This window comes from Ischnura elegans, chromosome 9 (assembly GCF_921293095.1).
Source record: "Ischnura elegans chromosome 9, ioIscEleg1.1, whole genome shotgun sequence".
NCBI classification, from domain to species: Eukaryota; Metazoa; Arthropoda; class Insecta; order Odonata; family Coenagrionidae; genus Ischnura; species Ischnura elegans.
The window spans coordinates 39,551,039-39,681,840 of NC_060254.1; the positions used below are offsets into that span (position 1 = coordinate 39,551,039).

The 130,802-nt window shown below is 40.1% G+C and overlaps 1 protein-coding gene and 7 non-coding genes across 10 annotated transcripts; 4 read left to right on the forward strand and 4 right to left on the reverse strand.

The window, feature by feature from the left end:
• The first annotated feature begins 22,721 nt into the window (after positions 1-22,721).
• Positions 22,722-22,795, forward strand: Trnan-guu. The gene has a single exon. It is a non-coding gene; the product is annotated as a tRNA-Asn (tRNA).
• Positions 22,796-54,211: 31,416 nt separating this feature from the next.
• Positions 54,212-54,285, reverse strand: Trnan-guu. The gene has a single exon. It is a non-coding gene; the product is annotated as a tRNA-Asn (tRNA).
• Positions 54,286-63,691: 9,406 nt separating this feature from the next.
• Positions 63,692-63,764, forward strand: Trnar-ccu. Its single transcript has one exon. It is a non-coding gene; the product is annotated as a tRNA-Arg (tRNA).
• A 3,253-nt stretch (positions 63,765-67,017) lies between these two features.
• Trnae-cuc lies at positions 67,018-67,089 on the reverse strand. Its single transcript has one exon. It is a non-coding gene; the product is annotated as a tRNA-Glu (tRNA).
• A 1,763-nt stretch (positions 67,090-68,852) lies between these two features.
• LOC124165965 lies at positions 68,853-113,515 on the reverse strand. 3 transcript variants are annotated; one of them, XM_046543515.1, is made up of 2 exons: positions 113,068-113,515; positions 68,853-70,790 (listed from the first exon to the last, which is right to left on the reverse strand). In XM_046543515.1, exons 1-2 carry the CDS (start codon positions 113,431-113,433, stop codon positions 70,284-70,286), a joined length of 873 nt encoding a protein of 290 aa, XP_046399471.1. In that variant the 5' UTR covers positions 113,434-113,515; the 3' UTR covers positions 68,853-70,283. The 3 variants fall into 3 exon arrangements, with proteins under 3 accessions (XP_046399471.1, XP_046399472.1, XP_046399470.1); XM_046543516.1 differs by lacking the exon at positions 113,068-113,515 and adding an exon at positions 85,693-86,807; XM_046543514.1 differs by lacking the exon at positions 113,068-113,515 and adding an exon at positions 73,715-74,422.
• On the forward strand, positions 99,831-99,904 carry Trnan-guu. The gene has a single exon. It is a non-coding gene; the product is annotated as a tRNA-Asn (tRNA).
• Positions 106,434-106,506, reverse strand: Trnaf-gaa. Its single transcript has one exon. It is a non-coding gene; the product is annotated as a tRNA-Phe (tRNA).
• Trnam-cau lies at positions 111,978-112,050 on the forward strand. The gene has a single exon. It is a non-coding gene; the product is annotated as a tRNA-Met (tRNA).
• Positions 113,516-130,802: the final 17,287 nt, after the last annotated feature.

Here is a 130,802-nt window from a genome sequence, read left to right on the forward strand (position 1 = left end):
GTCCGAAAATGAGACATAGTCCACAGACAATGGAATTGTCTTTACGATAGGTCCTCAGGAATTGATTGATATCGTAAAGCGAGTGTCTACTTTATTTACATGCAGGGTTATGTTGGACAAGGATAGGCGTTCGGTGACGACACCGTTGAAATTCTTGTCCAATAAATGTCGATTTAAATTCAATATCCAGCGCCGATTGCTTGGTTTTCTTGGCATCCCGCTCCGCGTGGAGTTTCAGCCAATTCAAGCTACGTCGACGCCACCTGGCATATTTATGGTTTCTTATTCGAGGCCATGAGAAGTCGTCATGGATGTCTTAGAAATTGATCATGCTAGGTTGATGTAGAAATCAAGGCGAGTACGAAGAGAAGGCCCCGTATTGTTTTGTTCATTATTGTCTATATTTTTTTACTATTTGTTTTTTACCATTATAAGTCCTTTGTATTTGGTATTGTTCTGTTTATGGACTGTATTGAATTAATAATTGTCGGGCATTTTTCTGTACTGGTGCGTCAACGATAAGCTACTCTCTCTCGTCAACCGTAGAATCCACGTTTTTAACATGCGATAATTTATATTGCCAGAGTATTTGTATATCGTATATAATCAGGCAATATCACTGAACCGATGACACTTACCTCTGAAACTATCCATGTGGCATGTATTTTTTTCGAGGGCAAGACCTCCAGCACTTCCATTACTTGTTTCCTATACCCAGGTGTCTGATCTAATTACTTACGATGCGATCGGTTCGATTTTGATTTTTTGTCAACACTGGTGTAATTGCCTTTAGATCGGTGCAAATGCCGTCATGATAAATATAAACAACAAATAGTAAATAAATTCAAATCCAGGCTCGGGGCAACCCAGAACACGATACTTAGAAACATCTGGAATTATGACCCAGCAATTCCAGCGACATACAAACTGCCCCAACAAATTACTCAACTATGAATTTTTTCTGTGTCTTTCCTTCTTGTAAAATTAGTAAGTAAATTTTTAATTAATTATATTGTTTAAATGTTGCAATAATATTTGCTTTATTAAAAATTATAAAATAAAGAAAATTGCTACTGGCAATAAAAAATGTTTTAAAACCATCATCATCATTATAGTCAACAATTCTAAGATTGGTTTGACGCAGCTCTCCATTTCTCTCTCCTATCCGCTAGCATTTTCATAGCGATGTATTTCTTCTCTAATACATCCTTTATAACCTGTCCTATGTAACTCAGTCGGGGCCGTCCCTTGCCCTTTTTCCCTTCCACCTGTCCTTCAACGATTGTCGTCGTCAGGCCATCGTGCCTCAAATTTGGCCAACTAGGATGTCCCGTCTTCTGCTTAAGGTTTTTATGAGGTTGCAATGTTATTTGCTTTATTCAAAATTATAAAAATAAGAAAACTGCTACTTGTAATAAAAATTATTTTAAATAATGAAACAAACAAAAATCCTGTAAATAGTTTTAAAAAAAATTAAAATTCTGATTACTGTCTTCAAGGCAATTATTAGTTTTAATTTTCTGCTCACACAAACACGCGTCTACTCCCACATCACAAACAAATGCGCACAATATAAAAGTATTTTAAATTGGCTGGTTAGGGTGCACTTGGTTTACCGGGACAGCAATAACGCGGTGATATATAACTCCACTACCGACCTGGGATCGACTCTCTACGTCGTTTTCCACAAATTCACGTTTACTTTTCTACACTGTCGGGTTACCATTAAGGTAATCTCTCACGTCGACCGTATCGTCCGTGTTTTTAATGCAATATTAGTGGATCTATGACACTTACCTCTGGAACTACTCATGTGACATCGATTTTGTTTTCTGGGTTACGCCCTTCTCATCGCTCCATGAAAATTGCATGAAAATTGTATTGCATGGTCGGTAGTGGAATTATATATTAAAATATTGAAATTATCATTTATTCTTTATACTTTATCATGGATTTATCGCATTTCCACCGCGTCTATCCTGAAACATGCGAATACTGTCACTTACCCTTAAGCCTGTATGACATTTCCCAATTTATTGGCCAATACATTGGATATTGGAATGTGGTCCAACTGGCACACACCAATTTCTAGTCCAATATCTTTTTCGCAATATTGGGCACAATATCTCGCCCAATTTGGAATGTTGAACAGGTTCTATTTTCTCGCGGCCAATTTCCAATCAGAAGTCAGTTTTCTTGACTCCTTGTGGTCAAAACAATAAGCTTTTTGAAAAACATCCACTATTGCTGTAAAACATTGGTTCTGTTCCGAGAATTCGCTTGAAATTTCTAAAATGTGGAAGAAAGAATTTGTTTCAATATTGATTGAAGCGTACAAATCACACGAATGCTTATAGAACGTAAAATCATCGAAATAAATGGCGTTCTCTAGCGGGACATTAGAATACTATTATGGCCAATATTGGTGTAAATATTGATATGTGTCATAAGGCACTTGACGCCAAATATTTTAAACAATATTGCGCGTCAATTTATTGGCCAATAAATTGGAAAGTTTCGTACGGGCTTTAAGATTCGCCATGGAAAACACGTGGCCCTTGGAGGGATTGACTCCACTTCCATACTGTCTGACCTTCCTGAACGACTGAGCGGATTGGCGACGTTAATTAACGTTTTAGGAATGATGATGACGATTCATTCCTTCAATGCATTTCACTAAAGGAAATATTTTTTTATTGAGAAGAAAAATGGACAGTTTTGCGACTTTATTATCGCATTTGATTGAAGGCAGTGACGCTGACAGAAAAAAGAACTGAATGCATAATATGAATATTTAGCGATCACTTTTATTTCTTCCTTTAAAAAATATCGTATGAGGAAATTTTCTATAATTTGAAGAAAAATAGGCAGTTTTGCGAGTTTATTATTGAATTTGATCGAAAGAAGTGATGATAGCTTGAAAAAAGAACTGAGCGAATAGTATAAATTTATAGCAGGCACTGGAGATTGTGTATTCTTATGGTTCGCAATAGCATTCGTATGTGAGTGGTAGAAATTTATATTGCATATATCAATATCACTTATTTTGCATGCTGTCTGCCTTCCTCGCGATGCTGGCGCCAGCGGTGGTGTGCCGTCAGCTTTAGTGACTAAAATTTACGATCCTGCGAGCGTTGGTTTTCACTCGCGTTTCTCGCTCGCTGTTTGGCGGTGGTGCGAACGGAGTTGCTAGACCCCTCCACGGCGTCCGTCCTGAACCAACCAACCCCCACCCCTTTTCATCCCCCTCCACCCACGACGCATCCCCCGCCCCTCTCACCACCAGCCCATCTTCAAGAAGTCCCTCTTCCCCTTGAAATCCGTCTCTGATCTCGAGGTCGACCAAGTGGAAACCTCCGACAAACCGTATGTAAGGAGACGTTTCGATACCAAAGAAAGGCACGTAATATCAGAGGGGAGACCAGTGCACATATACATTGAGTAAGTTTTTTTAATCTGTGTTTTTTCTTCAAATGATAAAAAAACAACGAGTAGACCGCAATAAAGAGCATTTTCTTTGCAACTTTTTGGTACAATGCTTTTGTATTTATTATAAGTATCTCCAAAAAATATTAGTTTGTCTAAGTCAAGGACTAAAACTGCACCCTGTGAACGGGCCAAGAAATCACAGCACCTGGGGAACGTTTGCTCATGTTAATAATGTGGTTTACAGCTATGAGATAGGTACAATTCCTGCAAGTATGCAATAATATCAGTTGCAAGCGATGGATATTTATTATGTATGTAAGACGTAGCTATTAGGTAATCCAACACTTCATGAGGGCTTACAAATGATGTTCATGTGTTTTTTTGACGTGTTTACGTGTAATATATTCGTAAAAACACAACATCGCACGATTTATTTATGCGGAATAAAAAAAAAAGAATTATATCAATAATTATAATAATTTTAGGTGTCCAGCAGGACATTAGAAATTGCGGTATTTTTCAGTTGAACTCAACAAACTACCTTCAAAATATGGGAAATTGACTCTATTTGGAGAAAGACTTTTTAATTGGAAACGTCATGGCCTACATTTTTAACAAAGAAAAGATGCGAGATATAGCAATAAAGTTTTCTTGGGTTTCACACCGAGTAAGGTACGCTGTATATCCAACGCTATCCTTCCAACGTTTCGATGAACTGTACCCTAAGATGTTCCATTCATTTAAGCATAGGATTCCTGAATCTCTGATGACGACGGGCGAGTTGTTCATCGAAACGTCGGAAAGAGATATGGAGGACCTGACCCGGTGCGAAACCCGAGAAAACTTTACTGCAATTGTTCGCCGGGGGAAAAAAAAACAAAAAAATATGTCATGTGAGATATATTTGGTTAAACTGTTCACCTATCTATCGTGCGGGAAAACGTCATAAGGGTAGAAATTATATATGTGTTATAAGGTGGATTTTTTTCCAATGGCCGATAGCCTTTGGAGTTTCATTTCGATCGAGTAGGAATGTTTGTGATCCTCGTACCACGGGGTGCGGCGGGTTTTATTGGCCGGGTGCACGCGAGTTCCCCCTGGCGAGTGGTTCGGTATCATTGGCGAGAGCCGCAATGGAAATAATCGTTGCGACCGTGCGCAGGGGAGATTTCCGCGAAGCTGGAACGATCCGGCAGGGCTATATTTCTCCCGCCGCTGTTACCATGCTGCTTCCACCTCCACCAGGGGAAAGTGAATACCGTTGAGACTCCCGGGAGTTATTTTCGATCTCCTTGGATGGAGATTCCCGGTATAGCCTTTTAAAAATCTTGTCTCCTTCAATAATAAAAAACTATTGCTCTATTACTCCCCAAAAATTATCATTATCGGCAAAAAAGTAAAAAAATAAATTAGATATAAAGAAAGATTTAGTGTTTTCCCGACGAATAGACTTCGTGAAATTTTCTCGGGATCGCCACCGGGTCAGGAACTGCCTACGTTTCGACGTCCGACTCGGCCATCGTCCTCAGGGCTTTGAGTGTCGAGTGAGATTTTTCTTTGATTATATGGTGTCTTTCTCGTGGTCAGCACATCGAAACGTCGGAAGTCCGTACTTATTTTTGTAGTTTTATTGAATTTTTCGTATTAAATTAATATTATTCAGGAATTATTAAAATTAGTATAGCCGCTCTTGATTTATAAATCGTGTTCATTGATTATTAGGCGGTACGAAGTTCGCCGGGTCAGTATTAAATATTTTGCCGGCTTCGGTGGCGGCGTGGTAAAGTCCTTACCTGCCAAACAAGAAGTAAAGTTTCGAGTCCCGCATGCTTACGGTTGCCTCTAACAAGGGCATAGATGTTCGCGTGCGTTTAATTGTTAAGTTATGGACCCCGTGGTAATAGGACAATGGTGCCGTTTTCTGTGGTACAGAAATAAATAAATAAACGGTCATATAAAAATTACAAAGATTTAAAAAAATGTGGGAAACTTTAGGTAGTTTATAAGAAAAAACATATGTGAGTTTGTTTACCTTCGCAGAATGCATATCTGCTTATTTTTATAATAACATTAGAATAATTTACATCTAGATACAAGGGGAATGCGCAACCGTCGGGTGGCCAATCTACCTCAATCAATATGCCGAAGCGAGATGACGCACCTCTCGTAAAATTTTGAGAAAAAAATACAGTTAGAGATCGTAAAAAATGAAGTTAAGATATATGATGGGGTGAGAAACCAAGGGGTACAAGTGATAATTTTCTCAACAGAGTTAGGTAAAGTTAACTGTCAGATGAAATACCCAAAACCTTGTTGTCAAGAGATACAAGTGAGTTTTTGTTGTGTGAAGGCATCGAGTGCAAGTTCACATGCACTACTAAGTATCTAATTGATCTCGTTCGTTTTCTTTACCTTATTTCTTTACCTAACTCAGTACAAAAAAAGGAATCACTTTTACCCCTTGGCTTCTCACCCACTCATATAACTTGGATTGAATTGAACCACGTTTTAGTATGTTGCTATGAAGGTTTTCGTGAAGTATTACGTCCCTTTTAAATTTCCATGTCTGAAAACTGCAAGCGGATTAAGAACTGAAAATTATGTATTTAGCTCACTTAGTTTTCCATGTAGAACTTTGCTCACGCAAATGTGTTTTCCTATCGCGTGGCTCGCTGACGATGGACGTTTTCCGTGTGTACAGCTGCCTATTCTTGAATTTCGAAATTACATTCATTAGTTCCTGAGTAATTTATTGGTACAGTCATGAAGGGCTTGATACTATTTTTTTTGCCGATATCACGGGTCGTATCATAGTTTTTTGGAATATTAATCGCTTCGCTTTTAAGGGTTAGGCGTCATTAAAAACTTCTGTCAATGCCTCCGTGTATGCAAAGGTGATTGCTCTACAAACTAGACCTTCAAAAACAAGAATTCTCCCTGAGTTCTCCACCAGATCAGGTTTTCTATAACTAACGTTTCGATGCACGAATCGTGCATCCTCATCAGCGGATATGAGTCATTGTTAGCTTTTCTACGAGCAGGGCAGTGACTGTACGCAGTAACATGCACAGTAGCAAAGTTATATACGACAAGGATGAAAATCGCCATGAAGAAAATTATTTAACTTCTCCGTGTATCAAACCCGGATCTCCAGTTTGCCGGTTAGGTATCCTACCAGTTACACCAACAAGCCATTTTCTTCCAAGGTAAATCTCCGACTGGATTAACTGAAGAAGGCATTACCAAGTCAACACAGTGGCACAGGAGATGGAGGCGTTGCTTATTAAGATACTGTCAGAGAATAAATCCCTCTGTATGGTCATGGATGTTTTCTAAAGCTTGCATAGAACAAGCAACTTGGTGAGTTTACCTTCGCAAACTAGACCTTCAAAAACAAGAATTCTCCCCGAGTTCTCCACCGGATCAGGTTTTCTATAACTAACGTTTCGATACACGAATCGTGCATCCTCATCAGGGGATAGGAGTCATTGTTAGCGTTTCTACGAGCAGGGCTCTATGTGACGTATGTAGGAGTATAGGGAATTCCGTCTTTTTCCTTTGTAGGTTTTACCTTTGTAATTTAATTTTATCTCTATTATTTCTATATTTATCTCTATTTATTCGTAATGTGACCGTCGAGGTCAGAAGTAAGGGCGATACTCAATGAGGGATATCCCAATTACCATGCATTATTTATTTATCAATTTGCTGAAAACGGCTGTGTGCCTTAGTCAATGTAAATTGATACTCTAATTGCAAGCAACATATTTTTCACAAATAGAAAGATTACAGGGGTAATGACATGATTATTTTTTTCATTTTTCTTGAAAAAAAATCACTTACCAAATTTTAGTGTGAAATTCATGGCTAGAAATAAGAAAAACTTGCGAATCTCACTTGATAAACTTTAATTCATTTAAATTTAAATACTTAGTTTATGATTTGGGGAAAAATTTAGTATTATAACCCGGTACGTGTTTAAAATTAATTTTATGAAGCGAAATACGCAAGTTTTGCTGGATACCGTCAAAATGTTGTTGATTCGGCCTCTGAGTTTCTAACCCGTGCCGTCGTCACAGGAAACCGTCACCAAGGAAGACATCGAAGTCACCGGCCCTTCTCCCCTCTCACATTCAATCCTGCATTCTTAATCTCTCCTACTTCATCTCAGCAATGCATCCGACAAATGGAGCCCCACTATTTGAACGCACTGAAATCTCATTTCTCCTCGTCTGCTGAGTGTAAATGGAAGGAAGGTTTTATGTTTTTATGGCATCGTGGCGTCTCCCGTGATTAAGTTGGGGGAAAATCTCGAGTAATGGAAAAGGCTTTGGCTTTTCTCTGAGTATGTGTTTCTTTCAGGGTTAAATATATGGACCATGGATAAACCTGTGTGCCGACGGAAAACATTCTACAGTATTTCTTCTGGCGAGCGGCCACGCCAGTGGACTATACGGTGTGAATGGGTCACTCATCTTCACCATAAGTCAACATTCGTAGATGTAGATTCCCAGAGTCGGTGATGTCTTCTCGGGTTCTCCACCAGGTTAGTTGATTGTAAGCCGACGTTTCGAGAGCTGCCTCTCCCAACGTCTTCAGGGCATGGCGATTCGAGAACGGTGCCTTCCCATACCGCGGTCGGTTTCGCGCCAAAATCGTCAGGGTAATTCTAATTGGCTAACTAGTACGAGTATTTGCGCTTAAAGCGTAGCCTGTGCCACGGTTGAAGCATTTCCTCTTCATTCGGATTTCGGATCGCCTCATTCGCTAGTCGGTCCCAATAGCCGTTGTATCGGCCAATTAATTTTGTATCGTGGAAAAGTGTTCGGTGGTTGTTATTAATGCTATGCTCTGCCACGTCGGAGTAAGTTAAGTCCTAAGGAACGCTCCTAAAGTCTTGATCTTCATCAACATCTACATGTCGCCGTGCAACCTACCGACACATGTTTTTGGCACGGGGTGAACCGTCACCAACATGCAGCCATCACCAACATCCACCATGCTCAGCACCCAATTTATGGGTTTAGCATAATGAAACCTCTCTCCTATTTTCACATTTATTTGTTTCGACCGACCCAGTTTCCTGCACGTAATTCGATTCTCAAGGCATTTGATAGGAGCCTGGAAAATGGTATTATGTTCCGAAACCTGGTTCGGTTGCAATGAAGAAGTGAGTAAATAGAAAAGTGCCTTCAATATGCTGAATACTAAATATTTTCACCGAAATACCCCGGACACTATATCTTTTAACTATTTCTGGAGATTTAAGTTTACTTCCTCAACATGCACGCTACATTTAACGTACATTGATGTAGATGTATTATTTAGATGATGATGTACAATTATTTTAGACACTTCTACCCCTCCTATATACATTCATACGTTCTGGAAGGTACGCGAAAATTCGTTGCGACAGTCTTGTTAGTGACCTCATAGATAAACTGTCAAACCGTAGACTGAAAAATTTCAAAATTATTACGTAAATTCAAGAGCAGTTTATTTTCCGACGAAGTTGCGTGTATCTTACGTACGCCAACATACTACGGTAGATCAGATCATAAAAATAAAATAAGAGAGATATACTGAAAAACAGATTTATCTGAGAAACAGTATTTTCCACCGTAGATAACAGACTCTTGCGGCAGCGTTTGGACTTATTAATAGGTGACTTGACTTGTAGCCTACTAACTTATGTGTTTCTCAAGGCATTTTTCTGAATTTTCCTCTCTCTTCTAACGGCATGTTTTGAATGTTATAACTTCATAAGCAGGTTTCCTACATGAGAAGATGGCAAGTTTTGCCCTGCCATGATTTGAAAGTGTGTTTTGTTGGTGTGCGCAACATTTTTATGACCATTTGGTGAGTATGTTGGATTCCTCTTGCATGCTGGTGAATGATCATCCTCTGTCAAACATCCTAAAGGTGCCTCACATGGTATTATGTACATGTAGAAGTATATCTTGGCTGGAAATGACCTTGGTTTCCACGTTAATATTACAAGACATCAATGAATTTCCAAAGCTTGATCAGACTGTACTCCACTGTAAATAATTGTTTTTCCAACTCTAATCGAGTAGCCAACTTCCAAGATGTCCGCCGCTTGTAACCTAACGTTTTTGTAATGAAATATCTCTCGTGAAAATTATTCCACTTGCGATATCTAACTCCGGCAATACTAGTTTTTGATCACGAGACATTTGTCGATATTTTGTAAATTTCACATTACCGCTGTTACCCTTGCTCCTGTGAGTTGAGTTGGAAGTTTTTCTTTCCATTTATCTTGTTTCACATACTGGTTACGTACAAGGGTAATTTGTGGTTAATTCCCTCGCATCAGATAACCGTTAAAAAGACTGTAAATCGAGCTTCACAGTACTGAAATTTAAACCCATCCTTGGAATTAACCGAAACAGCCGCCGTTATTACGGGTTGGTCTTCTTAGGCGTTTTTCCCGAAACTTTATTTATTTTTATTCTATTTATTAATTCGATAGATTTTTCGTAAAAATTTTCAAACTTCAGGGCTGCGACTGTAGTGCTTTTTACCATTCCATTTTGAGCAAATTTCAGATGCGAGACACTGATATGAGCCACATCTTTCAGTAGTTGAGAAAAGGTCAGAGGCTTGTTATCGCCTAAGGAGATGTATCGTAGGCAATAGACACTTCAGGGGATGGGAAATGAAGATCCTAAAGATTCCTAGGCTAAGTGCATGGCTCGAGTTAAATTAATTTGGTTCTCAAAAGAAGTTTTCCTTATCCGGCAATTGTCCGTTGCGTCGAAAATTGTCGTCCTGTGTGTGTACGTGGTGTTGATAATTGCTGTCCTGTGAGTTTGTTCTGTGCTGATAATTGTTGTCCTTTGCGTGTGCGTTGTGACGGTAAATTTTGTCCTATATGTGTTCCTTTGGTCGATAATTGCTGTCCTGTGATAATTATTGTCCTGTGTGGGTGCGTGTTGTCCATAATTTCAGCCCTTAATGTGTGCCCGTAATGAGGTTAGAGTGACTTCTGGCGTTCCTCAGGGTAGTGTCATTGGCCCACTCCTATTCCTTCTTTATATAAACGACATTGGCGAAGTAGTGCAGAGTAAGTTACGATTATTTGCAGACGACGCTGTAATTTACAGAGAAATCCGTTCCAGCAAAGATATAGATGAACTAACGAATGACCTTGCTGCTATCCAAGTTTGGTGCGATGCTTGGCAGTTAGAATTAAATTTGGAAAAATGCGTCGTAATGAATTTCTGGAAGAAGAATAACTCCCTACAGCGTAACTATATCATTCGGGGCACTCAGTTAAAGGCAGTTGAATCCGTGAAATATCTAGGGGTTATACTCAATAATGATCTATCGTGGAATAAACATATTCGGGAAATAACCGGTCAAGCTAATCGTAAAATGGGTTTTGTTAAAAGAATATTAGGAAAGTGAGACGACAAAGTGAGAGAAATTAGCTACTTTTCCCTCGTTAGGCCACATCTGGAATACGCTGCCAGTGTTTGGGACCCTCATGAAAAAGGCTAAATAACAGAGTTAGAACGCGTGCGAAGAAGAGGTGCCAGGTATGTGAAAGGTCGTTACGATAGTCTTGTTAGTGTAACTGACCTCTTAGATAAACTGGAATGGGAATCTCTGTCGGACCGTAGATTGAAAAATAGACTAAACCTTTTAGTTAAATTCAAGAGCAGTGTCTTTTCTGACGAAGTTAACCATATCTTGCGGACGCCAACGTACTACGGAAGATCAGATCATATAAATAAAATAAGAGAGATAGATTGCAGAACAGACAGATTCCGAATGTCATTTTTTCCACGATCAATAAGAGATTATAACGGCAGCAATAGAACTCGTAAATAGATTGCATGACTTGTAGTGTAGCCTACTAACCTATGTAAAACTTAATGCATGTTTCTGAATTTCTATTCTATATTCTATTTCTAACAGCATATAGTAGTATAGTTTGTTATTATACGGGACGTTTTTTGGACGGTGTGGTGTGCATGTGGGAGTTCAAATGCATGCTGCATGCTGGTGATTGATCAACCCCTGCCAAACACCCTAGAGGTGGCTCGCGGGGTATTATGTAGATGTAGATGTGCGTGGTGTTGACAATTCTAGTCCTGTATTTGATATCGATAAGTTCGCCTTCCGATACTGATTTCTTTGGCTTCTCTACTCTCTCTTGTATACCTCGGGAAGTGGTCCTTAGCAACACTGCCTGGGCGCACCACGAACCTGCCAACCCCTCAGTTCAACCCTCAACCTCCCATCTTAACTTCCCTCATTCCTACCGTTACACCCTCAGGGGAATGTCTTCCTTTTTTGACGAAGGGGAGAGTGATCGGGAGGGTGCTTTTTCTAGGGGTGCTGAAAGACTAGGCGGATCACGTGAGGGTCGCGTAAGGATGCAAGTGGGGAGCTGAATAATAGCGGTGCAGGGGTGCAAGGAGGTCCACATCCCCCTTCTCCATTGAATGCTGCTTCCATCTCCCTTCCTTCTTCTCTTGCAATATTTTATCTCCACTCTTGCTTGCATCCATGTGTCATCATCTTCCCTCTTCCAGACTGGCGCTTCAATGCGTTTCATTCCGGATTATCATTTTTTGCGGAGTGCTCCCAGAAGAACTTGAGTCCGTTCGATGTGTAGAATCCCTGTCTCTGGTCTTTGATGGGTCTTCCTTTCGTTAGTTCGCTTTTCGCCCATCCCATTTTCTTGAAAAGAGACCCTGCTCTGCAAAGCTGATGGAGGGAAGGTTGTAAGATCTTGTCAGAACTTTCTCCAACGGAGTAATTGATCGATATACAATGGTGTGCAAGAGAATTAATACAGAATATGCCTATAAGACAATCAGGAAACCAATAAGGGATAGAAGGATCAACAAATTTGCTATTTCCACATAAAATTTATTGAGACCGACCATGGTTTCGTTACAGGGTAACATTATCAAGGTGGTCACGGTCTCAATAAATTACTATGTGGAAATAGCAAATTTGTTGATCCTTCTATTCCTAGGATTATGGATTTCCACCAAGTTACGCCCGCTACTATTAATTACAATAAGGGATATTGTCATAGGAATTGTTAATAATTGGCGTACAGGTAATAACGTTATCATTTAATGATATGAAAAAAGAACTGAATTGATGTATCTAACACAACAATGAACACGAATCATACCAATAATCAGATAATTGAATTACATGTCCAGCATTCATTGGTCACTGGAAAGTAAGTGTGTGACAATATTTCGCGTAAATATATCCAGAGATGCGCTGTCTTCTTCCTGTATCGCGAAACTAAATTAAGTCAGAATCAGTTCGATGATTTACCTAATTTAGAGGAATTCGTGCTAGAAATTTATAGTTATAGACTCAAGAATGAATATTTATATCTTCTGTATATTCGGCTTCAACTCTGTGAAAATTCATGATGAGTGAATGTAAACACAATTTGTAAATTTTCATGGAATTTATTTGCTGGTACGACGCGTTTAGACGCTAAGGCGTCAGTATCTTTTTATCGAAATTTAAAAGTGAAATCTGCATATTTCGTGAGAACGGGAGGTAGGTTATAAGGGAGTTGGGTTTGTCGGTGTTTGCCGTGTAGCGTTGGCTCCGAAATGAATAAAAAGGGGCGTGTCAGCTGCGTCTCGGTGGAGGCGTGTCGTGCGTTCGTGGTCGTAATGACAATAACGAGTGGGCGAGACTAGCAAGAGGCACGCGTGCTCACCCGAGACACGAGTCTGCATTACCGTCCTAGCGGTCGCCGGAAGAGCCCCGTTTGCTCGCTTCTTTCCACTAAGCCATGACCGAGGATTAGCTCTGTTAGCTTACAGGGTGTGTTGGGCACGTCGCCAGAACCAGACTCTGTTGCACGTATAGTTTGTATCCAAAGCGTCTCCACCATAAAAGTAAGTGTTCACGACAAAAAGTGCAGCGTTTCCAGTATTTTACACGAGTTTGGACGGGAATCTTTACAGGAAAGTAGATCGAACTATAAGCTTAATTTACTTAGTAAATTCGAAGAAGATGTTCTCTCAGACGACATGAATCATAGCCTTCGTTTACCCTCGTACTAAGGTAGACGTGATAAAGAGAAGAAAATAAAAGAAATAAACTGTAAAACAGAGATTAGATAAGGTTATTGGCGTCACTCGCCAAGATGACTCATTGCATGTTTTTCCATAGTTCTAACCTTGCATTTATTTGCTATAAGAATTACTACCATTGGTGAGTTTTTTCTTGTGAATGTGCATTTATATTTTGCTAGTATTTCTATGAAAGTGCGGTGTGAATGTGACGTTCCTCTAGCATGATGCATGTTGGTGATTGGTCACCCCCTGCCAAGCACCCAAGAGGTTGCTCGCGGGGTATTATGTTGATGTAGATGTAAGAATGTAGATGTAGCTTCATCTACGAGGTACCTTGCAAGCCTTCACCAGGGCGCGTGGCACGGGATGATTCCACAGCAGGCATCCAGCACTAATCCTAGCCTTAATCCCTCCTCACTGTTTACGATCTCTGCGTATAAGGTGCAGAAAAGTTTCTCGGGTTTTCCACCGGTTAATGTTCTCCATGTCTCCCGACGTTTCGTGCAGCGATTTCCTGTTCATCCTCAGGGGATCTTCTTCATTATGTATTGTGCATGAAATTGCAATGAAATGTTTGTTTTTGTATGAGGCCATCTTGTTTCAGGGAAATTAGGCAGTGTTTTGTTGCATCGTGGTCAGGTCACACACACATCCGCGGACTGCAGTGATTTCCGGGCGTCCAACGCGTGCCATAGCAGTATCTTTAATTATCGTGTGCTGGCAAATAACTCCGTGGTGCCTCATAACAAAATATTTCTATAATTATTCCGCACATAAAAATTGATCCCCTTCAACACCGGTAGAAAACCCTAGAAACTTTTTTGAAGCTCCCCCTCATTGTTCTTCCCCCAGATCTTCATGCTCCAGGTGCATTGTGGACCTTTTTCGACCGAGGACGGTTTATCGCGTATCATCATAATTTTATTGATCAACGGTAAACATGTAATAAAGCTCTCTAAACGAGAATCTAAAAAGCAGGTACATGAAAAAATTATTGCATTATGTTCAAAATAACGGCTCGTTAATGCATCAGTACAGGAAAACAGAAGTTTCATCAAGAAAATCGAACTATTCGCCGCCAGAAAAATTAATTTAGGGGTTAGGAAAATTCAGTGAGGACTTACGTATGAAGAGTACTGCTCTGTGGTAGTGAGACAGAGACAATTGGTTACCGAGGAAAATGCTGAAAATACCCTGGTTGGCAAGAGTCGCGAACGAGATTGTGCCTGAAAGGGTAAGGAAGAGACGGTGCCTAATTTCAATGCTAAATAAAAGAAGGAATCCCTGGATTGACCATATTATCCAATATGAATGCCTGGTGAAAAACATAATATAAATTAAGATCAGGTCAATGCTCACAGTTCCTTTCCACCCTTCTTTCATGGCGCAAATGACCTCAACTGTCGGTCGCCTCTCCTAAATACCATACCATCAGAGAGTGTTAGATAGATCGATGAAAAAATAGTCAGAATTACTAAATTTTGTCGATTTTCTAACGACAAAAAGTCATGTTAAAGGTAAAAATTGATAAATTTTGTGATTTTACCACTGAATGTGTTTATTTTTCGATGATATTATTTCAAAAACATAGTTATTCACACTCCTACGTTTGGTACAAAGAAGCTCATTCGTATACATATTTTTAAATGCATTCATAGTGTGCATGTTGGGAAGCTGTTATTCGCTGAAGATATTGGTCACCTCCGGCCAAACACTCTGGAGGTTGCTCGGCGGGTATTGTGCTGATATAGCTCTTGGATTCTACGTATTTAATCTTGGTCGCAGCCACAGAAGCCGAAAATCATACTTTTATAGATTTCCTCTTCGTGTCTCATCCGGGTCTGCAATGTTTTTCTTTCGCACACACGACTGTCGATATCTCGACGAGGTCTCCGGAGGGGACGGTGGCCGGTGCGGTGAATGTCCTCTTCGTGTCGTCCACGGCACGCGCGTGACTCGCCCAGCATATTCATTCTCCCCCTGATATCCTCCCTCAAACCACTTATGCCGACCAACCGGTTCAAATTGCCGTGCGCCAAGCCATGTTTGCGTGGGACTCCTCCTGACCATTCAAACACACAACCACTTGCTTTCGGAACCATTCCTTCTGCCGTTTGCGCGGAGGTACCACCTGAACTAGATTATGTACACATTTCCCTGCCTCCAAACGCGTTCATGAACGTAATACCCTGCGAGCAATATCCAGGGTGTGTGACAGCGTGACAGGGTGTGGGCAGGTGATCAATCTCCAGCGTTCAAGAGGATTCCCGATATACCACACGGTCTTAAAAATGTTACCAATTGTAACAAAATATACGTCCACATTCGTACAACGGCAAAACTTGCCATTGGTTAGTCATTTCTAGAGCAAATTCATGCTAGATTGAAATAATGGAAAAATAAAAACATGCAATCTACATCTACATATTACCCTGCCAGCCACCTCTGGGGTGTTTGGTAGGGGGTGACCAATCACCAACATGCATCATGCTAGAGGAACGTCACATTCACACCGCACGGTCATAGAAATATTATGCATATTAGTAAAATATATGTGCATATTCATGCGAAGGCAAAACTTACCAATGTTAGTAATTCCTACAACAAATGCATGCAAGGTTAGAACTACATAAGAAAAGCAAAACATGCAATGAGTCGTCCTAGCGAGTGACGCCATTAATTCCATTATAGCTATCCTTAATAGTACGGGGGAAGAGTGATACTTTTGTTCTCACATGTACATGATACACTGCGAGCCATCTCCAAGGAGTTTATCAGGTCGTGATCAATAACTAACTTGCGAGATAGTAGACGATCCCCCACATGCAGCCATCACAGAAATATTACGCATAATAGGAAAAATATACGTGCATATTTATTTATACAAAGACAAAACTTGACAACGGTTATGAATTCCTATGAAAAATTCATGAAAGATTAGAAAAATGTATTTTAAAAACTTACAATGAGTTGATGGCATTCATTTTACTAATTGAGACACCGTTGTTATCCCTAATAGTACAAGAAAAAATTGCATTTAGAAAGTCTCTGTTGTGCAGTTTATTTCTTTTATTTCCACTCGCGATTACGTCTACCATAATACGAAGAGGATCCACTCATGTAAACATCACGGTCATAAAAATATTACGCATAAGAACAGCAAATGCGTTCACGTTCATGCAAAGGAAAAAATTGCCAACGGTTAGTAATTCCAATGGCAAATCCATGCAAGATCAGGACCAAGGAAAAAACAAAAACTTCCGATGAATGGTACCAGCGAATGATACCATTAATTTTATTAATCTCAATATTACGAGGAAAGCATGACATGATCTCTCCGTTTTGCAGTCTATTTCCTATATTTTCTTCATGTGATCACATCTACCACAGTACGAAGAGCATTCCCAAAAGTACGCCTAATTGTTACAAAAATATTTCACATAATGACAAAAACACTGGATTCCTGAATACTTGAGAGCTATGGGCGAGGTGAACATCAAATCGTTAAAAGTAGATTTGGAGGACCTTACCCGCTGGGAGACCTGAGAAATCTCCACTACCATTTAGAACTGTTCCTTCTACTGAAGAAGATGAGAATGAACGGTTCATCAAAATGAACAGTTTTACCCGCCTCTAATAGGAGGGGTCTCTATGTCTACGTGACTTTTAATTCAGGGGACCACAATGGGGACACTCGGGGTCAGTGCAGTCGCTCAGGGGCGATTCCCGTTCACGGGTCGAGTGGGGACAGTGGTAAGGAGACATCACTTCTGGAACAGGTTTTCTTTCTTCCCAAGCGACCAGGCAAGGAGCGATTTGAGGAAAGTGCTCGGACCATCAGAATGAAGTGGACACTGCATGCAACGGCATTGGTTGATTTTATAACATCCGCCGACGCAAAGGGGACGATGTCCACGAAATTGTTCCTGACCTGTGGCAGAGTGATGCAGAAATCAAGCCTTTCCAGGCGTATGACCTATGGGAATAGTACGCGATAGATTACATGAATGATTTCCTAAACGATCGCTATTTTGGATAGAGTTAGCTAGGATACTATTTAAGGCTGCTATTATGGATGGAATAGCATCATGCTATTCTTCATTATTGCAACCGATGTTGCTATAATATAGCGTATTGCAACGCCTATGCTATTTGGTATTACGAACGGTTGCAATTCGTGTTTTTACTACACCGGAAGACGTAATTCTCAGAATAGCAAAGGCCCGTAGCAATTCACTATTCTGAACGGCGAATTGCAACCGGTAGGCTTGCTATAATATTACGCGGTCTTTGAGGCCGAGCTATTCGGTATTGCAACCCAGAAAACGTGCGCATTGCGATGTCGAATTGTTTTTCTGAGGCTAAAGTAACATAATCAAGTATTGAAAAATGGAATAATAGCCAAAAATAAAATGATACCTGCTTTATTTTAATTAAATAATATAAGCATAAGTGATGAATATTTAACTAGTTAGGTGAATTGGTTAGAAATTAACATTCGAGCTTAATATATGAAGCACAAGCTTGCTTCATCGACAGTACGAAAACAATAACAATTAATGCAAAGAATTGCTACGATAAGCCCAAATTTTCCGTGTTTTATTCATATTTACAACTCATAATTTTATTTCACCACTTGACTTGCTACTAAAAATATCCTCAATGTAGGCTATGAGGTCGATTCTTGAAAAATTTCATGCTTGTGTTAACACACTAACTCGCCAAATATAATAATAGTTATAGCTATCAATGAAAACCATATATTACCATAATAATACTATATATGTACTTTGATCAGCCGTTCATTTCCTCAATTGGACAGTATATACAAATACATGCAACGAGTCGAAATTATTTCCCCCACTATTCGCTACCTTCTGCAATTAAAACTTAAAATTTACTAAATTATAACAGGGGCAGTCGACTTGCATTACTTGCTTGAAAACAAAGGATTTCTCCGAACACCAATAAAGTTTCCGAACAAACATGATTCACCACAAACGTTTAATGGAATATTTACGTACATCATAAACGCAATATATATCATGTGGAATTCAATACAAATTGTTTCCTCTATAGCCAGGCAAGTTATTCACACAATTAATTTTTAGTATATCGGCACAGTTCAGGGTCTATCAAAAATTTCAGTGAGCACGTAATAAAATCAGCTGATACGAAAACAATGATAACTGACACAACAGCACTTTCCACACGATTCACTATTGCTAGATTCACTTTTTCACAGCTGTTCCATCATCCTCAAATTCACCATCACCTCCCTCTGCTTTTTCCAAATCTGCAGCTGAAATATCGATACTATTCCATCGTAATACATGAAAGCACAGCTGTGACGTTGCCACCTACTTCAGTTCCTAAACAGAGATTGAATACTGAAATTAGGGAGTCATATAATATAAAATTAGTATTAAAAACGAAAGCTTCTAGTCCATACAGTAAAGCTATATCGTCACGATCAACGCAATAAAAGTTGGTACATATTTATTTTGACATGCAACGAACAGATAGACTTCGAAGCCTAAGACAATTACGAAGAAAATCAAACATATTTAGCTTTCAATGATTATTTCGCATAACATATATCCAGTGGCGGCTCGTGAGTCAAATGCTAGGGGGGGCGCACTCCACCGGGGGGTCATAATTTTTTAATATTTCGTGTATTTTATTAAGTTTTTACGGCAATCTAGGAATTAAATTCTGTGATGCCATACGTTCCGTATTTTTTCAACAAAAATACCTAGTTTTCCTAATAAAGCTTGATTAATAAATACTAAATGCAGTAGACTCTCGGTCATACGGATCGGCTTAGTCCGGACTCTCGATGATACTGATCAATGATCTTGAAGGATAAAAATATATTTGCTGCGATATTTTGCAAATACAAACGAAAATACGTAACTTTAGGTTTTAGCGTCTACATTCTTCGTGCGGATATGCCCGCAATACACTTCTGTTGTTCGTTTTGCAATCATAATGCGTTATTTGTCAAATCTATACAACATTTGCAATGACTTAGGTAGCAATGACACTTGTAACACCTGAGGAGGGAGGAGTGTGTCACTGACTTCCACTAGGCAACAAACACTACTAGAATGCGCGCGCTTTGCTATTGCAGATGTAAACTTTGATGGCGGTGTTCGCGTTGCTTCTTGAATACAGTATGATTTAAAATCAACAGTTAAACATTTCTCACACATTTTTAACAAAATATGAAATATTCACATGCCTTTAGTTATATTGCAAAAGTCCATCCTTTCCTTTTGTCCAGCAAAGTGATCAATGACACGTTCGTTGAAATCAGCGCTGGACAACAATTTCTTTCTGATTGAACACATGGCAAGGGCACTAGTCTATAAATAAACAAGGGACGACACAAAATAGGCCGACGAAAAATTCGACCAAAAAGAACAAGGAGCCTGGACACAGAATTGGGACAATTTTTCCCTATATTTCCCTTAAAAAAACGAGCACTGTTGATTAATTCAAAATTGTCTTCTTGAATGTACACACAGCACTAAGAAACTTCTTAATCGGCAATTACGCACAATTAACTCCTCGAAAATTATGTCTGAACTCATTTCACTCCGTTCTTTCCGAGAGTCTTGCCGTTACTATAAGTACGACTCAAGGGAGATAGAAGTCGTGGTCCACTAATGCTGATTCAGCTGAGGGACGAATTTAAGGTCAGCAAAGGCATTCAAGCAAACAAAGGACGTCACGGACCATCTCCTTGAGTCTAAGATTCATATGTGGTAAACACAGGAGACGCCAACGGGTCGCATTTGGAATAACCGTGTCTTCGAAATCATTGCCATGATATAATAGAAAATAAGTTCTAGATCGTAAAAGAAGACGACTCGACTGAGCCACAGATGGGAGCTGTAAGGATTTCCGCACTGATATAAACTCTTCGAGGCCACTTAAATCAGACCCAAGTGGGCATTTTCCGTCAGACAGCTACCGCTCTGCAGCTGAGGAATTAGGTGAACATGAACTAATACAACAAGGACGGCTAGAAAAATGATGAACCTACACGCAAAAGGTGCATTGTACGCGGCACTTCATGACATTAATTGAATGACTCTATTTAAAGTCGCGCTTAACGATTTAAATCATATTTAATCCTTCACCCTATCACGCACGCAACTATTTCTTAAATTATAAATCAGTGGGGAATTTTGATCAGTGGGAACTGATTTTTCCTAATACTGCAGGTCTTTTGATAAATTTATCTGAAAAATAGGTACCGCATTTCTAATCATCGGGAAGATATGAATACATTGTTAAGGCCTAAATATTATAATATTAGTTTCCCCAAGGTTCTTGAAATTCGTAATCATAACAGAACTGTGTCAAATACTCGAGAATAGTTTTCCTTCGTCAATACGGCCTTTAACTGGTTGGATTTTATGTGTTCCGGAATTCAAACACCAAAAAACGCAAGCATAATGGGATAATTTATTTACTGTAGCAATACCTACCAGTAATTAAAAATTAAAATCGTATAACTACACCCAGTACAGTGACCATTCTGATTCCGTAGGTCCCTTTTCTGTGGCAGCTACAAGTAGACGCCAGATTATACGCCCGCCGGCCTGCGCAGCGATGTCAACTCACTCGTCGCTCTGCGCATTTTCGGACGACGTCCCAAGACTTCCATAAGACACAACGTTAGACGCGTCATAGCACCAGCGGCCCCCACCACTACCACTCTCCATATAACTGCATGGGGATGGATTGGGACGTTCTGGCCAGCGCCCCACGGCTACAAATACGAACTTCTCGCGCTATTTCTTTTCGTGTTTTTCCAACACTTTCGACGTATGGGACTGAAAAAACGCTTTGATTAATCAGATGTATAATTATAAATTAATGGATATTTATTTTTTTACTTTTTCAAATAGTTGAGAGGGGCGGCGTCCGAGAGTCCTTATGGGCAAACCGCCACTGCATATATCTCACGATAAAGGACCGATCGGATATGGGTAAATGATTCAATATTTATGCCCGATAAATCATCATTATAATAGTAAAATTATGACCTAACCCACCTGTCTGAAGCCATTGTGATATTATCAAAACAACAACAAACAGCTGATTTCCTAAACGAGATTTTCAAAGCGTATTATATAAATCCACGGTTTTATATAATATTTAAATGCAAAGGAAGCAATTATTTGTAATTGCAAGTCAATATTCCATAAAATATTGAAAAATATATAAAATATCTTCTCCCTCATTGGTTGCGCAAACTGTTCAGAAAGTTTTTCATACGGGAAGGGGCGGAGCTTCCAAATAGCTCGCGCAAGAAATAGCATGATGCTATTCCGAACAAAATTATTACTACACGTCATTCTGAATACGGGGTCGTTGCAATAATGACCCGCAGAATAGCGTATGCTATTTTTTGCAACGCTTATCCAGAATAGCAGCCTAAGTTGTGTCACGTGTACCCCAAGGAGGTGTTGTAGGTCCTCTTTTGTTCCTTTTTTACATTAATGACATTACCGTCGCGGCCGCGAGCAAAATCCACCTATTTCTAGATGGTATAGTTGGGTACAGAGACATTTATGGCCATTGCGATTGATTAGCATTACAAAAGGACCTTACTACCATAAATTAATGGTGTAGTACTTGGGAGTTAGAATTGAATCAAGAAAAGTGTAAGGTATAAAATTTTGGGAAAAATATGCTTCTCCTAGAAGGTGTGATACCGCTAAAGGGGTTCAGCTGTAAAATGTCGAGTTTGTAAAATACTCAGGGGTCACCATTACTGGGGATCTTAGTAGGGTGGACACATACACAATATATGCGGGAAAACCAAGAGTGCTCTAGGATTTATAAAACAATTAGTACCATTTTCTATCCCTGAAGACTATAGCCGACTTTTCTGTTAAAACGTTGGGACCATACACCCCAAAAAATACCCGGTAAGAAACCGTGAACTATTCCTGCAGATGCGGCATAGTCATTTTTTCCATTAAAGCTGTTGTCAAGAATAATTAAGTGAACCTTATTATCATGATGATGTCGGTATATGCCTCAAACAACTTCAATCCGATTAATTCTTCTCGTGCCACCAACGTGGTCAGTATCACCATTTCTTTCTCCTCTTCGGTGGAATACATGCAACATCCTTCTCAGGGCTGACTAATGGTTAGTACACTAGTGACGCCTACACTAGCCTCCGTGGCGCAATCGGCTAGCGCGTTCGGCTGTTAACCGAAAGGTTGGTGGTTCGAGCCCACCCGGGGGCGACTTTTTTGCTGTTCTGTGACCTATTATATTATACTGCTGTGTTTCTATGTGCTGTATTTCTGTGTGCTGATATATTACTGTGTTTCATATGAGTTTCATAATTGTATAAATGACCCACATTAATAAATTGATCTATGAACACATTTTCGAGTTCGTTTTCTCGTTGCTCAATGAGTACTTGGAAAAAAGGAGGTTTTGCATGAATTTCAAATGATTCGGTGACAAATTGATTTTTCTAGCCTTCAGTGAGGCCTCACTTGCAGTATGCTGCTATCGTTTGGGACCCTTGTGGAGTAGGACTGATAGCTGAAATCAAAAGAGCACATTGCAGGGCGGTCCGAATGGTGCTGAGTTGTTACGATAAAAAGTGCAACGTTTACAATATCTAAGGCGAGTCAGGGTGGAATCTGGAGCATAGGTCAAAGTATAGGCTAAATTCATTTGTTAAATTCGGAGAAGATATTGTCTCAGACGACGTGAAAAATATCCCTCATTTACGTGATACTATGTTAGACGTGATCACGAGAAGAAAGTAAAGGAAATAAACTGAAATACAAAGTTATTTACAATATCAATCTTTCCTCGTGCCATTAATGGGGTATTAACATTTATGGCATGCTTTTGATTGATCACCCCCTGCCAAACACCCCAGAGGTGGGTCGCAGGCCATTAGATATACTGTCATGTGAGTGTGTGTGTCACAGGCCATTAAGTCGTGTGAGTGGAGTACATATGTGTACCATCACCTGAGTTGTGCGCGTAGAATACTGAAACTAAAGATACCTGAATTTATCACCGGTGAAATTTATTTGTGAAGATAATTTGGGCCAATTCCAATTTTTATTTTGGGGTATCCATAATTTCACCATTGGTCGCTTTATGACAAATGCATTAATGTTAACCTTCAAAGCCTAATTAATTATACACATTGATTGTTTGAGGCGTAACTTGTTGAAAGCGATTCATAATTAAATTAAAAAGAAGAACTTTGTGCTTTCACATTAATATTTATTCACGACCATGGTTTCAACGTTAGACGTCATCATCAGGACGACCACCTGATGATGACGTCTAACGTTGAAACCATGGTCGTGAATAAATATTAATGTGAAATCTCAAAGTTCTTCTTTTTAATTTAATTAATTATACAAAATAAAAAGTCAGGGTACTTTTTCACACAGTTTATTTAGCACGACCGGTTTCGTCGCAGAGGCGACATCTTCAGGTACAGAAAAAATATCCCTCATTTACGTGATACTATGTAGACGTGATCACGAAAAGAAAGGGAAAACCAAGACGGTATATGTACTCTACTCACACGACAGTATATCTACTTAATGGCCTGTGACGCACGCACTTACATGACAGTATATCTAATGGCCTGCGACCCACCTCTAGGGTGTTTGGCAGGGGGTGATCAATCAACACACCAATATATAGTTTTCTGTACCTGAAGATGTCGCCTCTGCGACGAAACCGGACGTGCTAAATAAATTGTATGAAAAAGTACCATAACTTTTTATTGTGTACAATGGATTTTCACAAAGTAAAGCCGAAAAAATCGAGTTTACCTAATTAATTAGCCTAAGTAAAATAATAATTGAAGCCTAAACAGAAAGCGTACACAGAACTATTTCCATAACTTTTTTCTCATTCGGAATGCAAGTACCGTATTTGCATTGTATGGCAATGCAAATACAGTATTTTCATTAAGATATAACTGTGATGGTATCTCTGAGTAACGTACATCAATAAAGTTAAGTTAGGAGGATTGGATCCGGAAATGAGCCGTGCCTCAGGGGTTTCTTGATCAGGTAATTGGGACGCTTGGCGCATATCTGATTTTATGTGTATGAGGGTCACACTTCCAAATACCTCTTAACCTTTCCTACCTCCTGCCTACTTCCCTTGAAAGGGCCTTCACTCAATTTGTATGCCGGAAATCACTCGGAGGATATAACTGTTCGCATCAAAATTTCCATACTGTATTCGGGCGTTTTACGGCCATAGCTGATGGAAAGGTTTTTCGTCGGCCTATTTTGTGTCGTCCCTTGTTTATTTATAGACTAGTGCCCTTGCCATGTGTTCAATCAGAAAGAAATTGTTGTCCAGCGCTGATTTCAACGAACGTGTAATTGATCACTTTGCTGGACAAAAGGAAAGAAGGATGGACTTCTGCAATACAACTAAAGGCCTGTGAGTATTTCAGATTTTGTTAAAAATGTGTGAGAAATGTTTAATTATTGATTTTAAATCATACTGTATTCAAGAATCATCGCGAACACCGCCATCAAAATTTACATCTGCAATAGGAAAGCGCGCGCATTCTAGTAGTGTTTGTTGCCTAGTGGAAGTCAGTGACACTCCCCTCCCTCCTCAAGTGTCATTGCTACCTAAATCATTGCAAATGTTGTATAGATTTGACAAATAACGTATTATGATTGCAAAACGAACAACAGAAGTGTATTGCGGGCATATCCGCACGAAGAATGTATGCGATAAAACCTAAAGTTACGTATTTTCGTTTGTATTTGCAAAATATCGCAGCAAATATATTTTTATTCTTCAAGATCATTGATCAGTATAATTGAGAGTCCGGAATGAGCCGATCCGTATGACCGAGAGTCTATGGCATTAGGTATTTATTAATCAAGCTTTATTAGGAAAACTAGGTATTTTTGTTGAAAAAAACGGAACATATGGCATCACAAAATTTAATTCCTAGATTGCCGTAAAACTTAATAAAATACACGAAATATTAAAAACTTATGACCCCCCGGTGGAGTGCGCCCCCCCTAGCATTTGACTCACGAGCCGCCACTGGAGGAACCAAAGACTACTCACTTATTTTTCTACCTTTTGCTTGCCTATTTTTTAAGTTTAATACCGTTGCGGGTCAGCAATAAGTAATCTATGCATATAATAATAATAAAAGTGGTTATGTGCAAAAATTATGTTGTCGTTTTGGAAGAGCGATTTCAGAGCTTGACGAAAAGTTGATATCGCAGTTTTCCGCAGCATTGTTTGGATGATTTCATTAATTTTGATATAAATATAGTATAAATATAATTTAATAAATTTAGGCGCTGTAAAAACCAGAAAAGGAGTCGCGAATTCATGAAGGTACGAGGATGTTAAGAAAATATATAAAGACATAGGTATTGACCGCCATTGGTCGTCATCGACTTCGGTCGAGATGGATATCGGTCGTGATGGATGTCGACGATCGATATCACTGAAACGATCGACTCGGCACATCAACATCGTTGGTCCTTCAGCATCATGGCGCACGGAAGAAAAACGTTGGAGGAGGATCTTCCGCGGTGCGTTCAACCTGCTATTCATCCGAGCGTGGTGAAGACGAAGAGCGGTGGAATGGGGACGCGAAGAAAGTTCGGCCGCTCAGAAGGTCCCGAAAGAGAGTCCCGTTCACTTTGCACGGTTTATTTCCGCGGGTAATCATCCCAAATTCACTGTCGGCGGTTCCCATGCGAAACGCCATTCGCCGTGCAGTGAACCAGCCGACTACCGTAACAGGGTTTTATCGCTCGCGCAGCACATTTAGCTCCACCGACTTGCCACTGTTCGAGTTCCTTCGGAAATTTTCCCACCGTACTCGTATGGTATTTAGTTAATGGTTGTATGGTATTTGGAGCAGGCGACCGACAGCTGAGGCCATTTGCGCCATGAGGGATGGGTATGGAAGGAAGGGTGGAGAGAAACCCGGCGTCGGCATTAGCCTGCTCTTGGCGAAAGGCACCAAGAGGACCACGGCTTAACGTCCCATCCGACGGACGGAGTGTTGCGCTAGAAATGTTCTCCACACGACATACAAGCAGGGATCGGGCAGTCTCTGAAATTTCTCTGCCACTGCCGAGATTTGAATCCGAGCCCGCCGGGTGGGAAGCCAACACTCTAGCCGCCACACCAACCCGATCCCCCTATTTAGTTAATGTTTATGAATCAGGTTTTATCTCCTCTTGACCTATGTCTGATTTTAAAACGGTGTGTTAGAGGTTTTATCTCCATTGAATTCTCATTTCTCCATCATCTCCATTGAATTCTCATTCTCTCCTCATCTATTAATTAGGTTTTGTCTCCTCTTGACCTATGTTTGATTTTAAAACGGTGTGTTAGAGTGTAGTAGGTCCTGAAAAAATTGGAATGCAATTTTTGCCGGCGTTTTGGGTGCATTCTTAACCTTCTTCAGGGCCTGAAATGAAAATTTGAATATAATATTGATTCATAAACATATTAAAGGTTTAAAACTATGTTTTTACAATAATATTATGAAAAAAGAAAAGTATTCATTTGTAAATTAACAAAAGTGTTATTTTTTGTTTAAAATTAATTTTGATGCCGATAAAATGGAAACAATTCAGTAGTACCATGACAAATCGATCATCGGCCTACCTAGCATTCTCCGAGGGATACTTGGTGGAGACAACCAAACGCTAAGGTCATTTCCGCCGGAGAGAAACTCGGCCTCGGCATTAGCCTGCTCTTAGCGAATGGCGCCAAAGAGACTACTTTTCAATGTCCCATTAGACGGACGGACTGCTAAGAACCCAGCTCCACTGGTTTGGAAGCTCTAGTTCTGTGATTTTTACGAATTTAGTACAAAAACGCACTCAACCCATGACCATGATTGTCTATTTTCATAATAGGGTAGATTCCTTCATCAGAGAAAACGAAATGCATTGATTGCGATTCCTAACCCTCCATTAGTGTATTCATAAGATACAAATTATTTGGTTTTAGAAATCCCAGTTTAGACGAATGGCCACGGTCAATTTTAACCTCATTTGAAAAAAGGCCAGATTGGCGCACATGCGATTCCACTCCATGTGACGTCACAGGGACCTAGTTTCTATACGAGTAGATAGGAGTTTTACATGGTCTGAGACTACCAATGCATGCATGAGGCACAGAGCTCAGGGAAACATCTCATAATAATCACTCATTAAAAATACCTAAGTTCGGAAAGTTTCCTTCGTTTGATAGGGGAATAATAATCCTTATTTAAGCCAAGCGCTACCTGCTAGCAGGGTACTCAGCTACCTTCTAGCATCCTGCGTCGTATCAGCGCTCAAGCCTCGCCCCAAGGTCACCTCACACGCTGACAGCTGGAACCAGAAATACGTCACACGGACTTTTCCCATCATTCCTACTTAGCCGTCGCGTTTTCGCGCGCTTGAAATTTTTCACTTTTCGTTTGATCGCGAAAAATAGATATCGTCATTCGAAAATCTAAGAGTGTGAAATGCGCACTCCAGGAGTGATAATCTTTCGATTTAGGCAATAAAAAAATATATAGGAAATCACCCTATTCAGCGATGAAAATTTCGCGTGATGTTCGCATAAATAGGTATTTATATCGTTGATAAGAAACACTTCGTATTTGAAATGGCTCTAAATTTTGTCCTAATTGATATGAATTTACACGTCAAATTATGATTTCAAGTCCATGAATTGAGTTAAAAAAATGATATTCATACCTGCAGCTTAGTCGTCTTTACTGTTTTTAATCTATCTTCGCGGACCCGATGACGTTTTGAGCAGTTGTTCAGACGATGTCTGCATACCGCCAAAAATAGTTCCTTTTGAGAATTTTTATCGGGATCTAGGTAATTAAGTCAGTAAATAGCGTGCAACTTTATGCCATGAGTGGTGTAAAACATGATCCGGCGAGATTCGAACCTGTGACCCTCATGTTGGTCCGACTTTAAATTATACTCATAGCAATCTTCTGTTATTTTTTCCGTGGCTTATACCAGCCGTTATTTTGAATTTAACGCAAGCTCTTTTTCTAGTGCCTGCCTTCTTGAATCTCATTTAGAGACCTTTGTTACACTTTTACCGCTATGCAATAAAATTATGACGGTACACGATAAACCTCTCTCGGTTGAAAAGGCCCACAATGCACCTGGAGGAAGAGAGGTGAGCAAGGACTGCGCGGGGCGGTGTTCTTTTGTCACAGATAAAAAAACAGGAACTTTTATGAAGTGCGCTGGTTGTAGCCAATGTTGGCCGGGAGAGTGAAAGGTGAAAGCCGGGCTGAGGAGGAAGTAGCGGTCGGACCCCCAATTGTTAAAGCGCCAATTATTAAATGCTCCGATACACATCGAGGGCGCTATTTATTTTTTTATCCTTCGGAGCGAATTTCTTTTTCGTCCACTTCCGCTGTAAAGAGGGAAGATTTTTATGCCCCATCGATAGATGTAGTCCCTTAAGACATTTCTCCAAAAGATCTGAACGGGACACGACATATTGATTTTACCTATTAATTTTCCCAGGTGTATGTAGTTTTTATTTAAGTTACAGGCAAAGTAAACAAAGGCCTACCTTGTATGATCTTAGGTTTTCCCGGCGTATCAGGTGCAGAAAAGTTTCTCGGGTTTTCCACCGGTTGATGTCGTGAATGCCTCCCGCCCGCAGGGAGACATGAACGACATCAACCGGTGGAAAATCCGAGAAATTTTTCTGCACAAAAATGCCTACCCTTTTTTTATGTATTATCGGGACTAACCACGACGATAACTTCAACGAAGTAACCCGCAATGCAAAATTATGCGACAATTTCGCATAGAAAAAATCAGAATTCAGCAAAATTTTCCACAGAGACATCGAGAATGACGCCTCGGTAGCTTGACTGGTTCCGGAAATCAGGGGATCCGAGTTCGAATATCGGTCAGGGCGAATGATTTTTCTCTGTGAAATTTTCCTTCAAAAGGCCTACCTCAAGGTGTCCCGCGACCGGGAATTATGCGTGCATTTTTTAAGTCCCTGGAATTATGCATGAATTATTCGTGAATTTTTGCCCCAACCGGGAATTTCGAAATATTTTGTTTCAAATTCATTTCAGATAAAATTTTTAATTTTATTCAATTTGATAAAATTGATTGTTTGAGGCGTAACTTGTTTGCAGCACGTACGTTCCAATGACAACATTGTAAACGAATTTTTTTATGACTACCACTCCCCTCTTTTAAGCCTCCCACTCCTAAATTCCTGGGCTAATGACATGACGAACTCTTCGGCCTCTCTTTCACCTGAACCACCCCCCTCCACCTGCCATGCCCTCCCTAAGGGAGCCTCCTCCCCCTAACTTCTTTCATACCATATGACCAAGTTTTTTCCCCCTCCCTCTTCTCTGTTGACCAATCCGTTCAACCTAATATCCTTCCTCCCTATCCCTCCTAGCCTGGTATAAAAGGATGTGATGGACCTCTGTAGAGTTCACCTGATGATGACGTCTAACGTTGAAACCATGGTCGTGAATAAATATTAATGTGAAAGCACAAAGTTCTTCTTTTTTAATTTAATTTATTCAATTTTTTTGAAAATATTTTTTTCAGTTCAACGCCCATTTTATTGCCTAGAATGTATTTGTCGTAATTTTAAATGCAGTAGCTTGATAGAATTACTAAAGCCGCATCGAAACGTGGAGTGTCAGAACAGACAACATAATCAAAATTCCTAGCCCTCTTGACTCAAGTGAGATTCATAAACACGAAATTAGAATGCCAAGTGGCGTCAGTATCAATTTATGAGGTCGAAGCAGTGTCTTGGCTTGCATTGAATTAATTTAAATTCTAAATACAATGTGTGCTAACAAACCTGTTCCTTATCATTGCAAATACTCTAAATATACATATATAATGTAAACGTATTGAAATAATTTTTTCAAATTCTTATGTACCGCAGTCATCACGTGAGATTAACCTGGAATTTTGAACATTTTCCCGGGAAAACCGTGAATTATGCATGAATTTCGCTGCTCTGATTGGCTGAGCACCCTGTGCCTAATATATCCTGAATATTTCATTTTATTAAGATTTTTTAACGGTTGGAACGATAAACATACTAGTGTAACTGAATTAATTAGGAATTCAGAATGGGAAAGTCTAGCCGGTCAAAGGGAAAATTTTAGTTTAAATCTTATGCTAAATTTCCTAGTAGAATACTTTTTGAAGGATGTTCAAGAAGATATTTTGAAGTTAAATTATTTTTGTAGAAATGGTCTTAAGGATAAAGTAAGGGAAATAGACTGGAGAACCGACGTATTTAAATGTATTATTATATTATATTTCACATTCCTTTTTGCTGTAGGTTCGTAATGTCAACAGAATAATCGTGTATTTGTAATTTATATGACTTACTACCGGCTCTTGGCGTTAGCGAAAATGATTTTGAAACAATTTTTTCACGATACATTTGATCGGTAATGTTCCTTGTTTTTTTTCTTGGAATAGATCGTTATTATATTTTACGTGTCATATATTCCTTACAAGACGATCTGTACGTCCATAATTTATTGTATTATTAATTTATTCCATGCTCCATTAGACCTAATCTTAAAGCTACTTTGATAAATGCCTATTATACAAATGCGGAGAGGTGTGTGTTTTCCTTTTCACCTTGGGATATCACAAAGTAAAGACGTGTGTGAATTTTTGCAAAATATTTATAAATTGTCCGGAAACACTACAAGTACATTGGAGAAGAATACAATGTAATTGAAAGTTATGCAATTGAAAAGTTATTCAAATTTATTTTTCATCATTTAAATTTGTATTTCACTAGAGTGCGCAGAAGTATGAGTAGAAGAAAAAAAATTAAGTATACGGCGCAGAAATTGTTTTTTTCGACTTATGGAAAGTCAATTTCGGCGAAAACTGGGAAAGTATTTTAATAGAAGAAAGCCGTTTAGTAAGTTCAAAGTAACTGCGTCGCATTTAAAAAGGAAAAGAGGGCTAGATAATAATACATGCTAATTTCATTCCGTTGTATGTGATGGTTGGACCCCATGTTCATGATAAAAGTAACTACATTCAATTTATTGATTAATCCGAAGAATTGGCTGCTTTAGGAGTATCAGCTGCGAATCAGGTTTATATTACCGGCTTATGATGCCAGTAGCTACATTATGTGGGAAAAAGGCCAATTCCTTGTTACATTCTTCTTGTCACGGATAAGGTGAATTGCGCATTTAATTGGGTAGCCTATGATCTATAAGCTGTCATTTATTTTTTTGGCTTTAATGCGGTTTGCTACCTGTATTTATGCAATAAGAAATTAATTCCGTAGTTAGGTGAAAACGTTCACTCGGTGAGTAAAATATGACTGCGGGAATCCACAGAGAGGGGTTTTCCGTCTATGACCTTCAAGTTAACTCGAAGGAATGGTGCCTTCGGCTATAGAAAGGAGTTTATCTCAATAATGATATAAATTATTATGATTCGGGGCGTATGTTGCTCCGGAGTTGAATTTATGTATTCGGCAATTATTTTCATATTTGCTTTGACTTGTAATTATCCGTGATTTATTGAAGTTTTCCACTGGTAAAAAAAATCATTACATATCGTTCCAGGTATCGCGAGAAAAAATTTCTGCTTCAACACCTTTATAATTGAATCACTGCCGATTGACATTTGACATCAAGTTTCTTTACTGCATCATGAATGGGTCCTTCAGATGCATTGATCTCCTGTCATTCTTTTCACTCTATATTCCAGCCCACAAAACCCGCAATGCTGAAACTCTACACCACCCCAGCCAGATTCCGACTGTCAATTTCCAATTGATCCTTTTTCTATCATTTACCTTCTCGTTTCAACTCCCTCTCAAATACTTCTTCTCGTGATCTCTATGTCTTCCGCACCAGTTTCAATAGAATTTTGAACATTTAATTAAACACCACACAGATTCAACGCTGGTCTCAATTACGGTTATCGCTTTGCTGACGATTGAATTCTTACACCTATAAATTCTCCGCCCCCCACTCGATTAATTCTATCTTTCCGATAAACAGTGAACGATTTTGGGAAGATCTCATTGTCTGAATCATCATCTCTTAGCCAACATTCAGTTTCAAAAATAACGTTACATTTCGTACTATGAATTAAATGGTGGAATACGGGAATCTTATTTCTTAAACTATGGCAATTAACCACAGCCACGATTAAAACTTCGGATCTAATGTTATTGCGATTCGGGACTAATTCTGATTTGCTCTTGTCGATTAGACTATTTTAGGCTCTATATCGCCGATAAATGGAAATGCATATGTTTTTGTCTCACCATTAAAATTATTCTTTTCCCTTGGGCTACAACCTTGTCGCGGTGGAAAGGCTTGCGCGTTCCTATGACCCCTAGAGCTGCACTGGCGGGATTAATTCTAAATTATTCCCGGTAGGGCAACCCATGCCAGATAGGTCGAAGGGTAGGAGCCAGACGAAAGGTAGTCCACGTGATGGTGTCACGTAAAAAACACTGTTGGAATGGAAGTGGGAAACCCTACCAACTATCTCTTCCCTGAACACATGGAGTACAACCAAATGAGCCTCGGAATCTCATCGCCCGGGACCCGTCCGCAAAGGGCGGGTGTCGGGCACGGCAGCGAGGTCGGCAAGGTCCTCGGGGTCGCCAACATGCGAAATCCTTGCAGAGACTTATCATCATCACCATCAGCAGCAGCAGCAGCAATGAAGAAAGAAGAAAAGAAGACCAAGAAGATGGAGAAGAAGAAGTCGGCTGTAAATGTAGGGACGTGGAATGTGAGGACTATGATGAGGGCGGGGAAATTAGAAAATATCAAAAGGGAAATGGATAAAGGGAGGATAGACATCTTAGGATTATGCGAGGTGAGGTGGAGGGATGGGGGGGACTATTGGAGTGATGGGTATAGGGTTATATATAGTGGAGGGGAAGAAAGCCAGCGGGGGGTAGCTTTAGTACTAAACGGGAAGATGGGTAAGCGTGTGGTAGGTATAGACCAGGTAAGCGATAGGATTCTGGTGGTAGAAATTGAGGCGCGGCCCACCAACCTTGTGGTGGTCCAAGTTTACATGCCCACTAGCAATCATAGGGAGGAAGAAGTAGATGAGGTGTATGAACAGCTCGAGGAAATAATTAGAGACACACCGGGTACGAAAAATCTGGTAGTAATGGGGGACTGGAACGCCTCAGTCGGGGAAGGCAGGGATGGAAACGAAATAGGAGATTTTGGTCTAGGAAAACGGAACGACAGGGGAGAGAAAGCAGCAGAATTTTGTAGGAGAAACAAATTATTCATCACAAACACGTGGTTCAATCATCATAAAGGGCGAAGGTACTCGTGGAAAAGTCCAGGGGATACGGGGAGATATTAAATAGACTACATTATGGTAAGACAGAGGTTTAGGAATAGTATGAAAAACTCGCGCAGCTTCCCTGCAGCGGATGCGGATTCGGACCACAATCTAGTGCTCATGAAATGCAACGTAAGATTCAAAAGACTTATAAGAGTTAGGAAGACGAAGAAATGGAACGTAGAAGCCCTGAAAGGGAGCATGAGGAGAGAATATCAGGAACTAGTGGACATAAGTATGCGGGACATTGACAACACCAAGACTGTTGAGGAAAGATGGGATAATATTAAAACGGGAATAGTCAAAGCGGCGGAGAAGTCAATTGGCTACGTGGACAGTAGAAGGATAAAGAAGCCGTGGATAACGGAGGCAATGGTAAAAGAAATGGAGGAGAGAAGGAAGTGGAAGAACGTGGACACAGAACAGGGCAAAAGAATGTATAGGGAATTGAATAATCGATTACGACGTGAAACTAAGAGGGCAAGGGAGGCTTGGTGGAAAGGACAGTGCGAGGAAATGGAAAAGTTCCAGAAGGATGGAGAAGTAGGCGCGTTGTACGCCAAAGTTAAGTCGCTATCGGGCGGCAAAAGAGGACAAACCATGTCTAAAATTAAGGCTAAGGATGGGAGGATGCTAACCGAGCGAGCAGAGGTACAGGGTAGGTGGAAGGAATACGTGGAGGACCTGTATGACGGAATGAACAGACCAGAGAGATTGACTCTAGAGGAGGAAAGTGCAGTGGAGGAGGACAATCTTGGGCCGGGGATATTAGATTCGGAAATAGAGAGAGCACTTCGTGATATGAAGGCTAGGAAAGCAGTAGGCGTGGACAATATCCCGTGTGAGCTTCTGAAGAATCTAGGGAAGGAAGGTAAGAAAAGGTTTTTCGAACTAGTGCGCAGGATCTACGAAGAGGGATGTTGGCCGGAAGATTTCGTGAAGACGGTTTTAATTCCGCTTCCGAAGAAGAAGAAAGCTGTGGAATGCGGAGATTATAGGACTATCAGCCTAATATCGCATGCGGCGAAAGTGGTACTGAGGATATTGAACAGACGAATGGAGGCGAGGGCAAACGAATATTTGGGCGAATATCAGTTTGGTTTCAGAAAAGGGAAGTCAACTCGTGATGCAATAGCAATAATGAGGTCCCTCGTGGAGAGGAGGCTAGAATATGACCAGGACGTATATGCGTGTTTCGTGGATTTTGAGAAAGCGTTTGATAGGGTGAACTGGGTGAAGCTAATGGATATTCTCAAGAGAATGGGTGTAGATTGGAGGGATAGACGACTGATTCGTAATCTGTATATGGCCCAGACTGCGCAAGTGAGGATAGCGGACGGAGAATCTGGGTGGGCAAGCATTGGCCGAGGTGTGAGGCAAGGCTGTCCTCTATCGCCGCTGCTCTTTAACGTGTACGCTGAAGAGATGGTAAGGGAAGCGTGGGATGAGTTAGAAGCTGGGATAAAAGTGGGAGGAATGATGTTCAAATCAGTGAGATTCGCTGATGACCAAGCGTTGATCAGCCAGTCAGCGAGGGGGCTTCAGGCTCTAGTGGATGCGTTATACGAACGTTGCGAGGAGTATGGGATGAGGATTAATCACAAGAAAACTAAGGTTATGCGGTTTTGTAAAGCATCACGAGCGAGGAATGTGAGACTCAAGATAAAGGTGGGTGGTGAAAAACTTGAGCAGGTTGAGCAATTCAACTATTTAGGCAGTACGTTAGAGGAAAACGGATACAGTAGTAAGGACATCAGGAAGAGAATAGCATTAGCGAAGGAGGCGTTCATGAAAAGGAAGGAGCTTCTGAGAGGATCGTTGTGTAAGAGTTTAAAGAAAAGGCTGGTGAAGAGTTTGATTTGGAGTGTAGCTCTCTACGGTGCGGAAACGTGGACAATGAGGAAAGAAGACGAGAGAAGATTGGAGGCATTCGAGATGTGGGTATGGAGAAGAATGGAGAGGGTGAAATGGACGGAGAGGAAAAGGAACGACGAAGTGCTGGATATGGTTGGCGAGGAGAGGCAGCTTTTAGATGAGATACGCAGGAGACAGAAGGTATGGATGGAGTTAGTGCTTAGTGGTGAGGGGATGCTGAAAATGGTGTTGGAGGGTAGAATGTTAGGTAAACGAGGGAGGGGAAGGAAAAGAATAGGTTTTTAGATAGATTGAAAGAGAGTAGGCCTTACAGTGAATTAAAGAAGGCAGTGCTTGAAGGAAAGGGAGGCTCCCAGATCGCTTCTCGAATACTCCATGGAAACCTACCTTAATCGGTAGAATACTATAATAATAATAATTAAAATTATTTGAGCCTTGACTGCCTTTGAAATTAATGCTCAAATGACGTTTCTTATGCTTAAATATATTACCTGTATTATTGTAAATCGGTAACGCTGATTCTGTAACGCTGATTTTTCTTTCTAATACTCTATTCTAATTTTGGTGTTAGCTAAATAAATAATACCTTGGAAGTCACCTCAAGGATATTTGGCAGGGTTTTCACCAATATGCAGCGTATGCAAGTGCAATTGCAATTCTATTTTTTGAGCTATCTTATTGTTCGAGGGAAAACAAATTTATACTCCGATGCGTTCGGTAAAATATCGATCTTATTTTATCGTTTCTGTCGGACGTAGATATATCGTGGGGTTCGAATGTGATGTTCGCTGTGTCGCTCTGAAAGCTATTTATTCTTAACTGCTGAAGCAGTAAAAGCCTAGCTCTTGGCATCCGAGTCTCTAGTGACTCCCATCCAAAATCGTGTAGCAATTGTGTTACGCAGTTATTGCTGTTAACTATTATTGTTGTGCTATTAGTATTTATTAATTTGATTACCAAACAAGTAACTACATTGCCTGTGAAGGACCAGGTTAAGTGGTAGGTACTGTAAATTCATTTTTATTTCATCGCAGCGATGTTCACGAGCCAGTTTCGAAATTCCGTGTTATTTTTTAAGGTATAAGAGTTTTCAAAAGTTAAGTGACTCACTTTGTTTCTACCTTATTTGACCAGCCATGAGTAATCTCTTTATCCTAACTAATTAAGACTCACTAAAGACTCACAGTGGTGTTGAGCTAGACAAGGTGTCGCAAGTTCTTTCTATGCGTTTAAAGTGTTTCTGTTTTTGCTCTTCACACGAGTTCTCTTTACGAGAACTTGCAGGTCGTACTGTCGAGATAAGTACAAAGCTAATGGTTGCTTTCCCATTCCACATCGGTTCCCATGACTCTGTGCCTATTTAATGATAGTCATAACAGTTCTAGGCAGGTGCTCAACTTTTTCTGCGGCAATTATTATTCCATTTGCTTCTATTCACCGCCGTAATCGGCAATTACAGCAGCTCTAATTGTGATTTTAATTGCTTTCACTTTGGAAGGGAACCGTAGAAGTATTTCCGTTTTCATCCCCCGAAAGTGATTCCGAAGTTCTTTTTCATGCGATTCTTACCTCAGCGTTGCGCGTGTTAGGTAGTTGTATGTTAGCATTCATGGGCTTTAAAATATTTCATTTTGTGAAAGACTTTTCGGATTTTACTAACACCCTATGATGTGGAAAAAAACCTAATGCTTTCCCCGCGAATATAGTAAAAAAATACTACTCGGTCTCCTAGCCGCATGGAGAGGAATAACCCGTAAAAGTGCTCATATAGGTTTCTTACGTTTCACCTATATGCCTGCTTCATAGGCGGAATCTTGTAATTGATTTTTAGTCTACTTCCCATTATCGGATAGGCTTGAAATTTTACGCACTTACTTGCTTTTTATGATAGCACAATGTTCCATAATAATGCATACATTTTAAATTTTGTTCCCTTGATCCTTTAATAATAAACTGAATTTCCGTATTGGAAATAGTTTAAAAATTTCTCAATAGATGGCGTAAGTTATAAAGTATTGGGAAGAAATTTCTTTAACACCTCTGGTTTAAACGATTTCATGACCTACCGCATAAAATCATAAAAAAATTAAATAAGAGAAGATTAAAAAACACGCTTTTTCTTAAAACAGTATAAAATGCACACAAAATTACAAAAATAAGCTTTTCATTTCTCGGAGAAGAATGCCTGGGTGCTCATTAGGTTTAAATATTAATCTACATCTATCTACATCTACAAATTACCCTGCGAGCCACCTCTAGGGTGTTTGGCAGGGGGTGATCAATCACCAGCATGCAGCATGCATTTGGACTCCCACATGCACACCACACCGTCCAAGAAACGTCCCGTATAATAACAAACTATACTACTATATGCTGTTAGAAATAGAATATAGAATAGAAATTCAGAAACATGCAGTAAGTTTTACATAGGTTAGTAGGCTACACTACAAGTCATGCAATCTATTTACGCGTTCTATTGCTGCCGTTATAATCTCTTATTGATCGTGGAAAAAATGACATTCGGAATCTGTCTGTTCTGCAATCTATCTCTCTTATTTTATTTATATGATCTGATCTTCCGTAGTACGTTGGCGTCCGCAAGATATGGTTAACTTCGTCAGAAAAGACACTGCTCTTGAATTTATCTAAAAGGTTTAGTCTATTTTTCAATCTGCGGTCCGACAGAGATTCCCATCCGAGTTTATGTAAGAGGTCAGTTACACTAACAAGACTATCGTAACGACCTTTCACATACCTGGCAGCTCTTCTTTGCACGCGTTCTAACTCTGTTATTAAGCCATTTTCATGAGGGTCCCAAACACTGGCAGCGTATTCCAAATGTGGTCTAACGAGGGAAAAGTAGCTAATTTCTCTCACATTATCGTCGCACTTTCCTAATATTCTTTTAACAAAACCCATTTTACGATTAGCTTGACCGGTTATTTCTCGAATATGTTTATTCCACGATATATCATTATTGAGTCTAACCCCTAGATATTTCACAGATTCAACTGCCTTTAACTGCGCGCCCCGAATGACATAGTTACGCTGTAGGGAGTTATTTTTCTTCCAGAAATTCATTACGACGCATTTTTCCAAATTTAATTCTAACTGCCAAGCATCGCACCAAGCTTGGATAGCAGCAAGGTCATTCGTTAGTTCATCTATATCTTTGCTGGAACGAATTTCTCTGTAAACTACAGCGTCGTCTGCAAATAATCGTAACTTACTCTGCACTACTTCGCCAATGTCGTTTATATAAAGAAGGAATAGGAGTGGGCCAATGACACTACCCTGAGGAACGCCAGAAGTGACTCTAACCTCATTGGAGACTGCACCGTCTAATACTACTCTTTGGACGCGGTCGCTCAAAAATTCTCTAATCCAGGAAATGACATCTTCGTCTAGACCATAAGATTTCAGTTTTAATATTAACTTTCCGTGGGGTACTTTATCAAATGCCTTTTTGAAATCAAGAAAAATCGCGTCTACTGGAATGTTGTCTTCCCCGGAGACTAAAATATCGTGGGCGAAAAGCGCTAACTGAGTTTCGCACGATCTGCTTTTCCTGAATCCATGTTGATTTCCCATTAATAAGTTTTGCGCGTCTAGGTGTTTCATTACCGAGCTGACTACGATGTGTTCAAGGACTTTGCAAGAGATGGACGTTAAAGATATCGGCCTGTAATTAGATGGCTGTTCCTTGTCTCCACTTTTAAATATAGGCGTTACATTAGCGATTTTCCAGTCATTAGGTACTTCGTGTTGCTTGATGGATTTACTGAATATTAACTGCAAGTAGGGGGCAAGTTCTGAGGCTAGTTCTTTATATACGCGAGAAGGGATTTCGTCTGGACCAGGTGATTTATTTGGACTAAGCGATTTCAATATATTTTCGATTCCGAGCGTACTAATGTCAATAGCTGGCATCTTATGAATACAGGGATTGTCATCGGTCTCGGGTGAGTTTTCGGAAGGCTCCGTGAACACGCTCTTAAAGTAGGAATTTAATAAATTGGCTTTATCGTAACTGCTTGTCAACACATCTCCATTGTCGTTTCTCAGCGAACATACGGTAGATCGTTTACCTTGAACTTCCCTAACATATGACCAAAATGCTTTTGGGTTATCCTGTAACTGCTCTACTAGTGTTTTTCTTTTAAAATTCGTGAACGCATTCCTGAACGCTTCCTTCGTGGTGGCTTTAGTCATCCTATATTTTTGAATTATTAGCTCGCGTTCATTAGCGGATAAATCCGTGCTGACTTTTTTCATTTTAGCATGACACGCTCTCTGTCGCCTCAATGATTTTCTCACTTCCGCGTCGTACCATCTCGGTTCGCTGCCTTCTTTTACTATTTTACTAGGGATGTAGCTATTTATTCCCGAAGTTACGAGCGAAAGAAAAGCTTTCCAAGTATTCTCTACATTTAACGTTAATACTGATTCTTGAAACTCGGGGAAAGCATTTTTCATATGACTCTTAAACCCATCAAAATTAGCTCTTTTAAAAATGAAAACTTTACGCTCTTTTTTAAAGTTTACAGCGGTATTTAGAGAAAACTTTGCAGTTACTACCCTATGGTCACTTATTCCTTCGACAGTGCCAACGTTTATTACCTGATGTGGTATATTTGTCGCTAATAAATCAAGAATATTTTCTCCTCTGTTCGGTGCGGATGCTATTTGAAACAATGAATTAGATGTGAAAGTGTGTAATAAAGCCTCGCAGATCACTTTATCCCTCCCACCAGGAATGAAGCTATAAGTTGCGTGTCAATCCTTACTCACCAGCAGGCTCGTCTAAACGCATTTCTAGTAATGTCTTCGTCATTCTGCATGCTGGTGATTGATAACCCCATGCCAAAAACCCTAGAGGTGGCTCGCTGGGTAGTATGTAATGTAGGTGTAAACCTTATCAGCCCACACCGTTCATTCTTCGAGCCATGAAAAGCTTATATTTTACTTTTTGGTACTTTTTTATGGAGGAAGCACGTTTTTTAAATCTTTTTTCATTTCATTTTTTCAAGGTAAGATTGCCCCGTCATCACCGTTTCAACTAGTCGGTTACCCGTCTGCATTTCAACCCATCCTCCCTGTTTTCTCTCTCCATGGCAACCAGCCCACGAGGAGGTCTCCTTCAGGTCATCGCTTTCATTTTTCAAGCGACCCTTTCCGAGTGAGATGGAGAGGGGGCAGAAAGGGTTGGAATGTGGGTGGAAGATAAGGGTGGAAGGGTAAAAGGTTTGAGGCCCGGATTGGACCACTAATAAGAATTTTCGAGAGGTGACGTTTGCGATGGATTGCGGAGGGAAGGATTTGAGTGAAAGGAGGCCTGGAAGAGTTGCACGGGTAATTTTCCTTAAGGGCGTTTTACACGAGGCACGGAATTGTGCATGTTAGAACTGCATTAATTTGTAAAACGACGTGGAATTGCGCGAATGTATGAACGAAATTAGAACAGGGGCTATTTATTTTTATCTCACGTCCACGCATTCTCGCATGTGTTCTTGCAATTCACCGCTTTACACGACGCAATTTTGACTGCGCCTTCGTACACACGTGAGATTGCGAAACTTCGTGGCCCGTGTAAAACGGCCTTTAGAAGTAATGTTAGACGCAACTTTTGCTCTTAAATAAAATTTTCTTGGAAGACAAAGATTATTTTTGGGGTTCTGAAATTTTATTTTTTGAAATAACCATTAAATCTGACACGTTTTATTCCTTTATAACAGCTAATACCTTTCACTCACTCAATGAATCAACCCAAAGATTAGTTCTGAGAAGTTAAAACTGATCTTATATCAATTCGCAATGTATTGAATTCAAAATAGTCCTAATTGACACCAACCACTTAGAGATTAAGAAGTGGGTTATAAATCAATGACAAGATCCATCGATGAAACAGACAAAAAGACGAAGCAAGTTAAGCAAAAAAGTACAAAAATCAAAAGGGTACTTAGCTTCTTATGAATTACAACTCTTCAGTTACGTAAATTAATGTTATTTAATATCTATTCGCTGGAAATTCCAATGAGATATCGCAAGGTGGGTTGTGAGCATTTATTTTATATCACTATGAGTTAGAGGGGAACTATACTTTGATCATTTTATCTTTGCGGGTGAGCTGGTGTGGCTAAAGCAAGGGGCGGGCGAGAGGTGGGAAAGTATCTCCACACGTGACTTTCTCTTTGCCAATCAGCAAAAAGCAGGCGTGGCCTCAGTCATTCGCTCTCAGGCTTCCTTCGAGTTCACATCGTGAATTTGTTCGTAGAGCAGTGTTGCCAAACCTCACTCGTTCTCCTTGTATGTCTTTAAGTATGCCTTTCACCAGCGGTACCTCACATAGCGTGGTAGCTGATAATGTCATGGGCTCCTGCAAAAGGATTATCCTCAATATCTACATCTACATAGTACCCTGCGAGCCACCTCTAGGGTGTTTGGCAGGGGGTGATCAATCACCAGCATGCAATTGGTGATCAATCACCACACGCACACTACACGGTCCAAAAAACGTTACGCATACTTAGATATTAAACTACCACATGCTGTTAGAAATAATAATAAAATTCGGAAAAATGCATTAAAGTATAAATAAGTTAGTAGGCTACACTACAAGTATTTCTAATCTATTTGTGAATTCTAAGGCTGCCGTTATAATCTCTCATTGACCTTGGAAAAATAGACATTCTGAATCTGTCTGTTATACAGTCTATCTCTCTCTTATTTTATTTACATGATCTGAATTACCGTAGTACGTTGGCGTTCGTAAGATATTAATCACTTCGTCAGAGAAGACACTGCTCTTGAATTTATCCAAAAGGTTTAGCCTATTTTTCATTCTACGGTCTGACAGATATTCCCATCGGAGTTTATTTAACGGTCCACTTACACTAATATCTTCCAAATGAGTAGGTATATTGTCTCAGCGCCGGGCCTAAAATACTTGGGGCCACCCATAACGTTTTCAGTGACAAACTAGTGTAACTATGTACATTTGGCAAAGCTAAGTTCGCTCCTCCTCTTTCTCTCTAGGTACTACCACCAACGCATTAGCGAAGCCTTCCGAGTGTGTCCGGGCTCTCACGAAAGCTCGCCCGCCAACTTTAAGTGAATAGATTATTATAGCTGTGATCCTGGATTTCGTTTTCTTTCTCCTGGTCTCTTTAGGTGTGTTTTTTTACCTTTTTTCGCCGCAGCACACCACGGCGTGTGTAACGCAGCTTGGCGGAGTGAAAGGTTCATCACTCATTCAAAAGGGCTTTGCTCGTTCCCCAACTCCTGGAGTGGGCTCCTTTGTGTCGACCAAGGCGCCTCCCTGCCTTTTGATACAAGACACATTCTCTTCTCCGCCACCGCCGACCTCCGAGGGCTGATGTCTTTAACTCACGTAACCGCATCACAAAATAACGTTCGAGGGAATGATTGCGTATCTCTAGATTCTCATGGTGCGTTGTTATGATGGGGAAAATTATTTGCTCCGATACTACGGAACAAAACTGGTCTTTCGCTAGAGTATTTGAAAAGTATCCTTCGTTCGCCCTCTTACTATCGTTTAATATAATATTTGCCTTGCCATTATCATCAGCATGTATATTTTGTATGCATAACTTTTGGCATTTATATTTTCTCATATGCGTAATTTCGTTCGGGCGGGGGGGGGGGGGGCAAAATCAGGGGGGAAATTTTTGAAAAACAGTGTCCAAATAGAGGGTTTTTAAGTAATTTTAACACTTTTCATAATCGAAAGAATTTCATCCGTCAAAGAAATCTTTCGTAAATTCGTGATTTTTCAATATTTTGTTTTCTTTTATGAAGGTAAATAATTGTGTTTTTTTACTTCGGGAGGAGGGGCAGTCCGTACCCCTACTGCTTAGGGTATTACGTTGATGTAACATCGTACTATATCGTATCACATCCTATATCTTACAAGCAGGTAGAAGGTTCTTATTATGTTAAGAAAACTCTTTCATTTGAAACTGACGTAATTATTTTGGTCGACGTGGCCGACCTCGGTGGCGGCCCCTTGCCTGCCTCACAAGAGTTCACTAGTTCGAGTCCTACCAAGGTATTCAAGTAGGCTTCCGCGGAGATTATGATGATATTTAGTGATTTTTCCGGGTATTCTTCCGCGTTTATCCATTTTGTACGACAATATTTCGCCAAAGTTCCCGTTGGCTTCCTCAGGTCCACTGAAGTGCACTGAAGTATATGGTAGTATGGTTTGTTATTGCACAGCATATGGTAGTATGGTTTGTTATTATACGGGACGTTTCTTGGACGGTGTGGTGTGCATGTGGGAGTCCAAATGCATGCTGCATGCTGGTGATTGATCACCCCCTGCCAAACACCCTAGAGGTGGCTCACAGGGTAATTTGTAGATGTAGATAGATGTAGATGAAGTGAAACTTTCTGCATCGACACTTCAGTGGACCTGAGGAAGCCAACTGGAACGTTGGCGAAATATTGTCCTACAAAATGGATAAACGCGGAAGAATACCCGGAAAAATTACTAAGTATCCTAGCGAGGTAGATTGCCACTCCATCGGGCATGGATGTTCATGAATGTGTAATTGTTTTGTTAAAAACCCCAGGAGAAAGAAGGTCAATGGTGCTGATCCTTGTGGTACAGGAATAAGTAAATAAAACTAAAAAACAATAAGAGGTCCCCATCCTGGGATGCTGAAGAAGTGTATGTGTCAGGTTACTTCAAGGCCAGATAACAGAGATTGCTCCGTATTTACTATGCTGCCCTGTTGCTATGTGAGAGAAGGATGGAAAGAGCATTGGCCGAAGTCCTTTTGTGTGAAGAAACCCTGTCCGCCCCCCTCCACCGGGGGGGCGGGGCTCCTCGTCCACCCGGCCTCCCTTAGGTGACCCGCCCAGTGTATACAATTTTCCAGAGGACTGCCAGACGGCGTCCTAGCCGGTGGGGCCCAAAACAGTCTGGGGAGACAGAGGGGGAGGGAGGGACGTCTGGGCTGGGAAGAATCAGCAGACATAACAACAGCGGAGGGCCTTGCTGGAGCCTTGAGGGACAGGCCCTGGGGGTTTTCTACCTCTGGGTCCGTGTTTTGTGCGAGGGAGTGCAGACTGCAGAATAGAATTGTGGGGAGGGGTCTGCGACAAGTAGTAGCATCGGTAAGCACCCACAAGAAAGGCTACTCCGTGGCCTCTTCTTTGGCTGGGCCTATGCAATTTGGTCCGGTGAGAGGTATTCCGTATATCAACCTTTATAGGAGCGTAGAGCAAAGTACAGGCTAAATTTCCTTAGAAAAATTGCAGATGATTTATTCTCAGCCGAAGATATCTTTCGTTTACCGTCGGACTATGGTACAGTCACTTTAAAAAAATTTTAGGAGTAAGTTCGTGGCGCCACTTCTGCTTCTCGGGGAAATTTAGTTTCCTTTAGGCCCCTTGAACGCGCACCGATTTTGGAAGGCCGGTAAAATGCCGGCCGATATTTTACCGGCGAAGCGATGCTTGCACACACGCCGGAATTTTACCGGTCAAAGGATAAGTTAGTATGTTTTGAGCCGGCGCCGATGATACACAGTGACAGTGGCCGGCAGCTAACCGGCATTTTGCCGGTTCGTGGTTGGTACGTGTGAAAGCTCCCGTGCCCTGCCATGCCCTCCCATGGCATTCCATTATTCACTATCGGAATGTGGACGGCCGATACTTTACCGTCCGTCCAAAATGGGTGTGTGTGCAATGGGCCCAATGCTACGCAAGTATTTCGTTTGTGCGTGAAGATATGTATATGCGTTCAGAGGGAGAAATTACTCGCAAATTTATAATTTTCTTTCGATTTATGTCAGATTTATGGATTATCTAGTGTGCATTTACAGCGCACTTGCCCCGGTTTTCACTGTTAGTTTGTGTTTATATTATAATTGCCGTGGCCTAGTGGAATAAACGTGGTGCTGTAACAGTGGTGGTTGTTTTATCGAAGCCCCGTGGCGGGAACATTTGTGTATAATTTTTTTGTTCTGTTCGTTCACTCCTATTTTATTTCTTGAAGGTTTCGAATCATGTTAAATTAGCTGCAACAGCTTTAGGTACTTTCTTAACGGCTTTGAGCTCTATAAAAGTTAGGAATAAGGCAAGGGTTGCCTTATCCTTTTTAAGAATGACTATTACATTTTGCAGGTTATTGATTTGCAAAACAGGGTTGACTACCGTAACCCGGCGATGAAGGACATATAAAAACCCAGCGTCTGTCTCCGATCTTGTTCGTCTAAACACCCAAGAGGTGGCTAGCAGGGTATTATGTACATGTAGATACTTAGCAACACTGAGCAAACTTCTTCTTCACCGGTTGAAAATGGATTGGTGCTGCTGTATTCTGTAGAAGTATGCTTGAGCGTAATTATCGTCTCCTTACAGTGCTATCAGCAGTTGAACTGGCTCTCAGCAAAGCCGATCTTTTGGCGTGTAGAACTTACATTAAAGGTCTAGATGGCCGCTCAAGATGTCCGAAAAACCCCCAGACAGGATAATGGGCAACCCTCCCGTCGCCCTCAGGGCAGACCAGTCCTTTTTGTATTTGTTGCCTTACCCCATTCCCCTCCTAGCCTTCGCCTATCCTTCTGAATCCCCTCTGCCTTCCACAACAATAGCACCATGGAAGGCCCGAGTGAAGGAGCCAGGACTTGCTCGTGTGAATATCGATGGTTTAGTTCTAACAACACGTATCTCAAAAATAGCAACCTTTTCAGGAGAGCAAAAAAAACTATTACTTTTTTAATTGCATATGATTTTAATTTCAATTAAAAACCAAAAACACATAACACTGAAGAAGAAGCATACATATGCAAACAATGAATTGTTTATTGCTTGAATTTTATTTTTTTTTATTAGCAGTATTAGGATTATTAACTGAGACCGGCCAAATTTTGAGATACTTGCTGTTGGACTTTAGCCATCGATATATACCGAGGAGTGAGTCTGTTTTATGGTATATTTTGGTAGCATTGGTACTTGGAGTTCGCGCATATTACTGAAATACAGGTTTTCCAGTGCCCTTGTTAGGTCCTCGAAAAATAGCGAAATACTCCTACGCAGAGCCATGTGAGCAACTTCTTGGATTGATGAAAAATATCTCGGGTTTCCCACCGGGTTTCGCACACAACAAAAAGGGAACCAAGGATATGAATAAATAAATACGTACCGTAAAAAGTACCATAAAGAATAAACCCCTGAAGATGATGGCAGACTTAGCCGTTGAAACGTTGGGAGAATTGACCCAATACCTCACCCGGTGGGAAACCCGAGAAATTTTTCATCAATTTATACGCAGGGAAAGCCTAAAATTTTAACCTCTTGGGTGTTTGGCAGAGTGTGACCAATCACCAGAAGGCAGCAGAATCCCCACATGTACACAGCAAGGTCACAAAAAAACACAAACAATAACAGAAACTATCAATTCCCATTCATTCAAGTGATGTGGGCTACCACGCAGCGTACATCGCTTCCTGCAACACGAGACTACAACTCACATTCGTTCGTTTACGTCAGCTGTCAACAATCGCTCGACCGTTTAAAAAGAAATCATCGAAATTGACTGAATAATTTCTTGTTTTTTTGCATTGTTGGTGTCAATATGGACGGAGCAGTGCATGATGTACTGCCTAAGGTAACGCATTTCAGTGGAGTAGCCAGAAATTTTTTGCGGGGTGGTGTCCAAAACCAGGGGGGGAATTTAATCGAATATTTTCTCTATCTATTACTGGTGTGACAGCCGAAACCGGCCATAAAATAGAATTTTTTTGTGGAAGTAACAAAGTGTCTGTTATTGATAATAGGGGGGTACATTTTTGAAATACAGGGAACTAAGTAGGGGGTTTTATACTAATTTTAACACTCATCATGATAGATAAAACTTCATTTTCTAAAGAAATCTTATGTAAATTAACGATTTTTCAATATTTTGTTTTCTTTCTTATGGAGGATGATAATTGTGTTTTTATATTTGGGGGGTCCGGCCTGGCCCTCCCCCCTAGCTGCGCCACTGCTGATTGCTTGACAAGAGAGCCTGTCGCGTATTAGCACTTGCATGTATAGCAATACCTAAATGCAGCAGAGTACTCGTTGCGGGAAAAATACATTAAACTACACACCAAAGAGGTGCAGTGCACCGTGTAGTTGTAGATGTGGGAGTGTTTAGATTCTGTGGATTCACGAAACATTTTCTTCGCCTGAATGAATGGACGTGGGATGGGTATACCGCGGTGGATTGAGGTGCACTTTTATTTTCGGTTGCTGGCGTAAAAGGGGGTGTGTGTAAGAAGAAGTGGTTATTGATTTGCGAGACGAAGTGTACACGGTTGACAAGGGTTGGGATGGGTGGGCGGGTAGGAAGGGGTGGAGAGGGGTGGGATTATTCCTTTTGAAGTAGGCGGGGAGGCGGTGAAAGGATGGAGGGAGGTTGCCAAACCCCGCATTCCCCCCCGTTCATTTTTTAAAAATTATTTTCAGGGGCGGAAAAACTCGCGAAAACGGAAGGACAACGACCCCTGGTAGGAGGTGGGGCTAAAGTTAAAGGAGAGGGATTCGGAGGAATGGCGAAGAAGTGCTAATGGTATGAAGGCGATTAAAGCTAAGATTCGGTTGGTGCGGCGGGGTCATCACCAGGTGCGTTCACATTAATACAGCTCGCACGAAAGCAAACGTCCGATAGATGCCCTAAATAAGTCGAATACAAGGGTCGTTTGCCCCTGCCAAACTCCTCTGCTGGTAGCGTACTGGGTAATCTACATCTACATAATACCCTGCGAGCCACCTCTAGGGTGTTTGGCAGGGGGTGGTCAATCACCAACATGCAGCATGCAATTGGACTCCCACATGCACGCCACACGGTCCAAAAAACGTCACGTATTCTAACAAATTTTACTACCATATGCTGTTTTGAATGAAAATAAAATTAAGAGACATGCATTAAGTTTTACATTGGTCAGTAGGCTACACTACGAGTTATGCAATCAATTTATGAGTTCTATCGCTGCCGTTATAAACTCGGATTGATCGTGGAAAAAAAGACATTCTGAATCTGTTTGTTCTACAATCTATCTCTCTTATTTTATTTATATGATCTGATCTTCCGAAGTATGTTGGCGTCCGTAAGATATGGCTAACTTTGTTAGATAAGATACTGCTCTTGAATTTATCAAAAATGTTTAGTCTATTTTTCAATCTACGGTCTGACAGAGATTCCCATCCGAGCTTATCTAAGAGGTCAGTTACACTAACAATGTAGATGTATTCTAGAACATTACTGGACCATTGATGCTGACTCACATTCTACATCTACAAACATTGTTTCGTTCTAGTTCAGTGGCGCCGACTCCATGGAGTATGAGGGGGCCAAAGTCATCTAAAAAATTCGTCATGAGTGGGGAGTAAAAAATGCGTTAGGCTTGTCGATTTTCCTCGAAGTGTCGGGCTCCCGGGGGTCGTGTTTTCAAGTTTCTTATGTTGATCATATGACTCTTCTAACATGCTATAAAAAAAAAATTTAAACTCACTATTTATAAAATTTTCCGGGGCAAGAGTCCCAGTAAGGGCCCCCCAATATTTGTTATAAGTCGGCAACCCTGTTGTAGTTTACAGAAAAATCCGTTCCAGCCAAGATATAGATGAACTAACGAACGACCTTGTTTCTGTACAAGCATGGTGCGATGTGTGGTAGTTAGAATTAAACTTGATAAAAATGCGTCGAAATGAATTCTTGGAAAAAAATAACCCCCCACAACGTAGCTATGTAATTCAGGGTACCCAATTAGAGACTGTTGAGTCCGTGAAATATCTAGGAGTTAGACTCAATAATGATCTATCGTGGAATAAACATATTCGAGAAATAACCGGTCAACCTAATCGTAAAATGGGTTTTGTTAAAATAATATTAGGAAAGTGCGACGACAAAGTGAGAGAAATTAGCTACTTTTCCCTCGTTAGGCCACATCTGGAATACGCTGCCAGTGTTTGGGACCCTCACGAAAAAGGCTTAATAACAGAGTTAGAACGCGTGCAAAGAAGAGCTGCCAGGTATGCAAAAGGTCGTTACGATAGTCTTATTAGTGTAACTGACCTCTTAGAAAAACTCGGACTGTAGATTGAAAAACAGACCAAACCTTTTAGATAAATTCAAGAGCAGTTTCTTTTCTAAGGAAGTTAGCCATATCTTATGAACGCCTACATTCCTGCTATTTAGGATCAATTCATATATATAAAATAAGAGAGATAGACTATAGGACAGACAGATTCAGAATGTCTTTGTTCCACGATCAATAAGATATTATAACGGCAGCGCTAGAACTCATGAATAGACTACATGACTTGTAGTGTAGCCTACTAACTTGTGTATACCTTAATCCAAGTTACTACTAGAAAATTGAGAAACATGCATTTAGGTGTACATATGTTAATTAGTTACATACCACCACAAAAGACTGACTTTTTGCGATACCTTTCTATATGTTTGCTAATTTCCTTTGTGCTCTCTTTCATAATTGGTGGAAAAGAAACCCCTTCTCTTTCCACATGTTGTTTTTTGCTTATGCGATCTCGATAGCTTCTTGTATCAACATTGGAAAATAACCTTTCCATCTATCTATTTATATTATACCCTGCGAGCCACCTTATTTGCTGGTGATTTATCACCCACTGCCAACCACCCTAGAGGTGGCTCGCTGGGTATTATGTGGATGTAGATGCTGTTTAGCGTGATCAATCATCAGCGCGTGGAGTGCAATAGGGCCGGCAGCTACCGCATACATTCGCAGTAGGCAGTAATTGACAAGTTTGCCTTTGCATAAATATAAAATTGTGGAATCTGTAACATTTTTGGAGCATAAAATGTTATTAATCGTGTTAATTTTTGTGACCGCGTGATGTGTGCATATGGAAATTATCTTCCATGCTGCTTGTTTGTGAGAGGTCACCCACTACCAAACACTCTAGAGGTGAATGATTTTAGGTTTCCCCGGTGTATCAAGTGCCGAATAGTTTCTCGGGTTTTCCACCGGTTATTTTTATCCATGTATCCTGATGTTTCTAGGAGCGACTTGTTGTTCATCCTTAGAGGATCTTCCGAAAGAAATCTTCGGAAGATCCCCTGGGGATGAACGGCAAGTCGCTCTTCGAAACTTCGGGAGACGTTGAAAACATCAACCGGTGGAAAACCTGAGAAACTTTCTGCACTCTAGAGGTGACTCGCTGGGTATTATCTGGCATTATGTAATTGAAGATGTAGATGAAGCCTGCCCTGTTTCCGATTATGCTGATAGGAGGATTGGTATTGCGGTGGGAGTGATTTTCCTTTTTCCTGTCCAGTTTTTCCCTCACCCTTTTCCGTGCATGTGGCGTGCGGGCGGAAACAGCACGCCCTGCCTCAATCGAATTCGCGATGGCCTCGCGTCGCGTCGGTGAGAAGGAGCTTGCCCTCCGTCCGCCTGAATTGCCCAGTCAATATCCCACAAGTTTTCTCTCCCCTCTTTTTCCTTTTATCATCACACACACTCTCCCGGTGGTCCAGTCAGTGTGGGTAGATCGTCGGAGCGTTCCTTGGTGCTCAAATGCCGCGTCAGAGTGTGCGCGAGTCTACAAACACACTCGCACACATTAGGGCTGGCGGCGTTGTTGCCAGTTGGGCGGTTTCCGTAACGCCCGCACTCAGGTGTTTCATTGTAGGCGTCTTGCAAGATTTTTTTCTTTTTACACCCCTTTCACGATTCGCGGTACCGAAAACGATTTCATTCCTTTTTGGCGTTGAGTTTTGTAAGCGTATCGTGGAGGCTGTGTGGTTAACATCTACATCTACATCTACATAATACCCTGCGAGCCACCTCTAGGGTGTTTGGCAGGGGGTGATCAATCACCAGCATGCAGCATGCATTTGGACTCCCACATGCACACCACACCGTCCAAAAAACGTCCCGTATAATAACAAACTATACTACTATATGCTGTTAGAAATAGAATATAGAATAGAAATTCAGAAACATGCTTTCAGTTTTACATAGGTTAGTAGGCTACACTACAAGTCATGCAATCTATTTACGCGTTCTATTGCTGCCGTTATAATCTCTTATTGATCGAGGAAAAAATGACATGTAGATGTAGATTGAGATGTAGATGAACAGTTCTGAATGGTAGTGGAGATTTCTCAAGTCTCCCACCGAGTAAGGTCCTCCAAATTTACTTTTAACTACTTGATGTTCACCTCAAGTTTTGCCGTTGTACGAATGTGGACGTATATTTTGTTACAATTGGTAACATTTTTAAGACCGTGTGGTATATCGGGAATCCTCTTGCACGCTGGAGATTGATCACCTGATTAACTTCACGGAACATAATCCGCGGATAACTTATCATTCGCGAATTAGTTTCAAATGTTATTACAAATATTATAAATTAGTATGCAATGTTTTACAAACATGCCTTAAAATAGTTTCCTGTTTTCTTGTTCCTTTCCAGCTCCAATTGTTTCACGCTCTGTGAATTTATCATAATTTTTCACAAATAAGGATTCAATAGTCATGCTTCAATGTCTACAAGCGTTTAGAAACTCATCTTCAAACGTCGACTACCGGCAGTGTAGTTGTTGTGAATAGTCTCGAACATTTTTATGTTAATGAAGCTATCGGATAGCACTGTTCGGCTGTTAACCGAAAGGTTTGTGGTTCGAACCAAGTGTAGTTCGGGGACGGAAATTTTTCTGATGGATATCGTATGGGAATGATCATATGGCCTCAGATCACAGTATCTAAATCTACTTGGTTAATTCGGAGACGATTTTTTCTCAGACCACGTGAAACATAGCCTTCGTTTAACGCCGTACTACGCTACCCTCCTGCCAACCACCCTTCGAATGGCTCGCAGGGCATTATGTTTATGTATGGTAGACGTAACCACGAGAATAAAATAAAGGAAATAGATTTCAAAACATAAAGATTTGAAACGTAATTCTTTCCTAGTACTATAGCAACGGTGCCCCATTTAATAAAATTAATGGCGACACTCGCTAGGTCCATCAATTGCATGTTTTTATTTTTTCCACAGCTCCATGGATTTTCCATAGGAATTACTAACCGACGCGTCGGCAAGTTTTGCCTTTTCATGAATGTGCACTTGTATGTATTTTTTTGTCACTAGGCGTAATATTTTTATGACCATTTTCTGTGTATGTGGCGGTCCTGATGCACACTAGATGTTGGTTATTTATCACACCTTGCCAAAAATCCTAGAGGAGGCTTGCAAGGTGTAGTGAGGCTTGATGTAGAATACCCTTCGAGCCGCTTTCGGGGTGTTTGGCAAGGGCCAATCAATCACAAGCATGCAGCACGATCACCACATTACATTCACAAAATATCCTGCGAGCCACCTCTAGGGTGTTTGGCAGGGGGTGATCAATCACCAGCATGCAGCATGCATTTGGACTCCCACATGCACACCACACCGTCCAGAAAACGTCCCGTATACTAACAAACTATACTACTATAAGCTGTTAGAAATAATAATTGAATTAAGAAACATATTATATTTTCACTGACTCCCACATGGAATTTCAAGGAAGGACTGTATAGTTCTTAATTCGGTTGAAAAATAACAACGAAATCATCATCACTATTAAACAGGTAAAAAGGCTTTTTATCACTCGAAGGAAGAATCGTGGGTGCTGATTTGGTTTAGATGCTGATAATCTCCTTACCTATCAGGCTCTTCATACTCATTCCTATTAAACATAAGTAATAACTCATTTCGAATCTTGCGCTGCACTCTAATGAATTCAGCCATCAGTCCTACTAAACCGAGGTCCCATAGTCTAGCAGCATATTCAAAGGGAGGTCTTACTGAAGGCAGGAAAAATCAATTGCTGTGACCGAATTACTTACTATTTATGTAGAAGCTTCTATCCATGAAAAAACAACACAAAAGGTAATTTCCACACACTTAAATTCAAAACTCAACAACCGACCATAATTTCAACATATTGTGTCATTTTCAAGGTGAGTGAGTATTTAACCTTGAAAAAAATAAGTTAAATTATCCCTCACCTAGAAAATTGACCTTGATAAAACATTAGTCTAATGAGTTCACTGAACTCAATGTGTTGAAATACTCAATAATGTGTTGAAGCTATCGCCGTTTGTTGGCTTTTGAATTGAAAGCGTTGAAATTACCATTCGTGTTATTTTTTCACGGATATACCGCACCTGAAACAGAATCGATTCTATAAAAGTCTCCATTTCATCAGTAACACACCGAACACCTTAGAGGTGGATCGTATTATGTAGATGTATCCATGAAGCGATGGGAAAAAGAACTTGGAAATATATTCGTAGATTTTACCATGCGAAACGGAATGGTATATAGGATCGTTCGCATCTTGTATATAAGAAAAAAATTCGCCCCCGGGTGGGCTTGAACCACCAACCTTTCGGTTAACAGCCGAACGCGCTAGCCGATTGCGCCACGGAGGCTTTTTGTAACTGGTAGATCATAAGCCACTCAATCTTGAGGTAGTATTAGCTACTTAAGAGACAGGTTGTAGCTTGAGGGGGGCTTCAGTCCCCTATAAATTTTTATCCCTCACGGCCACTACCCGCGATCTACTAAGGAGACCACTAGCCTCGTGTACCCACCCTCGGACACGCCATATGTCGAATTTGCTACATTTCATAAATTCTGAAAATACTTCGAGGAATAACTTTTTGCATTACGCAAAAGAGATGCGTAGATATGTGTGCATTTGTGGTCCTCTTACTGCATGTTGGTCACCCCCTGCCAAACACCCTAGAGGTGGGTCGCAGGTAAATATATAGGTGTAGATACGTGTTTCCTTCTCCTTAATTTTCCCACGATGCTCCAGTCATTGTACGTAGTTCCTTACTTATTCTCAGGCAGTTATAGCAGTCTTAAACGGTTCACGCATGAGGTCTCGGGTGAATGGCCTCTCTCTATGTACCCTAGGGTTCGGAGAATTCGCTTCCTCGCGAGAGGTTTCCGGAAATAGTGACAGTGGATATCTGAGTGTCCTGACGCATCACGATAATGGGTTTGGAAATACGGTTATCCTCATAACGATGTTGCGATACCCTAAAGGCAGCTGGTTAGTGTGGGAACGCCTGGAGTAACGATAACGGAGACTAGATTAGTCACAACGCTGAAGTTAAGCAGGCAGTCCTCTTGAGATAGGAAAATCTCGAATGCACAAAAGGCAACGGAAGTCAAAAAGCCTTTCCATTGGAATAGCTGCGAGACAAAAACATGGGAAGGGTTCGACAAGAGCTAATGGGATGGTAGCCATGAATGTGTCACTGAGTGTTATCAAGGCTTGTTTTTCAAGATACTGGGAATACCCAACAATGAGGTGCTTGGGAACGGCTACACGGTATGACCATGATTACCGTTTTCATTTTTTCCTGTTAAATTCGTGGCCGCATTTGAACCTCCTGCACTACCGTTTGCAACATATGCTTTCTCAGACGACGTGAATCACCACTGATAAAATGAAGGCATGAGTAGAATAACCATGTACTTTATATACGTCATTATAAGTTTCATGGCTCATTACAGCTGGTGTATTCATTTTCTCATATGCAATTCTCCTTAGCACTCACCTAGTTGCATGCTCTCCTTAGCACTCAACCAGCATGTAACTGGAATCCCACATGCACACCACACGATCCAAAAAAACGTCACGCATACTAATAAATTATACTACCACACGCTTATAGAAATAATGATAAAATTCAGAAACAAGCATTAAGTTTTACATAAGTAGTAGGCTACACTACAAGTCATCTAATCTATTTATGATTTCTTGTAGATGAAAACGTAATTCTATATTTTTTCCCGCCTGTTCTCGTTTTCGGACTGATTTATTTCGTCGAATGTCTTTTTCATCCAGCAACGTCTTAGATCATTTAAACAAGACAAATCGTACATAGATTGCATGACTTGTAGTGTAGCCTACTAACCTATGTAAAAATTAATGCATGTTTCTTAATTCAATTATTATTTCGAACAGCATATAGCAGTATAGTTTGTTAGTATACGGGACGTTTTTGGACGGTGAGGTGTGCATGTGGGAGTCCTAATGCATGCTGCATGCTGGTGATTTATCACCCCCTGCCAAACACCCTAGAGGTGGCTCGCAGGGTATCTACATCTACATCTACATCTACAAATTACCCTGCGAGCCACCTCTAGGGTGTTTGGCAGGGGGTGATCAATCACCAGCATGCAGCATGCATTTGGACTCCCGCATGCACACCACACCGTCCAAGAAACGTCCCGTACAATAACAAACTATACTACTATATGCTGTTAGAAATAGAATATAGAATAGAAATTCAGAAACATGCAGTAAGTTTTACATAGGTTAGTAGGCTACACTACAAGTCATGCAATCTATTTACGCGTTCTATTGCTGCCGTTATGATCTCTTATTGATCGTGGAAAAAATGACATTCGGAATCTGTCTGTTCTGCAATCTATCTCTCTTATTTTATTTATATGATCTGATCTTCCGTAGTACGTTGGCGTCCGCAAGATATGGTTAACTTCGTCAGAAAAGACACTGCTCTTGAATTTATCTAAAAGGTTTAGTCTATTTTTCAATCTACGGTCCGACAGAGATTCCCATCCGAGTTTATGTAAGAGGTCAGTTACACTAACAAGACTATCGTAACGACCTTTCACATACCTGGCAGCTCTTCTTTGCACGCGTTCTAACTCTGTTATTAAGCCTTTTTCATGAGGGTCCCAAACACTGGCAGCGTATTCCAAATGTGGTCTAACGAGGGAAAAGTAGCTAATTTCTCTCACTTTGTCGTCGCACTTTCCTAATATTCTTTTAACAAAACCCATTTTACGATTAGCTTGACCGGTTATTTCTCGAATATGTTTATTCCACGATAGATCATTATTGAGTCTAACCCCTAGATATTTCACAGATTCAACTGCCTTTAACTGCGTGTCCCGAATGACATAGTTACGCTGTAGGGAGTTATTCTTCTTCCAGAAATTCATTACGACGCATTTTTCCAAATTTAATTCTAACTGCCAAGCATCGCACCAAGCTTGGATAGCAGCAAGGTCATTCGTTAGTTCATCTATATCTTTGCTGGAACGAATTTCTCTGTAAACTACAGCGTCGTCTGCAAATAATCGTAACTTACTCTGCACTACTTCGTCAATGTCGTTTATATAAAGTAGGAATAGGAGTGGGCCAATGACACTACCCTGAGGAACGCCAGAAGTGACTCTAACCTCATTGGAGACTGCACCGTCTAATACTACTCTTTGGACGCGGTCGCTCAAAAATTCTCTAATCCAGGAAATGACATCTTCGTCTAGACCATAAGATTTCAGTTTTATTATTAACTTTCCGTGGGGTACTTTATCAAATGCCTTTTTGAAATCAAGAAAAATCGCGTCTACTGGAATGTTGTCTTCCCCGGAGACTAAAATATCGTGGGCGAAAAGCGCTAACTGAGTTTCGCACGATCTGCTTTTCCTGAATCCATGTTGATTTCCCATTAATAAGTTTTGCGCGTCTAGGTGTTTCATTACCGAGCTGACTACGATGTGTTCAAGGACTTTGCAAGAGATGGACGTTAAAGATATCGGCCTGTAATTAGATGGCTGTTCCTTGTCTCCACTTTTAAATATAGGCGTTACATTAGCGATTTTCCAGTCATTAGGTACTTCGTGTTGCTTGATGGATTTACTGAATATTAACTGCAAGTAGGGGGCAAGTTCTGAGGCTAGTTCTTTATACACGCGAGAAGGGATTTCGTCTGGACCAGGTGATTTATTTGGACTAAGCGATTTCAATATATTTTCTATTATTAGATGTAGATGAAGAAGACTTTAATGTTTGGTCTAAGAGCAGCATGCATATTCACTGGCTGGGATAGCCATTCCACACAAGTCGTGATATTTTTTTCGGATGCGTTCTTCACATTTGCGGTGGGAGACAGTTTATTTATTTCCTAAAATCGATTATCGACCCGTACCCATTTACTCTGCATTGAAATGTAGGAGTCCTCACTTCATCGTGACCTTAATTCTACATCTACTTCCTCCTACATCCATATAACTTATATACGTCATTATAAGTTTCATGGTTCATTACATCTACATCTACATAATACCCTAATCGATAGAAACGCCAAAAACATCAAACTCATGCCCCCATCCCGAGCACTCCGCTGCGTTTCCCCTTCCGCATTCTGTCAGAAAGGGTTTCTGGGATGGTATAATAATAAGCGACGGCCTTCGTTTTTGCAACGGGCCTGTGCAAACTTTTCTGCGGAGTACCGGCTTAAGCCCGTGAGCAGGTGGCGAACCGGTGATTGGATGCGTCTTATTCATCCTTTCGCCTGCAACGGTGGTTTCTTTGATGATCGAGCGTTGGTGACCGTGTTCCGTAAATTTGCTCGTTCGCGCAAAATACGAGGGAAATTGCAATTTACCGCGGAGAACTGCTGTAATAACACATACAACATAGTATAATTTGTTATTACGCGTGACGTTTTTTTGGACTGTGTGGTGTGCATGTGGGAGTCCAATTGCATGCTGTATGCTGGTGATTGATCACCCCCTGCCAAATACCCTAGAGGGGGTTCGCCGGGTATAATGTAGATGTAGATGAATACCCTGCGAGCCACCTCTAGTGTGTTTGGCAGGGAGTAATCAATCACCAGCATACAATTGGACTCCCAATTAAAGTTGGTCATTCATTTTCTCTTATATAATTCTCCTTATCAATCTCCTAGTTTCTGGTCTGACCGCGTGTCGTTGTCCTCTATGCTAGGCCTGACTCCGGCAAGCGAGCGCGTGTCTGATTTAGGCTAGGATGAGTGATGCACGCTTGGTGTGGATCACCCAGTGCCACACACCCTGTTGTTTGCTTGCACTGTGGATCGTAGATATGGAGAAAACAACCACAGACGAAGTTGATGAGGAGGTGTAAAAAAATAATGGTCCTTACTTTCGGATAGTAGAACGAAAGCTTTCGACTAAATCTGGGGTACTAATTTGGAATTTATTGTTAAATTTAACAACGGCTGGATGTTTTGATGTACTCACCACCTGCAAAATACCCTTCATCGACATATTTATAGTACCCTGCGAGACACCTCTACTGGGTGTTTGGCGGGGGGTGATCAATCACCAACGCGCAGCATGCAAGGGACCGTAGCGAGCACAATAAGCGGTCATAAAATATTACGAATAATTACAAAAAATAGATGCACAATAATGGAAAGGCAAGCTTTACCACGGTTAGTAATCACTATAGCAAATCCATACCACGAGCATACTATAGCGAATACATACTATAAATAAATAATAAAACATGCAATGAGGCGTCCTACTGAGTGACGCCATTAACTTTATTAATCGAGACATCGTTTCTATCCTTGATAGCACGAGGAAAGGGTGACCTGTAAAATTCCTCTGGTTTGCTGTCTTTCACCTTTATTTTATTCTCGTGATCAAGTCTACCAGAGTGCGACGGTAAACAAAGGATATCCTTTAAGTCTTCTGTGAAAAATTCTTCTCCGAATTCACCAAGTTAATTTATTCTGTAGTTTGCTTAAGGCTCCTATAAAGATTCCCATCCTAACCCGCCTAACATAATAAAAATACTATACATTTTTCATTATAACTTTAATATTACCTTGTGAATATCAGCAGTGTTGGGTTCTGAATCATAGTCATTGCTGTACAGTTTTTACATGCTTGCTTGAATGTATGAATGTATGTGTGCGTGAAAGAAGACTCAATGGATGAAAGGCAGCTTTGAGTAAATTGTGGAGTGCCAGAGTTATCTAAATTTGACGCTTTGAAATGAATCTGTTAAATGAAAATATATGCCAAAAAATGGAATTTTTAATGGGGCATGAATTCTTCAATTCATGAAAATCTCATTTCCCCTGCCAAACATTCTAGGGGTGGCCCGCAGGGTGTTATGTAGATGTAGAATCTGGCCGCCCTGCAGTGTACTGAATGACAACCATTGTCTCTGAAGGATTGACCTGGAGCGGAACGTCAGGCCAACCTGATCACGCAAAAACATCAGAAGAAGTATCTACATGTACATAATACCCTGCGAGCCACCTCTAGGGTGTTTGGCAGGGGGTGATCAATCACCAGCATGCAGCATGAATTTGGACTCCCACATGCACACCACACCGTCCAAAAAACGTCCCGTATACTAACAAACTATACTACTATATGCTGTTAGAAATAATAATTGAATTAAGAAACATGCATTAATTTTTACATATGTTAGTAGGCTACACTACAAGTCATGCAATCTATTTACGAGTTCTATTGCTGCCGTTGTAATCTCTTATTTATCGTGGAAAAAATGACATTCGGAATCTGTCTGTTGTACAATCTGTCTCTCTTATTTTATTTATATATTCTGATCTTCCGTAGTACGTTGGCGTCCGCAAGATATGGTTAACTTCGTCAGAAAAGACACTGCTCTTGAATTTATCTAAAAGGTTTAGTCTATTTTTCAATCTACGGTCCGACAGAGATTCCCATCCGAGTTTATCTAAGAGGTCAGTAACACTAACAAGACTATCGTAACGACCTTTCACATACCTGGCAGCTCTTCTTTGCACGCGTTCTAACTCTCTTATTAAGCCTTTTTCATGAGGGTTCCAAACACTGGCAGCGTATTCCAAATGTGGTCTAACGAGGGAAAAGTAGCTAATTTCCCTCACTTTGTCGTTGCACTTTCCTAATATTCTTTTAACAAAACCCATTTATACGAAACCCAAGTATCTTTCATTTTAACTGTTATAAGCGAAAATATCAGCGAAGAATTGAACTTATGTATTTCAAATTCCTAATAATTTTAATTTGTAATGGAATTTAATGCTCGGTTATTTTCGTGGAGCGCTAGTCTTCGCTTGTGAAAATGAGAGGATAAAAGCCTAATGTGATGAACACTCATTATCATTGTTGACTTGAAAATGTATCTCATTCTATTTTTCTATCTCAGAACTATAGTTACATGGTGTGTTTAGGGATGGAAAAATCGATTTCGACTAGAATCGAGAATATAAAATCGAATTTAAATGGCCTATGATCATGGTAATCGAGATCAGACCTTCATCTTCGATTTTTGATCCAAACTCGATTTTTCAACCCCGATCTTGACTATTTCTTTTGATCTTAGCATAGTCATTACCGGCCTATGATAACGTCTTCCGTCTCGTGTGATAGACTCTTCTAATGTCAATAAAATTGGAAAGGAGCTCCCTCGATCATCAAGACAGTATCTCATTCTCTTCAGTGGCGGATCTACATCTACGTAATACCCTGCGAGCCACCTTTAGGGTGTTTGTCATGGGGTGATCAATCACCAACATGGAGCATGCAATTGGACTCCAACATGCACACCACACCGTCCAAAAAACGTCCCGTATAATAACAAATTATACTACTATATGGTGTTAGAAATAATAATAAAATTAAGAAGCATGCATAAAGTTTTTCATAGGTTAGTAGGCTACAATACAAGTCATGCAATCTATTTACGAGTTCTATCGCTGCCGTTATAATCTCTTATTGATCGTGGAAAAAATGGCATTCTGTACCTGTCTGTTCTACAATCTATCTCTCTTATTTTATTTATATGATCTGATCTTCCGTAGTATGTTGGCGTCCGCAAGATATGGTTAACTTCGTTAGAAAAGACACTGCTCTTGAATTTATCTGAAAGGTTTAGTCTATTTTTCAATCTACGGTCCGACAGAGATTCCCATCCGAGTTTATCTAAGAGGTCAGTAACACTAACAAGACTATCGTAACGACCTTTCACATACCTGGCAGCTCTTCTTTGCACGCGTTCTAACTCTATTATTAAGCCTTTTTCATGAGGGTCCCAAACAATGGCAGCGTATTCTAAATGTGAAATTTTGAAACAATGAATTAGATTTAAAAGTGTGTAATAAAGCCTCGCAGATCACTTAATCCCTCCCACCAGGAATGTAGCTTTGAGTCTCCCAATCTATAGAAGGTACGTTGAAATCTCCACCTACAATCAAGTTTCTTTCAGGATACTTGGATGCTACGCTGTTTATTTGATTTTGAAAATCCAACATTGACGTTATATCTGAGTTAGGTGGTCTGTAATACGAACATAATAAAATAGTTTTGAATTTTGGACATTTAATTAAACACCACACTGATTCAACGCTGGTCTCAGTTACGGTTATCGCCTGGCTGACGATTGAATTCTTTACAGCTATAAAAACTCCGCCCCCCCTCTCGATTAATTCTATCTTTCCGATAAACAGTGAACGGTTTTGGGAATATCTCATTGTCCGAATCAACATCTGATAGCCAACTTTCTGTTCCAAAAATGACGTTACACTTGGTACTATGAATTAAATGGTGGAATTCGGGAATCTTATTTCTTAAACTACGGCAATTAACCACAGCCACGATTAAAACTTCGGAACTAGTATTATTTCGATTCGGGACTAATTATGATTTGCTCTTGTCGATTAAACTACTTTTAGTCTCTATACCGCTGATCATCTACGGGGGCCATAGCCGACGAAACACACACTAGGTAAAATCGAAGTATTTGGAGGTTACCATTTTGTACAAAATTGGTTAATTATATTTTTATACTAATTTTGCCTTCTTTAACGAATTGAAAAAGAAATTACCTCTGAACTTGCGGCCTATTCTACCCGCTTTTGGTTTTACAACCCAGTGGCAGATCCAGAGAGGGGTTAGGAGGGCCTAAAGCCCCCCCTTGGGAATTCAATTTACACTAGATATACTTAATCGTAATCTTAGCCTCCCCCTTGTCCCTATCCTGGATCCGCCACTGATTCCCTTGAGCTTTCTTAAAAATGTTAGTGAAGCCGAATGGTTCCAAGGTTCAATGGTTCCAAGCGGTGACCTCAAAACTTTAAATTGCAAGCATTTGAAATTTTTACTACTTGTAATTCAACCATGTATTCTAAATAGATATTTTTACGAAACAGATGTGTATTTTTCGAATGCATAATAAACGTGTTTTTGACAAATCTTTTTTTAAATGGCTGTCGGTTTTTTCGATCTCCGGTTCAAATTTCGATTTTTGTTGAAAAGTCCAACCATCCATTTAATTATAAGTCATTATCGATTGAGATTTTTCCATAAAAAGGAGTATTGTGTATACGATCGTTTTAAATTATTAATTAGAGACGATAACCTTGCTTGGCTCATTGATCTTACCCGTGTGCGAATCAAAATAGCGCGGGAATAAAATACATTTTGAGTATATAGTCAGTGAGAAAGTTTGTTTGACTAGGTTTCTGTTATTGCGCCCTGATGTAAGCCATCGTAGCGACAGGCAGTCAAAGTACATCTTTAAGCACTTATCAAGCGGTTTGAGCCTTGACCACAGAGTAGGGATATATGTATCTACTCTGTGCCTTGACCTTGAACCCCACTATTTTCGAGCGCGCTTAGCTGCTACTTATCATAGCTTATTATGACAAATAAAAATATCCTCTCTAATTTATTCTTTAAATTATGCAACGAGATATTTGCTTAGCTTGGCACACCAAAGTATAACCCTTGCAATATTTTAAAATAAATAAAACTTCGACACTTATCCAGTGGTACGTGATATAAATGAATCCTCGAAAAAGAGAAAGTCCGCGTGAGGGAGTTTGTATTTGAGAAAGAATTTGTTTTGAACACACCTTGGATGCGGATATAATGTTTTAAAGGTGAAAGGAATTAATGTTAACTACGACAATGACTTGTTTTGGAACGACGAATTCCTGTTGGATGTTAGTGTTGTTAACTTTCGCGGATATAGTGATATCTTCAGTCTTCTCATTTGAATACCCAGCCCCAGTGGCCTAATGGATAAGGCATCGGTCTCCTAAACCGGGGATTGGGGGTTCGAGTCCCCCCTGGGGTAAATATTTTTGACCCCATTGTGGCTATGATTTCACTGTTCTGAGTTTTAATTCTCGATCCTACTGGCATGGCCAGCTTGCCTTTTTTCTTATCTACGTGGGCGAAAAATTAGAAATATTTCCAATTCTCAATAAGCTTACTAATAGCGTAATGTAACTGGCGGTCACGAAAGATTGACGCGGCCTAAAAAACGTTTTCTGAATGAAATTTGACCACGCTTAGCAAAATTTACTAGCGAAACTTCCCGAGCTCTATCCATACAATTTTAAATGTTTTTATACAATCTGAAGAAAATGACAAAATATTTTTTTTACTGTCCTAATTTTAATGTATTTCTATTACCATCTAAAAAAACTGGCCACTTTTAATCATTTACATATTAATATTTATTCCTTTGAAAAGTATATTGGTTAACTTTGTGTCTCGATAATAGGCTTTGGCTACTCATATTAGGTCATGCTTCGAGAATTCGATCCCAGGAACTTATTCAGCATGTCTTTTTTTTTTAATCTCACGAACGTACTGGCTTGTTCAGGATTATTTTTTTGTTATCTTCGTGGACAAAACATTTGAAATATTACAGATTGCAACAAATTGGGGTAGCTATTAATTAATTCGTAAAACCATAGTTTATGTGTCATGTTGCGTACTTATTGCATGGGCGTGGAAGTAAATTATAATCCTCTTTTGTTTCGTGTGTGGTGATGGATCATGCGATGCCAAACATCTCTGTAGATGGCTTCCAGGTTAATATGTAGATGAAGATTTCTTGAAAATAGCTAGAAGCAAGGAAGGTAAGCATGTGTATTGTGAAGTCGTATAAAAGTTCTCTAAAATAGAACTTAGGATTGATATGCGATATAAAGGCCTGTTTACACGATGCATTAACACGTGCGAGTTAATGTCTGTTTGCATGAACTATTTTTATGGACCGGAACGGAACATGTACGAACGCATGAACCAAATTAGAACAGGTTCTATGTGCATGCATTCGCATAAGTTGGGTGGTTATACAGTGCGTTTTGGCGTTAATTCTCGCATGTATACATTTAGACATCAACCCGTACGTGTTAATGCATCGTGTAAACAGGCCTTAAGCTGTGATTGGTGAAACATATCAGTTGGAATCATAGTTAGTCAAATCCCGCGAACTTAAGTTTTTGGGACTAATAGAAAAAGTAGATTGGGCTGGCGTAAAATTGCGAAAGATAGATCCGCGAACGGATTGGTTGAAAAACTCATCCTTCCCGAAAACGGAAAAAAGACCACAGCAGATTACATCGCAATGTGAAAAAAACGGTATTTTGTGCATCACTCATCATACCTCCTCGCAAGCCGCCTCAATAGACGAGTGGCAGGGATGTTAAGAAACTAGCTGTAAACAAATGCAAGAGGGAAGAGAAAAAAAATTAGATACCCCTACTGATTACCGCATGGCATTAATTAAAGGAATTCCTTTGCTTTTTTTGGGAAAAACGCATTCTTATGCCGACCCGATCGAAAAATATCTTTCCGTTTTAAACGGAGAACGTACTTGCACGATCTGACGTGTGTACCAAGGCGCAGTCAAAATTGCGTCGTGTAAAGCGGTGAATTGCTAGAACTCATGCGAGTATGCATCGACGTAAGATAAAAAAATAGCCCCTGCTATAATTTCGTTCATGCATTCGCGCAATTCCACGCCATTTTAGACATGAATGCAGTACTAACCTGCGCAATTTCGTGCCCCGTGTAAAACGGCCTTTACGCAGGGTGTCCAGAGACCGGGAAAATATTGAATTGTGCGTGAAATTTTAGTCCCGGCAATCATGCATGAATTATTCACGAATTTTTACTTCGACCTAGAATTTAAAAATCTTTTATTTCAAATTCATTTCGCATGAAAATTTGCCAGTTCTACGCATATTCCATGGCCTAAAATGTGTTTGTCATAATTTTAAGTGCAGTTGCTTGTTAGTAGAATTGTTATAGCCTCATCGATACGTGGAATGTCGGACAAAACAACAGAATCGAAATGTCGAAATCGAGTCGAAATCGAAATCGAGTCTAGCACTCTAGACACAAGTAAGATCTAAAAACACGAAGAAAAGGAACCAGGTGACGTCAACAACTACTTATGAGGTCGAAACATCGTCTTTGCTTGAATTGAATAAGTTTGAATGTTAAATAAAAAGTGTGATATCTAACCTGGCCCTTGTTTTTGTAAAAACATAAATATAATATTATTTAAAAGTATTGAAGTAATTTTGGGTGTTTTAAAATTCTTATCCATTGCAGTAATCACGTAAGATTAACCAGAAATTTGGTAAAATTTCCCTGAAAAACTGGGAATCATGCATGATTTTTTCTGCTTTTATTGAATGGACACCCTTTCATAATATATCGCTTCCGTCGGACCTAGAAAGTTATTTTAGATTCTGAGATGATTTTTCTCTGAACAAAATATCGAATCATAGAATGAAATAAAATTATTTTGTTTTATTCTAGCTCTTTTTACTTATTTACTTTATTTTACTCTACCTGATGATAGCATTAGATGCTGAAACCCGGGTCGAGCTATTTAAAATAAAGTGTGGAATAAAACAAAGTAATTTAATTTTATTCTATGATGAAGAAATTCCACAAGGTAACGCCTGAGACCGTGTCTTATAATGAAATATCTAACGCTAGCACGAATCCTGCGAATAATTCGCGGTTCACAGCCTAATTAATGCAAAAGCTATGTAAGGCTTTCTGTTCGATCGTAGCCGTTTTTGGTGAATCGCACTGTTATCCATGGTGTTTATTGAATGAACGGATGAAGTTTTTATGGGCCTCATATGCTCATTGCGAGTATGATTTATCAGTGAGAAATAACATTTCTCTTTCCCTTTTTCATCCGAAAATCTTCCCACAACACTCTCTATGTATCCTAGCTTCTTTAGGGCTCTACAACAAAAACCAAAAATATCGTGGGGATCAAACTTGAATGTGATCCCAACAAGGCTTATCGTAATTATGAGCTATTTGACTTCAAATGTCACCTTTATGTTTACATCGTCCATAAGCTTTGAATTCGGAATGTTGATCGACCGACCCAAGAAGTGAACTCCCATGCATTTGTTTAGATCCTCTTGGCTCCACGCGTACACGTTTTTTTAAATCTAAAACAAAAAAAACTAATGTTAAAATATAAAATTCCATCCACTGCGGTAAAGGACATCGGCGTCAATAAATAAAAGTAATATATTGCCGATTCCAGGATAAAAAAAGATTTCCCGTACCGGGAATCGAACCCGGGCCTCCCGGCTGAGAGCCGGGTATCCTAACCACTAGACAATACGGGAGTTGAAAATATTTGGTGGGAAACACGCTATATTTAGCGTATGAAACGTATGGGAAAATCAGTGTGTTATTTGGGTGAAAACTGAACACTGAACAGTATTAACAAAACCGTCGACCGAAGAAATCACGGAGAATTCGAGAGGTTTTATCCAGGCTTTCTCTGTTGGAATTCTAAGGTAATTTAAATGGATAATGATTATCAATTTCCCGTAGCATTTCTATTCCACCCGTCTCGGCACACCCCACACCATCGTCAATTGATTCTTTCTCGAAACAAATTATGCAGTAAAGAACAAAAGTTAACAATAGTTATTCCTTTTCACTGAATATGTTGGTATCTTCTCTAGCATATCCTAAGTTTGTGGCGAATGTCCATTTGGAAAATCATGAATGGAAAATGCATGGAGTATACATTATTATGTATTAATCATGGGAAAATTCTTGGTGATTGCGCATGAAATCATGGTTGCCCCTACATGTGCAGGCTGTGGGAAAAAAATACTCACTCCTCATCCATACACCGCAGCGGTGAGTTGCAGGATATCATGTAGGTAGAGCTCTTGACATCATTTGTGGAATCTGTCTGAAAGTAACACTTGGGCCTCGAGGAGGCAGAAAATCATATACTTACATTCCGTATAAATATTTATTTTAGTCTAGGACCAAGGTTTAGCTACGGTACTGAGTAATCATGATATTTTATAATATGGAATATCAGTGTCAGTTTCAGCTCAGGTATATCTACACGACGGATGCATTACTCTGTATGTTCATATCTTCGGAAACTTATCTTTTACATCATCTTCTGTTTAATTCTTAAACTCTCTTAGCTACCGAGTGAAAATTAGGCTAAAACTCCCAATATTTAAATGCAAAGAAAACGTGGGAATATACTATATTTTTATTGGCAATAAAATGGCAGTGCCTTTCATTACCTTCTACCAACACCGAAAGATGAAATGTAAAAGAAGAACCATTATGAAAAAGACGATTTATATTGTGTGACTTAGCATTTAAATGTTACTCGACAACTAATGATTGGACTATGCATAGGTACCTATTTAAAATTACTTATTCGAGAATAAATAGACCAATCGTTTTTTGCGGAAAAGATTTCTTTAAAAAAAGCCAACGTATATCTGAATTTCAATTCAGTTTGGCAGTGGGTTTTTGATACCGGACCAACTGAAATCTTACATTCTGTCAGGAGCTACAACAAACATGGGAATTAATGTGGAATGAAGGAATACTATTTAAAAATTTGGACTGATCAAATTCTTTATGATTGCACTGCGGGTGTTTAGAATTATCATCTGCCATCATCGTTCCGCGAAATAAATAATTTACCGTTCCTAATGTATGTACCGAGTGTGTGCTTCACATTATATAAGGTGACTGGAATATATTAATTGCTTGCTAAATTTAACTTTAGGAACCTGGTAGATTATAAGATATATGCCAACTTTAACTTTGGAATCATGGTTGATTATTTGATAAATAAACATAATTCCTCAGAAGAAAATTTATGAAAGAATATTTTTCGTTCTTTTAAAGGTAAATCTAGAGATATCTTTAAAAAAAATTAACATTGCGTGATTTTTCTGCCCAGATGTAAAAGATAGGTTGGTTAACAAGAACCATGAATGGACCAGTTAGAAAATTATGAAATGGTTCCAATATTGTGCTGTATTCTTCACGTGTTGACCTCTTCATTGCATGTATTGGATGCATATTATTTAGGAATTGATGGAGAGAAAAACTCGCATTGAATATCACAAGCGTTCGCCGCTTTTTATTTTAACAAAATAAACAAAGCAACAATGATGTCTAATTAAATTCCAATCACGGTCAAAGCAGATCTGATTAGACATTTTGTTTCTTGGGGCAAACACCAGAATGTTATGTACTCGCTTCATTAAATGCTACATTCTCTCAATCACGCGGCTCCAGTGGGATATATGAAGGTTTTGTACTATATTTTCATTATAGGTAGCGAATACAGTGGCGTAGTATACTTTAGGAACTCAAATAGAAATTATTTATTAAGTCGAGCCTGCACTGGTTAACTGGAACAGGATGCAACTTCATAAAAAAGATGAATAGTCCTTATCATGTTCATGTATCCTATGTATAGTGCATTAATTAAATTTCCAGCGTCACCGATCACAGTCCCATGCTCTCTGTGGACATAACTGTATCATTACTTTAAACCTTATTGTATGCTTCTCATGGATTGACAAGGTATTAAAAGACTTCCGTCATCCTTGGATGAATACTGCAGCAATACCGTTCCCGTAATATAGCCATCATCCTTACTCAGGAAGTCAACGTTGTTATTTTTTGAAAAAGCGGCAGCGAGCAGAAGTAGCCAGCGTAGATGAACTGAAAATTTTAAATCACATGCTGTATTCGTTGCTTCTTTCCAGAAGTAGCAATGATTTTCTTAAATGTTGAAATCATCCTACATAATCAATTCTTCTCCGTGTACGGATTTGACCTGGTCAGGAATTCATTTGACTAGGATTTTAAGTCTAATGCTGTTAGTAATCACTTGTGGTGGGCCAGTGAGGGGTATCTGGGGTTTCATCTTGGTTGGTTAAAACTGGCCAAAATCGGCACCAATCGTCAACTCTATTCCTCCTATTATTCCTTCATATTTCCTGAAGTTTTGACGATATATTGCAGACCTAGAAATTTCGCATCTTTCGTTTAATTTGTTGAGGCTCCAGAAAAACTCACTCGGCGCGCATAAAAATGTGTCACAGTTCTGGACCTGATTTTTCGCTGTGGCACACACACTTTGACGCATATTAAGGAGTGATGCTGATGCGAAATAAACCCGTGTTGCAATGATTGGAAAATAAAAAATACAGGGGTATGGGAATGTTCATTGTCCTGGGTCTCTTCCTGATAACATCAAAATTTGACAACATAATCAGCATTGAAACAAAATGGAATGTTTCATGTTTTCAATATTGTCTACCAATGACCCATTCCAACAATACCAACGCTGTCCAATTCCAGCGAAGCTTTCGGTAACACAGTCAGTAATTGGCCAATTGCAACAATGGACATGATGATAACGCCGAAACTGACTGGGCTTCTTTCGCAGAAGCCAGAACCACTAAATTGGAATGCTCTATCATTTCTATGCAGGCTTTGCGTATGTTGAGAATGAGTCGGCGCAGTTGACATCTCAGTCCCTGGAGCCGCTCATAACCTTCAGCCTCTCTTCCGTGATGAGCGTCTGGATCTTCAGCTGCAACCTCAGCGCCACGTGGAACGGTATGTTCTTGAGCTGAGCCGCCACGCTTCGGCCGAACGCCTCGAACTCCGTTTCCATTTGGTCCTGCGTCAAGTTAACGTTCCGGACCGCGGGGAGAGGAGGCTGTACCGTGGTGCGAGGCGCCGGCGTCTCCGGTTCCTCAAAGGTCCTCATCCTCTTGGGCTTCCGGTCTTCCTCGTCGTCGCTGTCCACGTTGACGTAGACGTAGTTGGGTACGGTGGTGTTGAGAGCGAGGGGGTCCCGGGGTTCCGACCTCTCCTCCGGCGCTGTATCCGCGAGGTCGTTACTCGGGGATTCATCCTGCCATCCAGAGGAGTCGATGGTATCCTGGGCCGCGGAGTCTTCGGTATCGGTCCCTTCCTCGCGGGATGCTGAGGAACCCTTACGGACGGCGGAGTTCGTATGGTTGAAACCGCCCTGCGAACACAACAGAAAGGTAGTGTTTGATTACTATGAAAGTTTAGACGCTTTATATTAATATACCTGATGATTTCTGGCATAACTCTGTGAAACCTTTACATTATGGAAAATGAAAAAATAAACAATGTGAGGTTCACCTATATATTACAAAAAAATCATTACCCGGGTTTCACAAAGTAGTTATATGGTCTGGTGCTCTCTTGTAAGGTTTTTTTCAAATACGCTAATGAACCTAACAAAGTTATTTTTTTCATTTTCCACACTTCATTTTGATATAATTCGATATATCGCGCGTGACTTCTTAATTATTTATTGTCCTTAAAAATGCGGAGTATTAAATAAAATGTTGAAAAGACTGCATAACCAACGAAAACAGTTTCATGTTTACTTAAAGGGCATCCAAAAATATTGGCGTTGCCATAGGTCTGCAACAAAGGAGTTGTGACCTTATGTTTATGTCCAAAAATGCCTTAAATTGTCTCCCCTACCACCTACTAACACTTCCTCCTGAAACGCCCTGTATCCATGCGCTGAAAGCCATCTTCAGGGTTTACGGCAGAGGGTATTTATGCCCAACATTCACTAATAGTAAGTACATATTAACTGGTAACATCTAATATTTTCTAATACTGGGCATATTATTCGGAAATAATTGGAAAAGATAGCGAGTCAACCAAAACGTTATGGGAAAGATCATGTCAATGTCGTGGCCTTTTATCATTCTCGGGAGCATTGAACATTTGAACCTCTCCGTTCACGGATCTATTAACCTGATCCCAAATGTCCATGAGGTGAGACGATCCTTCGTTTATTGATTGGAAATATAATATTGAACATGATACTGGATTGCCGCCTAATTTACCGAAGAAAGCATTGTTGGATCAATTGCGTGGAGAAGATGGCTCTCTTTCGTGATATTTTTGGTCTGTTATTTTGAAGAAACGTAAAGTAAACAAAGGTCAACTGACTTGTCGAAGGTCACCCACAGTGTGATTCAATTTTAATAAAGACGTCTACACAACAATGAAAACCGGGAAATGTGGCAACAAAGCTAATCGATTATTCTGTGATAAATTATTAAAGTTTTCTTTATTTAGGCTACATAATTTTATCAAAAGGTGGTATAAATCATAATATTAGCCATAAGGTGAGTACATAATCCTATTTTCGGTTTGTTTTCTTACAACTATACTTTTAAAAATTATTGCCAATGATACTATCAACGTACTCTATTGCTCCATTAGTTCTTCCACGATATTATCCGTAATTAGTTAATTATTTTACCCGTATAAAGTTATGACTACAACTTGGTAGAAGCATCATCTTAAGCTGGATGATACCCTGCATGCTACCTCAAGTGCCGGGGGTGGGTAATTGTCCCAAACACGCGCTAAAATTTTTGTAGATGCACCGAAAGTAACATGGGTTGGTTCTCACCATTTACTCTGCAAACTTAAACATTATATGAGTCCAGATCTGCATGCACCACAAACTAATCCAAGAGCATCCAAGAAAAGCTAAGCAATGACCAATTAGTGCTATTGGGCGTATTATTTGGTAATATTAATTTTAAAATTTACTTAACGAAACTTTCTAACGAATGATATCTCTTTTTTATCATAATGAATACTTTTGTTCTTCGTCGTTCTCGGGAAGAGTGCAATTTTGATCGCCTATGTTTCCGCACAGGAAGGTGCTTATGGGAGGACCGTTATGTACAAGAGTTTAAATAAAATGCGAGTGAGGAGTATGACCTGGAGTGTAGCGCTTTACGGTGCGGAAACATGGACAATTAAGAAAGACGACGAGATAAGACTGGAGGCGTTAGAAATGTGGGTGTGGAGAAGAATGAAGAGGATCAAGTGGACGGGAATAAAGAGGAGCGAAGAAGTGCTGGACATGGTGGGTGAGGAAGGGCAGCTTCTGGATGAGATACGGAGTAGACAAAAGGTTTGGAAAGAGCGAGTTCTTAGCGGGGAGGATAAGTTGAAAAGAGTAATAGAGGGTAGAATGTTGGGTAAGCGAGGGAGAGGATGGAAGAGAATAGGATTTTTAGATAGAATGAAAGGCTTGTTATTAACTGTAGACGGAAATCCATGAAGTGAAAGGATACTGCCGAAATACTTCTTAAATACTATATGCAAACCTACCTTAATCGAAAAAATGCTCACATTAAAAGAAAGTTCTCGCATGCATTTCTTTGACTTGGTGTTTTAAAAAAATTAACACAAACTCGCAGACAATCACGTTTGTTTTTATATGAAAACCGCGGTAATATAACGCTGGATACATGCATGTATCCCGAATGAGGGTTGTAAGAGTCCGGCGCGCGAGGCGTTGTAAGTTAGGATATGCGACCAGAACTTCAACAAGCAATGTGGCTTAAAATCAGCCACACATGGGATCCTGCTCTGAAGTTATATAAAAGTCAAAAGACAACTCCGTCACTCCCTCCCCTTTCAGCCTCCTCCCATCCATGAACCCTAATGAATACCCCTCACCAAAATATATCCTTATTCTTTCAGAAAAGGTGATGAGCAAATGCCACGAAACGTCGGGCAATAAATTCAACTTTTTTCGGAGAGATATCGTGGAACAGCATGTCGAATGATAAACGAATATATCGTACTGCCCACTAATTTTATTAAACAGTCCACAACACGTGTTTCCATTGCCTTCCAATCATCTCCGGTGCTGTGATGTTAGGTTCATTACCTGATGATGATTGCAAGGTAATAGAAACATGTGTTTTAAACTGTTAAATAAAATTAGTGGGCTGTACCATGTATTCGTTTATCAGTCAGGCAACAAACCATATAAGTACGCGGGTCACACCCCAAAATCATCATCAACAGCTACTGGTGGATTATTATGTTGACGTTTGTCAGTGAGTAGAAATGGCTGGACGAGTAATGGCTCACCGCCTTCGCGAGGGTTAGCACGTGAGGCCTCAGGAAACGGTCAAGGGGTGCGAACCAAGCCAGCTTGGGCACGTAAGTCGGCTCTCCCGTTTTGCTGATAAGGCTGGATCTCCTGATCTTCTTCAGCTCTTGGAGGTAGTGAGACCTCACGTTCTTGATCTTGTTCCTGCAGTCCGCGTTGCGGAATTCCGGCATCGCCATGCCCCGGACAACGCTGGTCACGGCTCGTTCCCTCTCCTCCCTGTTCTTGTAATCATGGATGTCCGTCTTCCACAGGCAGGGGTGGCGCTCGTACAGACTGACGAACTTAAGGTTTGTCTCCGTGTCCCACCTATCGCTACTATTCATGCTTGCTTGGATGTATGTATCCCTTCGCGTAACCATCCTCTTTTCTGCTCTCTTTCAAAATAACCTCAAAAATGAATTCATGGTTAACTGAGCCCTTTCTGCATCTGACTAAAATCCCTTGGTTAACAGTAAGGAAGTTACAAACAGAGGAATTGCAAAGCAGAAATGAATTATTCCGTTAAAACCCTAATGGTGATGCGAGATACACAGTCTTAATTTGAGCAGACTCGGTGTACGCGGCACAAAAAGACTACCCAGGCCTCAAGGTCGAACGATATCTCGATCGTTCGATGTTTATGTAACTGTGGAACAAAAAAGTCGATACACATCGACCCTGCCCACGCCCGAATATTCACTCGACTCGCACGTAATGGCGGAACTCTGGTCGCTCGTCCGCTAGACGGCGCCCTTTCAACTGTCCTCCCTTTCCTTCTCGTCTCTCCGTTCGGCTAGACTCGTGTGGCTTCGAGCGGACTCGGCCGAGAGAGGGCTGTCGCCAAGTGACGAGTCCCCCCACTCCCCTTCCTCGCTCCCTAACCTTCCGTACGATTGTCAATTTCGAAGAGGCTAATATAATGACCGAAGAGGGTCTTCACGAGTAACACGTGAGGCCTAGGAGCAGTGGCAGGAATTTCTTTCGTGGAGTGGGGGGGGTTCAGAATAAGGGGGGAATTAAAAAAAAACAGGGTGCCAAGAAGAGGGTTTTAAATTAATTTTTAAATTTTTCTCTGGTGAAAAAACTTCATTTTTCGAAGACATCTTTTGTAAATTCATTATTTTTTCAAATATTTTGTTTCCTTTCATGAAGCAGAGTAAATGTGTTTTTATATTTCGGGGGTTGTCCGGACCCCTGGACCCCCCTCACTACGCTACTGCCTAGGAGATAGATAAGAACGAGAATATCACAAAAGAGGATACTGAAGCCTGCCCCAAAATGTGTTGTCATTACCACGTCGAAGATATTTTTGAAAACCGATAACAATGCGACCGAAGTGGCAATAGAAATCAGCCTCGTATGGGATGACATCGGGCCTCATTGAATGGAATGGAAGCCCAGTGGAATCCCGGCGTAATCGTCACCCGAAGTATTAAACCAACACTATGTTTAGCCCGGAAGACTAGGGATGGGCACCTAGAAAATAACAAAATATTTGAAAAAATGTTTTTTTTATTTAGCTTGAAAATTTTTTATTTCTTAAAAATAATTTACAGATTGTATATCCATTGTATATCGTATTAACCCTGAATCTAATAATCATACTTTTTAAAACCTCTTTCATTTAATTAGCCCCTCCCTTCAGTTTCATCGTTATTTTTTTATAAGAATCCCAAAAATATACTTGTTCGAATCCAGTGACAATGATTTTTGCCATTTACGTATGCATCCATGCGGTGGCAGAGAATTTTCAGGAACTGCCCGATCTCTGCTTGAATGTTGTGTGGAGGATATTTCAAGCGTAATACTCCGTCGGGTGGGGCGTTAAGCCGTGGTCCCCTTGGCATCTTTCGTTAAGAGCAGGCTAATGCAGACGCCGGGTTTCTCTCCACCTTTCCTTCCATACCCTTCCCTAATGGCCCAAATGACCTCAGCTGTCGTTCGCCTCTTCCAAATGCCATACAATACCGTAATTATACAGACGCCATATATCTCATTGAAAATACCTTGTGTAATAATGTCACGCCTTATATTTCAATATCTCCGAGTAATATCAATCCTTGGGAATGTTAATATATCAGCCAACTAAAGCTTCGATAAAATGCCTTTCCAGGAAAAACTGCTACACAACATAAGAAAAAGATCGCTAAAAATCGTTTTCTATGTAAAAAAAAACGTTTTTCATTCGACGTTTTAAAACGTCCAAGATGATAAAACACGTTTTCCCCTATTACTAATCCTCACTAACTCATTGAACGATTCATTTTAATATCCAGCAGCTCTCCGAATGTGGTCATTTTTATTCGATAATAAAGAATGACCCTCCCCTTTTACCTGCTTCCTCCATTGCGACCGGCTGCTCGTAACACGAGCCTCGTATGCGAGAGCGGAGGGGACGAAGGTGGTCGATGTCGAACGCCCAGACCCCTCCCTCACTCCTGCCCTCTCTCTGCTCTCTCTCTCCCATCCACAACCTCACGATCTGCAATCTCCGTCAGATTCCCTCGCAAGGTCCGCACTTAAAATGGTACTCTTCAGAAGACGCAACGAACCCGATAGATACAATGGTTTTTTTCACTGTCTTTTTTTTGGCCGGCCCCAGCGGGGTAAAGTCCTCGTCTGCCAAACAAGAGGTTGCAGGTTCGAGTCCCGCCTGTATAGATTTCCCCTATCCAGGTCATGGTCGTTATTGTGCATGCAGTTGTTAAATTTGTTGAATACCCCGATATGAAATGGTCGATATGAGCTGTATTCGGTGGTTTAGGAATGAAATAATAAAATGTAAAAAAATAAATATTTGAGGCCGATATATTATATTTATTCTTTTTAAACTTCCCCGTAAAAAGCTCACAAAGGCGTTTATAACGGAGGATTGACATCAGAAACATCCATGCCCTGGATAGGGACCACCTACCCAAGCGGGATTCGAACCCGCGACCTACGGTTTGGCCGGCGAGGACTTTACCCCCCTCCCCCCCCCCCACCCCCCCCGCCACCGAGACGGACAAATTTATTGAAAATACTTGTGTTCACTCGCTGTTTTGTGTATTTTAATTTATATTTAGAGTGCACGTTGGCTATTTTATGTAGCTTGTTAGTGATTGGTCAACCCCCGCCAAACACCCATTTGTAGCACGCAGGGTTTATATAGAGGTAGACCCCTCTGAGATGCGGCATCACAAAACTCTTTTTAGTGGAATAATTAATCCGCTCATAATGTAGCAATGATTAGTCAACCCCTACCAAACACCCTTGATGTGGCTCGCAGGGTACTATGTAGACTTAGATCCCTCTGAGATGCGGCCTCACAAAACTCTTTATAGTGGAATAATTAATCCGCTCATCATGTAGCAGGGACACATAGCAACGCCTGAGACGGTGTTGTCTTTTACGGCTCCTCGTCCTCTTGCCGAGATTTCTAAACTCGCGAGCGCGCAAATACACGTATCCTTCCCAGCGACCGTTTTATTTCGGTCACATCCGTCTTCTTAAACCCCTCGCCCTTTGTCAAATACACGCCGCTGACGTGCGAGCAAAGGAGATGTTGCTAGCGTCACACTGCGCACAGGAGGGTTTATTCCTATACGGTGGTTTCCCAAGGATGAGTCCTAAAAGTGCATCTCGAACTTGGCGCGCGAAAAATAGGATATCGCCGGGATCATCAGTTGTTGGGCGTTTCAAAAAGGCTCACCATGGTCACATTTCGAGTGGAAATGGCTATAAACAGGAAAGTACGAATGTCAATATTTATTTATTATTTGTTGAACCCTTCCGTGACTGTGCGGAGTGACTCAGTTACCCCAAATTATGTTAATGTTGTATAATTTTTTATTTTGTCCTTTTGATACTTTTTGTATTTGAGCTCAACCGCTTTGTCGTTATTTCGGCGACGAATTATTATTATTTTTACATTTAAATTGTTTTTAAAACCCTCAATTTTTATTGGTGGGGTAACTGGGTATTCCCGCACAACTGTTGGCGGGAAGTGAAAAAACTTGTTTGTTATATGAGTGCAGGGATAAAAGTTGAATGCAATAAATGTTATGGTATTATAACTTCAATAACGCCAATATTCTACATGTTGGCACCTTTTTTGCTTGTTTTTGTTTCATAGCATGTTAGCCAATGTACAGTTGCAATAGCAAAATAGGAAATATTCCTACCATTTCGCAAAAAATCAATGCAAAAACCTAAATGTAGCCTACAATGTATTTCTAAATTAAGCCAAACAAGATATAATAACATTAAAAAAGAGTCAGAGTGATGAATTACAGGAAAGACTAAAATGCAACGTATAATTTATGAATTATAAATGGGGCACCTGGGATACCCCAGTCAAGGAAGGGTTGAGGAATGTTCACGTGGAGTATTTTGTCTATCAACCCGCCCTATTTCACCTCCCAACTTGGAGTTACCGCATAAAATCGTTTCAGGCTTGACTTGGAGCAAGGTCGATAGTTCCGTGGTAAAAACTACTCATGGTAATTTCCAATGTTTAATATCAAACAACTAACGACCATGGTTTCGAAATTCTGTCATTTTCAAGGTGAAATTGAATGTTGAAGTTGAAGTTGTTTCGGGTTTCCCACAGGGTGAGGCTCTCCATCTCTGCCGACGTTTCGATGGCCGTGTCGTCCATCGTCATCAGGGCTTGATGTCGTCATCGTCATCAAGCCCTGATGATGATGGACGACACGTCCATCGAAACGTCGGCAGAGATGGATAGCCTCACCCGGTGGGAAACCCGATACAACTTCAACATCATCATACGCCGGGAAAACCTCAGATCTTTCTGTGAAATTGAATGCCGAAAAGTTGAAAATGACATAGAGTAAACGCTTTTAATTTCTCCTGCTGAATTATATTGATGAATTCTTTTCGGGTTTTCAACCAGGTTAACTCACAATCAGTCGTATGGGACGACGTTTCGGAAGACGACTTGTCCCCCATTTTCAAGGCGTGTTACTCAATTAAAGTCCAATTCCACACTGAAAAGTGTGAAAAATGAAACGGCATAAGCAATAGATATTCATCCTAGAAACTTTCAAATGTGAAGTACTGATTCGCATACTTATTAATTCTGTCGACTAGTTTCACCGACTATGGCGTCATTATCGATGTAAACTGAGTTGCTTGTGTGGAGAAGTACGTTGTGTTTGCTTTTGTTCTACCATGAATATTGCTTCTATCCACCAAGTAACCTCGAAATCAGTTGATTTGACCATTAAAAATGTTTCGACGCTAACATTTACTGTACCAACTAAAATTCGCGTTTTCACCTATGTGATTTTTGTATGTCCTTAGGTGAACTGATAAAATCGGTCAGAACCTACATGTGGTTTAGTTATACATCTACATCTACATAATACCCTGCGAGCCACCTCTAGGGTGTTTGGCAGGGGGTGATCAATCACCAGCATGCAGCATGCATTTGGACTCCCACATGCCCACCACACCGTCCAAAAAACGTCCCGTATAATAACAAACTATACTACTATATGCTGTTAGAAATAATAATTGAATTAAGAAACATGCATTAAGTATTACTTAGGTTAGTAGGCTACACTACAAGTCATGCAATATATTTACGCGTTCTATTGCTGACATTATAATCTCTTATTAATCGTGGAAAAAATGACATTCGGAATCTGTCTGTTCTACAATCTATCTCTCTTATTTTATTTATATGATCTGATCTTCCGTAGTATGTTGGCGTCCGTAAGATATGGTTAACTTCGTCAGAAAAGACACTGCTCTTGAATTATCTAAAAGGCTTAGTCTATTTTTCAATCTACGGTCCGACAGAGATTCCCATCCGAGTTTATCTAAGAGGTCAGTTACACTAACAAGACTATCGTAACGACCTTTCACATACCTGGCAGCTCTTCTTTATTGAATTATATTGAAGCCCTGGGCTTTATCAAATTTTATTTTCGGGAAAAGTGCACATAAATATTTCTGTGTACAGGAAAATTATCGCGAGTGCCCAACCTTGTCATTTTTTCTCTGCAATTTTTTTATGTTTTTTTGCATTAAAGTATTGTAAACTTAAAACCAGAGGGAGAGGAAAAAGAAGAAACATACGGGTGTGGTCATTGACCCCTTCTAGTTGTAAGGATGATATGAAGGAGTCCCACAAGGGTTCGTGATCGGGCCCATGCTATCCCTTATACATAGCAGCTATATTATATCCAGAATAAGAAGCGATAGTAGATTGCCCCCCGGTGAAGAGGTCATCTACCCCGAAATAACTAAAAGAGGATTATCGAGGCTTTCTCTCCAGCGTTATCACTCCTCTTAAACCACAAGGTTATTTTCCCAAGTTCCTTTTTCATATCTTTTTACTATTTATATTGTAGTTATTTTTTATATTTTAGAATATCAAGCGTGGTATGGTCCCAGTCAAGATGGCCATCACGACAAACAGGTCGCTACTTACCGTCCAGCGGTATCACTGTGCTCAATCCTCAAGGTTATTCTTTTCCAAGTTCCTTTTGTTATCGTTATTCTATTTATATTATAGTTATTATTGATATTTTAGAAGAGTAATTGTGGTGTGGTACAATCCATATGACCATCGTGACAAACAGGCTGCTACTCTGCTCCAAGGTCAGAACACTAGATTGGACACGAGGAAGAAGTACGTGGAAAAATTCGAGTAGACAGAGGCACACTTCAGGTCAGGAACGTGGACTATTCGAAAAGCTTCATTCCAAAAGAAAACCTCGGAGACCTTTTGGTGGCGGCGGATGCTGATAACCTAATGGACGGATAAAGTGATGAACAAGGGTTGTACCGAAGAATAAGTGAGAAGAAGGGCACTGTGGAGCTTCAGACGCCCGAAGAAAGACCCAGTGGAAAGCCCACGTCATAATATCGTAACGATGTGATTGCGTGAGAAGTAGAACGGTGGAAAATATTACAGACAATGAGATAAGTACTTGCGGCCGGTAAAGACGGACTCGTGGAAGATGAACATCGAGGATATAAGACGACCAGTTGGCAGATATATTTCTTGAAGTGTAGGTGTGGAAATGATAATACTAATTAATTATTTAGAAGTCAAGAAGACTTAACCATTTGAGGAAAGCTTTGGAAAGGGATGTGGAGGGCTTCGGTATTCCAATTTTCTCATTGCAGTACATTGAATGAGGACGGAAAAATTAAAAAATGTTTCTAATAAAAAGAAGAAACCGAGGGTAGTGGTTCTAAGGACCCTCCCGCTCTACACAGAACTCACTCATTACTCACTAGGTCAATCTTTACTCATATTTTAGCTTCACAATTTGAATGCCGAGGAATTTAACTTGTGAGTAAAATCCATTTTTGGGCGAGCAGCCGAGGAAAAACCAGAAATAAAATCGTAGCCACCAGCTATTAAGTACAGTAAGACTACGAACATTCATCATAGCAAGAATCATTCCTCGTGAACATAAACCATAAGTGTTCGCAAAATGTGGAGATAATTATTCAGCGTTCACCGCAATGGGTTCGTCGACTAATTTTATTTTACAATCTAATATCATAGAGAACGTTCCTAGAATAAAGTATCCATAGAAAGCCACATGGGTATCCAGTCGTATAGAAATATTATTATTTTCTATTTTTCATAGAGTATTTCAGAAGCGCTACGGCAGCCTCCCGTTCTTTTATGCACTTATCTCTTCAATTCACAATTAGGCTGCCTCTCCTCATCCAACATGTACGCTCCGCCGTTCCTCCTCTTCTCCGTTCACTTCGCCTTCTCTATTCTTCTCCACACCCACATCTCTTACGCCTCCAATCTTCTCTCGTCCTCCTTCCTAATTGTCCTTGTTTCTGCACCGTAAGGAGATATATGTGGTTTCAAAACATTTTTTAAATTTATTTATTTCCCACATCCCCGTAAACATCTCAGAACGGCCTTTACATCAGGGTTGATAACATCTAACAATCAAGCGTTCATAAACATCCATGTCCTGGATAGGGACCACCTACCCAGGCGGGATTCGAACCCGCGACCTACGGATTGGCAGGCGAGGACTCTCCGCCACCGAGGCCGGCACCAAAAATGTTTGCTGGCGCTTTCCTTCCAATCTTTTAAAAAAAGTCTCTCATCTCCTAATAACAAAAAGGCAAAATAAGAACAAGCTGTACCTCTCCTGAACCTCCTCTTCACACGGTACTTGATCCTTTCCTATTCTGAGACGTGTTTTGCGCATGAGTGGAGCATAGAATAGTAGTCTGCTGCCTACTGCCTACCTAATGGTCTTGTTAGTGTAACTGACCACTTAGATAAACTCGGAAAACTCTAAACTCTTTATCTCTGTCAGACCGTAGATTGAAAAATAGACTAAACATTTTAGATAAATAGATCAACAGCAGTGTCTTTTCTAACGAAGTTAGCCATTTCTTACGGACGCCAACATACTACGGAAGATCAGATCATAAAAATAAAATAAGAGAAATAGATTGCAGAACAGACAGAGTCAGAATGTCATTTTTTCCACGATCGATAAGAGATTATAACGGCAGCGATAGAACTCATAAATAGATTGCATGACTTGTGGTGTAGCCAACTAACCTATGTAAAACATAATGCATGTTTCTTAATTTTATTATTATTTCTAACAGAATGTGGTAGTATAATTTGTTAGTTTGCGTGACGTTGTTTGGACTGTGGTGTGCATTTGGGAGTCCAATTGCATGCTGGTGATTGATCACCCCCTGCCAAACACCCTTGAGGTGGCTCGCAGGGTATTATGTAGATGTAGATGTAATAGGAGCTGCCACTCCTCACCCACCATGTCCCGCACTTCGTCGTTCTTCCTCCTCTCCGTCCAATTCAACCTCTCCATTCTTCTCCAGACCCACTGTTTCAATGCCGGATGGAAATGGGAGAGCAATTTACACGCTCATTTTTCACCTTGGACTTGTCTTTTGTTTTCCGCCAGCCGCCTCCACTGTCTTCCCCACCTCCAATACCCTCTCCCCTTAAAACGAAAATCTCTTCTTCCCTTCACTTCCACTGCTACTTCGTCCTCCTCCGTCTCATCCCAAGGCCGACTGTCAGAATCTCTCGCTCGCTTCTTGTTCTCTTCGCGAAACGCCCGTGTCGATGCGCCGACAACGGCCGGCTTAACTATTCTGAAAACCATCGTTAAATAACTTTTGCTAGGTATTACAATTACCATCACCACCTGTCAACAATCTTAAGATTGGTTTGACGCAGGTTTCCACCCAATTCTTCTACAAACAAAACTTTTCACACCTACGTATTTCTTCTCTTCCACATCCATCTTTACCTGTTCCACATATTTCAAGATCCTCATTTTCCGTTCTTGCCATCTACTTTTCTCTCTACTACTGTCTTCATCAGGCCATCTTGTCTCAAAATGTGGCCTACAAGGTTGTTCCGTCTTCTTGTCAAGGTTTACATGAAGCATCTTTTCTCTCATTCTTTGTTATTTAATCGTAAAACATACGGATATAATTGCCTGCACTCTTGTGTAGCTCTCCACTCAATTCTCCTATCAGCTCATCTTTTCACACCTGCGTGTATTTCTCTTTCACATCCTTCTTTATCGATTCCTTGTATTTCATTCGATGCCTTCCTCTTCCGTTCGTACAATCTGCTTGTCCCTCGACGAATGTCTTCATCAGCCTATAATACATATCTCAAAATATGGTCTATAAGGTTGTTCCGTCTTGTTATCAAGATTTTCATGATGCTTCTCTTCCCTCCTACTATTCATAGGACTTCCTCATTACCAACTGGAATTTATTGTGAATATCATCCTTTGACAAGTTCTGTTGGGTCTTAACGCCTGTTTACTCGTTACATTAACGCGGACGAGTTAATGCCTGAACGCATGAGCGATTTTTTGCGGACCGGAACGGAACATGTACGAATGCAAGAATCAAATTTGAACACGTTTTATTTCCTGCTCATGCATTCGCACAAGTTGGGTTGTTGCATGGTGCCGTTTATTCTCGCGTTCACACATTTAGGCATTAACTCGTGCGCGATGGTGTATCGTGAAAATTAGCTTTTACTATGGAAAATGTTCGAAGAAAGTAAATCCAGATGTCAAATATAGTCCGTCGGAAAATATCTCCGAAACCGTCCGGAATTGCTACTCGGGTTTCGACGAGTAAACTGACTTATATCGCAAATCTGAAAGCAATCGAGTACAGCGCAGGGCGGCCAGATTTGTGATGAGTTGTTACGACAAAAAGTGCAGCGTTTTCAGTATGTTACACGAGTTAGGGTGGGAATCTTTACAGGAGCGTAGATCGAAGTATCGGCTTAACTTACTTAGGAAATTCGAAGAAGATATTTTCTCAGTTGACGTGAATCATATCCTTCGTTTACCATCTTACTATGGTAGACGTGATCATGAAAATAAAATAAAAGAAATAGACAGCAAAACAGAGAGATTTAAAAGGTCATTCTTCCCTCGTACTATTAAGGATAGCAACGTTGTCCCAATTGATAGGATAAATGGCGTCCCTCGCTAGGATCACTCATTGCATGTTTTTTCATAGTTCTAACCTTACATGTATTTTCTCTAGAATTACTAACCATTAGCAAGCTTTTTTTTATGAATAAGCATTCATATTTTGCTAGTGTGCGTAATATTTCTATGACCGTGCGGTATGCACGTGGCGGTCCTCTTGCATGCTGCATGTTGGTGATTTGTCACCCCCTGCCAAACACCCTAGAGGTGGCTCGCAGGGTATTATGTAGATGTAGATATCTAGAGGTTGACCCACCATCCGCAACCCAGTGGACGCACTCAGTGGCGATACGGACATGCAACTATGCAAATAAAACTGTTCGTTGGTTGTGGATAAACGAAAAGTTAGCGAAGTAAGTGATTCATGCATGAGTACTTACACACCAAGAAATGCATGCAGATAGCTAATTTTGACAAATACATTAACTTATTAGCTATGTATACAGAGCCTATATAACCAAGTCCGAGTCATGCCATCTTAGAGCTAAGCTATCGCAGTCATTCTGTTCTCTTACTGTGCGTGGAAGGAACGACTTTTAAATCTATCGGTTCTGCGGTTTATTTCCCTAATCTTATCCTCGTGATCGTTTCGACCACAATAATAGAGTAGTTTCCTTCATCAAAAAAAATGATAGGCATTAATTGCGATTCCTTACCCATAGTTAGTGTGTTCATACAATACAAAAATTAATTTTGTTTTAGAAATCCCAGTTTATACGAATGCTAATGGTCAATTTGAACCTCACTTGAAAGAGGCCGATTGGCGTCCATGCGATGCCACTCCACGTGACGTCACAGGGACCTAGTTTCTTTACGAGTAGATAGGAGTTTTACCTCGTCTGAGATTACCAATGCATGCATGAGGCTCAGAGCTCAGGGAAACATCTCTTAATAATTACCTATTAAAATTGCCTATGGTCGGAAAGTTTCCTTCATATTATAAGGTATTAATAACCCTTATTTAAGCCAAGCGCTACCTGCTACCGGGGTACTCTGCTACCTGCTAGCAGCCTGCATTGTAGCGGCGCTCATAGCTGCGCACCAAGGTGGCCTCGCTCAGCGGCAGCCGGAACCGGAATAATGTCACACGGGCTTTTCCCAGCATTCATACTTAGCCGTCGCGTTTTCGCGCGCTTGAAAATTTTCACTTTTCATTTATTCGCGAAAAATAGAGATACAAATTTTAAAAATCTAAAAGAATGAGATACCACCTCCAGGAGTAATAATATTCCGTTTAAGGTATTGAAAAAATAATGGGAAACCGCCCTATTGTGCTATCTCATAATATCTCTAACATCAGACAGAAAGTAGTCTACCTGAAATTTCCGCAAGAGATTTAATCTAAATTTTTTCCCTCCGATCGGTCAGACTTTCCCATTATAAATTCCAAATTAATTCAGTTACACCAATATGTATAGCGTAGCAATTTTTTATTAAAACGTTACGAGCAGTTTATTTTAATTTTTAGTACTTACTGCTGTAGATGTGGTCGCCAGCTGAAGCAACAACATGCTTTGCCATTGTTGGGTTCTACTGGGGTCTTCAGGTTCCAAGTCTATCTCTCGATGTCGATTCCTTAAATGTGACCTTAAGTTGGTCACCGAGGTTTTATATGCCACTTTTAGCTTACATATGTGACACGTGGCTCTTGACTCGTCTATGGGTGTAAAATAATTCCAAATTACACTCCTTTTCCTCCTCATCTTCCACACCTTTGGTGAACGTTCTAACGAGCTATCTGGGCACACATCCTGGGTTTTCGAGTCTTGGGTATTACTTCGAAGCATAAGTCAACCGCCTGCACCGTTTGAACGAAATGTAGATGGATTTCTTTATCGAAGTGGATATGAAAGCACCCGTCTGATGTGTGTTGTTGATCCCAACGATGCTGTTTTTTTTTCAATAATCGGGTTCACTGCTGCTGTAACTTTCTTCTCTCTTGCACAATTAGACTGCTTATTCATCAGAAGTCTTATAGATCAAATGCCACTGATCTGCACTGTTTAAGTGAACTGGAGAGGGATTTCAGAAGCATCTGACATGCGAACCGTGTTAATATGTGACGTTAATTCTGTCGATTGTGGGCTTTCGATTAGCCGGCAACACTTCCTCGAGCTGTTAAAATTAACGGCTAACTCACTATCAGCAGGAACTCAAATGGATCACAAAACACTGATATGGTGTGATGAAATGAACTGAAGAGGTGTATCCCGTGTAGGAGCAGTAGACATTCAAACCGCCTTAATATGCGCAGTTAATTCTCCCAATGTTGGGTTTCAGTTAACTGGTAACACTTCGTTCAAGATGCTAAAATTAACGGCTAACTCACAATCAGCAGGAACTCTAAAAGATCACAAAACACTGAACTGCACTCTTTAAGTGAACTTAAGTGCCATTTCCTGTGTAGAGGCAACAGATATTCAAACCGCCTTATTATGTGCAGTTAGTTATCCCAATTTAAGTTTCAGTTAACTGGTAACACTTCCCTCGACTTGCTAAAATCGAACTGCTGAGGCATTACACGTGCTCTCGTTTCCGAACTCCGGCTAGAACTGCTACGATTAACTGCTGCCGAAGGGCATGCTGTGTCATGTCGTATCCTGCATCGACCTGGAACCTCCGCGTCTGCTAACGACGAAACCGCTTTACTGCGCATGCGCTCAGGTTTCTCCAGCTCCTGCTTCGACCGCGTTCCCTCACGCTGCGATTGCCGAGAGGAACTGCTTCGTGCCACCAAGGCATCCAACCCCCCCGCACCAAACTCGCTTCCGTTAGCCATTACCAGCCGAGAGTCAAAAAGCTGCGCCTCGCAAGAGAAAAGCTGGAAGACGCCACAAAATACGGCAGCTTAACACGTATTTCCTGCCTCACACGTCTTTGAATGATTGCTACGTCAATCGATAAACCGATTTCGGAGTAATTTTTTTCTAGTTTTAATGAAGATAAAGCAAGTAGACTGAGGAACAGTGGGTGTTACCAGTAGGGTAGCCATGAATTTCGTTCGGGGTGGGGGGGGGGGCAAAACCAGGATGGAAATTTTTTTAAAACAGGGTACTAATTAGAGGGTTTTAAAACAATTTCAACTCTTTTAGTAATCGAAAAACCTCACTTGTCAAAGAATTTTTTTTAAATTCGTGATTTATCAATATTTTATTTTCTTTCATGAAGGAGAGTAGTTGTATTTTCTTATTTCGGAGATGTCCAGTCCGCCCGGACCTCCCCCCTGGCTACGCCACTGGGTCAATATACTATCAAAGTATCACTCACCCGATCACCAGTCAAATATTGCTGTGTGAACGGTCATTTTAGTATGCATTTCGCACGAAAATAAGCCGACCGCGACGTAACGCCGACGCCGGTAGAGTTTAAAGACAATGATGCCTGGTAGGAATGTGGTTATGTTTTCCCGTCTCCTTCTTACAGTTATCAGAATATTTAGATTTTATTTCACTTTTCTAATTCTTCATTATCCATTGATAATTAACATTTTTCGGCAGTACAACATTTAGAATTCATGGTAGAGCAAAAGAAAACGGGAGGTAAAATTCATTAACGCATGTTTAACTCTGTGGTATTTCTGTTTCTTATTATTTTAACCTTAGTAACGTATGAAGAGATAAATTCCTCGGATAAACGGATAGATTTTATTGACTATTATTTCCTCGAAATATAATGGGATTATGTAGATCTTTATAATAGCCTGCGATCTACTTCTAGGGTAGAACAGGTAATGTGTGCTCAACGGCCTCGATCGTGAAAGAAAAAATAGTCTCCGATGTAGTCAATGCAACGTAGGTCACCTACGTTACGGCCATTGGAGACCATTTTCTATTTTACTTCTAGTGTGTTTTACAGAGGGTGACCAATCAACAGCAAGTAATAGTTTCCCCTACTGCATGCTGGTGATATATTCGAGCCACAGGGTGATATAAGTGTACAATGATAAACTGAAAAGTGGAAAGAAGATTGATGTTTGATTAAATGACAAGCATTGCGTTACGCACGAGTGTTTGGGTTATCCTTATTAGAATTAGAATATTTTATTTGTCCACATGATACAATACACTAGTCACATACTAGGCAGGTTTATAGGACACGTGAAGACGATATCAAATATTAATTTAAAGTATAATGTACACATAAAATTTAAAATGTTACAATGTGAGGTCTTACAAGTTACGGACTCAAATCTCATTAATACAATAGAAGTACTTTTCGACAAGGTAAGTAAAGGCCATTTTTTTAAACAAAGGTATTCTATATGCACATTTTATACAGGAAGGCAATCGATTGTATAGTTTTGTGCATATTGCAAACATACACTGGTACACATTTTTGCAGGTGATGTGAGCTTCCGAAAAGGATACCTTGTCCATGAAACCCGAAATAATTGCGCAAACATGCATAGCTGAAACAAACAAATAGCAAACATGCATGAAAGCTAGATTTTGTCTAAGGTTAGTAATTGATAACCCATCCAAGGTTTGCAAAATGCTAAGAATTTAACGCGGAAAAATATAGATCACAAAATGCCCAGTGACAATAATATGAAGAAAAAATACAGCGAAGATTCAATAAGAGCAAAAAATGCAATGGGCTACGGAACAAATCAAATCATTCATCCTAATGTGTGCTGCCATTTATTTTATCAGTCGAGAAACCGTTACTATCCCTGATAATACGAGGAAATAATGACATCTTATATCTCTCTAGCTGCGGCTTATTTCCATTATCTTCCTCTCGCCATCCCTTCAACCACAGTACGACGGTAAACGAATGATATTTTTTAAACATTGTCTGATGAAAACTTTCCTCCGAATTTTTGTAGTAAATTTATCCCATTTTTTATTCAAGCTTCTGTAAATAATAGCTTATGTTGCACCATTGATTGAAATTATTCGCCGGACTCTACAAGGAAGGATTGCGTGACGTTTTCCATTTGTATTTTTTTTTTATTCTCTCTGCATATGCATTGCATTTTTCCACCTTTTCATTTTTGAATTGTTTTCTTTGACCATCATTTGCTCGTGGTAAACTTCTTATAATACCAATCATGAATATATACGCATACTTTAACTACTAATCATTTATAAAATCTCCTCAGTAAAAGTGTGGTGAAATGTGTTTGGATATCAGCCGTTAACCTGCAGGAAAATACTTTTTTTTAATTATTCACGCGTTCTAAGATATTTCGCTGCTGGAGTTCGACCTAGAATTTATCTAGGTCCTTCATTCTTCCGGGGAAAAATAGCTATTTATGTATCAGCTTGGCAAAATATCTTTCTTATATAGTAGTCTCTTTCGGACAAGGGGTACAGTGAAAAAGGAGATTATGTTCTCCGTGTCGCTCGGTAAGGTCTGTTCATAACAACCAGAAGATTAGCCTCCGAGTCTATAACCCCTCCCTATTTTGTCCGAGAACTATCTTTCTTATGAAAACTAGCTTGGGCATTCAGCCATGCTGGAAACAGATCTGACAATAATAGGACAGAACTGATAGTGAGGCTCTCCTCATCCAAGCACGTAGCCTGATATTGGCTTGGGAGCGGAACTGGGGTGGTTGCTTATAGTGATAGTATTTTGTTGCTAATTTTCACGCGTCTAAAAACCATACATTTCTCAAAATGGGGGAGATAGCGCAATCGTATTTTTAATACTCGCCCAAAACTCTCGTTTATTTATGTTCAAAAATTAATTGTTTCATACAATTTATACCGCACATTTTCGTCCGACCTAAATTATTTAACGCCCTTAAAATCCACAGAATCAAGTAAAATGTCAAACAGGCTGGATTTCCAAGAAAAACCGTTTCCATGGTAACTGCTAAATGCATTTTAAAACATTTTGCGTTACATAGGAGCTCAGTAACTAAGGAGTTGGGACCCTATGTTTATGGACAATATAAAAGTAAAATTGTCTCCCCCACCACCTCCTGAAGTATTGCAGATTCCTCCTGAAACACCCTGTGGATGAAGTTTTTCATGAATTTGAATGTACTTCGAATTCCGTAACAGATTACATAAAAAAAGCTTCGTGCCCATTGCAATAGGGCTGCTACAAGAGGTTCTTGTTTTTTATAAAAATTCCTGTTCTCGTAGATATTTTCCTTGTGTCATCTACATCTACCTAATACCCTACGAGCTACCTCTTGGGTGTTTGGCAGGTTAAGTGCCGTGAGAATGGATTTCCCAGTTTATTCGCTCAAGGTGAATATTGTTATTTTTAAGTTGGTATTGAGATTTTATATACATTATTACATGGGATTCATAGGCATTTGAGATATACCAGTAGCGTTCCATACGGGGTTCTCGTTATAATCGTCGGTTATTTGCTGACATTAAATTTCTCCATATTGAAGAGTATTAGAGGTTTGGTTCCCCTGGGCTAGTGGTCTCCGCAGCAGATGTATCCTGCTGAATCGCTACGTACTTCCCTCCCCCACCAGCAGCATGTCTGTCTTCCAGCCAAAACCTTCTCTGCTGCGTGTATGTGTTTACAGTCGCTATATTCACTTCACCCACCTCATCCGCTTGTATGAACGACCCTGCTAGTCCACTGCCCTCTCCGGCACCGTCTCCAGACGTCTATAAATACCTGCGCTCTCTCGCGGGAGGTTCTCGAACCTGGGGGAACGTCGGTGACACGATTTGCGAGGTTACGACACGGGTTTACCATCGAATAGAATCACAGATTTGGTTTCTCTGGGTCGTCGGGATGACCCCTACGACTGCGCTCCGATTCGCGAAGAGACTGAAGACTGGAGGTGAAGAAGACTACCTTCTACGAACTGTGACTCTATTCTACCACACGTTGCATGTGAGAATCCAATTGCATGCTCCATGCTGGTGATTGATCACCCCCTGCCAAACACACTAGAGGTGGCTCGCAGGGTATTACATAGATGTAAGGTTTCATGCCCTCAAAGGCTTTATCGCCACTCCATTTAGGCAGTCTGGTTTCTCGATATCTTGGGATAATGGCTAAAACAATGTGTGGTAAAGCTCTTATCTTGCAATACAACCAGTGGTGCAGCGAAGGGGGAGGTTTGTGGGATAAACCCCCTCCCCAAAACTCAGAGGAATTTCAAACTTTAATCCATTTTAATTAATTGGATAAATATTACTTATAGAATAGTGTAAGGATTAATAAAATATCCCTCAGAAAGCCGTAAAACTCACCGTTTTGACCCAATTATCTTAAAAAATGTCTGGGGGAGGGAACCCGCACCTCCCGTATTCCATACTCCTAGTATTAGTTGCTCCTAATACCCCCCCCCCCCCCTAAGCCTTTATTCCTCGCTGCGCACCTGAGTGCAATGACAAAATGGAAAACTGCTTTTAAAAACACGAAAATCATGTATTTTTTCTGAAATGGAGCAGTAAGTAAATAAGGTTTCTCGACCGTCGAGATCTTGGGATAGTGGCTAAAACTATTCGACGTAATGCTCATGTAACGACACGTGGGAAATTGTATTACAAAATACAAAATTCGTCAATTTTTTCCTGAAATGGAGCGATAAGTTACTAATGGTCGTTGGTAGTACTCCCTTTAAGCTTTGAATACCCTTAAATACAGCATATGTGGAGCTATCGATGAATGACGAAGATAGAGTGGATCGACCGAGTAAGTAATGAGGAAGTGCTAAGAAGAGTGGGAGTAAAGAGAAGTCTTCTGAAAACCCTAAGGAGAAGACGAGACTACTTAGTTGGCCACATTATGAGTCATGGTGGCCTGATTGAAACAATCCTAAGACAGTTGGAAGGGAAGCAGGTCAAGGGAAGGCCCCGCGAATGTGTTGCATAGGACAGATTATAATGGATGTAAACGAGAAGAAATACCTCACAATGAAAAGGCTAGCGAATATGAGAGTAGAATGGAGAGCTGCGTTAAACCAATCTCAGTATTGATGGCTACTGGTGATGACCAATATAAAATGAATCGTTGACGAGTTTACTCAGCGGTTTTTTTCTGTGCTTCAAAATGAAAAATTCATTATTCCATGCTATCACGTGTAGGTGTGGAATATTACAGATATTTTAATTTCGATATATTTTTGTTTTTTTCCGGCGAACAATTGCAGTAAAGTTTTCTTGAGTTTCACACCAGGTCAGGTCCTCCATATCTCCTTCCGACGTTTCGATGAACAACTCGCCCATCGTTATGAGGGATCCAGGAATCCAATTCATTGGATTCTTGGATCCCTGATGAATTGGATTCCTGGATCCAATGAATTGAATTCCTGGATCCCTGATAACGATGGGCGAGTTGTTCATAGAAACGTCGGAAGGAGATATGGAGGACCTGACTCGGGAAAACTCGCGAAACCCGAGAAAACTTTGCTGCACATTTTAATTTCGAACTAGATTGTAGTCCTTATACTGTAGGGTGGCGCAAAGGCCCGCCCTTTCCTCGCCCCGTCGCTCGAAACTCACGGACCCACCTAGGTGGCTGGCGGGCCCGTGCGCCACCGTACGGTATACAGACTTATACAGGGAATGGAGAAGAACAAACCGACTTAAATAGCATTTGTCGATTTAGAGAAGGTATTTGATAACGTGGATTGAAATTCAATGCTCAGAATTCTGCAAGAAAATACAGTGCTCTAAAATGATCGTAGAATTGTGCTCATGTATATAAACCAAGTAACTGTGACAAAATGCTATATGAATATTGTTTCGCGGCTGAGCTTTATGAGTAAGAATAGGAAAAGGAGTGAGAAAAGGGAGTGCACCATCCCCCGTAATTTTTCATGTTAACTTCGAGAAAGCTATCAATGAAATGAAATCAACGAGAAGGCTTGTGGGTCACTATACACGGAGAAATAGTTATTTCCTGCGATTTTCTGACGTTTTAGCAGTCACAGCCGAGACAGAATAATTAGAAGAAGACTTTGACAAAGATGGAAAGGACAAAAACCAGATATCAGCTGAAAATCAACAAAAAGAAGAAAAAATATATTTGTATGCAGCAAAAGAGAGAAGGCCAGTAGAAGCATTCAACTAGTTTCTGTTTATCAAAACAACTCATCACGAATCGAGCTGCCCTGCGCTGCTGTCTGCCCGGGTAGACGTAGATGTTTTCTTCCCTGAACACAGATGTTTTGTGCATGCACCCCTTATCATTGAGTGCTCTCCGTGGCTTTAAACTCGTTTCTTGGAACTACGTAATCGGTCGGAGATGCTCCTGTTTCGTATTCTCTCCGTCATCCATTCTTCTCTTGATCTCCCGTGGCTTGCGTCTAAGGAGAAGAGTCCGTTCATTGCACTCTCTTCGTTTCCCCCCGCTTCTCCTCCCCTGCGTCTGTACCTCACCTGCATCTCTCCCACCTTCTCGTTCGCCTTCCCGCAAGGGAGCCGTCGAAACGCAGTCAAAACGCCTCGGAAAAACATTTCGGTCGGAAGAAAACGAGGCTGCGGAGACATTTGTGGAAGTTTCAGGTACAATTCTTTGTGGCAGTGCTTCTCGGAAATGAGGAAACGAGAGAAAAATTGTGGAAACCTCGTGGCGATCATTAATGACGAAGCAACAGATGTTGCAGGATTTCATTGTGCACAATAAGCATGGTATAGTACTAGCCAAGATGGCCTAAATGACAAGCAGGCCGCTACTCGGCTCCAAGGGCTGAAGACCGTTCTGTTTTGTCCCTGAATTTTCCTGTTATTGCTAACAGCATGTTTATCATGTTCTAGCTTCGTAGACAAATTTCCTGCATAAAAGGATCTAAATTAATGCAATAGCTAGCGAAATATAGTAATGCAAAGTCAGGTTCTCCTAAATTCACGCGGATTTTAGTTTTAATTTTCGAGACAAATTTTTAAGTATCTACATCTTCAACTCACGGTAACACAACAGAATTTTCTTAGCAATAGCGATATTATATCCGGAAAAAGTGGCGAGATTAGATTGACCCCGGTGAAGAAGTCACCTACCGCGAAATTACTATTAGAGGGTTATCGAAGGTTTATATCCAGCGTTCTAACTGTGGTTAAACCACGAGGTTATTTTTCTCAGTTCCTTTTTTTAATCTTTTTTCTATTCATATGGAAGATATGTTTGATATTTTAGAACAATAAGTGCGGTATAGTACAAGCCTAGATGTCCTAAATGACAAGCAGGCCGCTACTCGGCTCCAAGGGAAGAAGACGGTTCAGTTTTGTTCTAAATTTTCCTATCATTTCTAGCAGCATGTTTTGCATGTACTAGCTTCGTAGACGAATTTCCTTCGTAAGTAAGATATAGATTAATCTAATAGCTAACGAGATATAGTGTATTATGTAGCGTACTTGGTGCATGATCTTGTAATTAAATTTTAGTCCTCTGGTGTATGTTCGTGATGATTCACCCCCTGCCAAATACCTCTGTATGTGGCTTGGAGAGTAATATGCGGATGAAGATGAATAGTATATGTAACATATGTAGCGTAAATATTGCATAGTAACATGTTTTTGTAAGTAAATTTTAATCCTCTGCTGCATGTTGGTGATAGTTCACGCCCTGCCAACAACTTCTGTAGGTGGCTTGCAGGGTAATATGTAGGGATGGACGGATCCAGGATTTTTCTCGGATCCGGATTCTGATCGGACCCTTGATTTTTGGAGCCGGATCTTTCGGATCGGATATTTTCAGATCCAAATGCATTTTCAAATTCCTGACGCTGAGATTCCCCCGATTATTGTTCAATCCCTTGGGAAGAGTCACACTATATGCCTGTCGTATTTTGCCTTTTTTATTTTCCACGGCTGAAATTCTCCTACGTAACCTCTGCGAGAGCTTTCAAATAAAACAGATGATGAGTAGGATAAGAATCGTATGCGACGGCGCATTCGTAGACAGAATCGGAACTCTTTCCACCCTTATGTTGCATTCACTGAAAGTATTATTTAAAATTTCGGATCTAGATCCGATGTCTTCCCGGACTTTGGACCCGATGTATCCGATGGAAGGCAATATCCGCGGATATTTGAATCCGATGTATACGATCCGACCATCCCTAGTAATATGCAGATGTAACGAACGACCCACCTTTAATATCCTTTGACAGAAGAATTTTCATAATATTTAATAATTTTCTTATCAACAAGACGTATGATAATAAGCCGTTTAGGTTTTCACGATGCATTTATCCGTGCAAGTACGTTTGCGGAAGTTTCAAGAACAATTCTTTGTGGCTGATGTTCAAGAGATATGGAGATATATACTTATTGCTTGCAGGCCACCCGGCGCTGCTCGGGAAGGATAATACCCAGTGAAGTGGGAAACCTGGAACTTGGGTTTCAAGATCATATTGAATGTTTATATTTTCTCTTTGAGCATGGCGACAGTTGTGCCTAACCGGCAGGATACCCAAACGCAGAAGTTGCCTGCAGGGATGGTAAGTGAAACGAAACGAAAATGCTTCGTTTCGACTCGGAGAGAAACGAAAAAACGAGGCCTAGATTTAGTTTCGTTTCCGCACGAAATTAAAATCACCAAGGAGTTTAGTTTCGAAACGGGACGAAACTTTACTCCCAGGAACAAAACAAAATTAATCGCTGCTCATAGTTAAGTTTCGATCCCAGAAGTTGAGTGGAGGGGGATAAGAGGAAATAGTTTCGACACATTACGTTCGACATACGCGTAAAGAGGTTAAAACATCGAGCTTAAAAATCTAGTGGCCTGTTTTCGTTGGTCGTTCTCCAGTTAGTGGGAAAAATATGAGTGCCCCATGCATGGCGGTGGGCCGAACCTCTTCTTCATTCAAACATACTTCCCACATGCAACAACACACGGTCCACAATACGTGACGCATTCTAATAAATTATACAACGACATTCATTCAAAGGAAAAACTTGCCAACTACCCGTTAAGGATTTCTGCCAATAAATCTATAACACGCAAAAAATGGTGTTAGAAATAATAAGAAAATTTAGAAACATGCATGAAGGTATACAAAAGTTAACTGGCGACAATACAAGTCATATAATCTATTTGTGAGTTCTAATGCTGCCGTTATAGTCTCTTATTGATCGTGGAAAAGAAGGCGTCCTTAACCCGTCTGTTCTAAAGTCTATATCTCTTATTTTAGTCAATAAACCACTCACCAACACGCTGCAGGATCCCCTCATGCACAACACGCGGTCACAAAAATGTTATGCGTCAGCAAAATGACATATATTAACAAAATGGCAAATTATGCGTCCAAATTCATGCAAAAGCAAAACTAGCCCTTGATTAATAATGCCTATAGTAAATCCATGCAAGGTTAGAACAATGGAGAAAGATATACATGCAATGAGTCGTCTTAGCGATTGACGTCATTAATTCTATTAATCTAGACACTGTTGCTATAGCTACCTGGTGTAACGAGAAAAGAACGAAATTTTGTACATTTATTTTTTTTGCAGTGTATTTCCCTTATTTTCTTCTCGTGTTCGCGATACTATCTACGATAGTCGGTCGGTAAACGAAGGATATGTTTCACGTCGTCTGAGAAAAAATCTTCTTAGAATTACCTGCATTAAATTATACGTACACTCTATGTTATCAATCTAATCTACGTGTAATGTAATCAATCTAATGTACGTACACGAGACTTAATTTATTAGAATTATGCACAATCAAATCCTGCATCATCTGTTGCTTCGCCATTAATGATCCCCACGAGGTTTCCACAGTTTTTCTCTCGTTTCCTCATTTCCGAGAGGCACTGACTAATGCTCGAAATTTCTCGGGTTTAGGGAAAAAATAATGTGAGAGGGATTGCATGCAGACAAACGCCTCGGGAGAACGAATGTCAGGCCGACGGAAACAGCTGGGTCGAGTGTGTTTCATTATCTTTGTTCCCGTACCCCTTACTTTTTTCACGCCGCAACGAAGAAATTACTGGTGGCTTCGAACAACAATTGAAGCACTCCAGAGAAAATGCAAAGTCAGGTTCTCCAAATTTCACGCGGATGTAAGTTTTAATTTGCGAGACAAATTTTAGTATCTTCATCTTCAACTCACGTTAACACGACAGAATTTTCTTAGCGATAGCGATATTATATCTGGAATAAGCAGCGAGATTGGATTGACCCCGGTGAAGAAGTCACCTACCACGGAATTACTATAAGAGGATTATCGAGGTTTTATCTCCAGCGTAATAACTGTGGTAATACCACGAGATTATTTTTCCCAGTTCCTTTTTTCTATTTATATGGAAGATATCTTTGACATTTTAGAGCAATAAGCGTGGTATAGTACAAGCCTAGATGTCCTAAATGACAAATAAGGCCGCTACTCGGCCCCAAGGGAAGAAGACGGTTCTGTTTTGTTCCTAAATTTTCCTATCATTTCTAGCAGCATGTTTTGCATGTTCTAGCTTCGTAGACAAATTTCATTCGTGAGTAGGTTATAGATTAATCCAATAGCTAGCGAGATATAGTGTATTATGTAGCGTACGTGGTGCATGATCTTGTAAGTAAATTGTAGTCCTCTGGTGTATGTTCGTGATGAGTCACCCCTGCCAAATACCCCTGTAGGTGGCTTGCAGGGTAATATGTGGATGAAGATGAATAGTATATAGAACTTCAGCTTATTAAAACAACTTGTCTGTTTCCACACTATTTTATTTTCACCGACCATGTTTTCGGCAACTTGTGCCATTGTCAAGTTGCCGAAACCATGGTCGGTGAAAATAAAATAGTGTGGAAACAGACAAGTTGTTCTAATAAGCTGAATATCAAAGATTTCCACCACATCACGCCGGACACTGTATCTTTTCTCCTTTAGTATATAGAACATATGTAGCGTAAATATTGCATAGTAACATGTTTTTGTAAGTAAATTTTAATCCTCTGCTGCATGTTGGTGATAGTTCACGCCCTGCCAAACACTTCTGTAGGTGGGTTGCAGGGTAATATGTAGAGGTAACAATCGACCCACCTTTAAGATTCTTTGACAGAAGAATTTTCCGAATATTTTATCATTTCTTCATCTACAAGACGTATGATAATAAGCCATTCGTGTTTTCACGATATATTTATCCGTGTAGGTACGTGGATCGACAAATACACGAAATAATAACAGGCGCTATTTCCTCGACAAGCATTCGTGCATCAGCGAATTTATGAGTGTTTATACGATGGAGTTTTGATGGTGAATGTGTTCATGGATCTACCCGAGCGGGTAAATGCATGGCGTAAACATCCCTTGAGGTGTGAGAAACTCACATTTCCGGAAAATATGTTCTCTGAACCTAAAATCGAACCATGGACTTATTGCTAGGAACGTTTGGACATTCTAATGCCCCTAGTTCGATTCCTGGTTTCGGGGATTTGTTTCCCATAAAGGTAATGTAATTTTCACCGCAGTTCACGCGGTATGTTCAAAATTTATCTCAAGGCCTTGGAATGGGAATGAAATTGTAGGGGATTGCGTTAATAGGTTTACCTAGTTAAGAACTTTCGCCATTATTTGACATTTTCAGAGTATATTCACCCTCGTTAATGTTTTTTTTCGTTTCTTGAATATGGAACCAATACCACGGCATTTTCAAGATGGTGAAATATTTATATTTGAAATACAGGCGGTAAGGGTCGATTCCACACGATCATAATGAAACCTTTACCGTTATGAAACATTAAGTTTCGTCATAAATATGTCACAGTAAAAGATTAACTAGCCGGTCGAGCGGGTATGAATAGTTCTTTTATCCCTGAAGCGGATGGCGGTCCACGATCTGCAAATATCAGCTTAAGTTACAACTTTTAGACCCGATGGGAAACCCGAGAACTGTTTTTCAGAGCGTTCGTCGGATAAAACTTAGGTCTCACGAAAACAGTGCATTGGTTTTAGTAACTTCAATCATTGTAAATTTTATCCTCACTCTTAGCCGATATTTATTTATATGATAGTTTATGTTACTTATTTGTTATCAAAGAGTTTTTCCTCAATTTCCCCACATTAAACAACTTTATGGTTTTATTATTTCAACCAGGGGCGGATCCATGATTTCTTTCTGGGGGGGCACAAGCGAGGCCGCATCCAAGATTTTGTCCTTGGAGGGGGGGGGGGGGGGGGGGGGGAGGGGCCACAAGGATACCTCGTAACACAAAACGAACGCAAGGATAATGGGACCGTATTAAAAATCTTACATATTTTTTAAGGGTCTGGGGGGCACGTGCTCCCTTGCCCCCCTAGATCCGCCTATGATTTCAACTACTTATTGTTATTAATGAACTCGTTCTTATAGATACCAAGTTATACAGTTACCTTATCATTATTTTTGTTATTATCGTTACAATTGTTGTCATTTATCACGGCTATAATAATATGTAAACATTTAGTGCAATCATCAATGCTCTTTATCACCCTGAGAATAGGTGTCAACCGTTGTTAAATAAATAAATAGTGTCAAAGAGGTGATGTCATGTGATACCCCATAGGATCGATTACAATTTCCAGAATATTGAGCAAACCCTCTTCGACCCCGATAAAATTTATTTTCACTTCCATTTCCTAATCGCGCGAGTTCGCAAGGACATAACGATACATACGGGGCTGGGTAAGCCCAAGCGTTTAGAAACTCATCCACAAGCCTCGCTACGGGCAGCTCAATGGTTGTGACTAGTATCGAGCGGCTCACCGGCATGAAGCCTCCGTGGCGCAATCGGCTAGCGCGTTCGGCTGTTAACCGAAAGGTTGGTGGTTCGAGCCCACCCGGGGGCGATATTTTTTCTCGACTTTATGTTGTTATCCGGATAATTGTTAGTAATAATCATCACACCTCATGCCTTTCTACCTCAGATTATGATGTAATTTGGGATTTTTTTCCTTTTTTCTCACACACACCAAATGCTTGCAATATTAATTAAGTAGTGTGAAATCGTGGACATCGTTTCGCTGTGGTTCCTTTGTTTCTAAAATTTAGAAGCCTGTATTAGAAAAATGAAATAAATTCAGAATAATAAATAAACATATCTCATTAATCCTTAGCCCAAAAATCGGAATGTTCCAGACTTCACAAAAACAGCCTTTTCTCTGCCACTTGTCTTCTACCCTTTTCAAAATCATTTCTGCATGAAATTAAAATGTTAAAACTTTAGCCCTCGTAGTTGGTGTGAAGGTTCCTCGGTGCGCTGGTAATGTAGGCTGCATTTCCCGGGTTTCACCGTGCCGTGGTTTTGTTGGAGACAACAGTTTCTCCTTCATTCCAGCAGGCGTCTTCAGGTCGAAGTGCTTATGGAAAAGGCGAATGAAACCAACCAAGAAAATTATAACAGCTCTTTATTATCTTATGAGATTGTTTCCTTGAAAAAAGTTTTACTTTATTTACATATCTTTATTTATTTATTTTATTTGTTTATCACGTCCCGCGTAAACAGCACATAACGGCCTTTTACAACGAGGGTTTCCAATATTAACAAAGAGCGACACAAACATCCATGCCCTGGATAGGGATCACCTACCCTGGCGAGATTCGAACCCACGACCTACGGTTTGGCAGGCGAGGACTTTACCCCACCGCCACCGAGGCGGGCAATCTTATACTAATACATATAATTTTTCGTGGGTTTAAAGAAAATTTGTTGAATACTTTCGTTTCAATTCAGTACTGATTTAAGACTTTTGTGTTTCTGCCTTTAAGGGGGGGGGGAGTTGCCCCCCCCCCTGCTTCTCGCTGGGTACGCCCATGTCCGCATGCACGCTGTCGTTGTATCAAAGCGTATTCTAGACTAGGCACGGGTGGAGCCAGGTCGCTAATTATTTCCTCACTGTGACGTAGCACATTCGGTTCAGAACAAGCCGGTGCTTGCGGGAATCGCTCATTTGTCTTCCGTATTCGCCTTCCTACGCTCTGGCGCGGTGCATGACTCCGAACGAGAGCCGTGAACCACGTGGCCGTCCTACTGCGAACAAGCGCCTCTAAATAAATCGGCTTCCCTCACTGAGTTTCAACCTAGAAGCGGGATAAACTTAGTTTTCTCGAAAAATTAACGCCCTCCTGTACAGGGTGTTTCATGAGGAATCTCCAATACTTCAGCAGGTGGCAACGGTGGCAATTTTACGCATTCTTTGTCCCATAAACATGGGGTCGCAACTCGATAGTTACTGAGCTATGGCAACGAAAACAGTTTTTTGGATGCACTTTGCAGTTACCATGAGAACTGTTTTTCTTTGGTATCCAGCCTTTTTGACATGCTATTCAATACTTTGATTATTTACGGCATTTAATAATTTAGGTTGAACGAAAATGTGCGATTTTAATTGCCAGAATTGTTTAATCTCAAAATGTGTGAGTTGGTGCAATCTTATTGTTGGTACTCGCTCAATGCCCTCATTTAATTTAGCTCAAATATTACGACATTTATTTACTTACGTAATACACGCCATGTTTTCACAAATTTTTAATTTGTAGGATGTACGACTCTGGTCAATTGAATTAACTACCAGTCTGTCGACCACTTCCGGTTTGGCGAGACACTACACTAAGATTGGTCGTGCTCAAGACGCGCTCTGATTGGGTAGACGTTAACAGTAATCCATTAAGCTCATCTTGACCATCTTTCCTTACAGGTTGTGTCCATTATGGAACAGCATTTCGTTTCCCTTACTGTTTACATCTTACGGCTCATATCCCATTGTACACTGGGGAGATATGCTCGGCAGTGTTCGGAATTTTTTTGATCGACTCACATTCTGAACTGTTGATTGCGATTGGTTACAATATAGATCGGAATTTGTTGTGCTTGATAATTTCACTCCGACGGCTCATATTATCAAAGGAATTAGCATTTTCAAGCGCAACAAAAACGAATTCCAATCGTGTTGCAAACTAATCGGAATCAACAGTTCAGAATGAAAACCGTTCGGAATAGTTCCGAACAGTTTGGTTGAAAAACAGTTCGGAATGGAACCGATCGGAATGATTTCGATTAATGCCAAGAACATCTCCCCTACACAAGACTGAATTCGGTGATGATATTGTGTCATTGAGAGGTTTACAGCAGGGGACTTCAACCTTTTTTAATTCAAGGGCCAAAAATAGCTTTCACGTCGTCCGGAGGGCCACAATGCTACATGTCACTTTACCACCACATCGATTAAATGTAAAACATGTAATTTCAAAGTGCAAATAACGTGGAAGCGAGGCTAGGACGTTGACAGCTGCGGAGAAGTCAAGAGTGGAAGCTTTCGAAATTGGTGTAAGTTACGGGGAAGTCTTCCTAAGAGTGGGAGAAACGAGAAGCCTCCTAAAAACGTTAAGCAAAAGACAGGACAACTTAGTTGGCCATATTTTGAGGCATGATGGCCTGATGATGACAATAATTCGGGGTATCCAACTAGAGACTGTTGAATCCGTGAAATATCTCAGAGTTAGACTCAATAATGATCTATCGTGGAATAAACATATTCGAAAAAGAACCGGTCAAGCTAATCGTAAAATGGGTTTTGTTAAAAGAATATTAGGAAAGTGCGACGACAAAGTGAGAGAAAATAGCTACTTTTACCTCTTAGACAACATTTGGAATACGCTGCCAGTGTTTGGGACCCTCATGAAAAAGGCTTAATAACAGAGTTAGAACGCGTGCAAAGAAGAGCTGCCAGGTATGTGAAAGGTCGTTACGATAGTCTTGTTAGTGTAACTGACCTCTTAGATAAACTCGGATGGGAATCTCTGTCGGACTTGAGATTGAAAAATAGACTAAACATTTTAGATAAATTCAAGAGCAGTGTCTTTTCTGACGAAGTTAACTATATCTTACGGACGCCAACATACTACGGAAGATCAGATCATATAAATAAAATAAGAGAGATAGATTGTAGAACAGACAGATTCAGAATGTCATTTTTTCCTCGATCGATAAGAGATTATAACGGCAGCGATAGACTTCATAAATAGATTGCATGACTCGTGGTGTAGCCAACTAACCTATGTAAAACTTAATGCATGTTTCTTAATTTTATTATTATTTCTAACAGCATATAGTAGTATAATTTGTTAGTGTGCGTGAAGTTTTTTGTACTGTGTGGTGTGCATGTTGGAGTCCAATTGCATGCTGGTGATTGATCACCCCCTCCCAAACACCCTAGAGGTGGCTCGCAGGGTATTATGTAGATGTAGATATGTAGAAATCGATGAAGTACAGGTGGATTGGAAGAAGGGCGAGGGACGGCCTCGAATAAGTTACATAGGTCAGGTTATAATGTATGTGAAAGACAAGAAATACATCACAATGAATAGGCTAGTGGATAGGAGAGAGAAATGGAGAGCGTCAAACCAACCTTAGGATTGTTGAATAATGATGATGATGAATAATCTTTTTAGGTTAAAAAGTTCAATCAATTAATGCGATTTTTGACATTGGTTAGTTTTGACGAGTGTGTCGATGTATGTTTTATATTGCTGGGCGCGATGGAATATATTCTTTAGCCTCTAGGAGCCGCAAGAAATAGGGTAGTTCCCTTCATCAAAGAAAACGAAAGGCATTGATTTCGATTCGTTACCCACCATTAGTGTATTCATAATATACAGATTATTTGGTTTTAGAAATACCGGTTTAGACGAATGGCAATGGTCAATTGTTATCCTCATTAGAAAAAAGCCAGATTGGCGCCCATGCGATTCCACTCCACGTGACGTCACAGGGACGTAGTTTCTATACGAGTAGATAGGAGTTATACATCGTCTGAGATTACCAATGCATGCATGAGGCACAGATCTCAGGGAAACATGTCTTAATAATCACATATTTAAACTGCCTATGGTCGGAAAGTTTCCTTCGTTTGATAAGGTATTAATAATCCTTATTTAAGCCAAGCGCTATCTGCTAACAGGGTACTCTGCTACCTGCTTGAATCGTAGCGGTGCTAATTGCCTCGCGGCGAGGTCACCTCACGCGGAGGCAGCGGGAACCAGAATGACGTCACACGGGCTTTTCCCAGCATTTCATACTTAGCCGTCGCGTTTTCGCGCGCTTGAAACTTTCCACTTTTCATTTAATCGCGAAAAATAGATATCGTCATGATAATATCTAAAAGCGTGAAATGCTTATTCCAGGAGTAATAATCTTTCGTTTTAGGCAATTACATAAATCATAGGAAACCACCCAAGCCACCCTATTAGCCGGCGGACCGCATGCGGGTTGAAGACCCTTGGTCTACAGTTTGGATGAGTCGCCCTCGTCGTAATCGGAGCAAAGCAAAGACGCCCTTCGGCCAAATTCTCTCACGGGTTCACCGAACTGACCGCTAAACCTCCCATCTTCCTTCTCTCGCGGTTTCCCGTTACGCGTCGAAAAAGGAAGAAGAGCCCGATGGACCTTCCCCTCGTAATTTTAGGTTCAGCATCCTTTCCCTCCATCCGGCCTCCCCGCCAATAACTGTATCGGAACATGGTGTGAACATCTTATCTACATGATAGTGTGACGGACGAAATACGGGAGTGGGGTGAATGATATGGTTTTTTGCCCATCCCTCTAAATCTGTCAGGGTCGTACGTATTCTCACTGGTAACGGAGTTTTCGTGAATTTAATACCGTACTTAAAACATAGAGGCCCTTGATTTGACAATGTAAAACGCTACAGAACCGTCATCCGTAACCCCAACAATTGAATTGACCGTTACATTCTGAAGAAGCCTTTAGCGCGAGGGGGAAAACGCCAGAGAAAGTGATTTAAAAAAAGCTAAATCCGCCTAAACAATGAATGCATTTGAACTGAAAATTGTTATTTTATTTATATCACATTTTTACTTTTTATGTTTTTGCGTCCATAAGAAAAAAAATTTTCTATGCCAACTAAGTTGCAGCAAAATACCATTATGAAAAATAATTCATTTTTGTATGCATAATCATGCATTAGAAAATTAATTACATTTCATTAAGCAATTTTATGCATAAATTCGTACGACTTTGTGCATTTATTCCTACTGCGATTCGTGTATGGATAAAAAAATTTGCCGAAATTTTTCTCTGGCCGTTAATTGCATGAATTGCTCCATTTATAACGTTTCGGCAGCTCACCCTGCCACCGTCTAAAGGGGTGAATTCATTGTGTCATTCACCAGGTTGACAACCCGAGTAGAATTTTTACTTATCACCGGGGAAAAGTTCAAATCTTTGGGACAGAATGTTCCACACTAGGATTTGAATCTATTTGTCAAACCTAGGCAAGGTCTCATCGGACGCTTATCCTTTCTTCCATTCCTCTGGCCAGCGTACAATATATGTCTGTCTAGCTCTCATGCAACTACATAAATCATTCACCACAATTGGATCGCTAACCAATATTATCATATTGCAGATAATGATCTAACGATTTGATCGTTGGATTATTCTTCCTCACATAATGATCCTCCGAAATCGTTAGAACATTAATAGCTTTGCTCGGTATCGCTATTTAGTGGGCCTTCTTCACTTCCATAGCGTTGAAGTGCTTAGCCCGTCCCATCCCTTCCGAACCTATCCTTACCCAGAGGCGTCGACGGGCTCCTATCGCGGCGACGCCTCTTCTGCTTTTTCCTTCCTCTCCAGCCCCTCCCCGGGTGATCGGGCGTATAAGCCACTGGCTTGGTTCCCGGCAGCGGTGCGTTGTATCCCTGAAGGGTTCGCCCTGAACCCTCATACTCTCTGCCGATAATGATAAGAGTTTTAAAAATTTCGTCCGTTTTCCAATTCATGTCTACTTATCCAGCTACTCGCGACGAGAAATTGATGGCCTTTAACCCTGCCGCAGATTATTCGATGACCACGCAAATTCAATCCGGTCAAATAACCGCGTCTCTTTTCCTCTTTGCTTGAATGCGAGAAAATTGGGAACTACGGAGCTCCATGCGCCGGAGAAGGACCAGGCTCGAGTCACATTACTCGAAATCACGTGAGAAAATTACCGGTGAAGTTATTGATAGAAAATTCCCCCGAGAAAGGCCAAGAGGTGAGGAATGCATTAGATAAAGATGGAAAAAAAAGGAGGTACGTCGCAGAACTGGTTTGGAGAAGGGAGAAATAAAGTGCTTGGGGTACAACAATATCAGTATTGAAGCACTATTAAACTAATAATAAGTAATAAACTATAATAATAATAGTATAATAATTATATAATTAATAATAATTAAGATTAAACAAAATAAAAATTAACGTAATTAAGAATAAATAATAACTATGGAAGAAAACCTTTCTGAAGGCTCTTTGACGAATACTACCTATGTTTACTACAAAAGTGTCTTTACCGTATGGCGATGCACTATAAAAATATTTGCCGCAACCCGGGATTGAACCAGGGACCTTTAGATCTTCAGTCTAACGCTCTCCCAACTGAGCTACTTCGGCTTGAATTTGGTGATGTGGATACATTTGAACTGATTATGGTATAATGCATTATTTATAGCTCAAGCATTAAGGTTAAGTTGCATGGAAAGGTATGAAATATAAGGGTTGGCTACAAGCGGCACATAACCTCCCCACTGTCACACACTGCCTGTGTCCTTGAATGCAGGAGAGTCCCATGGACTTCTTCCCGAGCCTTGCATCAGTTTACTTTGTCCCTTTACTTAATATTAAAACAGATAATTTTCCTACATAATAAATCTAAAATGACCGGTCTCAATGAACTACATCATCTTTTGGAAAAGAGAATTCTCAACATCCATTTTAATACTATAGTATATGGGGAAAGATTCAATGGAAAGAGGGGGGTTGACCCCATTGAGCTCGAGGAGTTTTACGGCGTTCTGAGGGATATTTTATTGATCCCATTACACTATTCTGTAAGTACTATTTATCTAATTATGTAAAATTGATTAAATTTTAAAATTTCTGTGAATTCTGGGGGTGGGGGTGGTTTATCCCCCAAACCCCTTTCCTTGCTGCGCCACTGACTCCATCTCTCCGATAGCATATTCCTAATGACGCCACTGGGCCGAGGAGTATTTGAAATACAATACACCGTACCTAATATAGTACCCACAAAATACAAAAAAAGAAAAAAAATGTTAAATACTTTATTCAAAGAAATGAATAGACAAAAGAAAAAAAAAGAGAAAAGAAATTCCATATTTATCATTAAAATTATAATATAGCTGTTAAACTAACTCATATCAATGTATAGAAAACCTATAAATATATGGTCCAAAACGTATCTATGTATCCAATCCAAAATATGTATATGTAAAAATCCTCATTAGTTATAAGTTTCTGCTCACACAAACAAAACACTACCCACACAACATAGACAATTGAGCACCAAATATAATCATTTGTAATCTGGCTGGTTAGGGTGAAGTAATTCACCGGTACAGCAGGAAAGCGCCTTCGGCGCATAAATTAATGAGGTTAGTAATATAGTAGGTACCTATTTGAAATACAAAATGCCTGGGAATTTGGAAAACAAACTACAAAATAGTATTTTAAATACCTTTCGAAGGACAAAATGCATTGGTATGGAAACTAAGAGATCTTAAAAAAATATAATCTGCCTTGGTCCGTTATGGATTGTGGCAAACATGAAGAAAATTATTCTAACGAAAATGAAGTAATCTCTTAGGCATAATGTTACAGAAATGTTATCAGAGCTACTTAAAAAGTATTTCACACAGGTATTTTTTATTTTAGAAGGGGAAAATACCAAAGATATGTGTATGAAACACAAAGTCAAGGTACATTCAGGTCGTGTATTTGAAATGCCAAGTATAAATTGCAAATGCATTTCAAATACATATTTTTTAAATACTTGCCTTTGGAATACTGTCAAGCCCTGCCTGCAGAGTGTACCAATACTGGGATGGCATTACCATTAACGAATGCATAGCTCGCAAGATCCTTCGTAGCTCCCAGCCCTTTCCAAAATCCTCAACTTTCGGTTGGATTCCGCCTCTAGGTATAATTATGCCCGCTGCACAAAGGCCTTAGAATCTGCTCGGAGACGTGAGCTCCGTCGAGGCTTTGAAGCGGGTTATACCTTTCAGGGAAGAAAGACTTTGAAAGGATGCTATTTCGACAGCGGGAGGCAGCGACAATGGGAGCTTCCATTGCTCGTGTTTCGGGTACTTCCCGTAATTTGCATAATTCACGACACCCTCCTTTAGATGACCGGTTTGTCCGCTCGCGTCTACTTTTAAAGGCCGTGGCCTCTCCCTATCTGTGAGAAACGAGTGGATTTCTAACGCCTTGCTCCCATTACGGCCCTAGCAACAACAATTGTCATTTATAGGTTTAAAATGTATCAATTTTATATCGAAAATATCCCTTTTACATCTCCATCCTTGAAGGTGATTTGGTATCGTGTAAATATCACCGGGACTCTAAATCCCAAAGCTTATGTGCTTAATGTAGCGAACATGTTGTGTACTGCGTGCTCGTGGAAGTGAATGTTAATCCTCTGGTACATGCTGGTGAGGATTCACCCCCTACGAAATAACTCAGTGGGTGGCTTGCAGGGTAATATTTGAGTTTTCAATTTTACTTAAAATTTACTTTGATAATTTTATATATGTCTCGGTGGCGGCGGGGTAAAGTCCTCGCCTGCCAAACAGGAGGTCGCAGGTTCGAGGCCCGCCTTATTAAGTTACCCCTATCCAGAACATGGTTATTTGTTTACGTTGAATAGTAAAATAGTTAATAATCCCGATCGAAAAGACTGTATAAAGCTGTTTTCGGTGGTATGGAAATAAATGAAAAAATATAAATAGCTTTAAGTCAATATCAATAAACATAGAATCACAAAAAAATAAACACTCAAAATGTAGAATCTGTTATTAGGAATAGTTATTTTTTAATAGTTATTAGTTAATAGTTAATAATTAGCACACCTTTGAGTCCGCTTGAAGGGTATCGTGGATTGTAAGGCAGGCGACTCTCACGCCCCAAATGTGTGAAGCCAATTTTTCGCTAAGTGCTGAATTACAATTTATTTTTAATTGTTTCTATAAACCTACTTTTGGCGAATCTTTTTTCCCTTCTCCTTATTAAAATCGTTAATGGATCTCAAATTTTTCAATTCATATTGCCTTTTCGTGTATATTTGAGGTGTGTCATCTTCCCTAGGTTATTTTTTCATATTTTACCGTGAGAACGTACCACGTCCAAGCACTACTTCGTTTATAAATTTTGGTAGTTGCTATTCATCAATACGGTAAATGTTGATTGTTGAAATTTCAAAATTATTCACACCCATTAATCGTGCGAAAGATCCACAGAGAAAAAATCATTCGCCTTGACCGGGATTCGAACCCGGATCCCCCGATTTCCGGTCGAGTGCTTTAGCCAGTTAAGCTACCGAGGCGTCATTCTTCCCTGTGGATATTTTTGGACACTACCGGACCCATTAACGTTGAAATAAAGATTCTGCCGCTCCGTAGAGATGCTCTCTAACCTGCCCACTCTCCTGTCCGTAATAAAATTTCAGCTGCCTGGCATTTGTGGTGTCCCAAGTTCGCCAGCTCTCCTCTTCCTGACCCCCATGCCCAGTCCCTCCCATGTTATACGACCCCGGGCTCCCTTCCAGTTCTACGCCCACCACCCACACGTTTCCGTTCCGACGGCTTACCTCCTTTTGTCCCCTTCTCCAGGCAAGAACTCCTATGGTCGAAGGAGAGATTCCTCCCACGAGGAATTTCACCTGACCAAGACAAGGCGAGACCAGTTGCCTGGAGTTCAGGTTCATATCTACGTAAAAGCATGACCGAGAACTAGCACTTAGCAATATTTATTTATGCCAATTATATGTATGTACGTAGGAAGGGGGGTAAGCAAGTTGCATATTTTCTCTATGACCTTTGACCCCCAATATGACTTACGGAGGACAAAAAAAATTGTCATACGGAACTATGAACTGCCTAACTGACTTTGGCACCCTTCAAAACCTATGGTTCGACACGTTGCTTGTCATCATGGCCCGACGGTTAACTCTAAGAACTTTGACCCCCATTGAGACCTCGGTGGTCAAAAAATCAACAATACGGATCTATAAACTGAAAAACCGACTTTGGCACCCTTCAAAACCAATGGTTCAACACCTTGGTTGTCACGATGGCCGGACGTTTACCTCTATGGCCTTTGACCTCAGTATAAACATTGGAGGTCAATTAGTGAATAATACGGGTATTTGGACAATACCAATGACTTGGGCACCCTATAAAATCCATGGATCGACACCTTTGTTAGTATTCTATTCTTTTTGCCACCCTTATGACCTTGACGGTGACATTACTGGGTCAACGGTTGAATTTTCGTAAATAAAAGTGTTATTTTCGGGTTTCTCGGGAACGAAAACCTAAGAATTGATATCTTGGTCAATGAAATTCAGATTTTTTCTATCTCGATTTTTTAACATTGAAACTCCATAAGGCAGATTCAAAGTTTTGGTTTGGACCCACATTGTGAGGTCAAAAGGTCAAAATTTTGCTTGCACTCAATAAAACTTAGGACCTTTCCCCATAAGTGTGTCAATTTTCATGAATATTGCTCGATGCAAAGTTACTAAAATTACAGGTCAAAAATGACACACGACCCTTGGGACAGCCTGTATATATAGAAATTGAATTGGAGATTTATATCAATTACCCCCGACAAGTGCACAATGAGGTCTTTACACCGGGAATTTAAACAACCTAGAACAAACGACCACACACCCCTGTCCTTGAAGGGGCAACCTATCCAGGCGGGACTCGAACCCGCGACCTTTCATTATGGTAGGCGAGGACTTATCCCCGCCGCCACCGATGCCGTCTAACTCGCTGTATTAGCTAAATACATTTGGAAATAGCATTAAACATTGGCTAAACTTAGTGTTTTGCTACATATTACAAATAACGGGAGGATCCTCAAGTCCGTCTAGGGACGTTTTGTCACCATAGAGCTTATGGTTGTTACGAATTTGAATGGATTTGCAAAAGTCATCACTTGCGTCCCTGGCTGGCAAAGCGGTCCGAGTTTCACAGAAAATCTGTGAACCATATTTTATATTCCTGCTCCTGTGACATAGCCTAATGGTTTGTAATCATTAAGTATATATTGATTAAGGTGTGGTTCATAATAGTTATACGAGGAAATATCAATCAAATAATTGCGTATAATATCCTCTCCTAACGTATTTTTTTTTTTTTCGTATTTCCAATGGTGTAGCAAGGGAGAAAGGAAAGGGGGGCGCAGTAATATCAGAAGACATTTGGAGAAGGCACAGTAGGGTTCCACAAGAGGCTGGACATGATCGTAGCTACTTCTAGATGCTCACAGAAATATTAAATAAGTAATTACCAATTCGTATATGCATTTAATAAGTATTTTTAGTGAAATAATATATATTTAATCCTCATTAAGTAGAGTTTGTCATAGCATTTTATCGTTTATTGATCGATTATCCTGTGATGATCATTGATAGGATTAGTGCGATATATGATTATCCTTCAATGATAATGCGGCTATCAGTATACAATATATTTTAATTAGCATTAATAACAAGGTATACAATGCATTTTGTCTTCCAGTTTTCAAAAAATTGAATTGGAGATAAAAAATAGATTTGCAATATACCAGTTTTTGGGTCTAAAGAATTTCATCATAAGAATAAAATCATATTTTGCAGGGAAAAACAATATACTGTCTGCCCAGTGCGGCAGGAACTATTGTGATGCAGTTTTTTTTTATCGACGATTACGAAGCTTTGAAGTCAATTGCATGTTGGCTCCTTCGTGATCAACTCTAGGGAGTGGTGTGTACCTACTTATTGAACCAAGCTTCCCGCCCCATTCTGTTCCCGAGCCCATTATAGATTGAAACCCTCGCTGGTCTCCCAATGATATAAGGCCTCGGTAGCGCAGTAGGCAGCGCGTAAGTCTCATAATCTTAAGGTCGTGAGTTCGATCCTCACCCGGGGCATGTTTTTTATCCTACAGGAATCCTCTTACTAAATTACTCATATTTTCCACAAAAAACCAATCTCTTCAACAATCCTTGGCAAGGCTTCCGCAGGTTGATTTAAATGAAGATGTAGTCTACAAGGCGAAAATTTTGCCGGCGTTGTAAGCAGCGATTTGTACTTGTCGATTTCTATATTTTTACTATTTTTCCCCAAGTTCTTACTTCTTTCTCCTCGTGTCTCAGGCTAAACTTGCCTAAATTTGTAGACTGAACTCTCTCCTCTTGTATATATTCCATGTGTTTTAGGAATAGACAAGTCCTTAATTATGTCATGTTTATTTTTTTTAAGGTTGTCGTAATATCTCTGAGACTTGCGGCATAATCTCCTCGATTTATTATCACCAGCCTTTTCATATCATGTCTCATAGCTATTATTACTGTGGATGCGCTCTGGAAGGAGGATGAGAGGGAACAGAGTTAGCGGGAAGGATGTTGGGTAAGCGGGAAAGGTGGAGAAAGAAAACTGGTTTCATGGAAGAGTTAATAAATTGCGCTTTACGCCGAAACGAAGCTTAAGGATGAGACACAAACAGGGAATTGGGATATGCGAGGGTGATTAGAGGAATGTACCATGCAAACCTACCCTTGAAACGGAATAAAACTTTAATAATGGTATAAAATAATTTGAAAAATAAAAAATAATAACAAAAAACAAATGAAGTGACAACATATACAGTGAAGACGTAAGTTCCTTCTACCATCTACTGAGAAATTATATATTTAATCAGAGACTCCATAAAGGGAATATAGGCGGCGTAGCCCCTTTTCGCCAATGTCCCTTTGTGATGGTGTGACTGAAATTATTTTTATTACAAGGTAATTGTGTACGGGGAGAACAAAGTACATCTACGTCTATACCTACATAATTACCTGCGAGCCACCTCTAGGGCGCCCTTTCGCATTCACCCGCGCATGCAGATGTAATTGAACTATAATTTTTATCTTCTATAAAAATATGATAGTGACATGACTCACCATTTTCTTGTAGAAGGGTCGACTCTCCAAGTCCGGCACAGTGGCGCACATGAGTTTGAAGTACGGCCACTGGCTCGTGGTGGCGAACGGGTCGTCCGGGTTGGCTCCGGATCCCTTCACCTCGATCTTCTTCATTTCCTGCAGCAACTGGCTCTTCAAGTTGTGGATCTTTCGCTTCACCTCCGCCGCAGTCGTGTTGAATCCCACGCCGAGGTTGTGAAGCGCCTGACTTCTCTTCTTCCTGTCCCTGTATCCGGGATCGCTCGGGTCCCAAAGACAGGGCATGGCCCGGTACTCCGCTATCAACTCGATGACGTCCGCCTTGGGCCATTGGCGGTGTTGGTTGGTCTCCTTACCGACGTCCATCGAGTATCGACCGAAATTAGAGCTCTCTTGTCGTGCCTACTCGCTGCGAGAAAGACGGCGAGCTTTGCGAGCGATCTGCGGCTCGCCGCCGGGAAGGGAGGCCGGGAAACGAGGCTCGCTGCGAGTCGGAGTCGCAGGAATTAGTGTAGACTCGCTCTCTACCTCGTCCACGCGGAATGGACTCGGGCGCTATTTCCCCACCCCGCTCCTTTACCAGCTGCGAGTTCCCCGCCATGTCGTCTGCGCGAGCTGTAGCGAGGAAGTCGTACTCACTCGCGGGCAGAGAAGACGTAATCGTGTTGGGGTCTTCAGCCTCGCCCCAAACTTTCCAATAATCCAGTGGCGCAGCCAGGAATTTCGTTCGGGGGGGTCCTAAACCATGGGGGTACATTTTTTTAAAAACAGCGTACTAAATAGAGGGTTTTAAACTAATTTTAACACTTTTCATAATCGAAAACACTTCATTTGTTAAATAAATATTTTGTAAATTCATGATATTTTCCGTATTTTGTTTTCTTCTATGAAGGAAAATAATTTCTTTTTTTTTATATATATTCCGGTGGGTGTGGGTTCCGGACCCCCTCCCCTGGCTATGCCACTGCAGTAATCAAATCAACTGATTTCGATGTTACTTTGTGGAAAAAATTGATTGTCAAATAAGCGCCACATAGACCGGTAAAGGCAAGGAGCAGGAATTTTTTTATTGCTACGGTAATCATGGCAGTGTCACTGAGTTAAGTAGGAATTTAGAATGGGTAAGTTAAACCTATCGAAGGAAAAATTTATATTAAATCGCTTGCGGAAATTTTGAGTAGAATACTTTTTGCCTGACGTTCGAGATATATCGAGAAAGCCTAATTATTCTCATGGTAGAAACGGTCACAAGGATTACATTAGCTTGGGAAATAGACTGCAGAAAATATTGAAAAACATTCCAAAATTTGAGCCTCAAGGTACAGAGATTAGTTAATTTTTGTTTGTAGAGTAATACCCTGGTTAAGGACCATTGGAAATTAATGAATTCAAATTGCTCCGCAGAGATATCGTTAAACAGCATATTAAATGATACACTAAGATTTACAGTTAACTTAATTTAAATTCTTGATGATGATTGCAAGCCAATTGAAAACACTCGTAGTAGAGTATGTAAGGTTAAAATTAAGTAGACAGCACGATATGTTTCTGTATCATTTGAAATTAATTTTTTTCTTGTTCTTGCAATGAATACAGGTTTTGAAAAATATGTACTCTTTCTTTGCGTTATAAAAAATCAAAGTTATGATGTTCTGTTGTTTGTCCGCATCAGCTAGCCGTTTATTTTAATGTCATCTCGTTGAGAGAACTTTCACGATCACAACTAAAGCAGTCAGTGGCGTAGCTAGGAGGGAGGTCCGGAAACCCCCTTGAAACATAAACATAAAAGAAAACGTAAAGTTGAAAAATCATGGGTTTACAAAAGATTTCTTTGACTGGTGAAGTCTTTTCAATAATTAAAAGGGGTAAAATTTGTTTAAAACCCTCTACATAGTACCCTATTTTTTAAAAATTTCCCCCCCTGGTTTTGGACCTCCCCTCCCCAAAAAAAATCCATGGCTACCCCACTGACAATAGTTGTTGTTTTACTCTGAGGTGCATATATTCCACCGTATGTAATTTATATTGGGAATATTACTTTTCATTATTCAATGGAATAAATTATCCTCCCAATGTGTTAGTTTCAGCATTTGTAGGATATCAAAAGTTGATTACGTGAGGCATCGACTATTACGTTCCCATGAACTTACCTATTAATTTATCATAATAAGAAACAGCCTAAGGAATTATAAACACGTATTTATTAAACTCGACCAGTTTCAAAATTTACTCGTCATTTTCATAGACAGCTCTTTTGAATGATGTGTTAACTTTGAAACCGGTTGAGCTAATACAAAAGTGTGGAAAAATATTAGGGTGCTTATTACAATGAATTTCCGCAAATTTAACTCTTCGACAATCAATCCTATTTTTAATTTATCGTTGTCCTTATGATACTTCTATGATGTAACGGAACTTTTTACTCCACAATGTCGCAAGTAGGATATTGTGTTGAATCCAGTGGTGTCATGGTAACGGAGCGCGCCGGAACGCCATTCCGACACTGGTTAACAAATGACATAATTGTCAATTAACACTTTTATCAGTTTTGCTGTCTCAAAATTCATAATATATTCATTCGTAGCCAGAACAAAAAAATGCAATTAAATATAAATAATTATTTAAATAAAAAACACAGAGAGTAATGTTTCACTTCCAAAAAAAGTTAAGGAAAGTGCGTCCGACACTGCTAATTTTTCCAGGTCGTCACTCATTGTATCGTATGAATTTGAAAAATCTAACCATATTATTCTATGTATATGTAGTCCTCATTTTACTATTGATCGTGAGATAAAGCCATTCCACGGAAGCCATCCCCTATTGGTTCCGTGGTCGAGTTGTGTTTCTTTGTCTGTTAAAATTTTTATAGCGGAGTATAGTTACTTCTGATTCTGAGCGCTACTTACAATGAATTAATGTGTCAACAAGAAAAATGGAGACAATAAATGACCGCGATATTTTTATAAACATTAAATTTATGGGAACTACTGTCATCCAGCTATTATCATGGATTTTGGCGAAAGATTTAATGGCTATTTTATTGGATCTTAGATTATAGTAATGGCTATTGAAGTGCTCGAAATTCAGTGTCCAAGGATTACGATCGTATTATTCTCCTGATATTTAATATTCCCATCGCCGCCGATGCCTTAATGAAATACCTCGTATGTTACAGTCCGACTAACTTTAAAGTTAGATGTTTTAATAATTAAATGTTAGTTGCTGGCAAGAGTATTTTTATTACCACTTTAATGAAATTTTATTTAACTTTAATGGATTCAAATAAGTCCCAAAATGTGTTAGCCCAATTAGTTTTTTTTTTAATATTTCCGTCCGATAGAAATTTTTCAAAGTAGTGTTTACCGGAGCTTTGAAAGTGCGATGTTTAAAATAGATCGTCGTCATCGCTGTTCGACAGTCATATGGTTTATTTCATGCAGCCGTACAGTCATTTATCCTGTCCGCGAATCTTTTCTATCCTTAGTCTTTTCTTCCATATCCTTCTTAACCTGTTCCATGCATTTTATTTGCTGTATTTTTCTTCTATTCTTGACGTCTACTTGTCCCCAAATAGGCAATAAAACATGCAACAACGGAAACACTAGGTCGGAGGCGGATCATCGCGGAGCCAATGAACTACCCTACTCCTTCATCATCATCAGTGGCCAACAATAGAAATATTGGTTTGACGCAGCTCTCCACTCAATTCTCCTATCACCTGATATTTTTACATATCGTTGGCTAAGTTCTAACAACACGTATCTAAAATTCGGCCGGTTTAAAAAAAATATCTTAAAAAAGTGTAATAATATTTAAAAAAAATAAAATACAAGCAAAAAACAACTCTTTATTTGCAAATGAATGCTTCTTTTTCAGTTTTATGAACTTTTGGTGTTTAATTTCGTTTTAGAAATGAAAAAATTAGTCGTTTTTTTGCTCTTCTGAAAGGTTGCTCTTTTTGAGATACGTGTAGTTAGAACTTAGCCATCGATATGTATGTTTTACCTATGTATTTTTTCCCTTTCTCATCCTTCTTTAAGTAACTGTTCCATACATTTTATTCGCGGTCTTCCTCTTCCATTTTTGCCATCTATTTGTCGTCCTTGACGAATGTCTTCAGCAGGCCTTCATGTCTCAAGGTACTGCCGATTATGTTTTTCCTTCTTCTTATCAATTCGTTCAAGAGTCTTCTCTGCTTTCTTACTCTTTTTATGACTTTCTCATTATTAAAGTTACATGTACTACTTTTTTGTAAATTGTGATTGGGTGAAATACATATGTATAAGTTGCGCATTCCAAGTGAGAGAAAATGATAATATTGCGGTAAACCTCATACTTATTAACAAATATCTTCTTTTATCGTCAAGGGAATCAATGGCTGACGATGAAATGAAATGTAGTTGCCTGTTACAAATGAAAGAAACTGATACCGTTGTGGCAAACTTCATACTTAAATAAAAAGATCTTATTTCTATGCCGAGAGAAACGCCAAATTGATGATTGAGTGAAATAACAGTCGCCTATTCAGAGTGATATAAAGTGATAACATTGCGGCAAAACTCATATTTAATCGAAAATATCTTTTTTATGTCAAAGGAGCAAAGAAATGATGATAGAGAGAAATAAAGCCTATTACAAGCGAGTGAAATTTCACTTATAAGTGGTAACATAAATGAGAGAAAGTCGTTATATGTTAGCAAACCTCATGTTTATTAACCATTATCTTATATTTCTGTCAATTTAATTAATATAGATGATGACTCAGTGAATTATAGATATATTATAGCGTATTCGAAGGGGCAGAAAAAGATAACATTGCAGAAAACCTCATTATTTACTTGGTGATGAGGTAAAAAAAATAAAACGTACAATGCGCACCCACTGGGGAGTTCATGAAACCCACTAGTCGGTGGCCGTATCGACACCTTTTTGCTGTCGGTACAGCTACCGACGATCTCCCGTCCTCTCGTCGGTGCCGCACCGATCGGGTTCGTACAGAATCGCACGACTTCTTACCGGGAGTCGGTGTGACGTCGCACCCAACGAATTGGTGCCGCACCGATCGGTTTGGAGTTACAGAATACGGCCCCAGGTCAGATGGTCGGCGATTGCCGAGGGCCCCGAGATTAGGGGGCCCCCCACGACGCTCGTGTATAGAGTGAGGCTTATATGAAAGGTGTAATAAGAAAGACTCAGAATACTTGCACCAAAAGTTTTTTTTGCTATTACTAATTCTACGTTTTCACAAATTTGGATTATTTACAATATACGAAGTATGGAAAAATTATATGAAAAATGAATCAATGGAAGTTTCAGAAGATAAATGACAACCTGACGCTATTTTGAAAGAGTTGTCCGATTAGGTTATGTTAGAGGTATTTTAGATTTCAGTGCAGTGTCAAGGAACAAATACGCTAAATAGATAATATAACCACAATGCATTATTAAATTTTACAAGCCGTGAAATTTTTAACCTTCACCGTATTTTTTTACGAAATTGTAATTTTTATTAACTCGAACCTTGTTTTTAAGAGTCAGAATCGTGCCAAAAACCATTTTCGGGCTTACAATTTCCAAATATTTTCCGGGGGAGGACCCTAGTTTCCTCCGATAAGGGGGCGCGCCATTGTGAGCCCCAGCCTAGGGCTACCTATCACCCCAAACGGCCCCTGGCCTTTACCCTTGTTTCTCTGTTGCCTTCATTGTCCATTCTTCACAGCCGTAGAGAAGCATACTTCAGATTTAAGTTTTCTTACGTCTATGTTCAAATTTCTCAGTGTAAGTCGATCTTTCTTTTGGTGGAATGCTCTATTCGCCCTTGCTATTCTGATTTTAATTTCTCTTTTGCTTCTTACATCGCTAGTTATTCTGCTTCCCGATTAACATAATTCATTTTCCTCTTGTGTTAGCCTTGACTTCCACTCACTGATGGAAAGTTCTTTTGTCAAACATATACGCCGAGATATTTGTGAGAGGTTAATGCTCTTGGTATCATAGCGTGTGCAGTAAACTCGCTCATATCGAATTTCAGGGGACCATCGTTCTATTTAGTTAAAAACGGGATATCGTTATATCCACAATAAAGGATTGTGCCCAATACATCACAGGATTTCAGACTAATATTCCGTAAATCGTCTTTATTTAAGCAACAGATCCATAACAATTAGCCATCGGCCCACTCTTATCATCAAAAGGCTGCAAAGGGAGGGATTTTAAGGTCAACTTTAGAACTAAATGGTGACGGCCACACGTGAGAACAACTGATGATAATAATGTACAACAGTGGTAATTTTCCACTCTGTTTTATTCGCTCAACCGGTTTACACGTCATTATCAATGGACAGCACCTGTTTATGACGTGTAAACGTGGAAACCGGTCGGTCGAATTACATAGAGTGGACAATTAGGTACTACAGCCGTTCTTACCTCATTACAATGATTTTGCAGTCACAGTGAACTCGTCAACAATCGATTTGAGCTTGTGATAAGGTAACGAACGGTTTAGTAGCGAAGATGGCCGTAATTTCTTTGATCTTAGGTTTTCCCGGCGTATCAGGTGCAAAAAAGTTTTTCGGGTGTTCCACCGGTTAATGTTCTTCATGTCCCCCGACATTTCGAGCAGCGACTGACTGTTCATCCTCAGAGGAGCTTCTGACTCAGATTCAGGAAATCCCTAGAGGATGAAGAGCAAGTCGCTGCTCGAAATGTCGGGAGACATGGAGAACATTAACCGATGGACATCCCGAGAAACTTTTCTGCAGGGCCGTAATTTATTCATGAAAGAGGAAATAATTCCCTAGGGACCAAATAATAGTTCGTATCAGCGGGGATTTCATATCATCCGAAATCGTTACACGTGGAGACATTAACAATGGCTTACCTTACCTTACCTATGTGGCCACTCAAACCTCAGGAGGTTTTTGGCCTCACCAACAACATGTCGCCATCTATCTCTATCCGCCATCCATTCTGCATCTGCTCTCATCTTCCCTAAGTCCCTTTTCACTTGGTCCTGCCATCTTAGTCGGGGTCGCCCAAGCGGACGTTTTCCTCGGGGTTGATTTTCAGATACCATTCTTAGCATGGACTCATCTTTTCTCCTCTTTACATGACCGGCCCATCTTAATCTCCTGCTTTTTATTTGCGCTATTATATCCGGATCTGTATATAATTCTCTGAGCTCTTTGTTGGTTCTGATCCTCCATACTTCATCTTCATTAATAGGACCATATATTGTTCTGAGGATCTTATTTTCAAAAACTATCAATTTCCTCTCCTGGTTTTTTGTTAAAGTCCAGGTTTCGGATCCGTAGAGTATTACTGGTTGAATTATTGTCTTGTACAGTTTTGATTTAGTTTTTCTTGACAGAAGTTTGCATTTTAGCAATGATTTCAGAGCCCAATAACAGTTGTTCCCGAGAAGTAACCTTGCATTTATCTCTACCTCCTCTTTATTTTCCTGTTCTATGGTTACTCCTAAGTATTTAAAATTTGTTGTCCTTTCAAAGGTATAATTTTGGACTTTTAAAGCCTCTGCTTCTATATTTTCTGCGTGTCGACCAACAATTAAGTATTTTGTTTTTTCTTCGCTAATTTCTAATCCTACTTTTTTGGTTTCTTTTATCAGAGAATCTGCAAGAGTTTTTAACCCATTTGCATCCTCCGCCAATAAGGTCACGTCATCTGCAAAAGCTAGCAGATTTATCTTTTTGCCGACTTCAATCCCCGGTTGTTGCTCCTTTACGACTTTAAGTGCATTTTCTAATGACAGGTTAAAAAGCAATGGTGAGAGTGCATCTCCTTGTCGTACCCCCGTGACTACATCAAAACCTTCTGAAAATTCATTATTTATCTGTACTTTGCAACTTGAGTTTTCTGTACATATCTGAGCCAGTTTGACTAGTTTGTTTGGGATTCCCATTCTCCTGAGATATTTCCACATTTGGTTTCTGTTGATACTGTCGTACGCCTTCTTAAAATCAATAAAGAGGAGGTGCGCATCTCTATTGAACTCCCAATACTTTGATAAGATTTGTTTAATGATATAAATTTGATCAATCGTAGACATTTGTTTTCTAAAACCTGTCTGGTGCTCTCCTATAATTTCTTCCGAGTATTCCTGTATTCTGTTATACAGTATTTTGGACAGTACTTTGTAAGCCGTGTTTATTAAAGATATTCCCCGATAATTGCTGCATACTAACCTGTCTCCTTTTTTATGCAGCGGGACTATTATAGAGAGGTTCCATTCTTTTGGTATTTTTTCCTCGTTCCATATTTTCACTATTAGTGCATGCAGCTTTCTTAAGAGAGCATTTTCCCCGGCCTTGAGGAATTCTGCTGGTATACCATCCTCTCCAGGAGCTTTGTGGTTTTTTAGAGCTTTTATCACGTTGCATTAACAATGGCTATCTTATGAAAGTCCAAGGGACAGGAAAGTCACATCGTTATAGCCGGGATTTCGTTAAATGCGTGATAGTTTTAATCGAGTTTTACTGTATATCTTCGTTAAGGATTTCATCTTTGTTCCGGGCCAAAGAATAGCTCATAATAGCGGGGATTTTGTATCACCCGAATTCGTTATATACGGGGAAATTAACATTGCCAATCCTAGGAAAGCCCTAGAGACTGGAAACTCACCTCGTTATAGGCGGGATTTCGGTGCGTGCGTGATCGTTACAAGCTTGGAGTTTTACTGTATGTATTTATTTTTTATGAAATGCTCTCTTCCCTCGGGCTATTATTCTGCTGGTGATTCTTTCTTGTTTCTTTCATCGCTATTTATTCTGCTTCCCAAATCACATGATTCATTTGTCTCTTCTAGTTCACGTTCCTTATTTTAATGTTAGCCTTGAATTCCACTTAATGTTGGATGTGGAAAGTTTTGTCAATGATGGACGCCGAGAATTTCGTGATAGGTTGCTCTTGGTATCTCGGCGTGTGTGTATATAAATCAATGAATCAGAGGAAATGTAGTGGGTTTCTTATAGGATGTCATCCGTGTCGGTCTGATAGATATCTATCCTCAGTTTTTCAAGCAATCTTATCGTTAGCCTAGCGCGCAGCCGCCGAGCGCCTCAAGCGGCTCCCAGCCTAATTCGTTTAACATCTATGTAACGCTTTCTGTACGCCCCTTGGAGTTTTTGACGAATCGGGAAGTTTTCCTTTGTATTTTATTAATCACACGAATTAAGTCATTCTGCACCGAATCTCGTATGCTCGCTGCATATTCGAGGCGTGGCCGGACGAGAACGATCGATTATAGTCATTATCAATAGACAGCAATCAATGCTAACTAACTAACTAGGCTAACAATGTTAGACAACGCTAACTCTACAACAATGATAGAAACTCTATCATTGTTGGCTTATATCATGTCTGGTCCTTTACCGGCGAACAATAGCAGTGAACATTTCTCAGGTTTTGCACCGGGTAATTCCCTCCATATATCCTTCTAACGAAAAATATTTGGTAAATATATGAATGAGATTAATAAAAAATTGTGATAAAATTGTTATTTTCTATTAAAAACAGTAAAATTATTTAAAGAAAAAGATAAAAATATACTATAAAATTTGCAAATAATAATTGTTCTGTTATGAATGTTAAGTCATCAATGTTCCCAATGTTGTATATAAGTTTCAGCTATCATGAACAACATACTACCCACACAACACAGACGAATACGCTCCAAAATATTGCAACGTGAACTGGCTGGTTGTGGTGAGCAATCAGGAATCCAATCAAATTGGATTGCTGAATCCCTGAAGACGATGGGCGAGTTGCTTTCCGATACGGGGATAAAACTCCCCCCAGAGCTCAGAGAAATTTTTAAGTTTTATCCATTTTACTTAATTCGATTGATATTACTAATATAATAGTGTAATAATTAATAAAATATCCCTCAGAAAGTCGTAAAACTCACCATTTTGAACCATTTATCTTAAAATTCCGCAATTTATTAATCTCGCTCCTAAGGCTTATCCTGGTGGGTATACCACAACCCCACACACACCGTTATCAGTTGCGTTGCAACTAAACCCCCCCCCCCGGCCTTAATTCCTAGCTGCGCCCCTGATATGGGTGACCTTACCCGGTTCCAAAACCCGTGAAATCTTCACAGCTATTGTTAGTTTAGCGGGGGAAATAATGACTTTCATTGGAGAGGCGCCCTAAAGATCACCATTTTGAAAATATTTTTCCTGAGTATATAAATCAATGAATGCAGTGGAACGGAGCGTCGTCGGATTAAGTGCATCGCTGTTCGCACTTGCGTTGTGTAATCGCCTCCTGAAGTTCACTCAATGACACGTCTCCTCGGGAGATCGCACTCCTCCCCCCGTTGTGTCTGCTTACTGAGCCCAGCTGGTGCATCGCGCAATCGGACACACGTAATGATGCTGTGACGGCATGAAAGACGGAGGGGAGGCAAGCGGATCCAATTAATCCAGTGAGCAACGCATCGACTCCGTTTCTAGACTTTCGGTGAACGCGAAACATTTTACACCTGCCTTGTGAGCAACGTTGAAAGTTCGTTTAAATAGGGTGGTTTCCTTCATCAAAGAAAACGAAAGGCATTGATTGCGATTCGTTACCCACCATTAGTGTATTCATAATATACAAATTATTTTGTTTTAGAAATACCGGGTTACACGAATGGCAATGGTCCATTTTTATCCTCATTTGAAAAGGGCCAGATTGGCGCCCATGCGATGCCACTCCACGTGACGTCACAGGGACCTAGTTTCTATACGAGAAGATAGGAGTTATACGTCGTCTGAGGTTACCATTGCATGCATGAGGCGCAGAGCTCAGGGAAACATGTCTTAACAATCACTTGTTAAAACTGGCTAAGGTCGGAAAGTTTTCCTCGTTTGATAAGTTATTAATAATCCTTATTTAAGCCAAGCGCTACCAGTCAGCAGGGTACTAGGCTAGCCGCTAGCAGCCTGCGTCGTATCAGAGCTAAGCCTCGCCTCAAGGTCACCTCGCAGGGCGGGAGGGGGAACCAGAAATACGTCACGCGGAGAGACTTCCCGACATTCATACTTAAGCGTCGCGTTTTCGCGCGCTTGAAAATTTTCACTTTTCATTTAATCGCGAAAAATAGATATCGTCGTTTAAAAATCTAAAAGCGTGAAATACGTACTCCAGGAGTAATAATCTTTCGATTTAGGCAATAAAAAAATAATAGGAAACCACCCTATTGCTCTGTGGCAAAAATATATAATTTAAAAAAATGTGAAAAAATAAATAACAAAAAAGATTTTAAAAATCATTTTGTTAAGAAAAAATAACAGATGTATTTAAAAAAAAGAATAAAATACTATAAAGTTTGCAAAATAATAATCATTCCGTTATCAATCGTATGTCATCAATGTTCTCAATTTAGTATATATATAAGTTATGTAAAACTTAATGCATGTTTCTGAATTTCTATTCTATATTCTATTTCATAGTAGTATAGTTTGTTATTATACGGGACGTTTCTTGGACGGTGTGGTGTGCATGTGGGAGTCCAAATGCATGCTGCATGCTGGTGATTGATCACCCCCTGCCAAACACCCTAGAGGTGGCTCGCAGGGTATTATGTAGATGTAGATAAGTTTACGGTATCACAAACAACATACTATACCCACACAACACAAATAAATGCGCTCCAAAATTATTTTAATGTGACTGGTTGGCGGTGAGTATTGTTCATTGGTACAGGCGCCTGCGGCCAAGTGATGAAATTCGAAGCACCTGGACCGGGAATCGACCCACGGACCTTTAGCAGGTCAGCCAGATTCGTGATGAGTTTTTACTATAAGTAGTGCAGCGTTTCCTCTATGTTAGGCGAGTTAATAAGGGAATATTTTCCCGAGAAAACATCAAGGTATTGGATAAATTTACAAAGTTAACTCGGAGAATACTTTTCCACAGATGACGTGAAACATAACCTTCGTTTACCGTCGTACTATGGTAAAAGTGACCTCGGGAAGAAAATAAAAGGATTAGACTGCAGAACAGAGAGATGCACAATCCTGGATAGTGTAGTACCTTGCGCTGTGACTCGGGAAACCAAAGATTCGTGGTATAATTATTTTATTAATTTTTTTCAACTACCCCTGAAATCAGCACAAAGACGCCCTTACAAGGTGGGATTTCAACAACTGACAAAGACACATTAACTTCCATACCCTGAATCGAAACTTGAAGCTTGTACTTGGTGGAAGGGCTCCATATTATCAGTAACAGACACTTTGTTACTTCCACTAAAAATTACTACATTATGACTTGCTGATTATTTTTAAAGGCTAAAATATTTCCTTGTTGCTGTTGTTTGGTAATAGAGCTGATAAATTGAATCCATCCTCCTTTTTTAATATAATCATTATCTCCTGACGCTACCACATTTACCGTAGAATTATCTGTCCGGTTTCGGCTGTTACACCATTATCAAATACCAATATATCCCATAGCAATGTCTGTGAATTTTTTTTTTTCGGAGAGTCAGCGTAGAGCCGTAATGATTTAAATGGTACTATGATGAATGCCGAGATATGATTTGATGATTACCTTATTTATGCCTTATATCCCCTTTGTAAATTTTTTATCAATTTTTAACAATCTAAATTATTTATTTTTCTTAATTTCATTGATCTCAAAATAGTACTTGCCGGCTCTTAGTTTAAAACGTCAATAATTAACTATAAAAGTTACATACGATGAGACATTCGAGTGAAAGATTCAACGATAGCGAAAACATGTATCCAAATTCATTTTTTGCTGTTGATTTTCAGCAATCGAACAAATTTATTTAATTATATATGTACAAAATTAAATATTTACTCATCAAGTCAATACATACGCCCGTTACTGCCTGTGACGTCATTTCTCTCATCATTTCTATATTTCTCTAATTACTATATGAGCGACAAGTGATACCAGTTATTATTATGTCGAAAAATTATTATAGCTGTGGAAGAGGGCAGCCGTTATTTTATTTTTATACGTCGAAGTACCACTATATGTTGCCTGAATCGGTTGAATCATACAATTATATAATGGACTTACTTACCTGAGAAATACTTTCCTTTGGACTGTGACGTCATTTCTCTCCTTGCTTTAACTTCTAACTTTCTGTCGATCTTAGGCCGTGGCAGAAGTGACGATTATGGTGTCGCCTATCAGCGCAAGTCGTTTCTTAAAAATTCCCATCGCACCAACGTTAAATCATCATTATCTTCGGAATTGTTCGTAATGAAAAATTATTTATATTGGGAATTTTAATTTTTGATGGTTCCTAAAGTGACTAAATAATTTTTTTAACGATATAAACCCTCTACCCTCTATAGTTACGGATACTCCAATATAGGCTATTACCTCTACAGGATTCGCTGAAGTACGTATTCCTTTGCAGGTGTAATATTGGCTTGGTATTCGCCTCTAAACGTCTGAAAACCCGTTTCATGCCCTCACAACGGTTTATTATCATAGCTAGAGAATTACGCTACCTAGAAAACGTCACTATTATTATCCTTTGCGAAAAATGGAGTTCCACGTAGTGTGATCATATCAGTAATAAAAGTTTTATTGCGTTAAAAGTTTAAAGGTTGGTAGCATAAAACACGGTGTTCTGTTAGAGGTTGGCTTTGTAATGACGATTCAGAAATTATTTTATATGATTTAAAATGGTACACACCTCACGATGTATTTTATGCTTGTTTGAATTTAGTCGTGGGGAATTTTAAAGATGGCGTTCACCCTTCACTTTCACCCATTAAACCACTTTGCACACGTTTCGGCTGATGGAAATCGAGTTTTATAATCGCATCGGAAACTCACTATTGATACGTCGACGAGACGAGCTAATTGGTTCCGCCCTGTCAATCCTTAGCTCCGTTTCTACTTCATCCAGCCATGATCGCTTTCGATTGGTAGCGATTACGAAACAGCACATTCTCTCCAGCAATTGCTTTCCTCTTCAGATCACGTCAGGTAAGAGGCAAGTGCGGCCTATAAAGTCATTGAATTCCGTTTGAAGGAGCGAGGGTGGTTTCATGGCAACTAGAACGTTGATAACGGTCCATGTTATACACACAGGCGATTAATCGACTATCAGAAGACTATTCATAATTATTCACGATTGTATGCAGAAATTATTCTGTAAAAATAAACAAAAAACTGAGCGATCCACGATCACGTGACCTGATGCTGTTAACAAGTAAAACTACTGCGTCGTAATAAATATTTTTACATATTTCCTCGGAAGAATGAACGAAAATGTTCTTCGCGAAGAACGCACATGGCCAAATTCAGAAGCTTTGCTTTCCTAATGGAGTAGAAAGAAGCAATTGCAACGAATTTGCTCGTCTCTATCACTTATGCTTCTCAAATGCGTGCAACCCATCTTACTTTCACTTCATCGCGTCAACATCGCGTTAACATCGTCTTATTTAGCGAAGCCTATTTAATGATATTATCAATACTTCATTCCGGTGTCACCAAATTAGAAATCGACTAGCTATTACATCTACATATTACGCCAGTGGCGTTGCTAGGAAAATGCTTTCGGGGGATGGGAGGGCCTGGGGGACCCCCAAGCAACGGTGTCCGGGGGAAAATTTTTGAAAAATTATATACCTGGAATACATTTTGCAAAATTTTGGCTTTTCAAATTTTACTCTGAGCAGAAGCAATTATGTCAAAACTAGACAATAGTTTTAAATATTTTTTCATTTCTCTGAGGTTTTGGCGGGGATCTATCTCCCTCCCCCCCCCCCCCCATAGTTACGCCACTGCTGCAAGCCACCTGCTGAGGTGTTTGGCAAGGGACACATAATTGACGAACTGAGTGAGTCGGCGACCATATTGGGTCTAGTGCTGTTTTAAGGCTCATGCATGGTGGCCTATGGACACCTGATAACGACAATTGACCACGACCAACCTTATGCCCTTATGCAGTAGTAGCTCGGGTTTGTGCTGATTAGAAAAGGAAGCAGGAAATCAGATACTGAAATCAAATTATGAACACTGAACCAATTGAACCAAGATGAGCGAGTATGCTGGAGAAAAACTCAAGAGCAAAACTGAAATTTGCCCCAGGTGAGGATCGAAGACTTACGCGCTGCCTACTGTATACTACCAAGGCTCGTTATTTCATGAATCCACTAGCTGGTTTTATTATTAGAGACAGCTACCAACCTTATTATCATGTGGGTGGGGATATTGCTTTTTTTTGCCTGACGCTAGTGCTAGTCGTAATGTGACGTTTCCAGGGACATATACATAAAAGTTGCAACATTTATGCTTATGTTCCTTAAAATATGAGTGAACATGTACTTTCACGAAGTACATATAAAGCCAAAATCTCTTAACATCAAGGTGCCAATATAACGATTTTTCCCTTGTGTATCGCATATGCTTCTCTATTGTCTATCACCCAAGTTGTTTTATTATTTCTGGAAGAAGAATAACTCCCTACAGCGTAACTATATCATTCGGGGCACCCAGTTAAAGGCTGTTGAATCTGTGAAATATCTAGGCGTTAGACTCAATAATGATCTATCGTGGAATAAACATATTCGAGAAATAACCGGTCAAGCTAATCGTAAAATGGGTTTTGTTAAAAGAATATTAGGAAAGTGCGACGACAAAGTGAGAGAAATTAGCTACTTTTCCCTCGTTAGACCACATTTGGCATACGCTGCCAGTGTTTGGGACCCTCATGAAAAAGGCTTAATGACAGAGTTAGAACGCGTGCAAAGAAGAGCTGCCAGGTATGTGAAAGGTCGTTACGATAGTCTTGTTAGTGTAACTGACCTCTTAGATAAACTCGGATGGGAATCTCTGTCGGACCGTAGATTGAAAAATAGACTAAACCTTTTAGATAAATTCAAGAGCAGTGTCTTTTCTGACGAAGTTAACCATATCTTGCGGACGCCAACGTACTACGGAAAATCAGATCATATAAATAAAATAAGAGAGATAGATTGTAGAACAGACAGATTCCGAATGTCATTTTTTCCACGATCAATAAGAGATTATAACGGCAGCAATAGAACTCGTAAATAGATTGCATGACTTGTAGTGTAGCCTACTAACCTATGTAAAACTTAATGCATGTTTCTGAATTTCTATTCTATATTCTATTTCTAACAGCATATAGTGGAATAGTTTGTTATTATACGGGACGTTTTTTGGACGGTGTGGTGTGCATGTGGGAGTCCAAATGCATGCTGCATGCTGGTGATTGATCACCCCCTGCCAAACACCCTAGAGGTGGCTCGCAGGGTATTATGTAGATGTAGATGTAGATTTGTATACTTCAAGAAGCTATTAGCTCAATACACGTTTTTGTACAATAAAGAGTTGGCCACATCTTAGGTAGTATATCGTGAATTTAACTAGGCCTTTTTAATGAGATCATCATTACTTCATTTAGGTGTCATTGGATGAGAAATCGACTAGCTAATTACTTCATCGACACAACTAACCATTTTTAATTCTCGATGACAGCCTCCTACCTCATTATCGTGTGGGTTGGGTAATTGGTATTTTACAACCTCTCCGCTTTTTTTGTCGTGATATTTCGGTCAGCCGCCGCAAGCGTTCACACATCTTTCTACTCATTGCTCCGATTATCACGAGCAAGTGACTGCCGGGTTTCGCAAGACACTCTGCCTTCCCTATTCCCGCTTTGATTGTTTATCAACACACTATGGAAGTGTTCCATGCCCTATCAGCCTGTCATATGTTCGTGGGCTGAAAGATATGGTGGTGGAAGATATGGACTGCATAGTTGATTGTGTTTGGCTTATCATCTGTCTTTGGTTTGGACGGGGCGTCGCAATAGTTTGTTCAGTCTAAGCCCCCATTCCTTTTATTTTACTGTTTAATCTTGGGGAGATTTTATTGGTTGATATTTTCGAGTGAAGAGTAGAGTAAGAAAAACCTTTGCATTTAATCATCCTTTGATCTTTAACTGAATTACCGAGCGTTTCTTGGTGGAATGTACTGCGGTAGATTGAGTGACGAATGCCTGAGAAAACGCTTCTGGTGAAGAATTTCATTAAATAAATAATTTGATTTTAAGCGCCTTTCTGATTTAGGTTAGGATGAGTGCTGCATGCCTGGTGTGGAAGCACCCCGTGCCATACACCCTGGGTCTTGGTTTACTATGTACCTCGTTGATGTGCATCATCATCATTGGTCAACAATCCTAAGATGGGTTTGACGCAGCTCTCCATTCCTCTCTCCTATCCGCTAGCCTTTTCAGAGCGACGTATTTCTTCTCTTCTACATCCTTTACAACCTGTCCTATATAACTCATTCGTGGTATTTCCTTGCCCTTCTTCTCTTCCACCTGTCCTTGTACGATTGTGCCCAACTAAGTTGTCCCGTATTCTCCTTAAAATTTTTAGGAGGCTTCTCTGTTCTTCTTCTCTTCTTGGCTCTTCCTTATTACTTACACGGTCTATCCATTCTATTTCCATCATTCTTCCGTTGCACCACATTTCGAATGCTTCCACTCTTGACTCCTCAGCTGCTGTCAATGTCCAAGCCTCGTTTCCATTGAGAAATATACTCCATATGTAGCATCAGATGAATTGTTTCCTGACTTCTTTGCTTATTGTTAGATGTGCATCTATTGCTACATGATACCCTGCGTGCTACCTCTATGGTGTTTGGCAGGGAGTGATGTAGTTATAAAACAAACAGAAAAACTACTATTTTTCCCCATTGGAGAC

Coding starts and splice junctions, on each gene's coding strand:
- LOC124165965 (XM_046543514.1), bottom strand. CDS start 74,098: ATGGTTACGCGAAGGGATACATACATCCAAGCAAGCATGAATAGTAGC. Junction 70,791..73,714: donor TGCTAACCCTCGCGAAGGCG/GTGAGCCATTAC, acceptor TTGTGTTCGCAG/GGCGGTTTCAACCATACGAA.